The 128,530-nt window shown below is 39.6% G+C and overlaps 2 protein-coding genes across 8 annotated transcripts; both read left to right on the forward strand.

Annotated features, from left to right (window-relative positions):
- The first annotated feature begins 67,673 nt into the window (after nucleotides 1-67,673).
- On the forward strand, nucleotides 67,674-90,134 carry RIPK2 (receptor interacting serine/threonine kinase 2). 4 transcript variants are annotated; one of them, XM_061994426.1, is made up of 12 exons: nucleotides 67,859-67,950; nucleotides 72,198-72,312; nucleotides 72,417-72,570; nucleotides 73,741-73,896; nucleotides 76,275-76,447; nucleotides 79,188-79,237; nucleotides 79,557-79,718; nucleotides 82,089-82,174; nucleotides 82,352-82,441; nucleotides 83,043-83,148; nucleotides 87,003-87,182; nucleotides 88,391-90,134. In XM_061994426.1, the coding sequence occupies exons 3-12, from the start codon at nucleotides 72,535-72,537 to the stop codon at nucleotides 88,714-88,716; spliced, it is 1,365 nt and encodes a 454-aa protein (XP_061850410.1). In that variant the 5' UTR covers nucleotides 67,859-67,950; nucleotides 72,198-72,312; nucleotides 72,417-72,534; the 3' UTR covers nucleotides 88,717-90,134. The 4 variants fall into 4 exon arrangements, with proteins under 4 accessions (XP_061850408.1, XP_061850409.1, XP_061850410.1 ...); XM_061994427.1 differs by having other exon boundaries at nucleotides 72,198-72,308; XM_061994424.1 differs by lacking the exon at nucleotides 72,198-72,312 and having other exon boundaries at nucleotides 67,674-67,950; nucleotides 88,391-90,133.
- Nucleotides 90,135-91,021: 887 nt separating this feature from the next.
- On the forward strand, nucleotides 91,022-119,307 carry LOC104550334 (Y+L amino acid transporter 2). 4 transcript variants are annotated; one of them, XM_061994428.1, is made up of 11 exons: nucleotides 91,022-91,070; nucleotides 94,063-94,136; nucleotides 100,743-101,260; nucleotides 105,736-105,861; nucleotides 108,442-108,586; nucleotides 109,519-109,642; nucleotides 112,595-112,698; nucleotides 113,006-113,102; nucleotides 114,454-114,603; nucleotides 116,029-116,212; nucleotides 116,593-119,307. In XM_061994428.1, the coding sequence occupies exons 3-11, from the start codon at nucleotides 100,759-100,761 to the stop codon at nucleotides 116,682-116,684; spliced, it is 1,524 nt and encodes a 507-aa protein (XP_061850412.1). In that variant the 5' UTR covers nucleotides 91,022-91,070; nucleotides 94,063-94,136; nucleotides 100,743-100,758; the 3' UTR covers nucleotides 116,685-119,307. The 4 variants fall into 4 exon arrangements, with proteins under 4 accessions (XP_061850412.1, XP_061850413.1, XP_061850415.1 ...); XM_061994429.1 differs by lacking the exon at nucleotides 91,022-91,070 and adding an exon at nucleotides 92,298-92,363; XM_061994431.1 differs by lacking the exon at nucleotides 91,022-91,070 and having other exon boundaries at nucleotides 93,671-94,136; nucleotides 116,084-116,212.
- The last annotated feature ends 9,223 nt before the right edge of the window (nucleotides 119,308-128,530 follow it).

Genomic DNA, 128,530 nt, shown 5'->3' on the forward strand with positions numbered 1-128,530 from the left:
AGGATCTCTTGCAATTAGTTGGATCTGTGGGAGTAGGTATCTTGCATCCAAGGTATTTTGTATCATGTGTGGATACATGAAAAATCTGAAAAATCACAGAGTAAGTTGTTAACATACAAAGAAATGTTTGGGCCAATATTTGTTGTCCTCATCATGTCTCAGTTCATTTCATTGTCATTTTCCTATCTGTTGTGGCTGATAGAGTACTGAGCCACTGAGGCCACCTATAGTACCACCTAAATTATGATAAAATTGCTGAGGAAATTTGGAAAGTTCAGTGTCTGATCGTGGAAGATGATCTAAGCCCATAGAGTCCCATAATGTAAGGAATGCGTATCAGTACAAAAGCAGCAGATATGGTGGTCTAAAAGGATGATTCCATTGGCAGCACACTAGAAGAGTACTTAATAATTTTGAGGTCATGATCCCAAAATGTGGGAGTCCTGAAAGCATAACATTTTCAGTCCCAAATTGGGAATTGTTGGACTAGTACAAAACAAGCCACTAAGAGAACAAAACTGCCCCAAAAAGGAAAGAGACTAAGAGGGAGAAAAAGTTCCCTGCCATTGTTACACAAGACTTTGACATCAGGCTTTGGGCTGAAGAAAGCAAGGGTAAAGTGAGATTTTTATTTCAATCAAGGACAAACAAGCGAATCAGCAAGCAGGGCAAGAAAATATGCAGAAGTATGATATGGCAACCAATGAACACAGATCAACTATTTCCAAGTGGGTAAGCTGAATAGGTAGTTTTCATGGAAGATATAGAGCATCCTCAATGGGCTGAGGACTGCGACAGGTCTTGTAGCAGCTAATCGATAAAGAGATAAATTATAGTTTCTTTCAAGGTGGACACTGATGACTGCTCTGCGAGATTTACTTCTCACAACAAAATATGGAAAACAGAAGAATAAGCAAGATGAAAACATTTGCTATCCAATAAGCTCAGAGGGGCTACCATCTGCAGATTGGGACTCACCTCTAATACTCTAATACTGAATGGATGTGTGTTTATGTATTTGTACCTGCTTCAACTAGATGTATAGGGAGACAAATACATACCAATATCCTTGTCTGGATTGTTGCCTTTCTAGTCTCTTTTGTCAGTAGTTGGCCATCATTCCTTCCTTTTCAAGTGAATGAAGTGTCCTAGCTGTAATTTGCCTCTGATTGTATTCAAACAGATCACCTGGCATCCTGGAAGGAGAATTTTTTAACAAATAAATAAATAAATATATCTGTTAGAGTGACATACAGTCATGTGTTACCAGTAGTGCTCAGGGTACACATCTGTCATAAAACTCTTGCCCTCTGGGTAGCTTTGCAAAAAGAACAGGGATAGCAAATTAGTAAGTAATATAATAGTTATCTCTTCTGAGGAGTTTAGCTGATCATTTAATGTCAGTGTCAGTGATTCTGAGTCAGTCCAGCAGCCAAATAAGTGAATAGTTGCCAGGTTCTCCATCTTCCAGAAAATCTTAAAAATAGACACTTAGATCAATGCTTTCATATTAAATTGTATTTAACAATGAGAAAACTATATCACCAATCTGTTAGAATGAGAGACTTGGTAGGCTTGTTCTTGTGGCTGATGGGGATTTCTTCTAAGTTCTTGTAAAGGTCTACATTTTTTTGTTAGGAAGTATTATTTTTCATTCAGATCTATCTCTCCTTTGTTTTCTTTACTGTTCAACAATGTGGAAATAAATCATGTTATTACTGAAAAGTGAAAACAAGGTTTATCTCACTGGGGTATAATAAATCTTGGATAAAGTACAGATTTTTTTTAATGTAATGATTTTATGTTTGAAAAATGTTAAGGTTGTGACAAAAATCAACAAAAGCCAGGAAATTCAAAGTTAACGTTGAATTGTGTCCATAAAGCACTTCATTAAGCTCAGTCATTGTATCCCATATGGAATCATGCAGTTTCCAGAGATCTGTGTAGTTGTTCATAATAAAATGGCATATCAAGGATGTCCTTGATCCAGAAAAAAAAAAGTAATCCTTGTCTTCATATCCATGAAAGTTTGTTCCATCTGGACTTAAGCAATGAAGCACTTTGTTTGGTGTAATCTGGGGGAAAAAAAAATCAAAACAAAACAAAACAAAAACAAAACCATGAGTTAGGTTTCAATATAAGGTGTGTTGGTGGATTACCTCTGCAGACTCCATCTGCTGGGCTTTGATAACAGTCACAATTTTAGCAAATGACTTCTTTTACCATCAGAATTGTTTGCATACTTTTTGCTGAAAGAGTTTCTTAATGAACAAAATAAAGTTTATCCAAAAATTAACTCTTATAATTGTACTCACTCATCAAGCAAGATCTCAGTCATCAAGCATATCAATGATGCATAAGCAAGTAACGGTTGGAGCCCTCCATGTTTGCCTTCAGGACCACCATAGCGTTGAGGCTGGGGATTGACCTGCTGGAGACCAGCTCTGCAGAAAATGACCTGGAAGTCCTGGTGGACAATAAACTAAACATGAGCCAGCAATGTGCCTTCATGGCCAAGAAGGTCAATGGCATCCTGAAGAATGTGGTCAACAGGTTGAGGAAGGTTCTGCTCCCCTTCTACTTTGCCCTGGTGAGGCCTCATCTGGAGTCCTGTGTCCAGTTCTGGGCTGCAGGAACTGGGGCTGTTTAGTCTGGAGAAGAGGAGATTGAGGGGAGATCTTATTAACATTTACAAATATCTAAAGGGTGGGTGTCAGGAGGTTGGGACATCCCTTTTTTCTTTAGTAGGTAGCAACAGGACAAAGGGGTAATGGGATGAAGCTGGAACACAAAAATTTCCACTTTCACTGTGAGGGTGAGGGAGCAGTGGCACAGGTTGCCCAGAGGGGTTGTGGAATCTCCTTTCTTGGAGGTCTTCAAGACCCGCCTGGACATGTTCCTATGCAACCTGATCTAGGTGAACCTGCTTGAGCAGGGGGGTTGGACTAGATGATCTCTAAAGGTCCTTTCCAACCCCTACCATTCTATGATTCTATGATTCCCAGCTCAATAGGGACAGAGAGCTGGCGATATTCCAGTGCAGGGCCACCGAGATGATCAGGGGCCTGGAGCATCTTCCCTATGAGGAAAGGCGGCAGTACCTGGGAGTGTTCAGCCTGGAGAAGAGAATACTGAGAGGATCTCATTAACACAATTATTTAAAAGGTGTATGTCAAGAGGATGGGGCAACACATTTTTTTCTGTTTTCTTAAGTAACAGAACAAAAGGCAATGGACAAAAGTTGGAAGACAAAAGGTTCCACTTAAACATGACTGCATCTGGAATATTGTGTCCAGTTCTGGGCCTCTCAGTTCAAGAAGGATGGGGAGTTGCCACAGATCAGCACAGGGCCACCAAGATGATGGAGTCTGCCTTCTGATGAAAGGTTGAGGGAGCTGGGGTTCTTTAGCTTCTAGAAGAGGAGACTGAAGAGTGATCTCATTAATGTTTATAAACACATGAAGGGCAAATGTCAGGAGGATGAAGCCAGGTTGTTCTCAATGATGTTCAATGATAGGACTAGGGGCAATGGAAACATAAGAGGTTCTAAAGAAACATAAAGAAAAACCTTCTTTGCTGTGAGAGTGATTAAGCACTGGAACAGGCTACCCAGGTGGGTTGTGGAGTCTTCTTCCCTGGGGAATTTCAAAACCCATCTGGATGAGTTCCTGTGTACTCTAGGTGTCCTACTCTGACAGAGGGCATTGGATTAGATGGTGTTTTAAGATCTCTTCCAACCCTTAAGATTCTGTGAGTCTGTGATAAGGAAAATTTGTTTGCTGTAAAGGTGAGGGAGCACTTGCACAGGTGTCCCAGAGAGGTTGTGGAGTCTCCTTCTCTGGAGTTTTTCAAAATCCATCTGGACATGTTTGTGTGTGATCTATCTACATGGACCTGGTTGAGTAGAGGAGTTGGACTAGATGATCTCTAGTGGTTGCTTCCAACCCCTAACATTCTGTGATTCTGTAATAAGGTTGACAAGAGTCCCAATGCTTTCACAGTTTATAACTTTAAAGTAAACCTACTGCATGCACTCACAAAAGTTCCAAACCATTGTACTAGATTTTTGAGAGCTCTTTGAAGAGAGAATTTCTGAAATCCTCACGGCAAGACTTATGCTTGTTTGGGTTTATGTAGAAAATCAGATTTTTTTTTTTTGTGAGAAATAAATTAGGATTATTTGAAACATGAATATTCTACAATTTCCTAGCCATATATGATGTCTCAAATATGTATAGTTTGAGCCTTTAATTTCTTTTTATTTTTTTTCCTGGCAGAAGTTAAATTGTGGGGAAAAATTTAGTCTGTTTGTCTCTATGAAACATGTGCAAATGCTGCTTACCTTCTCTGCTGTCCCTGAGAGTGTAGTCTAGTACATCAGTTTAGCACAGCAGAGGTAAACTAAAATAGTTTGGTTTTCAAAGCCTTTCTTACTTTACAATGTGCAATATCCGGTGAGCCTAAAGCTTGCAAAGTGTACAGTAGTCTGTAGTGATCTCAGTGGTAAGCAGGCAGGTGATGCTTGCTGACAGATGGACCACTGAGTGTTGGCTGATGTCAGCCTGCCAGAAGGCATTGTGGGGTCGGGGGCCAGGGTGACACTTGCAACATGAAAGCCAAGAGTAATGATTTTTCTTTATGGAAATGCAGGGACTTACTGATCTGAGCCTGAGCAGATAGTGTGGAAATGAGCTGCCATACACTGAGTAGGAGTCAGGGTCTCTTCTGGCAGTTCATGCCTTGAGAACAAGGCTTTTGAGACCTCATCTTAACTGCTAGAGGGAAGAGACGGTGTTGGTTGGAGTCATGCATTGGCCTGGAGGAAATCCCAGGAGAGAGGCAACAGCAGGGGAAAACAGAGTATGCTATTGGCACAAAAGAACTAACTGAATGGCTTCAGGAGGACATGGACAAGAGCTCCATGGGAGGAGAAATCCTCTGTCCCATCCACATAGCAGCAGATGGAACTAGCAAAGTGTAATTTATATGTACATGCTGGAATGCTTGAGAGTGTTTCTGTATGAAACGAAAGGCAACCAGAAAGAAATAGTTCAGTGTTGTATCTGGTAGAGGTAAGACTCATACCATGCTTGGAGAGTGTGGATAACCAAACCACACTGAATGCTCCCAGAGACCAAGGAACTTCAAGCAAATAGGATTCAAGGACTTTTAACTGGATGTCTGTTGAAGTAAAAAGAAAAATAAAAGGGAAAGTATTTTTGTTGCAAGAGCTCTGAGATCTTCACCTACTACTGACTTCTTTCTAAGAATCTGGGAGTGTTGCAATATTTCACCTTCCAGTGAAATTCTCTCTGTTTGGATCTTGACTTCTTAAGTCTGGATTTAGAGGTGTTTATAAGACTCTCTATGGGGATTCAAATATAATATGCTGAGGAACTGTATCCTGATTATCAAGATCCATTAAGCTGTCTCAAATCAGGAGACTCAAAATTGAAATACCCAAAATCATCAGTCACTTTGAAAATTTAGATCATTTTTTCCCAGTCTTTTTGCTAGCTAGATTTCTCTTTGATCTATGTCCCGCTTACATCTTTCCCCAGCTGAAAGAGATTAAGCTGTAAGAGAAGAGCCAGATCTGATTTACCTGTCATTCAGAATCAGCAGCTTCAGGGCTACAAAGTGAGCAAAACTTGTTTGAATTGACTGTCATAAAGGCATTTTTAGGTGGATAGACCTGTGTTTGTTACCTTAATGTTTTCTCAAAGAATATCATCAAGGCATAAGCTTTATATTTTATTTAAATTATCTATGAACTAGCCTAACCAGAAGAGAAACATCCCAGGTATTTTAATGTTGTTACTGGCTTAATTTTTATATGAAGAAATTCACTTGACATTATTTGGGATTTATTCCACTAAAACAAGATTAGAAACACAGACTCTGGGTACTTGTAACTAATATGTCATGGCCAGAATCAAAATCATTCTGCTCACACTTGGAGTCTGCTGGCACAATCTTATAAATCAATAGTAGCAGCCAGGTTAACACATGGCTTGTGCTGAGGCACTGCTTTAATTCAGAGCTCATATGACATCACTCTTAACGTATGTTTACACATACTATGTCCCCATAGTAAATGTCTTTTGACTTACAGACCTAAAATCCCTTTTGACTTATAGGTCAACTTTAAGCACCTAATACAGTAGTTTTGTCTACCCACTAAGGCACTTAAGGGCTCTGAGAGCCTCTAGGGCTTCTCTCCTAAGTCCCAACTTTTCCTACTTTTTCCTCAGAACTGCCTTAGATGCAGCAACTTGGTTCTTCAGTCTTGCTTAGGCTTCACTGAGGTCTGGAAACTTGACACCCGAGATTGCCAGGCTTCCATCCATATCGTGACTACAGGACAAGTCAGGGCCAAACTCCAGTCTTTGGACAAGGTACATCCACAAACCTAAGTGCTTCCCTTCCCTTCACAGATTGGGATGTTGACATCTAATCTGTTGGTTACAGTTGCTGTAAATACTATTCCTCTGGAAAAAAATGCTATTCCTCTGGATAGGGGAAGAACTGTAGCAAGGATCATGTTGATAATTAACAGCCCACTTGACTGCAAGCAAATTCTTCTTACTAAGTGGTATAGATACAGTCTTAGACACTACACTACTGTGATGGGAAAGACAGGTGTTTAAGTGTTTAGATGGTTAATACACACTTCTTTATTCAAGGTAACTAACACTTTGTTCCTGACAAATAAAGAAAAGAGTGCACTTTCAAAACTGGCTGTCTATATGAGTCACCTAAATTCACTTGTCATCGTCTGGTGTCCTAATTTTCTGATGTGTTAACTCCACAGCTTGGTCTGAAGGATTTTTTCATTTAGGTATCCATGTTCATTCCAGCCTGGTTTTGGATAATTCAAGCTCCTTTACTCATTCCCACTATGATCAGCACATTTGAAATCATAGGATTTTTATTTCAGAGACTAAAGAGCAAACCAAAACCTGACTTCAGGTATATGGATTTGAATATTTTGACCACAGCTGTCTGTCTTGACAAGCTCTTGACAATAATGTTTTTACTCCATCCTGCTTAAGTAGTAAAGTGACAAATAATCCTGATTTTTTTCTCATGTCAGTGTCAAAATGTTGGTTCTTTATAAGGAAATAGTGAATTAATTACAGCTATGTTTAATATTCATTAGTTTAATCTGAGATTTAAATTTTATTATATCTTTAAAATTGTTCCACTGTGCTGAACAGTTAGATAATTAAGACCATAAGCTCATATAATAGAGACATACTAGGTTTTGCAATAAGGAATGATTCGGAGAATTTAAAGTAATAAAAAAGTCTTTGTCCTTTTAATATGATCTCAGATCTTATTGCTGCTGTATTACAGCTCTGACTAAAAGAGCGCCACAAGAGAAGAGGAAAATTTTACTCACTTAAAATACCTGGAAATGTTCTAACTGTAGAAGGTATGTGAATATACTAATTCCTCTTATAGTTTCATTTCATCATTCCTTTCTTACCTGAACTCTTGTCTAGATCACTGAATTTTGAGAGTATATTCCACCTCAAAAATGGCTGCTTTTTGATGATGGATGAAATAAGCCATTACAGAGTTCAGTGTGTTAAAGTGCTCCAAGATCCTTTGGGAGAAGATATTAGATATATGCACCAGAGGTATTATTTCAAGGCAAAAACTCTGCCAAATGTTAAACTGAGACTGAAACCTTACAGCTGAGTTGCTAACCTCTGGAAACAAGAGTTTAAACTGCATATCCTGACCTAACCTTACCTCTAGGGGAACAAATGGTAATAATGAAAAATTATGCAGCTTTAACCTCCTCTCCAAAGACAAAGCAAACATTTTAAGCTTCATTTTATACTCGTTTCCTCCAGTTAATTTAGACAAACTTGTTGGCAAAATAATGATTCATGTGCTTAGTAAGCAGTATTTCATACTTCTGACTCTCATTCAGCTGGAAAATCATGAGAGTAGGTTGCTTTCATCTTTGGTTTGTAAGTAGAAGAGAATTCCACTCTCAGCCTGTGCCTGCTTTAGAAAATACAACAAATGAACAAGGTAAACATGCCAGACACCCAGTGGGTCCCAATGTATAAAATCACAGGAACAAACAAGCTGAGGGAAAAATAATTGCAGGTGAAAGATGACAAGAAAAATATTGTTACAGTATTAATATCTTTAGTTGTTACTTTTAATAGAGAAGAAATAGACAGAAAATACTCTGCAGTTATGTAGAAGAACATTAAAAAGAGAAAGATAAAACATGATCTTTCAGTAGGCAGGGAGGAAGGGAGACACTGTCCTGTTCCACTCAGAACAAATCATTACAAACTTTTGGAGACAGATTTCAAAAAGCAGACTCAAGTGATGGGATGGTATTTATTCAACAAAAGTGGTCTTCAATGCATGTAATAAATGGTTTATTTCTTCTTCTCTAAATATAGCACTATCTTACTTGCAAATTAAATGTGAGAGTGTGCTTAAAACTTCCAGTAAGAGAGCCTTAACTACTAAATACAAAAATACAGAAATATCTGCAAGGAAGATTACTCAAATGATAGAATTTATCATAATTCTACACTCTCCTCTGTGTCTTTCTTGCTACCAGAAATTAGACAGGTTGATAAGAAAAAACATGTTAATTTTTATTCTTTCAAAGAAAGTTAAAAGGAAAACAAAAAGAAAAATAATCATTATTGTACCATTGCGTGGTCTTTAGTCCTACCAGGTTCACAAAGGTGCTACACAGAAAAGTAGTTTTCTCCCTCCAATTTTGTCTTCCTCAGATTCAGACTGAATTTCTTCACCTGGCCTTTTGCAAGTGTATTAAAATACCTTCCCACTGTGTCTTTGGCTAATTGCTAAAATAGTCCATCTTTTTTTTTCTTCAAAAGTAAGAGCTGGTCAAGCTACAGCCACAAATAGATACAAAAGGTAAAAGAAGAGTAATCCCATGCACTGCATTCCTGACACTGTCACTTTTCCACTGACAACATCTACAATGTCCCTTTCTGCAGTCAACTGCTCAGCCTGTCTCACTGAAGCTGCGGAAAGCTGGGGCAGGACTTCATATTCTCATTGTGGAAAGTAATGAAGTACAGCTCTTTCAGGCCTCAGAGTGAGTGAGAAGAAAAGCCCAAAACAGAGATTTTTAAACCACATCATCCCTAGCAGAATACTTGCAGATATGTTTTTATTTTTAGGGTGCAGAGGTTAGAGCTTGCCTAGTTGCCCATTTAACAGAGTTTATTGATCAAATATATTGTTCCCTGCCCTTTTCTACCAGTGTGTGACAATATCTGGACAAAAGAAGGTAAGTTCAGCCTCAGAGGTTAGTTGGCATTTTCTACCACCAGTCCTCAGGTACAGGAGCCTCTAAGATGCCTATCCCCATATGTGGAAGTTGTGGAAGCAAATGGTGGTCTGTAGAATTCTAGTGCCTCAAGATGCTAAAGTGCATAAATTCCACTGTACCCTTGGAACAATGCCCCTACGACAGCACTTACACCTCTAATTCAAAGGTAAGAGTGCATATTCAGTGGGTGATAAGAAGTATTGATGGCTCAGAGTGAACAAATAACAACAAAAATTTGGAATCTACTATCTAAAGTGATCTGTCACCTTCAGACTATTGCCTCCTGGAACCTATTAACCTAAAACCAGAATTCTTGCTGTTGCATTGACTCTACCTGACTCCCAACGAGTTCAGATAGGTTTGTTGGTTTTTTTCCTGGCCTCTATATAACCAAACTATCAGGAAGCAAATGAAGATCAAAAAGTCAGAAAGCAGAAATGATGAATAATGACAGGTGGAGACACATAGTTCCTATGGGAAAAGTTAATGTAGAGACCTTGCAGTTAAAGGCTGCAAGCTACAGTCAGAGGCACTCCAGAGGTGTGCTCATGAGAGCTGGAAACATTTCTAAAGATTTACAGCATTAAAATAAATATTTCCATAAAAATCTATATATTTTAAACAAAACACTTTGAGGAAGCGGTATAAACTTTCAATAATTCTGCAAATATTTTTATATAGAACATATTTTTTTCATTGAATTTATAGTTGTGCAAAAAGAAAATATGAAATATGAAATATTTTGGTTTTTTTTTCTGAGCCAGAACAAAAGGAAATTTCCAAATCTTTGAATGGATATTGCAGATCTACATAGCTGAATTCATAGTCCAGAATAACTGTTCTCTGCTTATGCTTGTACATGGTGGCCTAATTTTGCATTTAACTCATTTACTGTGAGTTTTCTATCTGTAGAACAAATGCAATGAACATTCTGGCATTTATTAATATTTTATTATCGTTTTGCAACATATAAAGTTTTCTCAGTAGTTGAGTCATAAATATTTTTGACAGAGTAGCATATCAGACCTGAAAATAAAGCAATCAGAAGTTCACCTAAGTTCACCTCTTGATATTTCCTCCTGAATGTTGTGTTTCATAATGGTATTTCTAAATTGGCATGGATGTGTGAGTTTTTGTCAAAATATAATTGAATACTGCATCAGAAATGGATGCATTATTTCACATGTTGACATTACCAAGTTTATAAATATACATATACACTTCATTTTCATATATGGAAGTCAAAATTTCCTCCAAATCATGCAGGGATTGTCCCACATGTACATATGAAAGAGAATGAAAATGTGGAAAGAGGTAAATATTTTTAAAGGGAGATATTAAAGCATGTTCCTATGGGTATGCGATGAACTTAATTGACAACACAAATTCCACATCATCGGTAAGTGTCTTAATAAATATTATTTCATAAGTTTAAGTAATTGCCTTTCACTCAATTTTTGGTGATTCTGGGATAAGAAACTCTAGAAGAATTATGTTCCTTAGGTAGTTATTAATAATCTAGACAATCAGACAGAACAGGCTCCTAATTGTGTTGGCACCTCAGAAGCTTTCAAAAACTGCTTTTGTATTCATATTCTTATCTGCAGCCACACAGAAGTTAACAAATCTTCTCAAAATATTTACAAGAATTTTCATTATATTGGTTTGTATTGGATCAGATTGCTATTATTAAAATGTCTCATAAATCAAGTTAATCTGCAGGATAAATGGATATTCTTATCCACTAGGACAAGGGGACAAAAAGGCAAAAGTTCTAATGACCTTTCAAAGTCTAGGTTAAAAAATTTGCATAAAGTTGAGATTTTTCATAGAAGCATAGAATGGTTTGTGTTGTGACCTTAAAGATCATCTAGTTCCAACTCCACTGCTGTGGGCAGAGACATCTTCTGTTACACCAAGTTTCTGAAAGCAACATGTAACCTGGCCTTGAACACTTCCATGGATGGGACATCCACAACTTCTCTGGACAAGCTATTTCTGTGCCTTACCACCCTCACAGTGAAGAATTTCTTCCTAATATCTAATCTAAATCTACTCTCCTTCATTTTAAAGTCTACATGTCCTTCTAAAAAGACCCTGTCCAGTTTTTTTGTTGGCCCCCTTCAAGTACGAGAAGTCTACTATAAGGTCATCCTGGAGCCTTCTCCAGGCTGAACAGCCCCAACTCTCTCAGCCTGTCTTCACAGGAGAGGTGCTCCATCATCTTCATGGCCCTCCTCTGAACTTACTTAGCTGCATCTCCTACATATGTTTAGAGTCCTAGAGCTGAAAACAGTACTGAAGGTGAGGTCTCACAAGAGCAGAGAGGAAGAATCACCTCCCTCGACCTGCTAGACACACTGTTTTTGATATAGCCCCTAACCTCAGATACAGGCTGTCAGAGTAAAATTGCTGTCTTTGTCATGTGATGTTTTTTCAAAAACATCAATAATCTCAAATATTTTTTCTTGACTTTGATATAGTATTTCATCAATTCCTGTCCACCTAGAACACATTTTTGTTGCCTCTGTACAACACAAAACAGTTGATTGTTTCACATAGCCAGTAAACAACATCTACTTTCCATTCCTTCTATTTTTTTATGTTTTAAAATAAAGAAATTTATACAGCAGAAGGATGCAGAGAGTGAAATCTTGGTCACACAGAAATTACAACAATATCAGTTTTAGCTTTCATGAGAAAGAATTCTGTGTAACTCTCGAGGAAAAGCTACGTATTTTAGTATCCTTATGTTAATCAGATACAACTTTTCTTTTCTATTGCCTTCCACTCTATACACTAGGTCTAGTTTTCTTTTTCCTTGATAGTAGACTGAATTCGGGAGAAACACGGGTAATAAGAATTGTCTATGAAAGCACCTTTTATTAATTAGGCTGTAACCATTAATAGAATCAAGCTGGTATGATCAATAGCAAATAGCTATCTACTCAGTGCATTCACTTCCTCCTCATGCAATTTGCTCTCATGCATCCCTCAGTTATCTGGTTGCAGTCAGAATGTGCACCACAGCTGCAGAAGCAGCATCCCATCCCGATGTGCCAGTGGCTTCTGGACTGGTCTTCAGAAAGGCCCCAAGAGACTTTCATCACAAGCCACACATAATCCTGTAGTCTTTCCTGTAGTCTTTTGCAAGCAGTAGCCACAATCTCCCCATGAAAAGTTCAAATTATGCCAGTGCCCATATGTCCTGGTGACCTTCTACTCTTTTCACAAAATCACAGAATCACAGAAGGGTAGAGGTTGGAAGGGACCCTTAGAGATCATCTAGTCCAACTCCCTGCTAAAGCAGATCCACCTAGATCAGATCACACAGGAATACATCCATGTGAGTTATGAAAACCTCCAGAAAAGGAGATTTCACAACCTCTCTGGGCAGCCTGTGCCAGGGCTCCCTCACCCTCACAGTGAAAGAGTTTTTCCTTACGTTTAAATGGAATGTCTTGTGTTCCAGCTTTTGTCCATTACCCCTTGTCTTATTGCTGGACGCTACAGAAAAAGTGTTGCCCCCTCCTCCTGACATACACCTTATAAATACTTGTAAGTATTAATGAGATGCCCCCTCAGTCTCCTCTTCTCTAGACTAAACAGGTCCAGTTCGCGTAGCCTTTCCTCATAAGGCAAACGTTCCAGTCCTCTGATCATCTTGGTGGCCCTGCGCTGGACTCTCTCCAGAAGTTTCCTGCCTAGAGTTGGGGAACCCAGAACTGGACACAGGACTCCAGATGAGGCCTCACCAGGGCAGAGTAGAGGGGGAGTAGAACCTCCCTTGACCTACTGGCCACACTCTTCTTGATGCACCCCAGAATGCCATTGGCTTCCTCAGCCACAAGGGCACATTGCTGGCTTACATATTTGTCTGGCTCTTGGTGTCCTGAGTTTCTCCTTTCATGCAGATCCATCAGGACTGCTAATCTCTTGAGCTCATCAGTTCTTGGGACACTGTCATACACTCAGCTTATTTTCTTTCCACTGTTTGGCCACCTTCTATCCAGTAATTCTACCTCTACTCACATACATGAGTAACCACAGAAGGGGCTGCTTACAGCGCGTGACGATCCCAGGCCACTGTGAAGCTTCAAAATGCTGATATTTATTGTATGGATGATACATGTTTGAGGTGATCACCCAAGATTCCTAATAAATTCTATCTATTATACTTCCATTGTGTTCACTATCCAAAAAAGAGATGGACCAGTTTATTTTCTGTGACTGAGATGAATAAAACACAGAAAAATAGAAAGAAGTTGAACATAAATTTATTGTTTACACTTATTTCAATTGTATTGATCTAGGTTACTGTTATCTGGAAATACAGGTAAAATAATAGCAACTACTTAAATAATAGTAACAATAAAATCAAATTATCTGAGGTGACATATTTTCATATTTGCCAACTCAGACAGTGCCCTCAACCAGTTCCCCACCATGGAAGGTCATTTATTCTCCCAATTTCTCTATATTACCATCTCTGCTAAGACAGGAAACCAGAAATAGATTTTCCAGACATAATCCAGTTATAAACCTACTGTATTGGAATAAGATCCTTTAAATTCCAGTGGTTAGCAAGATGCAGAACCTTAAAATACTCACTGTTCTGAGGCAGATTATTACCTATATTGATTTTCAGGTCAATGAGGTTTTGGTTAAAAAATCTGTACTTGAGGAAAGTGAGAAAACCTCATTTAAAAGGAGACAAGATGTTTTATTTTTCAGAAATATTTTTATTGCTGTTTCTTTTATTGTGAGGGTTTTTATTGGTGTCAGAAGAAGACATGTAGTTGGTTTTAATATGACAGTTCATTACAGCTACTCAAAAGTTGGAAGATGTGGGGTAGACACAAAAGTAAAATAGTGAACATTTCTAAGCAGATCTAATTTGGAAAAAAAACAATATCTCTTCCTCATTTCTTTACAGTTATAGCAGAAAATCACCATGGTGTTATAACATCAGGCATATCCAAATCACAGTATTTGAAATGTGCCAGAAATTATAAAGTCTTTCTCAGGAATTGTTCTAGCTTGCTGAAGACCTGTGATCAGGAAGATTTCTTCTATTCTCTTTGTTACTCAGTTCTTCCAGCCTTTTTGTTGTAGTAGAATTCATTTAGAAAACTCAGAAAAGCCCTGAACTACACTTTTAAAAGGAAGTAACATCTTTACTAACTCAATTCTCATAGTAAAACTTTTCTTTGCTTTGAAAGAGGACTGTGCTCCTGTTTAGCCTTGTGCAGAGAATTGAAATGGAAAATTATCTCCTTGGAGAAACTTTCTCAGAAAACATATATATTGTCCAGATCCCTAAAAATGCCTTCCAATTACCCAAAGATTTAATGAAGCATTGCCTGCTATGGACCTATGTGCCTGGGGTATCCTCATACCCTAAGAATGTCTAGCTTCTTTACTTGGACTCTTAGATACTAAATCTACTAAGCTCAGTAGCTCAAGAAGATGCTCAAGCCGGAAAGTTGAAAGTAATCCCACTACTGTAAAGAAGTTGGAGAGAATTAAGATATATTAGTGTGTTTTTCCCACTCCATATAAGCTAAGATTTGGATCCTATGGCCTGATATGGTTCTACAATCACACAGTTACAGTTGTCTGACTCCTTAGGATGCCCAGTCCTCTTGCTAGACACCTATAGTATGACATCAAAGTTATCAGTGGTAAAATGGGCAGTAAATTGTAAATATCAACTTTTCATGCTGGTTTTAGACTTTGATAAGAACTGAGATAGTACATTTGAAATAAAATGTTTCTCCTTCTGCACTTCAGAATTTTCAGTTTGGAAAAGCCTAATTCATTTCAGGTCATATAGCTTGCTCCCTATAGGGAGATATTTAGTAATTTAAAAGGTGCTATCAAAAATGGCAAGAAACAGGAAATTAAAGAGATAACAAAGTAGTGAGACCTTTCCTGGCACAATAATCTCTAAGACTTTGACCCAGAAAAACATCGTCTCTGCTTAATCTTGAACACACTGGCAAAAGTTCCAAATAAGATATCAGGAAAAGCAAATAGATTTCTGCAGTGGAAGAAATGGAATTAACCTATCACCCTGTAATTTACTGGAACGCTTACTGTATTTGAAAAGATTTTCTTAAAAGCCATAGTGATTTTTGTCTACTAACTAGAGAGGGAGACAGAGCATCAAGTATTAATATCTTGACAAGAATTTAAACTGAAAGACTGAAATTAGATTGTAGGTGTAATGTGGTTCAGAATTCTCCTTTCATCTCCCTTTAGTGTAACCTATTAGTTATCTTGGAAGCAAATAAATGCATTTAATCATATCTGAAAAAAAAAGATAATTGTACTATATAAGCACTTTAATAGTTTCTGTAAGGTGTTTTGAGATTCCCGGGAAAAAAATACTACCACAATCAAACAAACAAAAAAGAAAATATGTTTAAAAAAAAGATTCAGAATCTCTTGTCATGATGACATTTTTTAACATAAATGCTTGCTCCTCTATTCTGCTCCCATATACAGTTTTCAAATAATGTATAGAGGCTTTTATGACAACATTTTGTAATATTTTTTAAATATTACCAAAAAAATAAATATTTTTCTTATTATAATTGACAGGAACATTCTTTTTCTGAGTTTTCTGTTTAGCTGTTTCTGGTTGTTACCGTCTTTAATCTGAAAAAACAAAACAAAGAAAAGGCTTGCTGAATGGCTAAGTATTATATGTATGTATAAGCAATAGGTGTTTTCCTTATTTGCTGAAAATTATGTTAAGATGAATGTAGTGATGCAGAAACCAAACTTGCTGCAGATTCCAAATAGGGACAATGACAAGATGACTTAAAAGAAGTAATGCTGGTAAGGATTTCTGCATAATACATTGCTTCTGGTTGTATGCGAATATCTTTTGGGCATATAGAAGAAGTACACTGGATACACACACCAGAACCATCTGAACATCGCTAACAATATTAGATCTGAAACTTTCCTGCATTAAATCTGTGTGAATAGACATCCTAACTTACTATTTTTAGCTAACAGAAAATTCAAACCTCAGAGCTATGTTGAATATACCACGGAAGTACTGGTGTACTTCCTTTTAAAAAAGTTGACAATTATTCTACATAATTAGATCGTCTAAATTCACATGGTTTCACTCTCCAAACTAAGTCTGTTTCCTATCTTAGCTTATTTTTGTTTTCAAAGGATTATAGTATGCTGAAATTTTTGAAGCTGAAGCATTCCTTTCAGTATTTAGAAAATATAAGATTAGTTGCTCTCAAAGTGAACACATTAGATGGTAATCACTTGATTACAAGCACTTCAACTCCTATACGCATACAGATTCATTGGAGGTTCTACAAAATTAATGAAATGCTGGAAAAGTTATTGGTCCATCATGACAACATTCATGTTCTAAGCCAAAAATGGAGATCTGTAGGAACTAATATGTGAAGCTAATTACTACTTAGTTACTAATAACATGTGATATGCATATGTATACTTATGCCATGACAAACTTTTAGCTCTACTGGCCCAAAAAATAGTGGATTGCTGTGCTTACTGATCACAGTTCTCCATGTCTTGTGTCCATTCTCTACTCCCAACACTTTAAGCTTGTGGTGGAGCATCAAAAAACTGCTGCTACATACTTGGTGGGGTTTTTGACATTGTACTCCATTAAAAAAGACAGCTCTAATCAGACTGTGGAAAACAGACAGCCTTAAAACTAAAACAGTACGCAAGAAGCAAAGAGAATCTCAAGGAACTAGTGAAGCTCAAGATCCTACCTAGTCTCATTTGACCATTACTAAGTTGCATGAGCCAAGTTGTTTCTGGCCTTCAGCTCTAGACCTGTGGATTTTGGTCCCAAACATCCTCTACCATTGCTGCCTGCCATTTTCCAGCAAAATGGGCAATTATTCCTAAATTATCTTACATCAGCAATATTTGGGTAATGCATCTCATTTTATATAAGGTATACATTGAAAGAGAATACATAATGAACTATTGTGTCAAGGCATTTATCTTTGCAACATTGACAAGGATAACTTAAGAACAATATATAGTGGTCATGAAGATAAATAACACAGCAGGGCATAGTATCATGTATAAAATATTCCCAGCACTCTAGGTGCCATTATATTATTCGATTTTTTTTGAACAACCATTTTCTTAGTTCCTTTCCAGAGCTAACAGTCCCAGACATTAATTTCAGATTGCTCGTGGCCTTGGAAACAGAGATGTATTTGTGCAAACACTGACTTAAATGCCAATATGAGGACACACCCAGCCTTGTAAATGAGTGATATATGGGAGTTTTTCTCCTCACAAAACCTCATCTCCCCCAAATCTTTCTGTCATGCACCAGTAGTTACATGTTGTTTTTCAAAACTGCAAAAATATTAGGCAAGAAAATATAGACAGACAAGATAGACAGCTTCCTGTAGTGAGCAGTTTCTCTTCATCAGCATGTGAGGTCTTTCTTCTTTATCTATCTCCTATGAGATCTCACCTGGAGTATATTCAGGAAGGATGTGGGACAAAAGCAGGAAGTCTACAGCATATCAGCAGGAAGGGTTAGGTGTTTGGTTGTTTAAGATCAAATGAATTTGGGTTGCTCAGCATAAAGAAAAGGAGTCTGGAGGGAGAGTGTGACAGTTACTAGTATACAAATCACTATACAAATTTGCAACAGAAGAATCTTAAAAGACAGGAAGGAAGGCTCAAGGTTAAATACGGGAAGAATCTTTGTAATATAAAGGTAGTGAAGCACCAGAATAGGTTACCAGATATGCTGTGAAAGTTGCACCACTGTAAATCTGATGTGTTTAGCTAGAGACTGCACAAGTACAGTTACCTATGCTTTAGGTCCTTCTTTCTTTGTAACCTTCTAAAACCCATTCAGGCAAAGGATTTTGTGATGTGTTAAAAAATGCTACACAATAAATATATGCCTAAATGTTAGTGTTAAATCAGTATAAAGTTATTTGTAATCATTCAGCAATGCATTTTATCCCAGAACTGTTAGGTTTTTTTTAGATTGTGGTATCAGCTTGCAATAGTGTGATAATTTATTTACCCTAGTTAGAGACAAATGAGTTATTTCACAGTTAATTCATTATGTAGACTTCAGACCCTGTGAAGGAGAGTTCAAGCCCTTGTTTTGCAACAGAATCTGTTACTTCAGTTAATCATATGCTCTCCCTGAACCCTAGTTTTTCACCTGTAAAAGGAGGACAACATCTCTTCCAGAGTTTAATTAGTTACTGTATTAATATGTGAAATGAAGAATGGAAATCAGCTGCTTCCAGGGGTGGACAAACACTTTCTTTAGATAAGGACACTCCTTGGGAACAGGTAGGAATAAAACAATGAATATCTTACAACTAAATTCCTCACTGCCTACCAAAGTCTGATTTGGTTTTTTTTGTTTGCAAGGTGGAGTTGATGGTGGTGATTGTTCCTCTTCAGTCTATTTCTTCAGTTTCCTAATATGATGTAACATAGGACTGTGGGAATGAAAGTAGGGCTTTATTGCAGGTAAGAAAATTTGAAGGAGGGCTAATCTCTTTGCTTCCAGTGATTAAATAAACAGTATCCATTAGTGCAGTAGTAGATCACGTTTTTTAATCAAGTGGCATAAGATGAAGCTGGAATTATTCGTATACATCATCGGAAATAAAAAGCCAGTCTTAACATATGTATCATTTTATTACAGTTTAATAATTTCCCAGGAGGAACCAAATGTTAAGTTCTCATTTTATGGTTAGCATTATAACGAAGTTTAGTTATTTAACATTTCAGGACAGTAAACACAGAAGATGTAAAAAGTTATTGAATCCCAAAAGAGTTTCTTGGACTAAATAACTCTAATGGTCATTAAATTTGCTGGGAATAATTATTTTCAGCCACATATGTTTGGGTTTATGTCTATATAATTTGTATGGACTTTTCCAGTACAGTGAATGAGAATTTAGGAACTGCATGGAATAAAAATGAAGCTTTCATGCCTCTAAGGAAAACTTTCTGAAATGGTCAGAGCTGCATGCCTAAAAGCTTCAGACTGGCTCTTTACTTGGGGTGGCTCAGCACTCAAACTTAGCTAGTTCTAGCCTTGCACCAATGTTAGATTCCTGCTACCTAGAGACTGTAACGACCTATTAATTCCTGAAGTTCATTCACCTGAAAGCATAAGTCTAAGAACTGGATCTCTCTCCATCAGGGAAGGAGACTGTACAAGGAACTCAATTCAGACTATTTGATCTCATCTGCAAGGTGAACTAAGTGCAGCACTTTGCACAGCTGAGTGTTGTCTCTGTAAGTCCTCCCCTTGGTTCTCCTGTGCACAGTGATCTTTGACAAGACTTTCTGGGTTTGGCTTATAGTCCCATGAGTTGAAATTGGCCCTCTTCTTTCTTTTTAATGGTGTTAAATGTCAGTTATTTGAGGATTTGTAGCTGTAAAGCACTTTTTAGACTGTTTCTTTTTCTCATAGTTAGAGGAAATGACATACATATTTTTAACTAGGAGCTATAAAACCTATAAAGAGACAGAAGGCTTAAGATTTTAACTAAAATTCAATGAAAAAAATGATCTATCTTAAGACACTCTTTAAGACTTTTCTCTATTTTCTAATTCAGGATTATTAATAAAGTAAAATATGTTTGTAAAGATTTGATTCAAAAGCAAAGTGTAATATTTTTAATAACTACAATTGTCCCATTGAAGCCCTTCCCCAAACCAGCAGACTCTTTTCTCAGACTTCACAGGTAAAAAAATAAAAAAAAAGGAATACTTCTATTTGACTGAAAAATTTATAACTCATTTTGGTTTTGATGGACTCAATATTTATGACTTTCACATTAATTTTAACATGTTTCAGGACATTGTTATGAGTCTGACATGTAGAATAGATATAATACCTTTTCTTCACTGATGCTGTCTTGGAGCATATTCAGTGACTATTGTCATAGATGGAGCCACAATGTGAGGTAGATCATTTCACATGTGTCACAAACACATAGTCATGCCTGCGACATACATGAAGCAGTGAAGCCTGTACAGAAAACCGGATGACTCATCTCTAGTGCTTCCCATGTTTTTGCCAGCTAGGTTGGATACAGGAGCCTCTTTTTGTGCAAAGACTTCCAAGATTGTTGTCATCACCCTCCACCTTCTCTCTGTTTCTCACAATCTCTTTACTTTTTTCTCCCTATATATAATCCACATTATATAGTTCATAAGTCCTCCTTGATTTTTTACCATCATGTATTGTTGTTCTTGTCATCCTCAAGGTACTTGAAGATAATGTAAACACAAAAATTGATTAAAATGTCTTTTGGCAAAGTGAGACAAACATGTCTGGTTCAATGACTGTATGCTACAACACTAAAAGATCTAGATACTCTTCAGAACTAGGACAATCTGTCAATTAAAAATATCAAAACCTCACTTAAAAGTCATATATGAATCTTTACATAATGTATAGTCAAATTCAAGTTTCTAGCGCAGAACCTTGCCAAAGATGAAGTTTTGAAATTTCTCCAAGTAGTTTTCTTGAACTAAGCTTGATGCCTCAGGTGAAAAATGACAGATGGTATAGCTGTAGAAGATGTATGAGTAAAGAGAGAGCCCTAGAAAACAAATTAAATTTAAATGCTAAAGAATAAAGATGGGGGAAAGAAACAACTACAAAAAGAACTAAATTACACTACAGAAAGTTTTGAGCAGTGTTCTGAGTCACAAGTAAAATCCAAGCTAGTGGCTGAGGGAGCTAAGATGATGCAAAAATATTCAGAGGGTGGACATAAGGGGGTGAGGGGTGATACTGTACCATGGCTGAAGTAAAATGTGGACCTTCCCACCACTGACTATGTATGTCCTCACCCTGAAAATGTACCTACAGACAATCGCTTAAAAGAGAAATTTTAACTATACACAGTGTTATACTCTGGCAGGTGGATCACTTGATTGAAGCAATGCTTGTCTCTACAGTGACAGCAAATAAGGAAAGCAAGATAAGTATGTGAGCTGATTCTATTTTTGAAAGGCACTTCTAATTTCTCTCCTTGAAACATAGCTATAGGTGTTTGAATTCTAACACAAAAAGTAATCGTATTGCAAAAATGAAGACTAATATGTCTTTGTATTTCTAATATGCAGGTGCTGAAATATTTCTTTCTCAGAGTAAATAAGTACAGTGCCTGAAGTACAGCTAGTTGTAGCAAGTTGATGTGCACCAAGCAACACAAAACAGTAATTTGTCATCATTGCCAAGCTGCAGACTCAAAGTAGAGCAGCAGCTGCTAACAGGTGCTTTACACTATAAACCATTGTTTGTGTTCAGTGTCCCATTCATTGCTGTGCAATGGAAAATTTTACATTACCACTCCATGCAAACTTTTCACATCGTAATTCCTTGTTGTAGTTCTAGTGCAGTGTTTGCTGAAGTATTACAAAAATGAACAGGAAGTTATACAAGCTATGAGGTTGGTGTGATTCATCTGCCACAACATGGACAGTTCAACATTCAACATAAAGAATGAAGGTTGTGGTTTCATGTCAGTCAGGCCAGAAGTGACTGACTGTCTGAAAACATGCACTCTAATGGGGTTTCTGTGAGAAAGCACAGAGACAAATCTATTTTTGTCTCAGGCTCTGCACTAAAAACACAATAAGAAATGCAGAAATTACCATACACTGCTGCTAGTTTCAGCAGTTCCATCCTCTACAAATGAAACAGCGGCAACACTTTTTAATGAATTCTAGCATTATTTTTGACCTACAAATATTTATCTCTGCATTAGTCTTGATTTTTAAATAAAAACAATACAAGAGAGTCAACAAATCAAAGAACCAAGAAGGGTTATAATGAGTAGAAGATTATTTTAGTGAGGTGGTTATTTGAGGGGGTTTTGTGGTTTCAGATTAAGGCTATTAAGCCTTATTTTTTTTCAAAGTGAAACACGTTCTTGTGAAAGTTCTCTCTCTTTACACTGCCTTGACCTAGGAATAAATTTTATTTCATCAAACATTTCTTCAAGTGGTTAGATGGTCAAGTCCAAGCAGTCATGGTCAATGGAGGTAAATCCATTTGGCAGCCGGTCATAAATGGTGTCCCCCAGGGCTCAGTGCTGGGGCCACTCCTGTTTAACATCCTTATTAATGATCTGGATGAGAGGACAGAGTGCACCCTTAGTAAGTTTGCAGATGACACCAAGCTGGGTGGAAGTGTCAATCTGCTTGAGGGTAGGGAAGCTTTACAGAGAGATCTAGATAGGCTTGATGGCCAGGTCAAGGCCAGTGCCATGAGTTTCAATAAGGCCAAGTGCTGGGTCCTGCATTGGGGCCACAACAACACCCAGAAGCACTACAGGCCTGGGGAGGAGTGGCTGGAAAGCTGCCAGGCAGAGAGACCTGGTAGTGTTGGCTGACAGCAGCTGAATGTGAGCCATCAGTGTGCCCAGATGGCCAAGAAGGCCAATGGCATCCTGGTCTGTGTCAAGAACAGTGTTGTCAGCAGGAGCAGGGAAGTGATCATTCCCATATACTCAGCTTTGGTGAGGCCACATCTCAAATACTATGTCCAGTTTTGGACCCCTCTCTACAAGAAGGTCATTGACTTGCTGAAGAGGATACAGAAGTGGGCTACCAAGGTAGTAAAGGATTTGGAGCACATCTCATATGAGGAATGGCTGAGGGATCTGAGGCTGTTTAGCATGGAGAAAAGAAGGCTCAGGGTAGACCTTATTGCTCTCTACAACCACCTGAAAGGAAGTTGTAGCGAGGCAGGAGTCGGTCTGTTCTCCCTAGTGACAAGCAATAGAACAAGAGGAAATGGCCTCAAGTTGCACCAGGTGAGGTTCAGGCTGGATATGAAGACGAATTTCTTTCCTGAAAGGCATTGGAACAAGCTGCCCAGAGAGGTGGTCATCATCCCTGGAGGTAATCAACACCTGGAGGTGTTAAAGAGATGGATGGATGTTGCACTTAAGGAAATGGTCCAGTGATTGATAGGGCTGGGACAAAGGCTGGACTCAATGATCTTAAAGGTCTCTTCCAGTAGAAATGATTCTATGATTTTATGAAATGGGAAGAGAAGAAGTGGGATGAGAGAGAAACAACCATAAGTACACCAAAGTCGGTGAAGAAGGAGGGAAGGAGCTGTGATGGAGCAGAGACCCCAGCGCATCCTATGTTGAGATGGCAGCTGTCCCGCTGCAACCCATGGAGGGTGTTGGTTGAGCTGAGACCTGCCTGCAGCCAACAGAGGACTCCACTCCAGAGCAGGTGGCAGTGCCTGAAGAAGGGCATGGTCCTGTGGGAAGCCTGCACTGAAGCGGTCTGCTTCAGAAGGACTGCATGCCACAGTAGAGATGCATACTCAAGCAGTTCTTGCAGAATTGCAGACCACAGGATATACTCACACTGGAGAGGTTCATGGAAGACTGTGTCCTGTGGGACGGACCTCACAGTGTAGTAGATGAAGAATGTAAGGAGTCCTTCCCCTTGAGGAAGGAGCAGCAATGAGACCTATGATAAACTGACTACAATCCCCATTCCCTAACCTCCTGCATCAAAGGCAGAGAAATGGGGAGCAAATCTGGGCCCAGGAAGAAGGGAGGGAGGAAGTGAAGGTGTTTTTAAAATCTATTTATATTTGTCATTATCCTACTATGGTATAGATTGGTTAAGGATTAAAATGATTTTGGTTTTCCTCGAGTTGATTCCGTTTTGCCCAAGACTATAATTGATGACTGATTCCTCCCTGTCCTTGTTTCAACCCCTGAGGCCTTTGTTATCTTTTGTCTTCCCTGTCCCACCATATGGGGAAGGAGAGAATAAGTGGCTTCATGACACTTTGTAGCCAACTGGGCTTAAACCATGACATGATGGAACAAACCCACTAGTGCAGCCTCAGGCAATTATTTAATCTCTTCATATCTCAATAATTCAATCTGAAAACTGGAAATTACAATTTCTCTCCCCCTAGACTTTATATACCTGATCTGTTCCAAGCTAGCTGGTATAAAGGGACTAAATGTTCTAATTAATTTCAACAGTTTTTAGATCAAGTTCTGAGACATAGACTCAGGTGTCAGAAAACAGTCCAGTACTTTGGGATCTGCACATTGATTCAATGTGTAGGAGCTCATGTATTGAAGACAGCAAACCATCTTCATGAAGAAGCACAAAAATTTTTTTCAAATAATTCTTTACCCTTCTTCCCTATAAAACTATGGCTGTTTCCTTATGTCTGAGAAAGAGGAGTCACCATATGACTTTTAGCAATGCTCCACTCAAACTATCTACGTGAAAGGGACCTGACTTGGCATTGAGCACTGCTGCTATGTAAAGTGCACTACAAGAGAGCAAACTTTGTTGTGTTGGTTCACAATCTATGCAACTGAAAAACTGCAGGAGGGAATTAGCAAGCATTGTCGGAGTGAAATAGATAATATGGTAGAGCTATTTGACTTTGAATATTGGAAAAATCACTGTTGTTATCCCCTGCAAAATATTACAAACTCAATAAACAAGAGCACTTTGTCTATCCTTGCATCTCTATCTGCCATGGAGCAACAACATTGTCAGATAGTAACAACCAGAAGTGAAAGTAGAGATCCAGAATACACATTTTGTGTATATTGCTAGTGGTTATTTATTCATCCACTGCATAAATATCTGTACTTTGCATGGTTTTATCAAAGCTACAATATACATGTAGGCAATACTCCTCAAGGACAGTGTTTCTCTTCTTTACACACAATTGGAATTGAGCCATTTATCTGCACAGTTGATGGAGTCTTTTCATATCAGTCTTACTCAGCTCTACCTATGTGTTAGTAAGAAATTAGAGTTACTAATGTTTAATACACACCTCACTGGAGTCCATGCAAGATCTGTATTGACTATTTCAGACCAAAAAAAATCATTTTTTTTATTCTTCTATCAATGTCAGCTAATGAACTCCAGCCTACAAAATAAATTTCTCTTATTAGGCTCCAAGGGAATCAATTTGTACTTTGTGTTCATTTACTTCAGGGGATGTGGCTAGATTATCTTTAATCTCTGGTCTGTCATTGTGTAGTAGACTCACTTAAGCTTTCCTGTGCTCTTTTTATTTATACAGCTGAATAACCTTTTATTCTTTGTTTAATTTCCTTTACAAACTCTGTCTTGAACTGACTTTTGGCATGTCTCACATTATCCCCACACTTCTTGATCTCCTAAACATAATTGCATTGCTGAGCAGGACTTTTTCATGTTCCTCATAGGACATCTACTTACTCCTATGATTTACTTTGTGTTTTTTATTCAACCAGTGAGATCTGGAGTCCTATCCTAAAATTTCTCTCAGAGTTCAGAATATAAATTCCACACAGTTTTTTATCCTTTTTACACAATAAGATTTGAAATCTCCAGTTGCTACTACTTGATCTTTTCAATGCAACTGACTTCACAAATCTTAACATGCTCATTCACACCCCAGATGTTAGCCACCATGATATTTCCTCAGCAGTCAGAAAACAATTTTTGGTCGCATAAGAAATTGAGAGACATAGTACCTTTTAACAAATTACATGCACCAGCCCATCAACCAAAGAGTTCATCTTTCACCTTCAGGTTCTTTGCTTTGTCCATGTGCCCTAGTCTTAGGTGACCTGACTAATAACATTTGCCCCATCTAGTGTAACCCCTTTGCTAGTGATCTCATGAATAACAGACTGTCACTTTTCAAAGATCCACAGATCCACAACTGAAGTCTGTTGTATATTTTCTTATTAGTTCACATATAATATTTCCCCTTGTTTCTAACAAAATTTGGAAGTTTTCATTTCTACACACTTGATCTTTAAAGTATCACTTTTGTGATATTTATGGTTTCAATGGTCTATCAAAAGAAATAATAATCTTTCATGACATCAAATAGAGCTCTTTCTACCCAGATACATCCTACCTGCAACCAAAGAGGACATTTAATCTTATTCATAATCTACTGACTGTTTTTCCTGACAATCCCTAGGAAATAAGTAATAGGTCATATTAATTTAGTTATGGAAAGAAGTTGGATATCCATCACACTATGCCCACTTTGCATGCGCACTCTGTCATCCATCAGAGTTGTGTTGGAGGTGACTCATCCCTTTTCAGCCAGCATCTACTTCCTGACTTTTCTGACAAAAAACTTAAGTCTAGTGAGCACTGGTCCCTTCTGTTGATGCCACTTTCACCTGGCGCTGTTATCTATTCTCGGTTTGATGAATGGCTCCTTCATCTCTTCCCACTCTTTTTCAGGCTTGCACACAGAAGCCTTTCTGCTTTGTATGTGGAGGGTCCAGTATTTGCCAGCTGAACCCCTAGCTCATTTCCATGTTCCCTGGCACCACTTCAATACCAGTTAAAATTCTTTTGGCAGCTTACTCTAACATGCATATTGGTGAATCCCTCACTCCCAGGAAACAGTGAGGCCAGAAATAATATTGGCTATAGTCAAAACAATATACAGAGGTGCCATGAGTAAATTGACCTTTGCCCACTTCAAACACTGTGCAACACATAAGTTGATGCTTTGAAAATAGATTGTACATTGGGCCATACAGTAAGGGGCATTAAAATGACTGGAACTGCTAATTTAGGAAGGATTAGTGCCAAAAGTCTCATGGTCAGAAAGGCCACAGCAAAAGTATGTGTTTAGACAGACTGAGGGGGTTCCAGTGCCCTGGAAGGGAGAGTTGTAACTGCTACGTAGGGTGCCTACAAGAAAGCCAGAGAGGGATGTTTTACAAGAACAGGCAATGATAAGACAAGAGGTAATAGCTTTAAAATGAAGGAGCATAAATTTAGATTAGATATTAAAAAGAAGGTCTTTACTGTGAGGGTGGTGAGATAATGGAACAGGTTGCCCAGAGAGGCTGTAGATGCTCCATCCCTGGAAGTTTTCAACACTAGTTTGGACAGGGATTTGAGTAACCTGATGTAGTGGAAGGTGTCCCTGCCTATGGAAAGGGAGTTGAAACTAGATGATCTTTAAAGGTCCCTTCCAACCCAAATCATTCTATGATTCTATGATGAAGAATTAGGCTGGTAGAAGTAGCAGTGGCCAGACATGCAAACTTTACCTCTACAGTCATTCTATATCCACAGGGATATCTTGACTTCTCCAAATAAGTGAGACTAGGCTAAAAACCAATAAAGTCATTTTACTCTGCAATAGAAAAGTGGAAGGAATAGCTGTCACCCAAAGAAAAATTTTACAAAGTATTTTTGAGAAGTCTTCTAGCTGTGCATACTACTGCTGAACAAATCTTGCAGCCAATCTCAGTTAAAATGTTGCCATCTTTAATGCAAATAGCTTTACTTAACGACCTCACGGGAAGTGCAAAAGTTGATTGTTGGCTCAGAAAATAAACCTATTAAGCTTTAAAATGCAGCAAGGGCATTAAAAAGAAAAGGAAAAAAAAGAAAAAACTGTAAAAATTTCATTGGAAGCAGTACTTTCTCAAAAGTTTTGGTCAGTAATTACTGCAAAGCTTAAATTATCAATGCCATTCTTATTGTTTATGATGTATCATTATGTTTAAGCCTGGAAAAGTAAATGGAAGCTACTCTGCAAACCCATTAAAACAGCAGCATTATTTGAAAAGCAAATTCTAATAACACATAAATTTGAGTCTCATAACAATCTCATAACAGAAGAACTATTATTTCAGCATATACAGTGCTGGCATGGGGTGCAATTTAGCTTGAATCCCACAGCTATGTCAGACCAACCAAGGCCTTGTGTGCCTTGATAAAGAGAGGAGAACAGATGCATAAGAAGACAACTCAGACAGTTTGCTAACGTTTCATCTGCCAGTGGGACCCACTTGGTACAGCCAGAGCCCTTTGCCAAGCCTACTTTCTCACACTGTATAGATGGCGTTGCTCCAGTAGCAGCTCTCATCTTCTATCAAGCTGCTACACACAATATAAGAAAGAGAGCTTTTATTATGCGTCATTTACAAAGAGCTACAAAGAACAACAATCCTTAGCAGGTCGTTCAGCACCTTTAAAACTCCATTTTTTAAAGCAATAAAGATGACAAAACTCAATCCTGACCACAAAAGTGGTTCAGGGCAAAGTGAATCTTTAACTCAAAAGAATTTGAGGGCTTAACATCAGAAATCGGGCTTAGGATTTATTAAGATCTAAATTTTAATAGAAGATTCTGATACTGTAGAAATACTGAATTTCGTATGAGTAGTTCTTGAAATCATTGGACTTCTATGGTTGTGATACTGCAATTTTCTTCAGAAGAGTTTTAGCTACATTTCTATGTTTTATCTACATTTTTATACATTTCCACTGCAGAGGCTTAACTCCTCATCTGAATTGCTCCTCTAAGCTAGCCTAACCTTGAATGAGTCATATTGTGAGGAGGCATCTGAGCTTCAAGTGAGAAGGATCTGCTGTCCTTCGTCATGTATGTCTCTAGGATTTCTAGGAAGGTCATCCCACATTTCTGTGCACTTCAGTAAGTCAAATTTTTCTAACATTTCTTTGCTGAAATATAGTAGGAGAACGTTTCTGAAGTTTCTAGAAGGTATTTTAGCCTCCAAGCTTGTCCTGGAGAAAAGAAGGCTCTGGAGAGACCTTGATGCAGCCTTTCGATATTTAGAAGAGGCTTAAAAGAAAGATGGAGGAAGACTTTTTACTAGGTCTTGTAGTGACAGGGATTAGTTTTAAAATGAAAGAGAGTAGATTTAGATTAGATATAAGGAATAAATTCTTTAAGATGAGGGTGGTGAGACAGTGTAACAAGTTGCTCAGAGAAGTTGTGGATGCCCCACCCAAGGTCAGGTTGGATGGAGCTTTGAGCAACATAATCAAGTTGGAGATGATCCTTCTCATGGCAGATCCCTTCCAATCCAACCTATTCTATAATTCTGTGGTTTTGTGGTCTTTGCAAAAAGGCACAAAGGGTTAGCAATACCAAAGTACCAGCTTCACCTGAAAAGCAGAGTAACTGCTAGAAGTACTTACACTTAGATTTTAAATCCTATGTGATAAATCATATAAATACTCAGTGTTGCTTAGAAAAAAAAATTCACTGGATTTTTGCGTAGGAGAATCAAACTCACGTGGGGAATCCAGGACAGCCATTCCAAGACTAAATGGTGGTAAGAGTCTCCACTGCAAGGGTCTGTGCAACGGCCCATTCCAGCGGATTGAAAAAAACAAAACAAAACAAAACAAATCAACTTTCATTTCACTTTAAGCATACCCTAATGCATTAAGATGGCTGATGCTGTATTTTGGGGGTTGGGTTTTATGAAGCTGAGATGTGATAAACTGGAAACAAACTGTTTCCTTTTTATAGATCATGAGTAAGGCAGGTTTTTTTGTCATATGATTTCAATTGTCAAGAAAGATAAAGCTCTCAGGTTTAGTCTCATGCATTTAGTTACAATTTTGCTTCTGTAGTGAGTGTGAAGTCAAATTATCTGGATTATGGTATCTTGGAGGCTACTAAATTATCCGTAACTTTTCATGGGTTTTTCCAGAATTACAAGGCTGGACTGTGGTGAAAAGGAATGATTTTCATACCAAACCCTTCAAATCAAATTCTGTTCACTTAGTCAAAACTGAGATGATTTTCAAACTATGTAGTTTCTCCAATTACCTATCAACAGACTCCAAAAAAACAAGTTTTAGAGCCTGTATATCAGTGAAGAAAAAGTTCTGAAACTGTTTGAGAGGGAATAAAAAAAAGTGTTACCATGGGATTTTTTTCAGCACAAAACCAGACATGTCAATGACATTTTTACATCCTTTTTATAGTAAGTTGCAGAGTGAAGCCAACCAATCTGCAAAAATTTCACATGTACCATAAGTGAGCAAATATTCCTCCTATTGCCTGTGCCTTTTGATCTCACAGTCTAGAAGAGAAGCAGAACTATATTTAATGACTCATGCAGACAGAATTTCAATTTAAAAAACCATCTCTGAGCTCTATTGTTCTTTGAAATATGAAACCCCCATCTCACTTTCTTGCTCAGAGAGCTTAAAACAGACGATGGCAGGATCCTTCCATTAAATTGCTGACAAGTAGCCGTCTGCCAGGATTCCAGCCGGAATCCAAATTCACAGGGGTCAAGGGTGGAAGTGAACATTATGCATTCACAGACAAGACTTATAATAGTCAAATACAGAAGAGAGGGTTTTCAAGAAGCAACCTCCGCAGGGATATCAGAATCAGGTATTAGGGAATGGGGAAGATATGCTTCAACTCTTTGTACTTCCATGGTAGGTGATGAAGTCTATAACTGAAAGCAGTTTAAGGATATTGTTGACAGAAATATTGTAGATATTTTGTCAATACTTTCACTATCAGGTCCATAAAAATCTATTATTCATGGGCTGTTCATGTGCTGTGTAGTGGTTCTGTCTAGACCAGGTTTTGGTAGCAAGGGGTCTACAAGGGTGGCTTCTTTAAACAAAGATCTGCCAGAAGCTTCCTCTGTAGTCAATAGGGCCAATGCCAGTCAATTCTAAGATAGGCTTGCAGCTGACCCAGGCCTGACCAATTAGTGAGGTAATGCCAAGGTAATGTCTCTGTGAATAACATGTTTGAGAAGGGAAAGAAGTTGCCATGCAATTGCTAAATGGCAGCAGCAACAGGGAGTGAGAATGTGAAAACATCTCTGCAGACACCAAGATCAGTAGAAAAGGATGGGGAGGAAGTGCCCAGGCACTGGAAGAAAGATTCCCCTGTGACTTGTGGTGAAGACCGTGGTGAAGCAGCTGTGTCCCTGCAGTCCATGGAGGACCACAAGGGAGTAGAGATCCACTCACAGCCTGTGGAAGACCCCACACAGGTGGATGCCTGAAGGAGGCCATGACTGGGTCGGAAGCCCACCCAGGAGCAAGTTCCTTAGTCTGTGGGGAGAGAGGAGTCCATGTCAGAGGAAGTTTGATGTCAGGACTTGTGATCCTGTGAGGCAGCCTCACTATAGCAGTCTGTTCCGAAAGGATTGTTCACCCCATGGATGACTCACTTTGGGGCAGGGTGTGAGGAGCTGCCCCCATGGGATGCTCCATGCCAGAGCAGTTTGCAATGAACTGTAGCCCATGGGAAGGACCCACATTGGAGAAGTTTGTGGAGGACTGTCTCCCGTGGGAGGGACCCCACACTGTAGCAGTGGCAAGTTTGAGGAGGCCTCCCTCTGAGAAGAAGCAAAGGCAAATTCCATCTTTAATGAACTGATCGTAACCCCCATCCCCTGCTCCTCTGGGGATGAAGGAAGGAGAGTCCTGGGCAGAAGGAAGGGGTAGGGCGAATTGTTTTAAGATCAAGTTTCATTTCACATTTCTTTGCTCTGATTCGATTGCTCATTTATAAATCAAACATTTTCTTCCAAGTTGAGTCTGCTCATGACACTAATCGCTGAGCAATCTCTCTGTCCTTAACTCACAAACCTCTTGTTACATTTCTCTCCCCTGTCTGGTTTAGGAGGGGGAGCAATAGAACAACTTGGTGGGCATCTGGCACTCTTTTCATGTGTATTCCTATGTTGTGGTGGTGAGAGGTGAGATAACACAGAAGGCAAAGTCCCTTCAGCTGCTCTTACCCCAGTAAAGTCTCACAGAGGTTAGTGTGGGACAGATGATAATGGAAGATTTTACAGAGCTCATCAAGAAAAGCAGAAAGCTAAGTCCAGAACAAGAGCATTACCAATAAAGAAAAGAGAAAATAATAGAGTTTGTAGGCATTGAATGGGGTAAGAGGGAATCTGGATATCTGTAGAAGAGACATGAGAAAATGTAAAAGTTTTCTCCAATACTCTGTACACATCAGTGATACTCTTGCTGGGATGGAATACAACTCTGATACTAAGGAGTTTGTCTACATTTTCTATTTAGCTTTCCCCCCTAGTTTCTTCTGCTTCATGTTTGTGTGCTTCGAAAGACAGGTGACATTAACACTAGCTTGAATTTATTCCTGATATATCCACTCTGCAAGTAGCTTATTTAACCTGAAATGCAAACCATTTTACATTCCAGAACCTAAATGTCTATATAGACAGTGTAAGAATTGAGACATTCGTAGTTCAGATGATGGGTTATTATTTCACAAGCATTTAGTGATAGGAAAGAGTTTGTATATATTCCTGTCCTAGCCAGTCATCTTAACTGAATTTAAAATTTTCAGATATAAAATACTTTAAGTGTGGCCACCTCTTTTTCATAGAGATAAACTGATCTAAAAGTCCCTGGTGAAGCACAGGGTTTTCATAAGTGACATATCTAGATTACATTTTGCAAAGAGGGATTTCAGTCACGTTTTAACTTAAATCACATCATGTATGAAAGCACCATGTAGGTTTATAGCATATCATGACAACTCCTTCTCTCTAGTGTCCACTGGTAGTTTGACAATAGTCTTAGACCTTGACATTAGCACCTTTAGGCAACTGACTGACACAAGACATATACCAGCAAATAATGTTGACTGTAAACAAGAGAAAAAACGTATATGATGAAGACAAATCTTCTTTTCTTATTAACAGAAGTGGTAAAAACGTGTCCTCAATTACTGATATATGGAGAACCTGAAGAACTAAAAAGCTGTTTACAGTGAAGTACCAAAGTGCTGATGGAAAATCTCTTTGGCAGCATGTGAGGAAATAGGGAAGTGAACAAAAGACAATAGAAACAGTTCATGTAAAACTTCCTGTCTGTATAAAATTCCTACATCAACCTTCCTATCTCTGCGGAAATTGCAAGTTAAATGTTTTATCCCTCATATTTATCACTTTCAAGTGACCAAAATTTATCAAATATTTCCAGAATTGAGTGGCCATTTATGCTAAAATGCCCACAGCATGACACTAATATGAGATGGGGAATTGCAAAAGTGTCATTGCAGTAAGGCATTGGTAAAGGTCTAGTTTACATTATCACGTACTGCACTGGCCATCTATGCTCACAAAAGATAAAATTGGACTGGAAGGGAAGCAGAAACAATCTATAGCATTGATTAAGCAAAGAGAAAGAGTTAAAATGAAACCTTATAAAGTTCCTAATAGCTGCAAAGAAACATTTTAAGAGTATCCACACAGGCACATGGGCTAAATTTGTTTTATGATGAACTTCAGTACATGTGTGGAAAGAGACATATAACAGTAAGAAAAAGTCTGCAGCTAGGAGGTTTATGGCTCACTCCAGTCCTCTAGACAGAAGCAATTAGTGCTACGTCCTTGGATACTGCTCCTGGCCTCCAGCTGCCATTCTCAGGTTCTTCTACAAACTTGTGGCAGATTTTTCAGCTAAGTTGCAGCATCTCAAATGGCATTAGGTGACAATATTTAAGTTTCTGAAACAGGCTGTGAACATAGGCAATCAAACTTCAGATATATTGTGAGTTAAGTAGGCAGAGACCTATCCTAAGTACCTGGATCTTTATGAGCTTGTATTGCATTTATAATGTGTTCTCAAGGCTTTTTACTTGTCACGTTTGGAGACCAGGGAGGATTTCCTCAGGTGAATGCTCTAGTTTCTAGGGGAGGCAGATTTTGCTTTCAGCTTTAAAACTGAAAATATTGACCCTAGCTGCAGTGAGGAAGTTTACAAGTAACAAGATCATAGTGCATTATATTACTTCAGGCTGGTACTAAGGGTTAAAGAAGATAATGGGCAAGAGAGGGTTCTTCTCCCTAGTTTGACTTAAAAGGTTTTTTTTTTCTCTTGCCTTTCTGTTCAAAGAGGAAACCAGTCAGTCTTTGAGCAAGTTTTGTTTAAATCATACTATGCTAGTACAGAGATAGGAGACGTTCTCAGTTTCTCACTCATGCTTCCCATGGCACAGCTGTCATACTTAGCCTGCGTAAGACTGTAAATTCAGTATAGGGTGATGGAGATGCTTTGCAGTCTAAGGTATTAGTTGCATGTGGAGTCTCCACAGCCTTTTGAACTAGAGATCTTGCCTCAGTTTCCCACAGTTCTTGGCTGTTCTGACCTAAATGAACCAGACTGTCGACAGATCATGACCTGAACTGTCTCCTACAGCCATATGCTCCTATTTTACATGCATCTCAATATAATAATCAATACTGAGTCTGGGAGAACTTGCATTATGCTGTCCTGAATTTTCTATTAATTCTAGCAGTATGCATTGTTACACTGATCAGCTAGTTCATGGCCGTCTTTTTCCACATGTCAGGATAAATAACTGTTATTTCATTTCACATATTCAGTGTCTTTGCTATGGACTAACTTTTTTTTCAAAGAACAACTTGATGTAAAGGATTTTTAAAAAATATTTATTAATTTTTTAATAAAAATCATGTACATATCTAATATATTTGAAAAGTTCTCAGGAAAGTGTATTGCCACAGCTGCATATTTAAAAGTATTCACACAACAGTAAGCATAAAATAGCACTGTGTGCAGAGAATATAACCTATATTATATTAAGTTGTGAGCATTGTACATGCCATCTGAGTATTCAGTTGTCTTACCAGACGCTCCTATGAGATTACGAAGAGATAAGTATAAATGGCCAGGTAGAAATAAAAAGCAAGAAATAGGACAGTCAGAGATACAATGTTTCTGTAAAAATACCTTTGGACATAGTTAAAATTTGGGAGATTAACAGGAAAATGTATACCTGACTAACTTTCACTAGGAAAATGAAAACTAGGGTCTCAAGATCTTGGTCCTTAGGTTCAGTAGTCCCCCCAAGAGAGGTGATTTGAGGAGAGGAAAGACAAAGTTACTTCCTGAGACAGCAGCTGCTTGAAGAGGAGACTGACTGCAAAGTTGCCATGGGAATGCAATGAACAGTCAGAGCATCTCCATGGGAAATACTCCAGTTTAGGACAGGTGTCGGTTTACCAGAGAAAGTGAGCCAGTATGCAAGCTGTGACGCTGATCCCCCATCCTCCTCACCTGGATGTGAGGAAGCAGATCAGAATCCCAGTGCAGAGAGCTGTAGATATTCTTTCCTGTATCTCAGTCATTACTCACAGCTCCCATCTGAGACCTGGTAGCTGACTCCATGTGAACCAGGCCAAAATCAACAGGCTAGTTACAGTCACAGAATGTAGGAATATATTAAAGGAAGCAGGAATTACACTAGCTATCACTTCTCATATTTTACTTAATGTCCCTTCACTGGGAACAGAGGCTGATGGAGCTGAAACAAATGTACACGGGTACAAATGTCTCTCTCTGTGCTGCTATATTTTAAGCCACCTTCAAGGGTAGTCAAAAGCTCTCTTTGACTTTGTACTGAAACGGGCTAGAAGTGCTCACTGAGGTCCAACACGCTTCAGTTGCTTACTTTCTGGTATCAAGCTGAGATGGAAACCCTGAATGAACCCAGTACCTGGGCTTTGTGTTCGTTGACATGCCAAATCTGAATGTAAATTTAGCGTGTCAGCAGACATGTTGATGGCTGAACTCAGGGCTAAAGTTCAGTCATAAAAGTATTGCAGCTTCCCCTGATACAGAGGAAGAGGAAGTTCTGAGGATGATAGTCGTGTTTGCCTAACTGGACAGTGTTGAATTGCGTGTAGGAAGGTTACAGAGTATAGAATATGGATTATTTTATTGCCGTTTTCTTATGTCATGCAGTGTTACTGTGAACAGTATCTTGCAAAGGCTGTTGAGTCACCGTCTGTTCCTGTTCTCAGTTCTCAAGAGCAGAACAGCAGGTACAGAAGCAATCCCAGCTTAGCACACAGGCATCTGACATCCAAGCAGTCTTTTAAAAGTGTAAGAGCCACTGGATTCAATCCCAGACAAGTGATCTCTAAAGTGACATTCAGAACAGAGAATTTTATGGGTAGAAGGACGATATACTTTATTTAAGAAGTCCTTTTAGTTTTATCTTAGTAAAAAACTGATAACATTTCAGTTAACAACTCATTTTTTATGGATTCATTGCATATTTATAAGCCTTGGTACATCATCAAGGAAAATGGTGACACTTTTTTCTGCTATTTTCCTCATGACAGTTACATTGGTTTTAAAAGACCTGATCAAAGAACTTTTCTTTAGCATTGTTTCCAACCCCATCTGGAGCTTTTGCTATTATATATCCTCTCTAGAAAAAAACAACTCTGCATCTCCTGACTGTAAAAGGTCCAGAAAACTATATCTACTTTCATAAACAAGGTCTTTTTGTGAAATCAGTGCACCAAAGCACCGATCTCAGGTGTTGTTTCAAATCATGTTCTGGTGGAAAGAGTTCAAATAGAAGAGTACCCATCCCTTCAGCCACACAGAAACAAACAAGGGAGCTGAGTAAACACAAGCTGGAGATACAAATAAACTTGGATTTCTGGAGGTATTCAACAAACTATAACTCAAGATCTGACAACATGGCATAAAAAAAAAAAAATTGTATCCTTGAATTACCTGAGTGGAATTAAATGTCTTTATAGTCATATTAGCCATCATATATGGCAAATTCCCTTTGTCCATTAATAAAAATAAAATCAATCATAATTTTTTTTTTTAAATCATAATTTCATATTCCATTTGGCAAAGCACTGATTAACAGGCTACCTACACAGAGATCATCTCACAAGCCTTATATTCTCAAGTGCCACAGTCATCCTCTAAGTTTTACTTTTAGGGTATCACTTTCCTCAGACCTATGTCTCTGGTCTTTCTGCTTTGCCAGCTGATGGGTGCAGGAATCAGTCTAAGGCATAAAAGGCTGATTTCTAGAAGGCAGACTTATGGAAGACAAGTGACGATGAATCACTTAAGTTAGTAGGTGTTAGTCATTAAAATTGGTTTTAATGAATGAATCTCACAACAGCAAAAGCAGTACTCACCAGACAATGAGGGAAGTGGCAGGATGTACTGACACAATGAATAGAAATTGCATGACAGAAAACACTATCTTCTAGGTTGCAGCAGGATCTACCTCTGCTCATTCTACCGTATTATACAGAGTTTACATTTTTTGCAATATAAATAAGCACAGAGGAAAATAAGAGTTAATAAAGAGTGTTTGCTTCCACATGCTGAAAATAAAGACCAGATACACAAATACAAAAGGGACAAGTAGGTTGTAATGAAAGCTGACTTCTCACAGACCTTGATGCATGGATTGGAGACAAATTACTGAATTTAAGTCATTTACGCTACACTTAGCCTCAGCAGGTTGTGTGTTTCGAAAGGAGAGGATCTGGGAGGTAGAATAGTTGGTGGCAAGTATGTGATGTCTACATTCCATTTAAAGCTTTTGCTGAAATCTAGATCTAGTCTGATCCCATTTGTTCAACACCCGTTAGCAATTGTTATGCAGGCGTCTTCCTGCAGCATTTCTACTGGTTTACTTACACAAAAAAAAAAAAAAAGAAATCCAGTCTGCCTGTTCCAAGACCAGTTCACAGAGTTAACTTTGAGGACAGCAAGGGAATTCATAAATTCACATACTTGATCCGGATTCAAACTAGAACAATGAGGTCTACAGATGTGTCTACCTTATGCCTATAGTGTGTGTCCAGCTGTATCTTTAGGGCATTCACATCTGTGAAACTACATTCCCAGCCTCCTTCAATTGCAAAGTAAGATCCCATTATTGAGGTATTATAACCCGATAGGTCTTACATTTCTTTGGCTGTGGTTTTCTTGAAGCCCATAAAACAGAGTCATATCTTCTTTTCTGTTATCTGCCTGATTCAGTACCTGCTGAACTCTGTGAAAATTTTTCTGGCGACTTCAAGCAATTGTGGAACAGCTTCCAGGTAAACTGCTCATTCATTTGCATTGATTTGGATTTTTAAGTGAATTAATTGTAGTTCAGCACTGCCATTTTGTCTTAGAACCAATACAGGACCTGTTTTATATTGGCAAGAGCAAAGATTCCTTCTGCTGAGAAGACAGAAGATGGTACAGATCCAACTACAGTTTTTGCAATCCCAGTGCTTTTCCAACACCTTCCAGCACCAACACCTTCCAGCACCAACACCTTGGCAGCTGCTGTGGTAAAGATTGACCTTAAGTACAGCATCAGTTATTACATCTACTGCTCTCTGCAGTATTTTTTTTTTTTTACTTTTGCCATGTCTAGATATACTCTGTATTGCCCTTTTCCTCTATTAGCCCAAGTTTGCCACAGTCTAATTTTCATAGCCAGTACAAATGTTACTTACAAAGAGTCAAATATTCACCTTTGTGAAAACCCACAGTTACCTGACACTTCGTATTGGACTGCCTAATGCTTTTCTTCCCTCAGTGCCTATATTTTTATGCCACTACATCATGAAGTATCTAACACAGTAAAGTACTGTCAGCAAAAGCTACTTGGAACATATCGCTTTCACTCAGTAGTTTCTCTGCTACAGTGGGTATTGTTCATATCCTCTAACTGAAAAGCAAGTCCCTGGAGGAAAGTGCCTGCTGCTCATGAAAATACACTGTCAAGCAAAAAAGATGCATTCTTTGCTTTCAGTGTTTAACACGATTCCATGGTTACCCCCAGCCCATGTACCAGGAAGTTCTAACCCAGATGACGTTAAGTAACAGAGATACTTAGTTAAACACATTTTCTTTTTGTTCAGCAACTCATTCTCTATATGTTCTACCATTGATTTTTTTTAATGCAGAGTAGATTTGTTTGAAGTAAAACTGGCAGATCATTTTGCAATGAAATAATTGTTTGTCAGAAACTGTTGATGTGTCCAAACTGAAAAGTATTACTGAGAAGCACTTGCACTACTTTTAAAGAACAAGACATAATCTGGTCAAATTCAGAGAGAAAGCAGATGTTCACTGACCTTAAAAAAGTTTCAGGCAGGCATGTGGGAGTAAGAGTCCAGTCGTGATGTTCTTGCTTTGCTTATTTCAGTCCACTGTTCAGAACCTCATACTCCCACATACCCAGTAGGTTTTCTGGTCTCTGGACTATTAAGTCATTTTCCCTTATACTCTCTCCAAACAGATAATGTAGTTATTCATGTGGAGTATCTCCAAAAGCAATGACTGAGAGAAAAATAGATTCATTCAACAACATGCCTCAGGTATTTTATTAAGATTTACCATTCCAGGGTTCAAACACCTGTTTCAGTAATAGTCTACAGAAAGGTAAACACATTGAGTGAAATGCAGACAGAAAAAAAGACAGAAGTTCAAATCCTTTGACATGTTTGGACAGAAGAGAGGCTTTAACAAAGATCTAGATTTCTAGTGTGCCAGCTCTCAAAATATTTCTTAATATGGGATAAACAGGTCTGATATTTTTAAATAGAAGCTTTGAAATTTCCTAATGTTATTTCAAAGTATAATAGCCACACATACATCCCAAAACATCAAATCTGCCAAAAAAAATCACAGAGGGAAACAGAAAAGATTTTTTTCACTAAATTCTTGCTTAACACAACTTTCTGTAACACAGGAATAGAAGAATCAGTAATGTTTTGTATTCACATGATCCTTTGAGATCTCATATTCCATTGAAAAAGTTAATAAATTTATCTCCATGGGTTTCTCAAAGTAGATACTATTTTGAAGAAAAGTGTAGTATAGAGGTAGTAACTTCTCCATACAAATAAAGAGTCATTGTCATAATTACAAAGAAAACCTAAATAGATAGCTCTCAACTTTAATTATGACATTGTCCTTTTCCAAAGGTACCACAGTCAGAATTGAAGGAAAAGATGCTCTTTCACTTCATCTATGCTGAGATTTCTCCTTCAGTTCCATGAAATTGGTACATGTATTGTCTATAAAGCAAGGGAGAATTACCCAGATCATCCAGTCCTTTGTATTTAAAGGTTATCCCTAATCAAAGGAGTCTGAAGTATTTTGGCCCTGGATCTCCTTTCCTTATGCTGAACAGATCTACTATACAATCAAAAAATTAGGGTGGGGGTTTTTTACAAAAACTTTTTCATGATAGCACCACACTTTAACAAACTATTACAATTAATTGGTTTCTTTTTTTCCAATGAAAACACATATCTCTGAGAAATTTCTAACCACTTGACTTTCAGAAGTTAATAATCTGGACCTAAATCTTGAATTCCTTCCTGAGACATATTTCATCCTCTCAAGGACTTGATCTGCCAAATAGATCTAAAAAAAAATTTAAAAGGGGGGTGAGTGGGGTGGGGAGTAGTGTTAGAAATATCAACGGTTTATCATTTGTATTAGGAAAAATCATTGTTAGGAAAGCAGCTTTATGCATAGTGAAAATCCTATAGCAACTTTCTTTTGACTACAGTGACATCTACTGGTAGTCGGAAACTTTTCTGAATATAAACGTCAAAACGACACTAGGTATGGGGTCTAGCAGCTTGACATTTTATTTCTAAATAGGAGAACCGTGAAAGAACTGATGTTCCAGAATTCAGGCATGTATCCTCTCAAGGATGGCAGGCTTGTTCGTGTTTCTGTATATAAGAATAAATGGTTCAAGTAGAGAGAGCAAGAGTTCAAAAGTGTTTTAAGAGGCAAAGAAATTAGATCTTTTGATACACAGGGAGGAGATTGTTGATCAGTTTCTATTCCAGAGACAATGAGAAGAGGAAAAGACTGCACCAAAGGAAAGAATTTCAGAATGCAGAGGGGCATATGGACACCACAGTGCTGGGAGAAGTTGCAGTAGGCAGATGCCTAGAGCTGTCAGACATCTCCCTCATTGAGGCATTGAAATGAAACAAAAATACAGTGAAACCAGCACAGTAGAGTAAGCTAAGAAACTGAAATTCTACACAGATCACCCTTGAGCATTCAAACCTCCTCTCCTGTTTTCCTTGTCTGGTACACAGTTAATTACTTCCCAAACCCTCCAGAAGACTAGATCTTTGACAGCGTTGAGGATGTCTATATCTTCCCACACCTTGCTAACATAATCCTTGTTCTCCTTCCACCTTTCAAACAGATAGTGGGGACTTAGAAATTACCATATAACAACTAAGTATTTTTATAAGATATTCAGATACGTATTTTTCACTGTAAATTTTCTCCTTCCACACTTTGTTCTTCTTGGATTTAACTGTGAATTCATAAGAAGCATACAAGATATATTACACTTATAATACACCACAGAAGATATTTGAAACAACACAATGCATAGGGATACACTCAAAAGTTATTTACACATATGAATTCTTCCACAATCAAACAGAAACCTTGTCTATTTGAATTGCACTCTACTAGGCAATATGCACAATAGAGAAAGTATTTAAAAATGTATCTTTTTTTAATAATGCAAAATAATTACATGTGAGTATTTGACAATCAGTACTGAATATATTCAGATATCAAATACCAGGTCTTTCTGAAATGTCTGGGAAATATATCAAGAAATATTGTACATTGACAATAATTTAATGGTAGTCAAAGTCAGAAAGTTGTATTGTTTAACTCATCAAATTATTCTGTTCCCAGAAGATGTATGCTAATAAGAATAGTGGGCCATCTCCATGGACTTTGCAACCTTCCACATTATCCAGGAATCTATCCTGTAGCCATTTGGAGAAGCACTGAGAGCAAAAGAGTTATGAGTCATGGGAAGAAGAAAAGACATATCACAAACATTGAAATTGAATGCAAAGAGAAATGACAAGTACTATAAATATGAGCTACTTAACATGTGACAGATAGAAAAACCAGGCAATGCTGAAAATGGCAAATAATGTAAGATGGCAAACACTAGGAAGAAAACACAATAAAATAAGTGAAGGAAAACAAATACAGAACTAATGGTATCATTGATTTTATGGAATTTTGAGAGGGTGAGACAAAAGCACTGAAACAAGCAAAGCTCTAGGGAAGATGCTAAATTAAGGCACAGTACAAAATAAGAGATCAAAATATTTCCTTAAAGGCTTGATCATAAGCATCAGAGTTGTTATTGATGGTCCCTTTCACTCTGTCCATTGTTCTTTGTGTAACTTCAGTATACTCTAGTCTAGTCTAATCTGTTTCCTGGAAATTAAGTATATGCAGTTACAGTTTTCAGGACTGGAAGGTTTTTAAGATCTTAGGTCATTCTTTTAAATGTGGTCATTCAGACTTTGATTTATACCTTGAGTAATCTTAATGACTTGCAGAAACTATTTTTTTTTTAATTCAATCAAATTTATGAGCTTATTTAAAACAGAATAGAGAATAAACTTGGAATATACTGTAATTTTATTCAACAAAACACTACAGCTTGAAGAGTAAAGATAGAAAACCCTGAAATTACACCAGGTATAACTGTAATTTAATAGATTTTTTAAAATGCCTTTAGAGCATAAACTACAGGGAGAAAAATAGTACAAAAATAGTGGCTATTTCTGACAGAAAATATGTGTTCGGTTTGAAGCTGGTATCACTTGAAAATATGGTTCCCTGGATGAGAGGCTAGAAGGTATTAAATCAAACTTCTTCAAAGTAACAAAGATATAGAAAGATTAGTTCTTCCTTGTATCACCAGCTATTATCACATAATCCTCTTAAAACACAATTCCAAACATTGGACAGCCCTTGGCACTAATCAACATTGTATCTATAGACTTGTTACAAGGAAAAAGACAGTTAGACACAGCTCTTCTCAGCAGAGATAAACAGAAGTATTCACTTTATTTGACATAAGTTTAAGTTGATAACCATACAGTCAAACACTATCCACATGTGTATATCTTTATTCATCATGTGGAGCATTTCCCTGAATCACACACAGTGTGAAACCATGTAGAAAGCAATCTACAAATCTTTGTTGTTGGAGCTCTGAAGGTAAGCTTAAAGCTAGATTACTTGCTTATTTTAATGACTTTCCTGTTGGACCACATTCTTGTTGGGGACTTCAACTTCGCAGATATCTGCTGGAAATACAACACACCAGGGAGGGTGCCCTGCTGGACCTCTTGTTTGTGAACAGAGAAAGTTTTGTGGAAGATGTGGCGGTTGGAGGCTGTCTGAGGAACAACCATGAAATAATTAAGTTCTCTGTTCACAGAGATGTTAGGAGGCAGGGCAACAAAATTGACACTTTGGACTTTTAAAGGGCAGACTTTGACTTATTTAAGAGATTATTTGATAGAATCCCTTGGGAGTAATTTTTGAAGGGTACAGGAGTCTAGGAAGGCTGGACACTTTTTAAAAAGGAAATCTTTAAGGCCCAGGAACAGTCCATCTCCATGTGCTATATATAATATATAATTTCATCACTGTTGAGGGTGAGGGAGCACTGGAACAGGCTGCCCAGATGGGTTGTTGAGTCTTCTTCATCAGAGACATTCAAAACCCACATGGATTAGTTCCTGTGTGACCTACTCTAGGAGATCCTGCTGTGGCAAGGAAGGTGGACTAGATGATCTTTTGAGGTCCTTTCCAGTCCTTGAGATTCTGTGATTCTGTGATATTAGGTAATAAGCAATTAAGTAACCAGCAATAGAACAAGAGGAAATGGCTTCAAGTTGCACCAGGGGAGGTTCACGCTGGATATTGGAAGAAATTTCTTTACTGAAAGGGTTGTCAGGCAATGGAACGGACTGCCCAGGAAGGTGGTGGAGTCACCATCACTGGAAGTGTTTAAGAGACAGCTGGATGTTGCAATTAGGGAAATCTAGTGGCTGATAGGGCTGGGACAAAGGCTGGACTCAATTATCTTAAAGGTCTCTTCCAGTCGAAACAAATCTATGATTCTATGAAAACCAAAAAATTACAAGCTCTTTTGTATTTCCTTTTGGATAAATCCACATACAGGATTAATGTTAACCAAACCAAGACAAAAGCATTTGTATTTTAGTCTTCTACTCTTTAGTTGTGAAAATAACAAATTTCCAAGTTCATGGTACTGTGCCTTTTATCTAAAGATCTTGATGTGCTTCATAAACTTTAATTAAGCTTCACAGCATGACTACCGGTCAGGCATAAATCATATAATTTTTCAGAAAACGTATGGCATGGCCTTCATTCCTTACACCTCTGTTCTCATTACATACTGCATTTTCACTGCTGTGTTGTATTGTCAGAAAACATGTAACAGCAAAGCAAAAGACCCCAGTGTGTCCAATCTCTATTTGTTTGCCTGTCTTTACTTTTATTTGTTACTTTTTTGACAATAGAATCATAGAATGGTAGGGGCTGAAAGAGACCTCAAGATATCATCTAGTCCAACCGCACTGCTAAATCAAGTTCACCTAGATCAGGTCACACAGGAACATACCCAGGCAAGTTTCGAAAATCTCCAGAGAAGAAGACTCCATAACCTTAATGGACAGCCTGTGTCAGGGCTCCCTCACCCTTACAGTAGAGAAATTTGTGATAGAAGTCAGTGTATTTCACAAAAAGATTGAGAGAGCATGTATTGCACCAACATTTTAAGTACAGAACATGTTAGTATTTAAAACTGATGTGGAAGGCAATGTTTTCTGAGAAGCAACAGAAGTCAAAAGAAAAATCAGAACCGGTAGCATGAAGCAATTTCTATTTTAATAGCACAGTTTTCTTCAAAAGTTTAGTAGAAATAGTCCTATAATCCCAGGTAGCACAGAATCCTGTCATGGGTCTTCCCTGCCATGCTCAGTAATATCACGGTCATGTGCAGGCCAGGAGACATCGGTATCTGTGGCCCTCTTTGGTGTTGTTCAGTGATGAGGGGAACCCAGAAAAAGCTCTCTTTCTAATATTTTTATGGAAATACAAATATTTCTATATTGATTAAAATGTTATCAGTAAGAATTTTTAGCTTATATGTAGTTATTGCAGTACCTTCTGAGAAAGCATCTATATGCAGCTCTGTGTATGTTTGTCTGCTGGCATTATTTTTCCCTTTATGAAAATGTTAGTGCTAATAACTTCAAACTCTATTTTAAAAAATAAAATAAAATAAAATAAAATTAAATTAAATTAAATTAAATTAAATTAAATTAATAAAAGAGGTTACCTATAAAGCTACAGATACCTCTCAATCACACATAATTTCTCTAGCAGGGTATATTTAGCCTCTATTGCCAATAAAATGTAGCAGTATCTATGAAGTATAAATTGCTAGTAAAGGAGTAAATCTACCCATTAATCTGTTTTTATAATCCTGTTACCTACAAAGTTTATTTTATAATGGAGCTCATGGTTGTCACAAAACACAAAAGGTTCCTGTGTGACTTGACCTAGGTGGACCTGCTTTGGTGGGGGGGGTGCACTAGATGATCTCTAGAGGTTCCTTCCAAGGCCTACCATTCTGTGATTCAATGAAAACCTTCTAACTTACCAGCCCTTCTCCTTTATGAGTGTACATGTACACTAGGTCTGGATGACACTCCATACAAAGTGTCACTTTGGGTTATGCAGCTTCGCTGACTGGCAAGAATTTGCTCCAGCATGAGATAGCCCCAGTGAAATACTGCCTAATTGGGAATGTCACTGCAGTAGGGACAGCTGATGGGCTGAGTCTTGCCAGTGCAAGGTAAGCAACTCTGAGCCCTTCCACTTGCTACAGCAGCCAAATTCTGTCAGGCTAGAAACATACCCTGTTCTTTCTCTTCTGACAGGTTTGTCACAGTGATATTGACTGCTTGCTCAGCTACTTTGCTAATGCATGGGTATGAGCTTGCAGGCTTGTAGTGTGGCTGCCAGACAGGAAGCATGGTGCACTGGACTCCTGGTTGTGCTTAAACTGGCCCAGACTTCCACCTGCAGGTAGAACCAAAACTGAAACTGGAAATAAGAAAAGTGGCATTATCTTCCTTTCAATAACATCTTCCCTCATATTACTAAAAAAAAAAAAAAAAAAAACTTCCCAGTCTTTCAGTTCCTTAATTTTATGACATGAATGTCTTTTGCCTACAAGTTGGAGGTCACCTAGGGCATAGTGATCACAAAATGATCAAGTTCTCAGTCCTCGGAGAAGCAAGGAGGGAGATCAGCAGAACTGACAGATTTCCAGAGGGCAGATTTTGAATTGGTTAGGAAGTTGGGAGCCAGTGTTCCTTGGGAGGCAGTCCTGAAGGGCAGAGGAGTCCAGGAAGGCTGGACATTCTTCAGGAAGGAAATCTTAAAGATGCAGGATCAAGCTATTCCCCGGTGCAAGAAGATGAGCCAGCAGGGCAGAAGAACACCCTAACTGAACAGGGAGGTTCTGTTGGAGCTCAAGAGGAAAAAGAGAATCTATAATCTCTGGAAGAAAGGTCAGGCAGCTCAGGAGAACCACAGGCTGTGGTGAGGTCATATAGGGAGAAAATTAGAAAGGCAAAGGCTCAACTAGAAGTTACACTGGCCACTACTGTAAAAGACAGTAAGAAAAGTTTCTACAAATACACTAGCATCAAAAGGAGGCCTAAGGGGAATCTTCCCTCTTTAATGGATGAAGGGGGAAAACTAGTGAGCAAGAATGAGGAAAAGGCTGAGGTACTTAGTGCCATCTTGGTCTCAGTCTTCAACATTAACATCAGCCCTTCTCTGGGCACTCATCCACCAGTGTCAGCGGACAGGGAGAGGGGACAGACTGAAGCCGCCTTAGTGCAAAGGGAAATGGTGTGCAACCTGCTGCTCCACCTCGACATACACAAGTTCATGGTGCTGTACAAAATTCATCTGAGGGTGCTGAGAGAGCTGGTGAAGCCAGCAGCAGTCCTAACTCACCACTGAGGTCCCAAAGGACTGGAGGATGGCAAATGTGACCCCCATTTACAAGAAGGATCAGAGGGAGGATCCTGGGAGTTACAGGCCTGACAGTCTGGCCTCGGTGCTGGGGTATATTATGGAACAGATTATCCAGAGCACCATTCTGAGGCACATAAAGCATAACTAAGGCTTCAAGCCCAGCCAACATGGCAACATGGCTGTATGAAGGGCAGATGTTGTTTGACCAACCTGATCTCCTTCAATGACAAGATGATCTGCTTAGCAGATGAGGGAAAGGCTGTGGATGTAGTCTATGTGGACTTTAGTAACGCTTTTGACACAGTGTCCTACACATTTCTCCTGGAAAAATTGGCTTCCCATGGCTTGGATGAATGTACTCTTAGTTGCATGGAAAACTGTCTGGATGACCAGGCCCAGAGAGTAGTGGTGAATGGAGTTAAATCCAGTTGGCAGCCAGTCACCAATGATGTTCCCCAGGGCTCAGTGTTGGGGCCTGTTCTATTTAACATCTTTACCAATGATGTGAACGACGGAATCAAGTGCATCCTCAGTAAGTTTGCAGTTAATATGAATCTGGGTGGGTGTGCAGATATGCTTGAGGGCAGGAAGGCTCGTCAGAGGGACCTGGACAGGCTAGATTGATGGGCCAAGGCCAATTGTATGAGGTTCAACAAGGCCAAGTGTTGGGTCTTGCACTTGGGCCACAACGACCCCAGGCAATGCTACAGCCTTGGGGCAGAGTGACTGGAAAGCTGCCCCAAGGAAAAGGACCTGGGGCTGTTAATCAACAGCAGGCTGAACACGAACCAGCAGTGTGCCCAGGTGGCCAAAAAGGCTAATGGCATCCTGGCTTGTAACAGAAATAGGGTGACCAGCAGGTCCAAGGAACTAATTTTCTCCCTGTACTCAGCACTAGTGATGCTGCACTGTAAGTGCTGTGTTCTCGCTACAAGAAGGACATTGAGGTGCTGGACCATGTCCAGAGATGGGCACAAAGCTAGTGAAGGGTCTAGATAACAAGTCTTATGAGGAGTGGCTGAGGGATCTGGGGATCTTTAATCTGGAGAAGAGGAGGCTGAGAGGAGATATGATTACTATCTACAGCTATCTGAAGGGGAGCAGTAGTGAGGTGGGGATCAGTCTCTTCTCCCAAGTAATGAATGATAGGACAACAGGAAATAGGCTCAAGTTGTTCCAGGAGAGGTTTAGATGGGCAACTAGGAAGAACTTTTTCACTGAGAGAATTGCTAGACACTGGAAGTGGCTGCCCAGGAAGGTGGTGGAGTCATCATCCATGGAGATATTTAAAAGAAGTGTAGATGAAGTGCTGAGGGACTGCAGTGGTGGACTTGGCAGTAGTTAGTGGTTGAATTTGATGATCTTAAAGGCCTTTTTCAACCATAACAATTCTATGATTCTATAATCAGTTTGTCAACATTTTATTTTCTATTTCTTTTTTAAACATACTTTCTTATTTTAATATTGCTTTCCATGGCAACAGAAGAATTAATATGATTGCTTGCAGGCCAAAGAGTCTGATCTGAAAAAATTTGTATCTCTGGATTCTGAAGACCTGCTATTTACAAGCTTAGACTATGTAGAAATTTGATTGACCCTCCTGAGACAGTTTGGCTGCTGAAGAGATAATAGAAATCATTAATATTTTTATAATCTGCAAAAATTTTAAAATATTTAAGAACATGTTGTCATGGCAATAATTACTCATGTGATAGAAGCTCCTAAAAATAATCCTGAATTAATTATATGATTAGCATATACGTGAATCCCAAAAGAACTATTTCTTAGAGTATTACTTTTGAGGGCCTACTGCCTACACATCAATGTTTTGATATTCTAAGATCATGGGAAGAAAGCCTCTGTTATAAACAGAGACATTTTCTTTGCAGTAAAAGCGGAATCTAACTGATTTCATATCAAACCTCTTTTTGTCCCTTAAAAAATCTGGTACCTCATAAAATGATGTACTATGAGAAGTGTCCCCACACTGTAGATTTTTACCAACAACAGTAAACTTACATCTAGTTCTTTTAACAATATCTTTAAAATTAGGTTTCCAAAATCATAGGTTCAGCATTTTACTCACATTAGCATTTTTATTCACATGAAGGAAAAAGAAAAGTAAAATGAGATCTCATTTAAAAATTGGTCTCCAAAGGGGTATTCTGGTGTTCACCTGGAATAATATGACATAGTTTAAATGTGACTTTTATACTCAAAGACAGAGTTTCAAATTAAGAAATATGATTCCATTTAAATCTCTATAAGTGCTTCACTTGTAAGAAGTTTTTAGCCCGAGCATTGTGTCAGTAGCTTAGTTACATTGTTTTACACGACAGATGTGGAATAGTGTAATACTAAGGCACCATTATAGCATAAGCTTACACATCACTTTTCTGACAGTAAAGTGCATTAACAGTAGAGTTGATGTAAAGTATCCTGAGACAAATGCATATGATGAAAGGCTGAGGGAGCTATGCCTCTTCAGCTTGGAGAAGAGGAGACTGAGGGGTGATCTCATTAATGTTTCAAAATATGTAAAGGACGGGTGTCAGGAGGATGAAGTCAGGCTATTCTCAATGATGTCCAATCAGAGGACAAGGGGCAATTGGTATAAGCTGGAACATAAGAGGTTCCAAAGAAATACAAGGAAGAATTTCTTCTCTGTGGCGGTGATGGAGCACTGGAACAGGCTGCCCAGCAGTTGTGCAGTTTCCTCTTGGGACATTCAAAACCAACCTGGATGAGTTCCTGTGTGACCTACTCAAGGTGGTCCTGCTCTGGCAGGGTGGTTGAACTAGATGATCTTTCAAGGTCCCTTCCAGCACTTGAGATTTTGTGATTCTGTGATTCTGTGAATAAGAATGCCCAGGTCTTGCTTGTTCATGGTGACTTTCATTTTCACTGCCCAGAAAAGCAGTGATTAATGAAACCTCTGTATGTAGGACATGATTAGAGAAGGCCAGCTTTTCAAATACAGGCAAGAACTGTCCATACAGAGACATCATGGTTGAGCTACAATTCACTAGCCAGAGAACAAAGGGTGAGGGATGAAAAAGGAGTAGATCATCTGTTGGAAACAAATCTCAGGAAATCACTACTCCAGGACTTGATCTGTCAGGTACATGATATATGAGACTTCAGAGCAGAGGCAGATGTCTCCTGAAGAAATCTACAGATCTTATTATAAATTAATTTCATAATAGAAAAGTAACCATTCAGCTTCTCAGGACTGCTTAATCACAGTCCACCCATGAAATGTCCCTTTGACAACATCCTCCAGCTGCTTTGTTTATCCTGGGTAAATAAGTTGGAGCAGAAAATGTTTTAGCAGATGCATACCTGCTTATGTAAAGATTGCTATAAGACAACTACAGTGGCTATGCAAGGTCTGTAGGAGAAGGTAGTAAAAAATGATGGAGGCAGAGCCACAGAACACAGCCACTAACACTTGCACTCTGCTGTAAGACTCAGCTCTGCCTGAATTTCAAGGGTCCTTATTTGGCTTCTAAACTTAAAACATTAATCTTTTCTAGGCATCATGAGAGGCAGAGCACTAAGTTTTACTATGTGCCTTATGAGGAAGACTTGTCTTTCAAAAGATGTGCTTCATCAAACCACCACAGTACTTAGCATCTTTCCCTCTGTCATTGCTCTTGTTTTGCAAGCCTCTGCGATTTTCAAGTTTTTCTGCCAGTGATCAAGTAAGATGGAAAATGCAGAAAAAAAATCTTACTCTTCAGGATATGTCTTCTTTGGCAAAGACAGTACAAGCTTTCTCCTGCAAACCTTGGCACTAAGGGAAAAAGGACAGAGACTTTTCTTTCCACAGCTAAATAAGGTTCCCAGGAGCTCAAGCTATTCTGAAAGAGAACAAATGGTGCTGACAAACAACTAGTCTTCCAGATTTCATACATTTTCTGAAGAGGCCATAAAAGAAATGCCTGACTCAGGGAAATGTGTGTAAGTGTGAAATTACTTCACCCTTTGTAGTCCAAGGCTCTTTGGGGTTTATACAATCATACCTAAAAGGCTCTGCCTTTCAGGCATTTGCTCCCCAGATTTGCAGAGCTTCAACTACATGATTACACCGAAGGAGTCTTCTCTTTAACCTCTTTCTTGCCCTCTTAAGCCCTCTGTGCTGGCCTGAAATTAAGAAATATAGAATGTAACCCAAGTAATTCAAAAGCTGCATCCATCAGTATTTACTTTACCTTTCCATTCATTAAAAAAATGTAAATCAGATAATGCACCAGAAAATAAATAATATCTGAGCAATTATTCCCACATCTTCCTGGCACAAATGAAATTATTAGTAGCAACTTTTGGTAAATAATCACTTAAGCTAACAATAAGTTTGTCCAGTTGCTCTACCAAAAAAAAAAAAAAGTGTACATGTACATAAAAACTTAAAACTCCATCAAATAAACAGCTCTATGAAAAGTAAAATACTGAAAGATCTCTTGAAATGTGCTTGTATATGAGGAATAATCACCACAAATATATGTAAAGATTTATTTTTGTAATACAGATTCTATAAAAAATAAGAAATGCAGATCACAACATTATATTTATATTCTGCAAGTACTTGAGGAATATCCAGAAGAAAAATCTATCCATGAGACTGTTTTAATAAACCTGATTATATTTATAGCTGTTTGACAAGACAATGTCGTGATGATAATCTGAAATGTCACATTCACTTTCTCACTAATACCAAAACACAGCTAACGATTTTTCAAGTACAAATTTCAATGACAATAGTGACATCGACTGGTCATCCTTGTTAACTGCTGCTGTCTATTTCCACAGAATTCCTGCCATAGGATGTATGATAACCTGTAGACTACAAATAGTATTCAGTGCTAAATAGCACAGGTACAGCAATTACAAAGGGGAATTACTGACAAATTGTGAATGTGCAGTTTAAATCCACAGTCAGGTATTTTAAACTTAAAATCACAGAATCATTTTGGTTGGAAAAGATCATTAAGATCATCAAGTTCAACCACTAACCACTGCCAAGTCCACCACTGCAGTCCCTCAGCACTTCATCTACACTTCTTTTAAATATCTCCATGGATGGTGACTCCACCACCTTCCTGGGCAGCCACTTCCAGTGTCTAGCAATCCTCTCAGTGAAAAAGTTCTTCCTAATCGCCCATCTAAACCTCTCCTGGAACAACCTGAGCCTATTTCCTGTTGTCCTATCATTCATTACTTGGGAGAAGAGACTGATCCCCACCTCACTACTGCTCCCCTTCAGATAGCTGTAGATAGTAATCATATCTCCTCTCAGCCTCCTCTTCTCCAGATTAAAGATCCCCAGATCCCTCAGTCACTCCTCATAAGACTTGTTATCTAGACCCTTCACTAGCTTTGTGCCCATCTCTGGACATGGTCCAGCACCTCAATGTCCTTCTTGTAGCGAGAACACAGCACTTACAGTGCAGCATCACTAGTGCTGAGTACAGGGAGAAAGTTAGTTCCTTGGACCTGCTGGTCACCCTATTTCTGTTACAAGCCAGGATGCCATTAGCCTTTTTGGCCACCTGGGCACACTGCTGGTTCCCTCATCCAAGTCATAGGTAAAGATGTTAAATAGGACAGGCCCTAACACTGAGCCCTGGGGAACATCACTGGTGACTGGCTGCCAACTGGATTTAACTCCATTCACCACTACTCTCTGGGCCTGGTCATCCAGTTTTCCACACAACAAAGAGTAGGTAGGCCCAAGCCATCAGCATCCAGTTTCTCCAGGAGGCTGCTGTGGGAGACTCTCAAAGGTTCTACTAAAATCCATATTGACTACATCCACAGCCTTTCTCTCATCCACTAAGCAGGTCAGCTTGTCATTGAAGGAGATCAGGTTGGTCAAACAGCATCTGCCCTTCATAAAGCCATGCTTACTGGGCCTGAACTCTTGGTTGTCTCATATGTGCCTCAGGATGGATAATCTGTTAGGATAATGTGTTCCACAACCTTTCCTGGCACCACTGACAGGCCTGTTACTCCCGGGATCCTCATTCTAGCCCTTCTTGTAGATAAACATCACATTTGCTTACCTCCAAGCTCTTGGTTCTCGAAAACTTTATACCCGTGAAAACGAATTTCCATGTGAAGGCTGGATAAGCACCAGAGCACATGTTCCAACCAGTCTACTCACTTGGATAATCAAGAATCAGCACACTGTTTAGTGTTTTCAGAAGCCACCCTCAGTGCAGCAGATGCGGTGACTAAGACAAGATGCATAATTAATCATGTACATAAGCGCTAAGCTGGCTTGAGTCACATATTTTGGCTTTTTGCATGGCTTCACTGGACCATGGGAGGCTAAAGATCACTCAGAAGTCAGGGGTACAATGAACACTCATGTTGTTACTTTTGGTGCTTATTGAATCCACACTCCTAATCTGTTGTTTCTTTCTTTACTCCCTTCCTGATGCCCATGGCCACATTGTGACAGAGCTGCCACTAAAATTTCCCATCTTTTTCTGTTCACTATTACTTTTTTTTTAATAGTTTGCTCCATTTCTGCATTGAAAAGCACTGCTTCCTCCTTACTGCCTTTGTTGCTTACATGTTAAGGCTGTAGTCTTTGCTTTGAGGGCAAACAACTTCTGGCAGTGACAACCTGTCAGAGATCACTAAAGCTTTTTATAGGTTTGGGTGCATACATATAGCTTTCACCCAGAGCATCTCTTAGATAAGAATACATTCTCTATTTAAACATACTTCCATATTGTGCCCTGCATCTGCAGGCCATACTTTTAACAGAAGGCAACTCCTCTCTCGAAGACACATTGTGTGCACCAAATGTCCTGTTTCATTTGTTTGTTGTTGTCCCTAAGTCATTATTCACTGATATTCTACATTGGAAAGATACAATTTCCATAGCTTTTCTGTAAGAACACTAATTGAGAGCACTACACTAATGGATATTTATAGTGGGGCTTAAATAGATGAAAAACAGTGGTGAGTTTTGGTACATACAAGCAGACTGAGGTATCAGTTGCCCTTCTGCAACCAAGACGCTTCCTGTGCAGACCTGTAACAGTGTCCTCCCTGGAGTACCCCAGGGGACCAACAGAGATAACCAGCACAGAATAGAGGGAAGATGGTTCTTAAGCTCCCAAAGTATGTACAGGCTTGCCTTTTGTGGTGGACTGACTTTGGCTGGATGCTAGGTGCTCACCAAAGCCATTCTATCACTCCACCTCCTCAACTGGACAGGGGAAAAGAAAATATGATGAAAGGCTTATTATAGGTCAAGATAAGGACAGAGAGAACACTTAACAATTTCTATCATAGGCAAAACAGACATGACTTGGAGAAATTAATTTCATTTATCCAACCAAATCAGACTAGGATAATTAGAAATAAAGTCAAATCTTAAAATATATTCCCTGCATCCCTCCATTCTTCTCAGGGTCAATTTCATTCCAAGCTTCTGTCTCCTCCCTGTAAGCAGTGCAAGTGGATGGAGAAAGGAAGATGTTGTCAGTTCATCACATGTTGCCACTGCCACTCCTTCCATTTCTTCTTCCATTTCACACTCTGCTCTAGCATGGGATCCCTGTCAAGGAAGATAATCCTGCACAAACTTCTGCAATGTGAGTCCTTCCCACAGGCTGCTGCTCTTCACAAACTACTCCAGGGCGGGCCTCATCCGTGGGGTGCAGTCCTTCAGGAACAGACTGCTCCAGTGTAGATCCCTCATGGGATCACAAGTCTTGTCAGAAAACCTTGTCCAGCCTGGGCTCCTCTTTGTCCATAAGTACACAGATCCTGCCAGAAGCCTGCTCCAGCATGGTCTTCCCATGGATTTACAGCCTCCTTTGGGCATCCACTCGCTCTGGCATAGGGTCCTCCCCAGGTTGCATATGCATCCCTGCTCCACCATGGCCTCCATGGCTGCAGGTGCAGGGCCTACCTCACCATGGACTGTAGGGGAATCTCTGCCTGAAGCACCTCCTCTCAATCCTTCATTACTAATCATGCCATTTGTAGAGTTTTTCCTCTCATATACTCACTCCTCTCCTTTGGCTGCTGTTGTACAGCAACTTTTCCCCCTTCTTAAAATATGTTATCACAGAGGCACTACCGCCATCCCAATTGGCTCAGGCTTGGCCAGTGGACAGTGGTGGGTCCGTCTTTGAGCTGGCTGGCATTGGCTCTATCAGACATGAGGGAAGCTTCTAGCATTTTCTCACAGAAGGGACCTATGTAGCCCCCTGTCCTGGTTTAGGCCCATCAGGGAACAAAAGACCACGATTAGCCTCAAGTACCAAAGACCTGAGAATTGCCAAAGGGCAGGGAGAGCTTAATTGCAGCTTAAGGTCCAGGATAAAACAGACCAGGCTACTTGGCTTGGGGAAGAAAATGGAAAATAATTTAATGCAACACCAACTAAAGCATAACCATAAAACCCCAAAACATAACCAAAATAAAACAACACAGAGTGGTACAATGTTGAAGAGTCCAATCAGCCCTTTAAGACCACCTTCTCCCCACCCCTCCCCTCCCCTCTTCCTGGGCTCAGAGTCCTGATCCCGGTGTTTTTACCTCCTCCCACCCTGAACGGCCCAGGGGGGCAGGGAGTGGGGGTTTCAGTCAGTCTGTTCTGATAGCTTCTGCCATTTGTCTCTCGTCACGGCAGGTGGGCTCCACACCAGTCCTCCCTGCTCCTCCGTGGGGTACCTCATATACACTGAATCAATTGCAGTTGTTTTCTTCACTAGTATCTACAAAATTTTTATTGATGCATCTATGCTGGAGATGAAAAGGATTTGCATCCTGCATATTTCCTCTAGCATTTCATCTTTATTTTGTCTACATGTACAAAACAATTACTGCAACATAAGTATTGACAGCTTGAAGGTCAGATTTTTATTTGATGTCCTTAAAACTTATTCTTTATAAAACATTTGAAAATTTGGTTTTGATAAATATTCCAAAGTATGGATCCATAACAGAGATTTTTGGATTGTTGGAAATATTTACACAGAAACATATTTCCAGTTTAACAAATCAGACAAAATTTTCTTTTTCAGTGAAGACCACAAGGTGGCATGTGAAACATACAATAAACATCTTTGAAAAAATACAGTATAAATCTAGTATGCAGTTCTACCAGATGAGAATTAGTTGAAAATGTAAATAGTTTTAAGATACAGCCTAAACCTTTTGTGAGTTATTGCCTTTGTCAGTCCAAGCTCTTAACAGTGGAAAAGAAATAAGGTACATGAGCTTTTCCTTAACAACAAGGGATTATTCTTTCTAATAAAGCATATTAGGTCAGCATAACACAGACATTGGGGTTTGGTACACATAGAGGTAAAATACAGAATAATCAGTGTAAACAACAAACATTTCTTCCATTATTTACATTCAACAGCCATAAGAACCAGACAGAGCATCATGTATGTAGCTGTGGTGTGCTAAATCTTCATTTTAATGAAAAATTCATTAAGATTTTTTGTTAAAGTATATTTTAAAATGCAGAAATACTGTACCTGGTACCGTTGTGCTACACCATGGTCTGAGCCTGTTCATACTGATGTCTGAGTACAGCAAAAAAACTTTTATCTCACATACATTTTAATTCAATGGATTCAGCAGATGTTTTGGGGATGCCTAAAAGACACTAAAGCTATGAGGATGTTAACTGTTAGGAGCTAGGTGTTGGAGTGTCTTCTTTTCATACACTTTATCCAAGATGATAATATCACCTTCTGTCCATTGCCAATACGGAGTATATCGTATTAATGTCTCTAGTTTTCTGAATTGCATTCCAGGGAAACACCTTCATTCTGTAGATGATTTCAAAAGCATTCTCAAACACAAAAAATGTCTTCCTGCCCTACTCCAACTACCATTTCAGCCTGTCTCTGTTATTTTCCTCTGTATGATGGTGAGCTGTGGTAACTACTTGCCTGTTAAAACTTTACAGACATTTCATATCCTCACAAAGCATTGATGAGCTGATGGAAGAACCCCACAGAACAGGTCTGTGTGCTTCAGCCTATAGACTTGGGAAAGGGTCATGCTAATACCTATATGCATCCAGACAATTTGAATGTGTAAGAATGGTGGTTGGTACCCTGAACATGTGGGCTGGTAAATGGGGTCCTCGTTTAATATCTGTTTAAATATACACCTTAAAATATTCCACTTTCAGTTTTACGTGGGTTTGTTGGGATTTTTAAGATGTTTTTCTGGGATTTACCATCTCCCAAACTTACATTTGTGCTTAAAATATGCCTTACATTATTCCTAGATGACACACGCCAATTACATATAGAAAAAGCAAGAGAGGAACCTGTGTTTATACCTGAAAACCAAGGAAATGATTAACAGGGTTGATTCATTTTGGCTTATTATAAATTCCTCAAGACCGAATTAGTCAGAACGTAGCCAGCAGATCAAGGGAGGTTCTTATTCCCCTCTACTCTGCCCTAGTGAGGCCTCATCTGGAGTACTGTGTCCAGTTCTGGGCTCAAGAGGGACAGAGAACTTCTGGAGAGAGTCCAGAGCAGGGCCACCAAGATGATCAGGGGACTGGAACATCTTTCATACGAGGAAAGGCTGCAGGAACTGGGGCCATTTAGTCTGGAAAAGAGAAGATTGAGGGGAGAACTTATTAATATTTACAAATATCTAAATGGTTGGTGTTAGGAGGTTGGGGCATCCCTTTTTTCCTATTGTAGTTAGGAACAGGACAAGGGGTAACAGGATCAAGCTGGAACACAAAAAATTCCACTTAAATATAAGAAAAAACTATTTTACTGTGAGGGTGATGGAGCAGTGGCACAGGTTGCCCAGAGGGGTTGTGGACTCTCCTTCCTTGGAGGTCTTCAAGACCCTCCTGGACATGTTCCTGTGAGACCTGATCTAGGTTGACCTGCTTCTGCAGGGGGGTTGGACTAGATGATCTCTAAAGGTCCCTTCCAACCCCTACCATTCTATGATTCTGCATAATACTCATCAGGAATTACCTGCTCCTAAATGAACAAGAATTAATTGCAATTACTAACAAAATTACTATGTCTGGGATTAAAAGTGAATGGGGTTGAATACTATAGTCAACAAATAAGAAGACTTTATACACTTCTCTTTAAAAAAAAAAAAAAAAACACAAACAGTGTTGCCATAACCAGTTGTTTCATACATGAAAAATGAGCTTTCATTAAATGGAAGAATATCTACTGGAGATGGTTCAGAATCACAGAACTTGGGCAAGATTTGACCTTTCTCAAGCCTGAAGGGTTTCAGACCTGTAGCTGGAAACTGGGTCTGTTGTTTCTATTGAGAATTCAGTCTTGCACTGTACTAAGTATGCTCAGTTTCTGCAAGTCTTAGCTCCTTATTTCACTTACAAATCTTAATTTGATTTCAAGAAACATAGGTGTTAACCCTTACTCAAGTGCCAAGACAAAATACAAAAAAAGCAAACTCAAATGTTTAACATTTCCAGTCCCCACTTTACCAGTCGTTTCTACCCACTTGATTATCTAGACTTCTTGCAGTCTTGTAGTAAAGTAATACACATTATCCTTTTTATGATTCTGTCATGACTCACAGTTTGACTGTTACTCGGAGAAAACTGTAGCTATTCAAGATACAGGACAGAGCTCCAACAGATTACATACTTCTGGGAAATCTAATTACAGGTCTTGGAGAGTTTTGACACTCTAGGCAGTACTTTCTATTAAATCTGCCGCACTTGTAGAATGGTTTAAGTTTTAAAAGAGAAAAAAGGGAAGATAAAAAATTGCTGTGAGGCACTGCTGAAAGTAAATTTTTCAGCTTTCTCTCAGTTGAAATAATTTTGTGAGAAACCCCAAGAACAACAATATTTTAGATTGAAAATCAAAGTAAAGGCTAAAATCTATAAGCAGGGAGAAGGGGCAAGTTGAAGCATTTGAAGAAACACTCCAGCCTAAAAAGTGAACATAGCCTGATCCTGAGCATAGGAGCCCACTAAATACCTTATACTACGTGTGCTAGTAAATTCAGAGTTTTCAGGGAATGCTCCAAGGCCCTGGCACTTGATCACCTGCCAGAAGATAGTTCTGTTAAAAGTCTGTTAGAATAATCCCTTTTGGCTCATGAGAAATATCACACTCCCAAACAATTCCCATACTTCAGGAGCATGGAGCAGGAATAGCCAGGAGCTATTCTTAACAGCTATTTCTGATGGCAGCTTCTTTGTTTTGGATGGATGACTCATTCAGAAATGGTCCAGGACATTTTCATTTATTAGCACGGATTCAATGTCTAGAATGGACCTAGGCTCCATGTGGCCCCAGAGAATCAAGACAACACACATTGACAAAGGTACAGAAAGTACCACGGTATTATTGCATCCAAGCAGAATCCATCAAAATCTCCTTGTTCCTTCCTCTTTCTATATTGGTCTTTTGTCTCTGTATTACTACCATACAGAAAGCTTCACAGGGTTCATGCAAAGCAGATGGCTAGGAAGAGGACTGGCATCCTAAAATTGCCCATGTTCCAAAAGCAAGAAGAGAAAAGAGGAAGCTCAGTGAAAATAGCAAATAAACATCTAAATGATTCAAGGATGGAGTGGCTTTGTTAAACTGCTAGTGCTGAAAGGAAGTATCATTTATGAAGAGAGCATCGGGGTTTATGCTGACATACTTCTGGTGTGTCATCATCACATGGTCAACAGCATAACATGGAAATAAAATCCCAGGTGACTCAGAAGTGTTATACTCCTAAGTGCTCCCTCCCTTCAAACTGCTAGCAAAGCTCGTAGTATCTCTCCTCCTAGACTCAGTCAGCTAGGTCATGTCAACATGTAGCAATAGCTGGATTCAAGTACTTTCATGCAGATCTCTTAAGATAAGTCCTGTGAAGAGTCATCTAAAACAATAGGCAATAATTTCCAAAAGAATTCAGAACTTCAGGAGCAGCCCAGCTAGTATGTGGCACATGATAACAACACAGGTAGGAGGCTACAGCTCCTCTGTTGTAGCCCTCGTTATCGATAGATCTTTGTAAGCCTATCATTACTTTACCGGCAGCAGGCAGAACAGGATCTCAGCCTGAATCTAAACACCTGATGTTTTGTTTAAAAAAAATACCAGGACTAGAAAGGATTTCTCATTGATAAGAACAAGCACAATGGACAAGGTTACTACCAGACTCCTTCATCCGGGCAATGAAGAGTGTAAAATATTCAGAGAAAGTATCTCTTTTTAAAAAGCTATAAGAAATTAAAAAATCTCATTTCTTTTCATTAAAAAGCTTGGAAAATCCAGGGCAGGGTGGGGGGGAAGCAAAACCAAAGGCATTATGATTAATGAATGAAAACTCATTTTCGAAAACAGAGTCTTTCATAAAACTCAAAATATATAAATAAAATTCAGGCACTATCAAGAGTTCAGAGAAAAATAATGTATTTTCCCCAAATGTTTCAGAATATTTAATAGGTGACAGGGTATGTCATATTTAAGTCCAACAGTAAAAATATCATAAGGTTATATTAGAGATAGAACAGCTAAATATGTAAGTCCCTGTTCTGAATAATGACATGCTTTTAGAGAAAACTATTTACATGCCCATATCACAGAATCACAGAATGGTAGTGGTTGGAAGTGACCTCTAAAGATCATCTAGTCCAGCCCTCAAGTAATATGAAATAATATAAGTGATACAGACTAGTGTATTTAAGATTAGTGTTTTCCTGTTCTCAGGAAAGTCATAGACAGTAAATCTTGATAATAATAATAATAATAATAATAATAATAATAATAATAATAATAATAATAATAATGTGTTATATGTTCATCAGAAATTATATTCATGACCTGAATAATTATTCAATTTTCTTTATAAGAAATAATTACTTTTGCTATTGGATTTTAATTACCTTTTGTGTTTTAACTGCCTCGCTAAAAATACAGCGGCTTGCTACACAATCCTCCCCAAATGTTGTGGGTAAGACAGTAACTCCACTGTACTAGTCCTGTCATTTTAATTCCTGCTCTACAAAGAATACTACTTGGAAAATACCTGTAGGTATCACCAAAAAGAAGAAGGAAGAAAAAAAAACTGTAGTCAAAAAAAAAAAAAAACCAAGGGCCCTAACAGAGGCAAAGTAAGGTGCAGAACAAATGGTGACCACCACAGTCTTTGTGCCACTGTTTGGTAGGAAGTACTGTTAGCTGTTCTCTCTGAATATTGCAGTCACAAGAAGCACAACACAAGATCATGAGACAGACGAAGAGGGAGAATGTGGTACAGAGGGAGATCTCTTCCCAGCTCTTTTCCAGATAGATCACAGATAGATAACACATTGAGACTGAGATCTGTCTTTGGTCCCAACACAGTCACAGCCTAAGTGTTTGATATAGTCCACTGGGTTTGACAGTCTTCTACCTATTGAGATCAGAGAGCATTAATCAATTGCTATCTTTGATTGCCAGTGTTACTCCAGCTGTTCCCTTAAACCCAGAAATATTGATACAAGGTCAGGTCTAAAACATATAGACAGTATAAACTACACTTTCACAACTATGAACAAAGCAGAAAGTCTTACTAAAAACTGACATATAGGGAGAAACTACTCTGAAAGAAAAGTATTTGAAATCACAACAAAATGAACCTGACTTACTTAATGAGAAAATTACTGCTCTTCAGCTAAGATGAAATCAGTTTTAAAATTGCATCATGAAATCATAGCTTCTTTACATTTGAAAATCTTGCCTTGACAGAAAAGATTTGTATAACTTCTTGTGCCATTGTAGAAACACATTCAATCTGGTGTATTTTATAAACACCACAAGTAGATTTGGTACTTAACATACATCAAAATGAAGGCACTAAAATTCTGTCTGGAGGGAAAAGACTGCAGCAAATTATTATTTTGGAAAGTGAGTTTTTCTATTAGTAAAATCATGCACATGATGTGCAATTTGTATACACATATTTGAATATAAAGGAGTGTATGCATATCTATGTACTACAGACCTGTCTTTTAGATGGAAATAATGTGTATGACTTCTATAGATGCACAGAAAAAAATCACCTTTCTGCATCTTTTATCCTCTTCTCAATTGCAATGGTTTTGCCTGGGCCGAGTTTTGGTAGCAGGGGAGGTGCTACAGGGGTGGCTTTTTTAAGCAAACACCTGCCAGAAGCTTCCCCTGCAGCTGACAGGGCTAATACCAGTCAGTTCTAAGAAGGACCTACAGCTGACCCAGGCCTGGCCAATTAGTGACTGAGGTAATGCCTCTGTGAATAATGTATTCGAGAAAGAGAAGTTTCTGGGCAGTTGCTAAACTGCAGCAGCAACAGGGAGTGAGAATGTGAAAATATCTCCACAGACACCAAGGTCAGTGGAGAAAGAGTGGGAGGAGAGTACTTAAGCCTTGGATGAAAGACTCCCCTGTGACCTGTGGTGAGGACCATGGTGAGGCAGCTGTGCCCCTGCAGTCCATGGAGCACCACCGGGGTGGTGGAGGATGCCCGTGGAGGACCCCACACCAGAGTGGGTGGATGCCTGAAGGAGGTTGTGACTGTGGGAAGTCCGTGTTGGAGCAAGTTCCCAGCAGGACCTGGGAGCCTGTGGGGAGAGAGGAGCCCACGCCAGACCAGGTTTGCTGTCAGGACTTGTGATCCTGTGAGGGACTCAGGCTGGAGCAGTCTGTCCCTGAAGGACTGTTCTCCTGGTGGACAACCCATGCTGGGGCAGGGTGTGAGGAACTACTCCTGTGGGAGGTCCCATGTTGGAGCATGTCTAGCCCATGGGAAGGACCCACTTTGGAGAAGTTTGTGAAGGACTGTCTCCCATGGAGAGGGATCCCACACTGTAGCAGTGGGAAGTGTGAGGAGGTCTCCCTCTGAGAAGCATGAGAGGCAAAGTTACCGCAGTAATGAACTGATGGTAACCCCCGTCCCCTGTGCTGTTGGCAGGGGGAGGAAGGAGAGTCCTGGGAAGAAGGAGGGGTGCAGGAAGATGTTTTAAGATTAGGTTTTATTTCCTATCTTCCTGTTTTGTTTTGATTGTTCATTAATAAATTAAATCTTTTCTCTCCAAGTTGAGTCTGTTTCACCCACGATGCTAATTGCTGAGTGATCTTCCTGTCCTTATCTTGACTCGGGAACCTCTCCTTATATTACTCTTTTTCCTGTCCAGTTTAGGAGAGGGAATGATAGAATGACTTGGTCGGCATCTGGCACCCAGCTAGGGCTAAACCATCATCTACACATTTGTGAATATCTGTTATACAGCAGGAAACTTTAAAATTCTTTCCACCTTTTGCTGCCCATAGGGAAGAATGTCAGAAAGTAAATACCACCTCAGTGTGGAAGATGTGTTTAATTTTAATTGTTATTTTAGTCAACCTCTGTACAAAGATAAAAGGCGTGAAAAGCATTCTAAAAGTCCATACCATCATGTACTGAACACATAGTAGCTGTCCTCCTGGATTTTGCAAACTTAAGACTAAGTTCATCAACGTAGCTGTCACACTTTCAAAATCAGTTTTGCCAAACACTTCTTAAATTTAAAATAATTACATTCATTACAGCACTAATCAAAACATAAGGAATAATAACACTAAAAACCCTCTGCTGTGGACCTTTGTTTATCTCTTTACCAGTTTGGATCTTCAGAAAATTTCCATGAGAAGGGAAGAGTCAGACCAAAGACTTCTGAAGAAGAATGAAAAAGTATAGATAAAAATTCAAAGAAACTGAGAGATAATTGTTTATCTGCTACATGGTCTAAATATTGTTTTCATCATTTATAAACCCTATTTAACAAAAGCTTTTGTTTTATCAAAAGCCTAATTCAATTTAGGAAGCCCACATGAAGAGAGATCCTGTTTACAATCATAATGAAGGACTTTGAAACTTTGAGTATGAAGAATATTGCTTTATTCCTATGTCAGGTTTCTTCTAGGTGAGCACTGTTACCTACTAACATCACACAGGAACACAGACACCTTCACTAGACATTGTCTTCATTACCCTTCTCATCTCGTAACCACCACACTTTCAGGAAGCCCATCACATACTCGTCACCAATGAAGGAGTTGTGCTTCCTTTATGGAGGTATCAGTATGGTTGCATACATAGGAGTTTTACAAGAAAAAGTTTATTTCCTGAATCTTCAATGATTCTGAAATCATGAAAACTAATCAGGGTTCACCATTTAGTTACTGATTATCTTTAAATTTGTCATTGATTTTTCCTGCAGGTTGCTTTGCAATTATTACAAGAAAAGAACCTGCTTACATTTAGAGATACCAAAAAGACTGTAAGTAAAAATCGGTAACACTGAGAACAATAAAGTTTAGATTTTTCTACATGTGGTCTTATATTGATTGAGAAATAAATTTATGAAGGTATTTATCAAAACCTGTTGAAATGAGCAAGTGTAATAAAAGTCTCTCAGATGTGATCCAACATACAGCTGGAAACAGAAAGTCAACAGGTATTGTCACATGACTTTCCTGAATGCCACTACAGCATTGATTTAAAGCCAATTGTATAGTTAATCTAAAAATCAGAATAACACATACAATACTTCAATTGACATCACATCATATTTGAGCTTCATAATGGTTAACAGTTTCAAAACAATCTCAAATAAGTATTTTAAACTTTAATTCACACAGCAATTACTTTGTATTTTAGCTGTTTAGCCAGTTTATGGCACATAATGGGATGTATCCAAAAGTGCTAAGGGAGCTGGCTGATGTGATTGCTAAGCCTCTCTCCATCATTTTTGAACAATCATGGAGGATAAGTGAGGTACCTGAGGACTGGAGAAAAGCCAATGTCACTCCAGTCTTCAAAAAGGGCAGGAAGGACAACACAGCAAACTACAAGCTGGTCAGCCTCACCTCCATCCCTTGAAAGGTGATGGAACACCTCATCCTGAATGTCGTCACTAAACACATGAATGATAAGATGGTTATCAAGGGGAGTCAAGATAGATTCACCAAGGGGAAATCCTGTTTGACCAACCTGACAGCCTTCTATGAGTGCATAACTGGCTGGCTAGATGAGGGGAGAGCAGCGGATGTCATCTACCTTGACTTCAGCAAGGCTTTTGACACTGTCTCCCATTACATCCTCATCAGAAAACTCAGGCAGTGTGGCCTGGATGAGTGGACAGTGAAGTGGATCAAGAGCTGGCTGAATGACAGAGCCCAGAGGATGGTGATCAATGGTAAAGAGTTGAGTTGGAGGCCTGTGGCCAGTGGAGTTCCACAGGGATCCGTTCTGGGGCCAGTCTTGTTCAACATCTGCATCAATGACCTGGATGAGGGGACAGAGGCTGGGGGTCGAACTGCTGAAAAGCAGCTCTGCAGAGACATACCTGGGAGTCCTGGTTGACAATAAACTAACCATGAGCCAGCAATGTGCCCTCATGGCCAAGAATGCCAATGGTATCCTGGGATGCATGAAGAAGAATGTGAGCAGCAGGTCAAGGGAGGTTCTGTTCCCCCTCTACTCTGCCCTGGTGAGGCCTCATCTGGAGTCCTGTGTCCAGTTCTGGGCTCCTCAGCTCAAAAGGGACAGGGAAGTGCTGGAGAGAGTCCAGTGCAGGGCCACCAAGATGATCAGGGGACTGGAGTATCTTCCTTATGAGGAAAGGCTGTGAGATCTGGGGCTGTTTAGTCTACAGAAGTGGAGACTGAGGGGGCATCTCATTAATATTAACAAGAATCTAAATAGTGGATGTCAGGACGTTAGGGCATCCCTTTTTTTCTATGGTATCTAGCAATAGGACAAGGAGTAATGGGATGAAACTGGAACACAAAAAATTCCATTTAAATATAAGAAAAAACTATTTTACTGTGAGGGTGACGAAGTAGTGGCACAGGCTGCCATGGGAGGGTGTGGTATCTCCTTCCTTGGAGGTCTTCAAGGCCTGCCTGGACACGTTCCTGTGTGACCTGATCTAGCTGGACCTGCTTGAGCAGAAGGGTTGCACTAGATGATCTTTAAAGGTCCCTTCCAACCCTTACTATTCTATGCTAACTTCAACAGTAAAGTCTTAAACCAGCACTGATGCCACTTATATCACTTGTGAGAATGCTTTTTAATATACTAATGAAAAAGCAGGGGATTTTCCGGAAGCATAATGATTTATTCTAAATTTTCCCTCAGAAGCCCCTCTTTCTCTCAGGAACTCCAAGACACCAATTTATCTTTTTGGAACTTCTCTTTTGGGTATGCCAATGAAACATATATCTCATTACAGCACTACAGCCACAAAACTTGGATAAAATGGAGCACCCTACTTCCCTTTTCACTTTTACTTGCAAGCTTGCCTTCAAATTCTTGACAAAATTCCTAAAGATCTCTAGAAAGCAGCAACTAACTATTAAAATAAAACAATTAAGACTAGCATGATATTCTTGGTACTGTTACTCATCTGTCACTTTTTACAAATGCAACAATTTTCTTGGGTTTTAAGTTAGTATACTTATGAGTTAGTATTTACTTTAAGTTAGTATACTTATATATATACATGAAATCAACAAAACACACAGCAATGAGATGAGCAAATAACTTTTGTACAGTATCTCACAAAATCTTAGTATTGTGGCATACATAATGGATGAAGAGATACTCAAAACCTCCATATTGAAAACACTACATCAGAATTACCCTTCTGGGACACCACTCTAGTGTGTCTTCTGGACATAGGCTAAATGGAAACTGAAACTGGACTAAGTCAGCACTTGCTTCATACAGCTGCTCAGTATATTAATAATGCTGCAGCATTTGGAGGACATAAATGGTCCAAGATACAAGAAACTGGAAAAATATAGCAAAGTTATCTCAAGTACTATGACCTAGACAGAACTGAAAAATAACAGCCGTGCTTTAAACTGTATGCTATGAAACATTGCACAGTATCCTAGACTGAAAACTTAGCTGCTTTCCCCCATCCTCTGGTCCCCAGCCATTACTGGGAGAAAAGAGGGCAGTTGAAAAGCCACAGGTGTTTAGGCTAAGATCTACATACCTGAAAAGGCAAGGGATTAGCTTTACCTGCCTCCATTTCCTGAAAAATTGTCACACCTTGTGGAAAACTACAGACTTTTAACATTAAATTAAAGCATTTTGTTAGCCTATGAGAACTTAACTTGGTTCCTGTGTAACCCTCATGTAGAGCTCTCACAAACGGCAGATGATCACCCAGCTGAGCCGGGGCAAGGGTGAACTTGCACTTTATACTTCGAAATTACCTGCTTGAAACGCCGCTATCCCGAAAAATATTCCTAGGACATCCACGGAGAGGACAAGTGAGTTCCTGTCGGCCAGGGAAAGAGCTAACTGTCCTCCCGCCTCACCTGAGCAATGCGCCCGGGACGGCACAAACCGCATCTTCGATGGCAGCGGGCGGTGCTCGGGGCGGCGGGCTGACGCTCGGCCCTGGCACCCCACATCGTCTTTGGGAACTGAAATAATACATCCCCCACTCGCCTCCTGGGCAGAGGGGGAAGTTTCTCTCCTCTCCCCATCCCCGGCCCGGGGAATGCCTCCCGGTACGACGCCCGGACTCCCCCGAATGAGGAGGCTGCTGCCCCGGCACCGGCACCCCCGGCTCCCTCTTGGCTGCCTCCTCCCTGCAAGACTCATCGCGGCAGCTCCGCCTTCCCCCACCCGGGAGCCCGCAGGAGGCCGTTCCGCAGGGAACGGGAAGTGGCTTCTCCGTGGGACTGAAGGCGAGCGGGAGAGGAGGCCGGCCTGGGAGGTGGAGGGGGGGCGCGGGGTGGGCAAGGCGAGCGAGAGCAGCGGCAATCTGGGCTCCGCTGAGCCCGACGGAGTGCGAGGATGAGCAATGGGGCTGGCGGAGGCCGGCCGGACGCCATTAGTTACACCCTTCCCTCCATCCCCTCCAACAAACTCCCGGACTTGCGTTTTATCAGCCGTGGCGCCTACGGTACCGTGTCCGCCGCCCGACACGCTGACTGGAGGGTCCCGGTGGCCCTCAAATGGCTGCAGGGGCCACTGACAGACAGGTAATGGGGGCGAGGGACTACCGGGATGGGGGCATCGTGAAGAGCCACCCCCGGGGGAAAAAAGACCCAGCTGAACTCGCCTTTCTCCCGAAGTGAGAAGTGTGTGCCGCGCTCTCGCATTGCCCGGGAGCCTCCGTGAGTGCGCCGCGTGGGCGGGTAAAGCGGCCGCGGGTGGCAGAGCCCGGGATGTGCCGGGCGTGGGTCGGGCTGACGCGGGCAGGGTGCTGGCGTCGGTTTTCTCAGGCCGGTGGATCAGGTACAGGGTGCCATGGTCGGCAGCGCTGCTTTAAATACAAGTGCAAAGGAGATGCTACCAAGAGTGATTCAGCTTGAGCTACGAGAAAGCGCGTGCCAGCCCCGGAGCTTCCTCTCTTTCGGTTGTCGAAAATGGGTGGTTTCAGTCTCGGCGCGTGAGACGCTAAGTAGGTTGCCTCTTTTGAAGGTTTTCCCTTCCACAGTGGGCACCTCGGTGTCTCCTCAAGGTGTGTTTTGCAGAGTTCACCTTCTTTCTGGGCCCGTTGGTTGCCAGCGTTTTTGCTGAAAATCAGTGGGATGCTAAAACACAGTGATTACTATAGATTTGTTGGTTAGAGAGACAGGGAGAATATAAGGAATATATATTACAGTATCCAATAGAGACTACTTCTAGCTCCTAAAAGAAGCTTCTTTGAGACAATGCACAATTGATTTTAATTTTTTTTTTTTACCCCAGATCTCACAGTACTACAAGAAGCTGTTTTAAAATTAACAGGGTTGTAGGCCCTCAGGTACAACTTTTATTTTCCATTAGCTCTTCAACTACCCTTTGTGTTACCCTTTTTCTGGGGCCCAAATGATAGTGTGTTTATTACAGAAGCTGTCACTCCATGTAATGGGACAGCAAGTAACAATTTTCATCCATCTCTACCTCATTCATTCCTTCTGGTGCCATTTTTTTAATCATATCAATGCAAATTTATCTCTTCTTAGGTTGTTTGAAGCCTACTTGATTATAAACCTGCCTCTCATGTCTTATCTAGGAATGTTTACCCTTTTAAACTTTGGGTTTCTTTGATCTAGTATTAGGCATCTAAACAGAATAGCTTCACTCAAAATAAGGTTTCTAGTCTTGTGACTCAGTATGCTACAATATCAGATAAATTGGTTTTAAACTATGTCACCTCTTGTTCCCCAAGTGTGTATACACAGGCTTTATCTCTGAAGTCTTGCTAGAATGAAATGGAATCTCAGTTATGTTTTTAAGCAGATATATTGCATTCTCCAAAAAGAGAGGGTTTTTTCTTTAGTTTAAATGTCTACTTAAGCCCGTGCAAATCATAAATACAATGTTTATCCTCTGAACTCTGTTGGGAGAAAAAGACAGATATTATTTTTAGCCTAGCAAGAATTTAGATGTGTGGCATTTGACCTGTGAAATTGTGGACAACTGAGGTAATCAAAATAATTCAGCTACCTACCATATATCGTACAAAGGTTGGAAATACTGTCAGAAAGGTGTAAGAAATCTGTTACACCCAAGTCTCCGCAGTAAGTGGTTTGCTGGTTGTATAGGAGGCAACGTAAAATGTCATTCTGTAAATGCTGTCAAGAATAGGGAAGGGTTCACCATGCAGTTAATTTCCCGAACAGGAAGCCTGCTCTGTGTGTCTGTGAACTTGGTGTGTGACCAGCCAAAGAGCAAAGCCAATTGGGAAACTATTGTGAGCTTGAGCTGATTTAAGCATTGCTCAATGTTCTTCTGGCGTGGAGCAGACAAAGGTGATGTGACAGACACGGGAATAGACCTTGATATGTTGCAACTCATTTCCCAGCTACAGCTGAATCCCATGCAGATGTGCCTCACAGTCTGGGAAAGCCCCCAGTTTTCTCAAACCTAGTCTTTTCTGGAGAGAAGGAAGAAGGGAGGAAGTTGTGTCTTTTATACTATGCTTTTCTTGAAGGTTTGAAAGATGTCTTTTTTGCTTTGTTCATTTTCCAGAGTTTCCTGTAATAGAAAACTTGTTCCATCACATAGCTAAGGACCAACAATGCCCTTAATTTCACATCCATTGAAGTTTAATGTTTTCCTGTCATAAAAGCAGCAGGCTTTAGTTCTCTAGCCTTCCTCTTTTCCTCATGTACTCTCATGGCCTTTTCTTTGTGAGATCTAGTTCTACATCACTTGGTCCAGACTGACATGAGTTCTTCCTTCAGTGTGTGCCCTGAGCATGATGGACAGAAGTAGCTCTCACCGAGGAGCTGTATAGCCACAGTAATGTGGCATGGAAAAGTACCTTTAGAGGTCATCTAGTCCAACCCCCCTGCAGAAGCAGGTCAACCTAGATCAAGTTGCATAGGAACATGTCCAGATGGGTCTTGAAGAACTCCAAGGAAGGAGACTCCACACCCTCTCTGGGCAGCCTGTGCCACTGCTCCCTCACCTTCACAGTGAAATAGTTTTTTTCTTATATTTAAATGGAACTTTTTGTGCACCAGCTTCATCCCATTATCCCTCGTTCTGTTGCTAGCTACTATAGAAAAGAGGGATGTCCCAACCTCCTGACACCCACCCTTTAGATATTTATAAATGTTAATAAGGTCACCCCTCAATCTCCTCTTCTCCAGACTAAACAGCCCCAGTTCCCGCAGCCTTTCCTTGTATGAAAGATGTTCTGTACCCTTGATCATCTTGGTGGCCCTGCGCTGGACTCTCTCCAGCACTTCCCTGTCCCTCTTGAGCTAAGGAGCCCAGAACTGGACACAGTACTCCAGATGAAGCCTCACCAGGGCAGAGTAGAGAGAGAGAAGAACCTCCCTTGACCTGCTGGCCACACTCTTCTTGATGCATCCCAGGATACCATTGGCCTTCTTGGCCATGAGGGCACATTGCCCAACAAGACTCCCAGGTCTTTCTCTGCAGAGCTGCTTTTCAGCAGTTCGACCCCCAGCCTGTACTGGTGCATGAGGTTGTTCCTTCCCAGATGCAGGACTCTGCACTTGTCTTTGTTGAACCTCAAGAGGTTCCTCTCTGACCAACTCTCAAGCTGGTTGAGATCTTGCTGAATGGCAGCACAGCCTTCTGGGGAATCAGCCAGTCCTCCCAGTTTGGTATCATCAGCAAACTTGTTGAGGGTACACTCTGTCCCATCATCCAGGTCATTGATGCAGATGTTGAACAAGACTGGCCCCAGAACCGATCCCTGTGGAACTCCACTGGCTACAGGCCTCCAACTCGACTCTGTGCCATTGATCACCACCCTCTGGGCTCTGTCATTCAGCCAGCTCTCGATCCACCTCACTGTCCACTCATCCAAGGCACTGTGCTGAGCAAATTATGATGGGCATTGCCCTGGCTCATACACAGCTGTGCTCCAGCATGCTTATGAATCCGGCTTGCTCACCCAAAGGATCAGTCTTATATGTGCTGTAAAAGTCCCGTATTTGGATGTCTTACTTGTTCCTCTTCCAGTCTGCACTGGTGTAAAATCTATTTTTTTTTTTCTTCGGATTATCCTTCATGGTCCAAGTATCCTCACTGTCAACAAGCCCCTTTTTTTTCAAGAACATTTAAGATATAAGGCATACCAAATAGTTTAGTTTATTTTTAGGTATAGAAGCATACTCAAATAAAACTTAAGCATCTCAATTCTACATGCTGCAAGGTCTGAACTTGTAAAGATGTGTCAAGTTCATGTTTGTGAGGAGGCTTGACGTAATAGAAGGCATTCACACAGGCAAATTCAGGCGTTTAAACATAATGGGAGTGGTGCTTTCCTGCTTCCTGTGCAACCAGGAAATGGCTTTTTTTCCAGAAAGTGATTCAAAGCAGGGGCCCAATTCTAAGGAATTATTCATGTAAAAACATAGTTGGTCATTCCTTTTCCTTCAGAAACTGAAAGTGCATTCCTCTAGCATATATTGTTTCAGCATATGCCAGCTTCTACTAAATTTAAATGCTTGGAGCATTTTAAATAGGAAAATCTCCACTCACTAGAGATTAATACTGGACCTTGGTGAAAACTCAAGGTTTGAAGATGGGCAATAAAATAGGGCAAATGTAGCTGTCTATTACCCTTATAGTTACACAGGATGGTGAAAGTTGGAGTTCTGACTACATCCTTATTTACTGGAAACATGGATGAAATGTGTGATGGAAATAAGTTTGTGTGGGACAACAAAACTAGGGAAGCTGTCTTGTATTTGCATTTACAGATTCTGATTTGTCTTATAATAATTTGTCTTTAATTCATCTCTAATTTGTTTTACAGTATCTAGGTAGACCTGTTTTAGCAGAGGGGTTGGACTAGTTGACCTTTAGAGATCCCTTCCAACCCATACCATTCTGTGATTCTGTGATATCTTGTTATCAAAACAGCATAGTAGGTACATATTTTTTTAAAGAGAATATAGTGAACACAGTATTTGCTTTGAGCTTCCTAAGTATTAGGATGGTAATGTTGTTTGTTTGTTTGTTTGTTTTCTTTAAGTGATAGAGAACACCTTCTGAAAGAAGCAGAGATATTACACAAAGCCAGGTTTAGTTACATTCTGCCAATTTTGGGAATTTGCAATGAGCCTGAATTTCTGGGGATCGTTACAGAATACATGACAAATGGGTCATTAAACCAGCTTTTACATGGGGTAAGTGTACTTACAGTCTTTTAGTACAATCCCTGATTGTTTCAAGCAGATTATGATTTCCATGTGTAGGGGAAGTACTATAGTATGTTTTTATAGCATTTCAAATTAAAAATCACACATTATCACTAGTAGTTTTTGGTACTGAGATATACTTCCTGTATCCCAAAAAATGACTAAACTGAGAGCCTTTAGGTTTATTACACTTTTTCCTCTAATGCTACAACCTATAAAACTGGTTTCACATTGAAATATTACATACAATCACTTTAGAAATCTCTGTTTTCTCTGAAATACTGAATTCTTAGGCTTGCTTCCACCTGGGTTTCAGAATTCCTGCCAATGTAAATTCCCCACAAAGGTGACAGTTGTTTTTTTTCCTGAACTTGAAACTTTACTAAAAAAAAAGACATTTTTGTCATTAGTTTATATAAGTCAAATGATGCTAATCTAAACAGATATGGGTGTTTCTACTAGATCTTACTCTCAAGGGTAAGTTCTCATGTGCTGAATCTCTCAGCTGCTCCCATTAGCTTGGTTTGAGCATCCAGTGTTGCTACTGTAAAGCTACCGGCGTTGTGTCCCAGTAGTACTGCAATCTCTTCTGTACCTTTAATCAATACTTATTTGTTAGGGAGCTCAGCTGTGTGTTTTTCATAAAGGCATTAGTGCCAATGTAACTTTTAAGTTTTCAGTTAAGTTTTACTGCCTTTTCCTTGGTGTATTAATATGTATAAAGATGGTATTTTGTGCTTAGTTTCACCACAGCTTTTTTTTTGCCCAAAGTCAATTGAAGATAGGATTCTTGCCTTGCTTTGTGTGGTACTCATAATCTGTGAGTTGCAAATTTCATATAGGAGTTCATCTGTAAATCATACTTCCGTATGAATAAATAATGTAGTAAATGTCCTACATCATGTATAACAGTCATGGCCTATTATGTGAATGCTAGGGAGTAGAAACATATCACTACATGATTAATGTTTATTTATTTGTTTTAACAGCTAACTGGTCTAAATGCTTAGTTACAATTTTTAAGGAGTTTGTGTAAAATATGTTTTAAAAGATTACTGCTTATCCAAGTCACTTTCTTCTAATTGTAAAAGTGTTTGTGTTGTGCTGTTAGGTCAGAAGAGCGGATTATAATCTTGTTCTGTGGTTTTCTCTTGGCAGAAGGACATATATCCTGACGTTCCCTGGTGCCTGAGATTCCGCATTCTTTATGAAATTGCTTTGGGAGTGAACTATTTGCACAACATGAATCCTCCATTGCTGCACCATGACTTGAAAACACAGAATATTTTGCTGGATGATGAGTTTCATGTCAAGGTAGAGTTATTTAATTCTCATATTCTTCAGCATCCACAATTAGTGAAAGTGTTTTAATTGTTGCAGAGGAAGAAGAGTGAGGATGTGGCCATATGGAGGGAATGTAATCATATGCCAGATGTTTTCTTCTGTCTTTGCAGATAGGACTTTTGAGTTTTTCTTTTGAAAACTCTAATTTGCTCATGGGTAGATTTGATGTTGCCGCCACTGGCAACACCATCAGGCCACCCGTACGGATTACTCAGCCCCCCCGCTGAGGGGACAAGGATCACCACACACACAACATTGATGATACTTTATTCCAACCCCTTGTTTACACCATGCACTTATATCTGCTACCACTAGCACCTCCTCTCACTCCACCCCGTGCCCACCTCTTCTGTACCTTCCACCTCTCACGTTAAAACCCGAGACCTTCTGGATGCCTACCATATTTGATCCACCTGAAAAGACCAGAAAGCCAGAATTTGGGCTATTTCAGCTATAGCAGTTGCTGATACTCAATATCAGTGACATTCTCATATGGCAGCCTTCCATGGATAGCTGCATATGCCCCTTTCTGAGAAGAAAATAAAAAGTGTTCTTGTCCGAGATGCTCAGACAAGTTCATTCTGGAGGACAGTGATCAAATCTCAATGTTAATACCCTATTTGATATTTATCATGTCATATGTACAAATATGTTACTGTAGTATAAGAACTTGTAAAATGGAACTGTAAAATCTGGACATGTTGGGAGATGTTTTTTGTGAAGCTCCTTAGAGGGTTTTTGTAAAAGATCCTGGTTCTAAAATTGACAGAATATACTATTTAAGTAAATGAAAAATGTGAGATATTTCGCAGTAATTTATACCTGAATGTTGAATGCTTCATTTGTTACTATGAGATAAATCTTTTAGTGAGTGATTGAGCAAAGATCAAAGATTCAGTTCTGATTTCTTCTTTCTCCATTGGAAAGATTTTTTTCTTGGCAACAAGACATGTTATGCAGCTTTGTCTCTGCTCACACCCTCAGCAGGTCATACCTCCTCCCACTTAGCTGTGTTGGTATTGCCATCTCTTGAGCTTCCTGATAAACCTGATTGGGAAACTGGTCCTAGTAACTTCTTTATCCACAGCAGTTTTAGTCTCTAACAGCATTGATGTGGTCTAGTGCTGTGTTTGACCACATCTAAACAGTTGCTAGAGCAATTGAAAGGAAGAGGTTAACTGCTACATATCTGTGCTGCTTCTTGTAAGGAGTCTCTGGAAAACTGTCTTTATGGTTTTTAAGTGAAGCAAAATTTTCTAAATTAGAACAGCTGTCAGGAAATGCAAGGGAGGTTACCACGCATGCCGAGCAGAAGTAGTATTGCATATGTCTAAAAGTAACACCATTCATAGACTGTTTCTGGCTGTCCTAGATATACAGAATGTATGAGGTAGCATCACCAGTTACAGTGAGGAAGGCTTGATGAGAGTGAGCTGTAGAGGAAAAAAGGTTCTTTTTCACTATGGATTTTGATAGTATACTCTCCAGAAAGCTCATTTCTGTTTAGCTGCCACAGTGCTCACACAGACACCTTTGTGGAAAATACTTTTTCTTTGCTCTTATGCAAAAGCCCAGAGCTCATGGCTAGCTGATTATCTTTCTCTCTTGCATGCCAGACATTCTTCAGCTCACACAGCAAGTTTATTCTGCTGGCTGTTTGTATCCCTGTAACTTAGTCTGACATCTTGGCAACTGTCTCATGGATGTCAGTGCATGTAAACTGAAGTTGATTTAATTGTCATTGTAGATACACTGTAAACTCTGTAGGATGAGACCTTGCACCAGAGTACATGGTAAAAAAATATACACAGCAACTCTGTGTAGCATAGAATTTCAGAATATCAAATTTATTAATTCAAGATTAATATTTCATCGCTTTGAGGGAGATGTAGAGTGCCTTAATTATTTTCTGTGAGAGCAACTATCTCAGGCTATCTGCAAGCTACATTGTAGAAATCATAATAATTCTACATAAAGTTTGTTCTTTCTTCAGAACCAAAGAGCTGGAAGTATTCAATGGGTGTTTTTGTTTGCTTTTTTTAACCAAAGAAAGTTATTTTCTTCATACAGGGCAGACTCCCATTGCAGATTCTCCAGCCTCTGCTGTAGAATATTTTACTCCATAGTAGAGTTATACAAATCTTTCCTTAAAAGAAAAACAGGGTAAGGCAGCACTGTAGGGATAGCATGAGTCATTACCTGGGAATGTTTTCTAAACTGGAGCTGGTGTTACCTGCTGCTAGGACAGCCACATACTTTTGCTGTGTCAGCTTAAGGCCCACTTCTTTTAGGCATGTTTTGGGAATGTTTAACAATGGTCATCAGATAAATCCAGTTTTTCTTCTCAGAACTGTCCTTTCCAGATTGCAGATTTTGGCATGTCAAAATGGCGCATCATATCCATGTCACGATCACGAAGTGAAACATCTTTGCCAGAAGGAGGGACGATTATCTACATGCCACCTGAAGATTATAATCCCAGTCAGAAAACCCGTGCGAGTGTAAAACATGATATCTACAGGTAACTCATGTTGTTCTCAAGTGGATTTTTCAATCTGAATTCAGATTTGATTTACTGCACTTAGATCTTAACATATTTTCATATGTTTTATAATTTTCAGAAGTGTCATAGCGTATAAGCATTATTAAATTGAGTGGTAGTTGGATTTGATCAATTATTTCTTTAGGAAACACTGTGACTAGTGTAATGCTCCAGAAATTAATCTGAAACTACAGAAACAGATGAGACTGTTTCTATAAACAGTTGTCCTCTTGGAGACGATGTAGGGACGTTAAAAACTGTTCACGCCACTTTCTCTGCACATACCCCTGTAATTTAGGGACATGTTTCAGTGGTAGATGTGGCGATGCTAGGTTAATGCTTGGACTTGATCTTAAAGGTTTTTCCCAACCTAAACAATGCTGTGATTCTACAATTTGTGCACATCAACTAAAATTAGTTTAGAATGGACTCAGAGACGAAAGAAGAAAATGTGGTTTTGGAAAGGGGCTAGAGAAAAACAAGGTAATGGATTTGCAGAAAGTGTTTAGAGACATCTCAAGGAATACCTTACTTTATGAAAGTTCAGGAAGATTTGCATCGGTCAGTTCTGAGTAGTAGAAGTAATAGAATAGGAAGCAGTAAAGTATGGCAACCCATATAACAAAATGGCAATTGTTCTTAGGATATTAGAATTACAATTAGCTAATCTGAAAAGGCCTGGAGAGCTCAAAGACTACTTGAAAGATCATAGATGGAATTGTTATGTGTACATTGAGATTGAGGAGACAATGAGACATAAGACTGTGACAAAGCCCATGTCGTTGCACTCTACCATCTTCACCATCAGCTGTCTTTGACAGGGTTGTATTTTGGTGAGAGGTGAATCAATCTCAGAAGATCTTACTGATCTCAAAGGAGACCATTGTTTCTTTTAATTATCCTGTACCCTTAAAGGGCACACGAAGTTTCTTAACATTCCTGTCCAAAGACTAAAGATGATAACATACCTGCTTTCTTCACCCTTTGATGAGAAAAATTGGACTAGGAAGACACTGAAAAGAAATAATGGTGGGGAAAAAATTAGCAGTGTAATGTTATTTCCTCTGGCTTCTGATTATAGTGGATTTGAAAGTGAGCCTGATGGCTTAATGAGTAGAGATGAGAAAGTCAAATGTTTCTTAGGAAGAAAAAAAATGTGTGCAGAAGAATAACAATCAATGGGAGGAAAAGATCAGTAATATAGAGCTTAAAAATGCTATATTAGGAAGGAAAATATTATTTGAGGAGAAAAGAAACTGAGATAGTATTGTAAAGAAGGATGGTAGCTCAAGGCAGGAGAACATGAAGGTAGCAAGAAAGTAAAGAAAATAACCACCAGAAAGGTCACACAAGAAGATCTGTGTTTAGGATCAGAAGGAGCTGCTATGAAGCAGAAAAAGGAAAGGAAAACATGAATAGTGTAAAGGGGAATCAGCAGGACGTGGTATGCTGCAGAACTGAGAAAATAGTCTTTAATTGTAGAGAGATTCCAAACTGAATCATAGAATCATAGAATGGTAGGGATTGGAAGGGGCCTTTAGAGATTATCTAGTCCAACTCCCCTGCTCAAGCAAGTCCATCTAGATCAGATTGCATAGGAATCAGTGTTAGAGACCTTCAAGGAAGGAGACTCTATACCCTCCCTGGGAAACCTGTGCCAGTGCTCCCTCACTCTGACAGTAAAGTCATTTTTTCTTATGTTTAAATGGAACTTTTTGTGTTCCAGCTTCATCCCATTACCCTTTGTTCTGTCACCAGATACAATAGAAAAGAGTGATGCCCCAATCTCCTAACATCCATCATTTAGGTACTTATAAATATTAATTAGATCCCCCCTGCAGTCTCCTCTTCTCTGGACTAAACAACCCCAGTTCCCACAGCCTTTCCTCATAAGGAAGATGATCCAGTCCTCTGATCATCTTAGTGGCCCTGCGATGGGAATCAGCCAGTCCTCCCAGTTTGGTGTCATCAGCGAACTTCCTGAGGGTACACTCTGTGCCCTCATCCAGGTCATTGATGAAAATGTTGAACAAGACTGGCCCCAGAACTGATTCCTGTGGAACTCCACTGACCACAGGCCTCCAACTCAATCCTGTGATCATCACCCTCTGGGTCTGTCATTCAGGCAGCTCTTGATCCACCTCACTGTCCACTCATCCAAGCCACACTGCTGAGCTTTCTGATGAGGATGTTGTGGGAGACAGTGTGAGAAGCCTTGCTGAAGTCAAGGTAGATGACATCCCCTACACTCCCCTCACCTAGCCAGCCGGTTATACACTCATAGAAGGCTATCAGGTTAGTCAAACAGGATTCCCGTTGATGAAGCCATGTTGACTCCCCCTGATAACCATCATATGTTCAGTGATAACATTCAGGATGAATTGTTCCATCACTTTTCCAGGGATGGAGGTGAGACTGACCAGCTTGTAGTTTCCTGGGTCGTCCTTCCTGCCCTTTTTGAAGACTGGAGTGACATTGGCCTTTCTACAGTCCTCAGGCACCTCGTCTGTCCTCCATGGTTGTTCAAAAATGATGGAGAGAGGCTTAGCAATCACATAAGCCAATTCCCTCAGCACTCTAGGATGCATTCCATCAGGTCCCATTGACTTATGAGTGTTAAGCTTACTTGTATATAATTAGTGAATAGTAGAGGTTAACTGTGTTGTTAACTGTTGATAATCTGAAATAACACCTTACATACTTTTTATACTTTAAACAGTTATGCAATTCTTATGTGGGAAGTGATGTCAAGGAAGCAGCCATTTGAAGGTAAGGCCATGTCTTCCTTATTTATTTTTCCAGCCTTACATAAAGACTAAACTTGAGACCTAGGTATCTGGGGTCTTTATTTTAGGGGTTATTATTCAACTTGTAAGCTTGTTGAGGAGCAGTTTGGGTTCCTTTTGAAATTAGATTCAACACAACTACAGTGTTGTCTGATAAATTAAAAATACTTTTTTTTGTTCAAAAAGACCTATAACCTTATTTTAGTGAACTATAGTGTGCCTGTAAACTAAATTATTCCTCTTATAGTAAGGTGTTCATATTGCATATATTTCTAATGAATGTACAATGTCTATTTTGACAGAAGTTATAAACCCCTTGCAGATAATGTACAGTGTGTCACAAGGACAACGACTAGACTTAAGTGAAAAAAGTTTATCTATGGACATTCCTCATCGAGTACTCATCATAAGATTGATAGGAAGTGGATGGGCACAAAACCCAGATGAAAGACCATCATTCTTAAGTGAGTTTGCCTTGCATAATGGGAAAAGTAGGAATTGATTGAACTCATGCACTCAACCTGCTCTTTCCATATTTCCTGTGTTGATTTTTGCAAACTTTTGTCACACTTAACTGACATACTTGGTGTATGTTGAGTCCTAATTTATCCCCCATAACAATTTCTTCTTAACATACTTATTTTTTGGTGACTTTCCTTTCTTGTTTGGCCATTTCGTAAAGGTAATTCCATCAAAACTGGCAGAAAGTGATTACCTGTTTTCAGCTGTGAAATTTGCCCTTGTGAGTGTTGCTGTGGTCACGTAAGTTGGAGTGGTTGAGCTAGTGGTGATTCCTGCAGCTGCCTCACTGTGCTTGTTCTATTTCCATGTGCTTTAATAAAATTCCCCTCTACACCTTTGGAAAACATGATCCTAATTCTGAAGGGAAAGCTGAATCAGTTTTTAGAGGCAAAAATGTAGAATAAGAGAGTTAGTGAAGGTATACAAGTGTAGAACAGTACAAAGAGCTCTGGCTTAAACAATTCTGTATTTCAAGTTTCTTTCTGGCTAGGTTGAGGATGCTGAAAGATTGAGGATGATGGGGAGTTTTTTAGTTGGTTCTGGTGGGTTTTCGTTTTAGGGTTTGTTTTGTTTGAGGCTCTTTTATGTTATAAGAGGAACATAATTCCCTTGTCTTAATGTTTCATTTATAGCTTTGGTGAACAGAACTTTGTTTATTATTTTAAAAACCTTTGTAGGCATACTTCAAGTTGCAAACTTTAGAAAGTTGCTCTTCAGATAACTTAGAAAAAAATATTCATAACTTCATTTCATTGCATCAGTAGGTTATTTTGGAATGAGTCTGATTTGTACGCTTATAAATTGTGGTTGGTTTTGGTTTTTTTTCTTCCCAAGCAAGGAAATGTATCAATTTGTAATATTTTTTAAAATTGATACACATACGAATATTTTTTTTCCTGTGTCAGTTAACCTAAATAAAATAGAAATGTCTACAGTCACACTGCAGGGATAATTACATGGGATATGTACTGAAGTGTGAGTTAACTTGGGTTCTGGTGTTAGTGCCATGTCTGTAGAAAATGAGTCTTTGAAGAAAACATGCATTGCTTTTTCCCCTACTTTGCTATTGTAAAAGAAAGAAGAAGTTACTAAACTGTTGCAAAATAAAGGGAAGTAAAGCTCAATGTTGGGGAAATTTTGCAGTTATCATAGCATGGGGCAGCAAAGGGCACAGGACAAAAACATCTAAACCCCCTTTTGATTAAATAAACTCTTAATAGAAAAGCTCAGTTAACATGTACATTCCCATTATAAAGAAAGGATAAAGACTACTTATTGCCGTGTTTCTGCATATACTTGGAATGTGTACCTACAATTTTATTATAATCCACAAAAATTATCTGTGCCAATATTTGGAAAATGGACAGCCAAACCTATAAAACTCACCTTTAGCTGATGGAAGAAAACAAGAATCCCAGTACTGAGTGTATGTCTTGAAGATGCTAGTGAGAAAAAGTTAATCTGGAAGACCTGTGGTAAAATCATAGTAAAAAATAAAAACATGTTAATTAAGGATGCAGTGTGGCAGATTGTTAATATGATTAACGAGTCTTGGTGAATGGGTGAATCTGTAGAAATGCACTGGAATTGTGATATGCCGTGATCCTTTCCTGAGGTTTTGTTGTACTTGAGCATAGTTAGAAATGTTTCTATAGTACAATCGTCTCAAAATTTGAAATACTTATTTTTGTAAACCTTTTGGCATTGGAATGCAGAGGTACATAGCACAGGTTGTTGCTTGTTGGTTTGTGTTATGTCTCCCTATGTAAACCGGTGATTTTAGCTGCTCTGACTTGCTGTCTTTGATGAGCATGAGGACTGTCTAATTTGGATTTCCACGGTGTGATAGGTCAGTGCCTTGAGTAAAACCATCTTCTGTGGCCTGACTGCACAGCATCTGTTCTGGATTTTGCTGCAGTGGAAAGTTATTTATTTTTCTCATACAAATCTTTTAACACTTGTGCTGGAGTGGGAAGATAGCAACTCACTCTGAAGTCTTGTGCTCTTTGGTCCCATTTAGCAAACCGGGCTTGTTGAGTCTGTCTTGAAAATACAGAAAACTCACTAATCTATCCATTCCAGGAATAGCCTTGTGGTCAGGCACAGATCTCTTTGATATAGAGGGTTGAGATGGCCAGATCAGCAGAATATTTCTTCTGGTGATGTGAAATTGCTGTCTTTGAAATGGGTGAAAGCAAAAAGCTTATGTTTAGCAGCATAAGTAGTTTGATGTGTATCAATAGGAAAAAAAAGAAAAAAAACACCTTTTCCACCTTAAATCATTCAGCAAAGTACTCTTTCTCTTTGTGTAGAATGCTTAATAGACCTTGAGCCAGCCCTGCGAACATTTGATGAAATAGCTATGCTGGAAGCAGTAACTTTGTTAAAGAGATCAAAGGTAAGGGGCTTTTGTTAGTCATGCATTGGTCAAATAAATTGGTAACTTGTGCTTGCTAAAATAAATGTAATCTCCTTTGTCATTTGTCTAATCTATCTGGCTAAAGCTTCTGTTTGTTCAGAACACTCATATTGTCTTATAGCAGAAATTTAATACAGGTAAATTTGTCTCTTCCAGACACTATATGAATCACCATGTATTTACAAGAGTGGAAAGAACACAGATGTGGAACAGATATCTCTAAATATACCTCTGAGTCCCCAAGAGGTAAGTATTTTGCATATTGTAGTTGGTATTTTGGCATCATTAAAGATCTTAGAGCTTTAAAGGGCTGTTAACTTGATAAAGGGGTATTGTTCTGCAGTTTTCTTTCCTATGCAGTCAGGAAAGGTATAAAACGCATTAGTTGAGCCAGAGTATAAGAAATGCATAGCCACAGTAAAGGCTGAGTAAGCAGAAGTAAGAAGGGCATGTTTGGTGTACCTGAGTGTGGGAAGGTCAGTCTCTCGAGGAATGCAGCACACATTGTCTGCAACTTACAAGGCTGTTTTCTACTCCTTTACACCTCTATGGAGCTTGCTTATATAGGGTCATATAGATTTGGATTTACATTTTGATTCTTAATACTGCTTGTTTTGATTCTTACTAATAATTAAACATCTACACAAAATTGTTGTCAGCTTTGGGAAAAAAAAATCAAGATTATATGGATTTCTTCTGTGTTACTGTATTTTAATTGTGCTGTCTATTGAGTATTTAGATAGTAGGGAGAAGACAGTGGTGGGAAAGTATTCTGTAAGTCATTGCAACTTTGTGTTTATTCAATATGTTAATGTGCATTTTCATTATACAACTGGAATCGTTTCAGGAGACATGTTCTGGCTCCGTACAATGTGATGCACTTCCCCTTCGGAGCATCTCTCCAGATATGTCAAGAGTCAAGTCTATTTGCAAGTGTAATATCCTCTCATCAGGTAGAGACACTGACAGCTTTGTATAAATTTAAGTTGCCATCACAGGCTTTACACTCTCTCTGTAACATTGGATTTGCATGGTAGATAATTGGATCTCTGTGTCAGAAAAGAGATGTGTTTTGTAAACTTAGTGCGTAGGGTGAAAACCGAGAGTATTGTAGCACTACTTTTCTGCTGTTGTCACTTGAAAAATCCCCCCAACTCACAGCTTCAGTTTTCCTATTCAGGAGCATGAATGCAAAACCAGTATTTACTTGTCCTGTATGACTCTCGGCAGTTTAGCTGTGAACTACTTCTAAAGATAAAAAAGCTAAATGTTTTGAGGCACTCCTGAACTGAAAGTTGCTAATCTGGTGCAACCTCTTGACCATGTTTTTATTCAATAAATAAAAAGGCCTTAAAAAATAGATTGTCTTGCAAAAGTATCTGCAAAGACCTTTTGTAACTGTTTGATGTGTATCAACATAAAAAAAACTTCTGAATAAAAGTTGGTAAAATTCTAAGACTAAAATAAGTGTTGAGGTTTTGCTGACATCTGAAGCCAGAAAAATGCGATGGGACCCAGGTGACATAGCAATGCATTGTGAAACTAAAACTTCACTTTAGTTTCCCTTTTGAAGGAATGTAAAGAAAGAATGAAAGAATGTAAACACCTTTCAAAAGAATGGTGCAGCTTTTAGGCTTTGCAGATCTAGTGGTTTAGGTTCTTGTAGGAACAAATGGCTTTGCAGATGTAGTGGTTTAGGTCCTTTTAGGAAAAAAGGACCATGGTCATGGGCCTGAGGACAGGGAGGGCTCACTCTTCACTTATGGTCCCAGGCAAAACAGTCAAGACTACTCAACCTGGAGAAAAGAAATTAATTTAATCTGCCACCAACCAAAAACATAAAACCCTAAAATGTTACAAACAGAAAAACACCACAGAATGATACAATGGTGAAGAGCAAAACCAGCCCTTTAAAGATCACTTTCCTCTTCCTGGGCTCAGAGCCCCAGTCTTGATGTCTTTACCTCTTCCCCCTCAGAACAGCTCAGGGGGACAGGGAATGGGAATTTCGGTTAGTCCTTTCCCGATGGCTCCTGCTGTTTGTCTCTCCTCAGGGCAGGTGGGCTCCTTGATGGTCCTCCCTGCTCTACTTCAAGGTCCTTCACACACTGGGCAGCCCTGCACAGGCCACTCCAACGTGCATTCATCCCAAAGGCTGCAGCTCCTCTCCACCTCTCGTGTGGGTCTGCTCTCTGGCCCACAGGCTCTCCAGCACGGCTTGCACCATGGCCACCTCCTCATACAGTCTCTTACCCATCTGGCACACTCATCTGGAGCTGCTGGTGGCTCTCAGTCCTGCCATTGCCCTGCATGGGTTGCAGGGACACGGCCTGTGTTCTCACCATGGGTTGCAGAGGAGTCTCCAGTCCAGCACTCCTCCTTCCTTCCTGCTTCTCTGACTGTGGGGTCCCCATAGTCACCTCCATCTTGTATCACTCCTCCACTTCCTCTTCCACTGCAGATTTCTGTTCTTAAATAGTTATGGCAGAGGATCACATTGGCCCTGCCAGGCTGGAGGTGGGTCCACTTCAGAACTTGGGGGATTTTTCAAGAGCTGCTTACAGGGACCAGCACTGCAGCTCCGTCCTGCTGTTACAAAGCAATAAGCAGCTTCCCACAAACACGTGACAGCAGGGACCAGTGGTGTGAAAGGAGACAAGGTCATGACTTCACTGCTATAAAACAGGGCATCAAAAAGTGTGCTGAGGTGCTGCAAAAGAGATAGAGACACAGGAGGGCAAGGGCAGTTTCTGTTCCAGCTTCTCTTTGAACACATCCACAATTCTAGACTTGTATTTAATGTACTAGAAGGATGTAAATATGGCAGGAAGTCCAGGAAAAATAAATTATAATAGGATTAAGAAATTTGAGTTACAGGAGAAAATGGCAGAAAGCAAATGTAGTTCAGTTTGGCTGTACTTCTACCCAAGCAGTTATCTATACATACAGCACAAAAATCTTAAAGGTGAAGAATAACTTGTGGTTGCCAAACTTTATAGGAATGTTGTGATGAATTTTAGAAAATGGAATGTTAGATTGACTAGGAGCATAGACTGCAAGTATATTAAGATAAGATGGTAAATGCCAGCCCTTACTACTGCTGGTTACTGTTAAAATTTGTCATATTTTATGTGGAGGATATTGGTGAGATTCTGATGATACCATTAATCTGACTGATCAATTCGTGGTCCTTTACAGTGTCACCTCTTAGACTTGGTTGCATGTGTGTATAGATACTGTAAAGTGTGTGAAAATAGAGTCTACAAAACCATACTACAGCATGTTTGTTATTACCTTGCTGATATCTGCATCAGGTAGTTTTATCATGGAAAGCAAGATTAACATTCTTCTTACTTTGCCTAAATGAGATGCAGTTGTTTGAGGTGAAATTCTGTTACCAGGTAGCTGTTGGCAAGCAATAAGTTTAACATGGCACCAAGGCATAAGTTAATGACTATAGACTGTAGTTGAGTTGGTTTATCCACCAATACAGTTAGAAGACTTTCAGAAACTTGCTCCTTCAGACTTAGGAACTGTCTTCTACCTTTGAGTCTCTGACTTTTCTTCCCTAGCCACCTTATACAAATACTTGTTCATGGGCATTACTTTAACCTTAAATAGCTCTTTTCTCATTTTTTTTTCTGATATAGAGAGTAATCCTTTAATATAGTTTGTTTTACTAGACAAGCAAGATAAATTATTTTGAAGTCCATATCTAAAATAAGCTTCTTTATTCTCCTGGTGTTCTATTAGTCCTCCCTTTGCATGTTCTAACTTAAGTCATTGAGCTAAGACTATCAGACATCTGAACTTAGTATTAAAAGTGTAACAGATGTTTTCTTCCTGAAATAAAAACTTTATTTAATTTCTCTTAGAATTTTATTTTTCCCTTTTCACAAGATCCTTTGTTCTAGAATAATGTACCTAGGGGTTTTTTTTTCATCTCAATTCTAAATAATTAGCTTCAGATTTAGATCTCATGTTTTGTGCTACGTAATTTCCGCTTCTATTATTCCAGACTTCTAGGTCAGCTAGGTTACTTCTGTGTAACCTGAGTCTACCCATTCTTTCTGAGTATCACCTGAAAATGTCATTATCATAGTTCTATTTTTTATGCTGTGATCACTGGTAAAGTTCATTCTTCCATACTAGTACAATCCCAGTAATTTTGTCTCTAATGCTATTAAAGATCTGTGTGTGCCTGGAGATCTGTAACTATCCTAGCAGAGCTGTTTAAAATCCTTCTATAAAATGATCTTTCACTCACACCAGTTATCTCCCAATCCTTTCTCACCCACACAGTAGATAACATCTGCTGCTTCACACTGTATAGCTCTGCCCAGCTTACTGTTGGTCTTCATGCTATTTCCCTCCACCTGAGTCTTTCAGTCTTTCCACCTTAGTTATGCTGCCAAACGTCATCAAAATAAATCATTCAGCTTTCATTCTGACTCCTAGCTACCTCTCCAAACTCTTGAAGGATTTATGTTCTTCTTCCAGTCCCTACAAAAATTTTCTATTGAACAAAGCTTTTTTAAAAAGATCACATCTACTGAATTTATTCTCTCCATGTTAATATCAAATCAAACAAGACCCTTAAACCTGTGGTTAAGCCCTGGTAAAAGATAAGGGACATAAAGGTACTCAGAACCTGAGTGTAAGGAATAATGTATTTGAAGTTAATTTAGGTTGTTTATGACTTGTTTTATGGAATTACTCTACAAAGTCTCTGATAGATGTATTTTATTTGAACACAGAAGTAATACAGCTAACTGGGTTTTTTTCTGCTTTTTTTTTATTTTTGAAGATGTAAATTCTGGGTGTCTACACTCCCTCAGCAGTCAGAGCATGGACGAAAACATCTCTGTAACTCAGCGCGCCAAACTTCTTGGGCATCCGTATGGTTGTTTTCACTCATCAGACAAGAGTAGTTCAGATGCCTCAAGTTCTGCACCATGTAGGCTGCAGTCATCACCAATTCCTTCAGGTATGGCAAATGCTGATTCAATTGCAACACTCCCAATAAGTGTCCAGATATAAAATGTATGTCTGTATGAAAGGGAAACAAAGTATTCTACAAATCAAAACCACAAATAATTCTGCCCTTGTAGCCTTATGTTACAAAGTAAGTAAAAGCAATATAAAATGTGACCTAGTACAAGTACCTGTAGCTCTTAGGTTTTTTCCCCTCCTTTTAAGAAAACTTAATTCCTGCTGCCTTAAGTCTTTGTTATCCCATTCTCTTTGATCTTCTCATTTCTCCTTCCTAGTACTGTTGTAGTACTGCTGCAGTCTGGCAGAACAGGTATAAAAGTTAGGTTGAGCTTAACTCATCTCATTGCTGTCACTTGTCACCGCTTCTTAGTCTTGTCAGTCTTTCTCTTAGTAATGTCAGAGCAAAGATAAGTATCACCTGTGTCAGTGTCTCACCTTTAATGATCTGTGTTTTTTGAGAGCCTGCCATGTGATTTTCCTATGCATCAAATAGCTGTTAAAAATGTGCTTACAGAAAAATAACTAAAAGGAACTGTAATGGATGATGCATTACTTGGGGAGATTTGGTTGTGGTTTGTTTTTTTTTTTTTTCAATGGGCCACACTGTAACACAGACCTTTATAAAGATCTACCACATCATCCCTCTTCTGGAAATACGAGAATCTGCACCTTCTTGCTGTGCAAATTGTCAGCTTGAGGAAAATATGCAGGAAACTATGTTTTTAGTCAACTTCAATAAATATCCCACTACAAAGTGAACTTATCACCTCTCTCCTTTTAGTATCAGATCTGGCTGACCACTAGAGCAGGTTGCCCTTAGAGGCTGTAGAAGTCCCATCACTTGGAGATGCTCAAAATTTACCTGGACAAGGCCTTGAACAACCTGAGTTATCCTTGAAGTTGGCCCAGCATCGAGCAATCTATTAGACCAGATACAATCTCCTTGAGGGTTCCTCCCAACCTAAATTATTCTGTGATTCAGATAAAACAGATACTCTAAACACCAAATTTTACAAGTTGGAACATTTTAAGTGTGGAATACAATAGTGAGACCTTAAAAGCACATTTGTCAGTCTGCTGTATTTATGACCAAAACCAAGTTTTAAACAGCTTTTTCTCAGCGTCTTCTTTTCTGTGGCACTGTTTTTTGTCAGACATTTACAATACTGATTTATTTTTCTTAATCCTCTCCGATCTCAGATTTTGTTTTGGAAACCATACAACAGAATGTAGCTCACCAATGGATCCAAAGTAAAAGAGAAGAAATTATTGATCAGATGACTGAAGCATGTTTGAATCAGTCACTGGATGCTCTTCTATCAAGATTTTTACTCATGAAAGAAGACTATGAACTTATAAGCACCAAACCTACAAGGACATCAAAAGTCCGACAGCTGCTTGATACCTCAGATAGCCAGGGAGAGGAATTTGCCAGAATTATAATACAAAAGCTGAAAGACAACAAACAGCTAGGACTTCAACCATATCCAGACATTGTGTCTAATTCTCTAACACTGCATCTCTAAGTTTATTTTTTCTGTATGAAACCATGGGAATATTTCTTACAACATGATTCTTGTTTCTGTGGAGTAGTTTTATATATGTTCTGTTTTGTCTTTATTCTGCCTTTGTAATCTCTGAAAAGGCACTGAGCTCATCTAGACTGCATTTGGTAAGTTACCAATTAATCAGTTGGAATGCAGTCATAAAGCCAAACGCTCAATACTTGACTCATTTCATAAAAGTATTTTGTTTATATGTGACAAAGAAAAAAACATTAAATGTTCCTTGTTTTACATATTTTCTGTTTATACATATCTCAACTTGGAGCATTATTTTTTTTCTCTGTCCACCTGGCCTCTGTCACAGAGCAGGAAAAAAATCTAGGTGCTGTATTTTGGGGCTTGTATGCTGCATGTGTAATACATTTTACTCTTTCAGCCATACTGGTTACTCCTCCCAAGATACCAGAGAAGAGTAGTAGGTGGGAGGAAGTTTACATTGCATTTTTTACACGATTTTTCATTATAGTTTGGTTTACATTTATTATTTTGTTGTCAGGGCAAGCACTTCAGACCACTGCAGAAGAATAATGTCAGTCTGAGTGCAAAGAGAACACTGTGCTGATCAACTTTATTCTTCTAAGAACTAATACATTAGAAAGGATGCTGCTACAAGCTTTTTACATTATTTGTTTACACTTGCTTAAACTCCTCTTGAAATCATAGTATGATGAGATCTACATACAAGGGAACGCTCAGTCAATATCTCTTTTACGTTTCCTTAGTTTATGCCTACCTTACCTTTGACATCTGCTATAAATATTTCTCATCTAATGTTCCTAGATCAAACTTAATTAAATTTTACTTTCAGTATTTACATGATGAACAGTAGTTTGGGTCTGTAAAAAGATAAATCATGCACTGCCCTACCAACCTGGAAGTGATATGCATGGATTTCTTCTGCCATGACCTGCCTTAACCTTCTCTCGGCAACATCTCTGCTGTCCTTTTTTTTGGTCTGAAGGATGTTGCTAACATGTTGAGGCATAAATGAAGCCACCCAAAAGGAAAAGGTATGTGATATCTTTTTTTCATCTAATTTCAGAAAGCCTTAATGACTCTACCTAAGTGGCTTCAAAACAAGTAAAAAAATCACGATTTTTAATTTGTCAGAATACCGCATGAGCAAATGGTTTTTATAGGCACCAATTACAAGTTCTGCTAACACTATCGAAACTTGTGAAAATCCAAACTTCACATACAAAAAAGCTGAATTCTACCCAAGCTACCACATAAAGGAGCAGAAAAAATATAAATCCTAAGTGATAGCTGGCTGGAAACCTATAGAGACGTGAGATCTCCTCCATTTCAATGGTTCAAGCTTCAGTGTGGGCTTTACTAGTTGCCAATAGCTTCTTTTTTTCAGTATCTGTCTTATTTTGTGAACTGAATCACAAGGATACAATGTATAGTTTATCAGATAAACTAAGACTTTTTTTTTTTTTAAATAAGATTTTGTCAGAAACTGGGAATGTGCATTTGATCCTGCCTCTCTCTCAATCTGTGAAATTCAAACTAGATAGCTGAGCACAGGACAATGGTGCAATGAGTGGTTGTGCTTTTTGCAGAGCACACCTGAAGATTCTAGAAGGGACGGGCTCTGAGGAAAGTTGCCAGCCTTCCCAGTGGGAGTTTGGTGCCAAAACTGTCTCAAGAAAGATTTCTGTCAACAAATGAGCATTTCTTAGATGTGTATCCAAATTTCATTTTGTATGAAGAGCTTTCCTGAATTGCTTCAGCAACTACAAGAACAGAGGCTTCTCTAGGGGTATTTTTTAAAATTGATGCATTGTTCTTGTAATAGAATTTGCACAAGTTGCAACCTTTGTGATTTATTATTTTGAATTCTGTGTAAGAATGTAAAAGCAACCCTGCACTCAACCTGACAGGTGCCATCTGATATCCCATGTCTGGAGGTCTGTACCTTCTTGCTATTTCCCAACTCATCAAAAGCTTTGAAGCAAATAGAACTTGAGCCCAGCCCAGATGCTATGTTTCCTGGCTCTATGTGCTGTGTGCAGCACAGGAAGATAGCTGCACAGGCTGATCCGAATTTCTGATTTGTGCTGTTGATTGTTCTGGTTACTGCTGCTGCACTTGCCTCTGACATGTTCTGCAGCCTGATTATATGCCTGCTGCAGCTTTTCGGACAGTGCCTCATGAGCTGCTCTTCTCCAGAAACCATGTGGATAGGTCAAGGAACCCTGAGGAACAAGTGAGACAACTCCCAAAGCCATTGCAGGTGCTGCACAGGCAACTGTGGTAATCATCTGCCCTCCAGTCTCTTCAGGGTTTAGAGGAAATGTTGGACATAAAAGGTGAGAACCCACTAGTTAGGACACATTGCTGAGGGGAAAAAAGAGTCCTGCAGCTTTCTGAAATCTCCCTGCTGACTCTTGCCTGTCAGTAGAGAGCTAGATTGGACTCAGTTCATAATAATGATCATGATAAATCTGGCCTATGGAGTCATATTCAGGAAGGATGCTGTCATGCTGCTGCAATCACTTACGGGCTGCCCTCTCTTTCACTTGGCATCACCCAGAGGTGACATGGCCACAGGAAAAGTAATTTTCTACCCCCAGTCCTAACTCCATTTGTATCTGTAAGGCCATGAGTGTTGTTCTAGACAAACTCTGAGGACACACTGTAGAAGAACTCAGTCCTATCTTCTTCTACTTTCCTTGGACCCTGAGCCTCCCTCCGTGAGTGGATAGAACTCATAAACCTACCCTCTCCAACACGTTAAGCACACAGAAATTTCCTCAAGAGTGAAATGGATGAAGCAGACACACTCAGGACTTGAGAAACAGAGAAGGGATAAGGAGAAAGATAGACATGGGAAAGGGAGGTAGAGGCTGTATGCCTGATCTGTGAAGTGGATGTGGACGTGACAGACATACAAAGCAGTACATCAAAGTCTGATGCTTCTTTTGTTATTTAACTCTAGTACTATGAAAGAAGAACAGTTTCTGTGCAACTTGGAACACTCAGCACTGATTTTGACTCTGGCAGCAAGTCCAGGGTCAGCGAGGACACTCAGGCACAGTCGTGCAGTTGATGCACAACTTCTCTGTCAGGAAGCCCAAGTCTACTAGTCATGCCAAATCTGTGGCTGTGGCAGCTGGGACCTTGCTCTGTGAGATAAACACTTGAAAGCACTCAGGAAGACTACCATTTGAAAAGCTGGTTAGTTTCCCTGCTACGTCTTCCAATATGCAGCAGTGTTTTCTGCACTCCTCACTTCTTCACAGCAATTCCTAGAAGATTTTTCATCTTCTTCACTCGAAAGAGGAGTGCTGCTGGTGTTTCAGAGCGCTTTTTGTGCTGACAAAAAAGATTTTCTCTGAGTTGTAACAGTTCTCTGAGAGCCTTTTAAAGTGTGCACTTAAAAAATGGGGTTTTTACATATACATGGGGAAAACCAGAGATATAGGACTATACATATTATTTTGCACTTGTCACCATTAGATTTCATATGCCATTTTAGCACCTAGTCACTTAGTAGTGACTGGTCTTAAATTCTGCTCCCATCCTTGAGTTAACAGGGTAGGTAGAGGTTGCTTGACACGGTCTGTGTGCTGTACTCTGGCCTCCATCACCTTCATAGGAAGGTAAGCAAAGAGTTGATTTTTACCAAGATGACACAAATGATGGCCTTTTTTTGTCATTGAGACTCTTTCAGCTAATGGCAGAGGATGTTTGGCAGTATCGTTTCAATCAGGGTTAAATGTCAGGGCATGTGTTTCAGGGGAGTACTGTAGGAGCTTGTGCTGGCTGAGGGCTGAGAGGCAGGGACAGAGGTAAGGAACAGGAGGAAGCAGAGGACTTGACAGTGATGCAGCTCAGCTGTTTGTTGCAGCTGAGCAATCGTATGAATGAAGAGGGCTCTGGAAACAATTGAAGTACTCTTGTTTCCAGTGCAGAGTATGAAAAGCCTTACTGAGCAGCAGTGGAAGAGTAGACAAGAAGCCACAAAATGCCACAAGTTCATTCAGGCATGTGTACCTCACTTTGCTGTCCCATAGGCAAATGTACATACATGTAGCTGTAACACAGAGAAATTGCTGTGAGCAGTAAGGTTAGAACAGGAGCATGCTCACTGCACAAGTGCTAGTCAAGTTCTGAAAGACTGTGAAAATGAATGACAAAAATGTCTTCTAAAGGAAGTCACACTCACCTCTTTATGTTATCCATCCAACTTATTTAAAATGCAAGATAAGTGTAGTCTTCCTCTACAAAGGAAGTAGATTTTGTGTTCACAGAAGAAATGTTCAAGAAAGAAATGTTTTTCATGCACAGTGCGTGCTTTATGATTGCTCAATGCTGATTTATGTACTGTTACTATAAATCTGTGGGAAATGTCACGTAGGATGTAGCTGTAAGGGTCAGACCAGTAGTAATATTGGCAATCTTAATGAAGAAAATATTTTGTTTCATATTTCACCACTGAGCCTCTACAAAATAAAGATAGCGGGCTGAGGCTGGCTCAGGAGAGGAATATATGAACAACATAAAGGTACTCTCCAGCTTTTAAGAGAGGGAGAATGTCTGATTGCAGAGGCCCTCAGTATAGCATGCAATCAAAAAGTTTGGTGCCCCGAATCAGAAACAGGACAAATTCAAGATCAGATTTTAAAGTGAAAGTAATTATGCCTTCTTGAAAATATGTATTCTGAGGTTCAGGCTATAGTTTTTTAACATTATCTTGGTAGAAGAAAAACATTATAAGGTGACAAAGGCTCTGATTAAGGGATGTGGCTCTCAGTCTTTCTGCTCTTCCAGCAGAGAACAACATCCCTGCAAAACAATTCTGTTGCAAAAGGTTTTCTTGATACGTTGTAATGTACGTAACCACAGACTTAGAGGCAGCTGGAATTGTGCAATCTTTTCAGGCAGACTTCGAGAGCTTTTGGGGATAATTATCATTCCTAGATAAAAATAGGGACTGTTGGAGGTTGTTTATTGAAGATAGTTGTCATATACTTGCTTTGAATACTGTTTTTAAAGAGCACAGCCACTTCTGTGTAAACATTAACTGTAGACCTGTATCACAGAAACTATATTTTTACAAGATATTTCTTTAAAAGGAAGAAATGGGAGGAGCACTGACTTAGGACAGAAGGATTTAGCTTGTTTATATTATTCCTTTTGGTTACTGTGGGTTACAGTATGGAGCATACAACACGATGCAGCTCCTTGTTTTTCAGTTGGATTACTGAGTCTGATTGGAGTGATATCAGTGTTTGAATTCAATTATTTCACTTTCTTGTGTGGATTAGTACCCTATTCTGATGACGTCCTGTTTTCTAGTGCCTCCTAACTTAGTCCAGTGACTTAAGACTCATGATCTGCTGCATCAGCACCTTCCAGATGTCCTTTGACACGTGAGTACAAATCTTTGCCTTACTATTGGCCTTGTCGTTCCAGAGAAACAAAAATCGCAGGTTAGTGTTCTTGCATTCATTAAGTTTTCCCTCTACACAGAAGACTCTATTTTCTGGAAATGTACTTTTTTTGGTAGATACTGGCTTTCCAAAAGTGCATCATAGACAAGGCAACACATTTTTTTAGAAGACAAAGCTTAGGACATTGGGTAAGTAGTTGGGAGTGTTTTGCTTTTTTTTTTACTATAGATTTTTTTAAAAAATATTATTTAAAAAGGTCTTAACACCAGATCAATGTTTTATGCATCAGACATCGTGTCATAAATTGTTAGAAAAGCCACAGATATGTAATTGTCCTGTTAAGAAAAATAACTGAGTTGATAAATATTTAACAATGAGTAGATTAAACCGAAAAGAAAATATATCCAAAAAAGCAAACAGAAAATGGTTAGGTCATTTGAAATGAAATAATACCTATGATTTTCAGTTAACTGCCACTCTTCACTAGTCTCCTCACTGAAAATCTTTCTGATTTGGCAAGTTAAGCCACAAGTATAAATGTTTTCTTTTTATATGGAATTAGTAAAAAGTCTTATTGTGGCTTTCTAAATTAGCAAGATGGAATTAGCTGCATTTGTCTTGCATTAATATCTGCAAAAGTGTTGCTCTTGGTTTCAGTGACACATGGATGAAGGATTCTTTTGTTTCCAGCTTTCGTTTTATCTTACTTCTATTGCAACTTCCTAAGGAATAGAGAGCAGCTGATCTTTAAGCTGCTTGCTTCTGCCTGCTAATGACCTCAGCTGAGTTTGTTTGGAGAAACCACATTCCAGGATAGTCTTGAAAGCAGTAATTGATTTTACTATTCATGCTACTGCAATAAAAATCAAAATAAAATCCCTCAAGAGGGACAGAGAACTTCTGGAGAGAGTCCAGCGCAGGGCCACCAAGATGATCAGCGGAATGGAACTGCTTTCATACAAGGAAAGGCTGCAGGAACTGGGGCTGTTTAGTCTGGAGAAGAGGAGATTGAGGGGAGATCTTATTAATATTTATAAATATCTAAAGGGTGGGTGTCAGGAGGTTGGAGCATCCCTTTTTAGTGTTGTAGCTAGCAACAGAACAAGGGGCAATGAGGTGAAGCTGGAACACAAAAAGTTCCATTCAAATATACGAAAAAACTATTTCACTGTGAGGGTGAGGGAGCCCTGGCACAGGCTGCCCAGAGGAGTTGTGGAGTCTCCTTCCTTGGAGGTCTTAAGACTCGCCTGGACATGTTCCTGTACAACCTGATTTAGGTTGACTTGCTTCTACAGGGGACTTGGACTAGATGATCTCTGAAGGTCCCTTCCAATCCCTACCATTCTATGATTCTATGATTTCAACTGTGTTTTTCAGTTACTATCAAGTTGTCTCTTTTTCCTTCACTTTTCTGTAATACTTCTCTCAGTGCCTTAGCTGAAAAATTATCTACTAAGAGTTACTTGTATATGGTGTTATCATTTTCTTTAACTTCTCAGATGTGAATCAACGAGTTCCTTCCTGTTGCTCTTTATGCATACAGCTGGGAGGTAAACATTAGACTGCAAAGGATTCCAGGCCATTCTGAGTGTCTGTGCTCTCAAGGCATACTACTTCTTCCCTGAGAGGAAAATTTTCCTTCATTTCTTGAGGGATCCCCTAAAGAAGAGCAGAACCTGCATGAAAACAGAGTTCTGAAGTTCTGTGGTAGATGTCACTTGCTGACACAAGGCACAAGTGTTTCATTTAGCAAATTGTCATATGGCTATGTTGATGTCTATCTGAATCTGATTTCTAGACACCAATAGCTTTTTCTGCTTGTCAAAGTCCATGGAGACCAAGAGAGCAAGGACTTTCCTTCACGTCAAGACAATTTTGTGACTTACGCTTCAAACTTCATACACAAGAGCTACTAAAATAGCTGTAATTATATTTTTGATGACATAATATTTTGTTATTGCAGTAGAGTTAGCTTTTAAATAGTCAACCATGATAAAACAGAATGCCAAAATGCCTCCCTTTTTTAATTACTGAACAGATTAAATCTTTCCATTCTCAGGAAACCACTCTAAATTCCTCTCTGCTAGAAGATCATAGAATGGTAGGGGTTAGAAGGGAAATTTAGAGATCATCTAGTCCAAGCCTCTGCTCAAGCAGTTCCACCTAGATCAGGTCACACAGGAACGCATCCAGGCGGGTCTTGAAGACCTCCAAGGAAGGAGACTCCACACCCTCCCTGGGCAGCCTGTTCCACTGCTCTCTCACCCTCACAGTGTTCCAATTTCATCCCATTACCCCTTGTCCTGTTGCTAGATACCATTGAAAAAAGAGAGCCCCAACCACCATTTACAGACTTGTAAATACTAATGAGTTCCCCCCTCAGTCTTCTCTTCTCCAGACTAAATAGTTCCAGTTCCCAACAACCTTTCCTCATATGAAAGATGCTCCAGTCCCCTAATCATCTTGGTGGCCCTGCGCTGGACTCTCTCCAGCACTTCCCTGTCCCTCTTGAGCTGAGGAGCCCAGAACTGGGCACAGGACTCCAAAGTAGAGGGGGAACAGAACCTCCCTTGACCTGCTGGCCACACTTGATGCATCCCAGCATGCCATTGGCCTTCTTGGCCACGAGCACACATTGCTGGCTCATGTTTAGTTTATTGTCAGCCAGCACTCCCAGGTCTCTCTCTGCAGTGACTCAATCCCCAGCCTGTACTGGTGCATGGGGTTGTTCCTTCCCAGATGTAGGACTCCACACTTGTCCTTGTTGAACCTCATGAGGTTCCCCTATGCCCAACTCTCAAGCCAGTCGAGATCTTACTGATCACTGTAAGAATTCAATGTAAGGTTTTGGATTCACTGTAAGAATTACAGGATTCACTTTAAGAATTTGCTACCTATTAAAATATGGGATTTTCCAACTGAAAGTGGACACTTTCCTGTAAGAAACTAAGCTATTACAGCTCTGATGTGTGGCAGCAGCATGGAAGTCCTCCCAGACCTTAGTTCATACCAATTCTCACTTGAATTATGTGCACCCTCGAAATGTGACATATGGAGATGCTCAAATGTCAGAAAACACAGTTATGCTTGAACAGATAAGCTTCATAGTTTAAGCTTTTTGGCACACCAGTTTGAGGCAAAAGCAGCAGTGATGGTCCCAGAAAGAGGAGATGGTAGCATGAGGATGAAGTGATGGTGATGACAGTAGGGCAGGACTATGGGCCAGGTTCAGTAAGACAAAATAGAAGAAGCTATGAATGAAGGAAAGGATTAGACCATGGCAACAAGCACTGCACATAGCCTCACATTGTGTTTCATCCCTGCCTGTATTTTAACAGCATTAAGTTTACACATTTCACAAAAATAATTTCCTCCTTTTGCTGTTGTACAGGAAGATCTATACAAGAGACTATTTTCTACTAATTTTCTTAATAGCATGAAGACTTTGCTGAGAACTAGCATGAGTTCTGCCTCAGTCAAACCTTGTTTATTTAAGGAAGATACAGTCCTGAATAAAGAAATCAATAAAGCTTCAACATTCTGACCACACTGAATGAAATCAGTGCACTGTCAAAGCTAGTGGAAATATTGCTATTGGCTTGAGGGGATAGGAGAGGGACAGGCAGAAGCTATTTAAAAGTTTTTGTTCTCAAATTGCTATTTTCTTGGAGATTTTCAGCTGGTACGAGTTGAGGTAACTTAGTGACAATGAAGCTTTGCATCTTGGTTAAGGAAACTGAATCTCTTACCCTTTAATTCTCAGACTGTACCTATTCATGGACTTAATTCAGGGTCTGGTTATGTCTGCTAATGTGGCATCACTCAAAGTACAGAAGTTTGAACTGTCTTCTAATTGTTTTTCTTTCAAAATGGTTTTATCCACAGTCACTTGTTTATGGAAGAAGTATTTCCCAACACAGCTCTGGTCACATGTTTTTAGAGATCTGAAATAATATTTTGTTAGTACAAGAGAGAAGGAAAAAAATATGCAAAATATTGTGTTACTTTTTTTTTTTTTATCATTACCTTTGTGCTTTCAGGAAAATTACAGATTGTAAAAATTCTACTAGACTCAAGTAGGATTGCCAGCTGAAATGCTCAAATTCCCTTTAGCTACCAGGTCACTTGTTCTAGATATCAAAGTTCAGGCTTGATGTCATGCATACAAGTTACCTGTACTAGTGACAACCTACCAATGATGTTATGTATCATACTTTACAAGAAAATAACTTTATCTCATTTGTCAGTGAGACTTCATTTCAAGAAAACACATAGGCACTGGTTTTGATTACTACTTGCATAGGTCAACATTCACATCATCTTGGGAGCAAGCTGCGGTTTAAATTCTTACTCATTTTTGAGCTGTACCTACTTAAACACTTGTGCATTTTGGCTCAGATCCAGAGCTGTGAATGATCCACTTTTAATAAAATAAAATAAAAATTCCCAGAAGAATTGCACACAAGGTGATCGTAAACCAGCTCTGCTGCCAAAGTAGTATTAATTCAGAGTTCTACCCAAATTTCCAGCCTGCTGTTGTGCTGACAGGCTCTCCAGGCAGCTGTGATCAGGGAAGGGGTTTTCTGCCAGCATTTCATACAGCCATATAAAGCAGAAACAGAGTCAGGAAGTATTACCTCTCATTTTGAGGTGGCAGGTATTACTTATTCTCCCTCCTTTCTTTCACATAAGCAGAAAAATTGTGTTAATAGTAGGAAACTGGGAATGAATATCGGGAATTCTAAGGAAAAAACATGGTTGATGTATTGGATGACCAAAATTCCTCCCCCTAGACCAAGATGACATTTTTTATTCTTAGTGGGATGGAGTGAGGGGTATGAGGAGTTGCAAATGTGTGAAGAGGAGGCTAGGAAAAGATGGGAGACTCAGCAGCACACTTCAGCACCTAGGGCAAGAATTAATCTTTAACTGTACTCCAGTGTTTTCACAGCACTCATACAGTTACAGAAAGTGCCATTGGGATGAGAAAAGCATTTAATATTTAAAGAGAGTTTGCCATCTTTTAATCTTTAATCCTCATCAGACCTTACTAGTTATTTGATCAACTAGGAAACTGAGTTGCACCAAAAAAAAAAAAAAGAATACACGTAAGTATAAATGGAAAAGAATACATGTAATTATAAATTATTCAGGGCTGCTAAACCAGACATAGCTTACAAAGGAAAGCAAACATTTGGGAAGTTTGTGGAGGGCAGGTGGTTTGTTTTAAACTGGCTATTGACTCATGTATTAATGGCATAAATTTGTGATCGAGTGTTTTTGGTCAGCGTCGCGTGGAGGAGCTTTGTTCTCCTCAGAGAATTTGGCTTTAGCTCGTAGGATTTTGAGGAGGTTTTCTTTGGAAGTGTTTTAGGGTGTTCTTGGAGAGGGAAGGGAAGAAGAAATAAATTTCTTCTGAGACAGGCACCAAAAAAAATCCATTGTTCTAAGTAAGCATCGTTATGAGTCAGCAGGACTCAAGAGTTGTGGTGGTTGCTGCAGTGACATTTCCCTTCGCCGGCCCTGAGGACCTCAGCCCCAGAGGGGTGTGATGTGTGCACAAGGCTGATTTATCAAGGCTGCTACACAGTTACATTGTTTTTCCCAGTGTACCTGGGTCCTGCCCTGAGGGCACCAGAGTGGGAAGCCTTCACAGTTGTGCTCTGTTGGACTGTCTTATACAAAAGTGTTCCAAGGACAGAGTGTTCAAAACTGAATCCCTATTCATACTAGTGGCCAGAAATCAAATGAGGTTAATAACTAAACCAACTGCATTATTCACTGCAGTTGCAGTCTCATCTCTAGGTCTTTATCCTCATATTAACATTAGCCTCCAGATGCTGGAAGTTTTGAGCATCTTTTTCTCTCTTTTTCTCTTGTGTCCCTCAGCATATCATTTCCAGGTGGATGTGATTTGATGAAACAAATAATAATGAAACAAAGTTCTTTGTGGGATGAGAGCAAAATTTAGGGAGATCTGTACTTGTAGGGGACACTCCAGCTGCATTAGAGCAAGTTTCTAGGGATGGAGTTTCTTCTTCTCCCCAAATATAACTTCAGTAATGTAATGTAATGTAGAATTACAATTCAAGATAAATAATAAAAGTGAACTGAGTGTTCACAAAAGCTACAGGATCTATAACCGAGGAAGAACTTTTATTATTAAGAACCTTTTCACTGAGGGGGTTGTTAGACACTGGAACAGGCAGCCTAGATTGTTGGTGGAGTCAACATCCTTGGAAATATTTAAAAGACAATTGGATGAGGTGCTGAGGGACATGGTTTAACGGTGGTGGGCTTGGCAGTGTTAGGTAAGGGGTTGGACTCAATGATCTTAAAGGCCTTTTCTTAGAATGACAATTCCGTGATTCTAAGGACAGTGGCCTCTCATTTATCCATTAAAAATGTGTGGAATTATGAAGGTTAAGAAAATTCACTAGTATGTGGTTCCTGGACTGCAAAATAAAAGCAGGCAAAGTAATTGTTCTTTGTGCTGTTTATGCCTTGTATGCTAATTATAGTATCCATATCCATCTCTCTGATGCCTTGTACATTACAAAAGCTGTTCTCTCCTGTTGTTTTCAGGTAATGATAATTGAGGATGCCAGCCCCCTGGAGAATGTGCTGCAATAAAAAATCCAGAACTAAGAATGCAAACTCTGAAACAGACAGTATGGCAGAGACAAGTGAAAAAATGCAGATGAAAAAAGAAATCACATTATTAAATGGAATTTCTTTAATTGTAGGGAATATGATTGGCTCTGGGATATTTGTATCACCTAGAGGTGTTTTAATGTACAGTGCTTCCTATGGACTCTCTCTGGTCATCTGGGCGCTTGGTGGGATGTTTTCACTGTTTGGAGCTTTGTGTTATGCTGAACTGGGAACATCCATCGTGAAATCTGGAGGCAGTTATGCCTATATCCTGGAGGCATTTGGTGCCTTTGTGGCCTTCATCAGACTCTGGTCTTCCTTGCTAATAATTGAACCAACAACTCAGGCAGTGATAGCAATCACATTTGCGAACTATATTGTTCAACCCATTTTTCCTCATTGTGAGCCACCATATGATGCAGTCAGGTTGATTGCAGCTGCTTGTATATGTAAGTAAAGTTGTGATTCTTAGAAGCGTATTTGTAGGTGCTCAGAGATTTTCCCAATTTCTGTTCCTTCTGTGAAAATAACTATTGCCTCTTTAAAACATGTTATTAGGAAAAAATAATCTTTTATTCAGATGGATCTTATTTGGGGATGGGATTATTAGAGGGGAGAGGAGAATTACAACAATTTGGCTGGGGAAAACTATGACTGTTTATTACAGATACATATATCTCCATGGATCACAAGCCTAATGGCAGCCCACGTTTGATCCATACTCTCTCCATCTCCTCTTTCTTGCAAATCACAGAAAATAAACCAAACAGTCTTACAATTCATATGTAATTAAAAATACTCTGCCTAATATAAATGCTATCTCTAGAGAAACTGTGTAGTGCAGTCACTCTACAGAGTTGAATTAATTGTGACTGTGTGCCTTAGGTGAACACACGGATTAACATCACAAATCTGTCCTCCAGTAGATGGACTGTACTCAAATTCTTTTCCTTATAAACATGGATCTGTCTAGCTAGGGTTTATGTTCCTTCGAGGCTGTGCTGTAGCATAATCTTTTAAAATCACTTAAATTCTACAACTCAGAAAACACTTCCAAAAAGGTGAGCAGTTTTTGTTTAAGATAACATGATGCATACTGACAATTCTGAAAAGATGTTTTCTCTGTAGCCCTGACTCTCACCACTGTGGTGCAGAGGAAGTTCACTTCTGAAAAAGGCTCCATGCTAGGACTTGAGACCATCATGACCACTCATCAGTCTAAAAGATGACTAAACCTGTTCCAAAAGACTTTATCAGCTGAAATTCTCCACATGCACAGGAAAACAGTTATTTGTTACATCAAATTTTCTTCCCCTGGTGTTCTAGGCGCACCTCATGAAACCTTAACATTTAAGAGAAACATCAAGTCCTGATGTTTCTCCAAGGCTTCACTTTCTTAGTTATTATTGCTGTATTATTCATGTGAATCAACTGTATTCTCTAGTACCTCTAATTTCCGAGCTGATGCCCCAGGTGTGGCTCACAGCTGCTGCTTTCTCATACAGCAAATTAGTTCCCTCACCAACAATAAAGCTTATAACAGGCATTTTGAAGTAACAACTCAGATTGCTGGGAAATTTATAATTTGTTATATTAAATGTAGTATGCAATTTAGGAGTGTCAGATAGAAAATTTATTACTAGGTTGAACAATTTTGGTAAGGCTCAGTAGCATGGATTTAACTGGCACTTTGCCAACATAGTGGAGAGAACTTACTTAAATGTCTTCACTATCGAAACTGAATCCCTTCTTTTAGTTTAAAACCACTACCCCTTGTCCTATTACTACAAGCCCTGCTAAAAACTTTATCCCAGTCTTTCTTACAGGCCCCCTTTAATATTGAAATGCTGCAATAAGGTGTCTCCAGAGCCTTCTCCAGGCTAAACAATGTCAACTATCTCAGCCTGTGTTCCTAGGAGAGGTGTTCTGTCACTAATCATTTTCGTAGGATCCTCTGGACCCACTCTGACAGGTCCATGTCTTTCCTGCACTGAGTCAGGACTCCAGGGCTGGATGCAGTACTGCAGGTGGGATCTCACCAGAGCAAAGTACAGAGGCAGAATCCCTTCCCTTGACCTGCTGCCCACATTGCTTTTGATGTAGCCCAGGATGCTGTTGGCTTTCTGGGCTACAGGCACACATTGTTGGCTCATGTCCAGCTTTTCATCCACCAGTAATCCCTGGTCCTTCTCCACAGGTCTGCTCTCAATCTCCTCATCTCCCAGCCTGCACTGGTACTGGGAACTGCCTGACCCAGGTGTGGGACTTTGCACTTGGCCTTGTTGAACATCATGATGTTTGCATGAGCTCACTTCTTGAGCTTGTCCAGCTCCCTCTGGATGGCATGCTGTCACTCAGACTTGTCACTTGCACTACTCAGCTTATTGTCATCTGCAAACTTGCTGAAGGTTGATCCCGCTGTCTACATTATTGATGAAGATATTAAACAATGGTGGTTCCAATACAGACCCCTGAAGGACACTGCTTGTCACTCATCTCCATCTGGACATTTAGTAGTTGGCCACTACCTTCTAGATGTGACTATCCAACTAATTCCTCATCTACTGAACAGTTCACCTGTCAAGTCAGTATCTCTCCAATTTAGGGAGAAAGATGATGGGGGGTACCATTTCAAAGGCGTTACAGTACTCCAGATAGATGACATCTGTAGCTCTTCCCTTGTCCATTGATATAGTCACTCCATCATAGAAGGCCACTAGGCTGCTCAGGAATGATTCACCCTTGGTGAAGCCATACTGGCTGGCTCAAATCACCTCCCTGTCCACCCAGTGCCATAGCATGGCTTCTAGGAGGAGCTATTCCGTGATCCTTCCAGGCAGAGGTGGAGCTGACAGGTCAATGGTTCCCAGGGTCTTCCTTTCTACCCTTTGTAAAATGAAGGCAGTTTCCGTTTTTCCAGTTGCTGGGGACTTACCTGACTGCCATGACTTTTCAGATGTCAGGGGAGACTGGCTTGACAACTGCATTAGCCAGTTCCCTCAGGACTGTAGGAGGCATCTTGTCAGGTCCCATGGGTTTACATATGTGCAGATTCCTCAAGTGGTCTCAAACCTGATGTTCTCTTAGCCTGGGAAGGACTTTGTTCCTCCAGTCCCTGTCCTGTGGTCCATCCACTTGAAAAATGTGGGAAGAGAGCCTGCCAATGAAGACTGACACAGATAATGTTGTGGAGTACATCAGACTTCTTGTCCATTGTTACCAGTTTTCCAGTCTTGCTCATTGAGGGAGTATGCTTTCTTTGACCTTCCTTTTCTGGCTAACATACCTATAGAAGCTTGGTGTCTCTTGCCAAATTCTGTTCCAGCCATGCCTTGGACATTCTGAACCTAACTCTACACAACCAGGCACCGTCCCTGTACTCTTCCCAGGATACTTGTCCTGCTTCCACTGCCTGTGCAGATCTCCTCTCAGCCAGGCCAGTCTCTTGGTTTCCTTTCCTGATTTCTTAAACCTGGGGACTGAAAGCTCTTCGCTCTGTGGGAGGTGTCCTTAAAGATCTGCCAGCTCTGTTGTGCTCCCTTACCCATGAGGGCCCTTTGCCAGAGGATCCTCTTGACTAATACCCCAAACAACTGGAAATTCCCTTTCCTGAAATTCAGGCTCCTGACTTTCCTCTTTCGCTGACTCATATCCCTCAGGACCACAAACTCCACCGTGGTCACTGTAGCCAGGCTTCCTCCAATCAGCAGTTGGCTCACCTGCATTAGTGACCATCAGGTCCAGGATCACAACCCCTCTGGGAGGACTGTCTAATACATGGCTTAAGAAGTTGTCCTCACTGCACTCCAGGAGTCTCCTGGATTGCCTGCAGCTCACTGTCCTACTTTTCCAGCTGATGTCAGAGTGGATGAAGTTCCTCATCAGAACCAGAGCCTGTGAGCACAATGCCTTCTGTTGCTGGACTGAGAGGGCTGTATTAATAAATAAAATAGATACTACATCATACTAGATCAAATCATACTAGATCAAATCCCCTTGATCTAGTATGTAGAAAGGTTCCTCAATGAAGGAACCCATATTTGTCCTACTCTTTTCTCCAGGAGCTGGACATACTAATGCACACACTTTCCTCATCCATCTCTGTTTTGAATTATAGAATTGCAAGAGAGATACGTTTTCTGTGATGCCATGTGTGTGCTAGAGTGAGAGGAAGTGGGCAGAAAGCTCAGCCCATGGCTGGACCTGCTGCCAGATGAGCAGTAGCACTCATCACAGCGCTTTATCCATTCATCAAGGTTTAACTTCTGCAACAAAACTGAGTACAAAGAACACGACAGAAGAAGGAAAGGAGAAAAAGTTGATTCCACCCACTCTTTGCAACCAACTACTTGCTTATTTCTCTTAGAGTCGGTCAAAATTAAAGTTTGAGAGAACTTTGTAAGTACTTCTGTAATCATCAAACTCAGGGTCAAAGCGTGAACGATGGACACAGAGTAACAGCATGCTGGCCTTGCTCAATTCAGTATCTTGTCACAGCATCCAAACCTTTTGGTGCAGAAGCTGTCCTTACTCTTTGCATAGGATAAAGTTCTAATCAGCATGCAGAACTTTGGGAAAAACTTCAATTCAAATAAAAGATATAAAGAAATCTCACCTGCTGCAGGTGAGCAACACTGTTGACTTTAATAAAGGTTATTTAAAAGCAGAAGAAGTTAGTCCTAAAATTTAAAAGCTCATGTGTTTTGTCTTACCTACTGTCATAAAACAGTGGCCTTCAGAAAAATTAGTAAATTTTAAACCAGATATTTCATTAATTTTAATAAATCTGGGTGGTCCTAAAATGGTAAAATATGATTCTATTTTATTCCTTGAAAGAGGGGTGATACCTGTAAAGATGCATAATACGCTTTAAGTGATGTAAAACATACAGTGCTCCTCTCATGCATATTCTTTTTCTCTGCAGGTTCCTTAACCTTTATTAATTGTGTTAATGTGAAGTGGGGAACCCGTGTACAAGATGTTTTCACATATGCAAAAGTTATGGCTCTTATCTTGGTCATAGCTGTTGGTCTTTACAAAATTGGTAAAGGTAAGAATAGTTTTCATTTACTTAAATTCTTTAAAATGAACCATATATGAATTTTTAAATATTTGCAGGAAGGTCAAAGTGCAGGAAGATCAGAATCCTTAAGACTTACATATGAAGTGTAGTTTATTCTGGAAAATAATTTATCTGCCATAGGAAGTTCAGAGGAATTTTATGGCTTTCTAAGCAACGCGAGTTTAATTATTCTTGGGTTAGCAAACCAATACATGCCAAGTTCTGCATTTCTTGGGCTGAATCAACACCAGTTTAGCGCTATCTGATGTTAAAGTCAGGCTCAGTGTCTCTGACTCATGTTTGTTAAAACTACTTGTGACAGGACAGCCCAGCAGAAGTTGCTGGATGCGTCCCTCACGTCGCTTCTCACCTCGTGCTCCCCCTGCCCCACCCTGCGAGGGAAGAGGGTCAGAGAGGGAGGAACTCCTTCCTTTCGTTGGTGAGAAGGCACACTTGTTCCTAGAAACGGGGGAGAAGATTGTAATAGTGTGGTCCTATGAATCACTGTGGCATTGGTGAGCCGCCATATCTCAGCACTAGCTGGACTGAACTGAATGCACTGAAAAGTTAGACACTCTTTTATTCTGGTGCTACTTCTGATATTTCCATATGGCAGTAGATTTGATTTTATTAATGTACGCCTCTGGTACATTGAAGTCACTTCCAGCTCAAGCCCTGTTGCTTAGTTACTAAGGTTTCTTCATTTTCCTTTTCCATGAAATTCCCAAATAATCATTGTATCTTTATTCAGTTGAAATAAAGATGATTTCCTCACTTCAGCTTAGGAATTGCCTTTTTTCTCCTGCTGAAACTAGGTTATAGAACCTAATGAGACTGCTTGCTTTTCCATATCTGCTGGCCTTCTCCTTTCCATGGCTGCAGTTACATCAGCTGTTAGGCTGCAAAGTCTGGCTACACCAGACTTGGAAGAAAGCTTTTTTGTTTAAGCCATTATCCATGCATGTCAGTTGTCACTATTTTGTCCAAGTTCAAAGAAATCTGAACAAATGAACTCAGACCTTAGGGCAGGAGCATGAATATACAGAGAAAAAACATTGCTTAAAGGCCACAGTTACCTAAATAAGTGGTTTCCCTTACAAAGCTGCTGCAGTTCTATAAAAGGTGTGAGTCTGTATTGTCACCCCAAGCAGCTTTGCCTTGTCCCTACAGTCATAATTTTACTGGTGCTTTCAAATCATCTGTTCAAAACTCCCATCCCACTCACTGACATGCAACTGAGATGATGTTGTTCAGCCCAGGGGCTGTTTCCTCTGATCTTGCATCCATATAGCCCACAAGAGTTCCTTTGCATTGCTCCTTGGGGTCAGGGAGAGAAAGGCAGAAAGGAAATATTACTGTGAGGCACACAAAATGCTGAGGGCTTTAAGTAGTAGTAAAGGTCTTATCTCTGCCTTGTTTAAGCCGAACTGAGCACTTAAAATACAGAAAGGACTAGGAAGGAGAAGAGTGTATTTCCCTGGAGGACGCTGTGACCAGGTCAATGCACTCCTTTAAACTTAGCTGTTTTAATGAAAATATTCCTTCTGATGTGCTCAGATTTTAAGACACTGTATGTGTGTATCTGATTTTGAATATGATCTCTCTTGGTAAAAAAAGCTTTTCTTGGTCCTTTTCCTTTCCAACCATTTTCTTTCTCAGAGTGTGCATATATCTTGTAGCTTCACCTTCCTGAGTTCAAACAGTCTCCTAGTAGTTACTGCTCTTCAAAGACTGAATTGTTTTTGTGGTATCTATATAACTCTGTAGGTGAACCACAGGGTGAAGTTGTTTCATTTTACACAAAGACCTTACCTTCTTTCCTAATAGAGGTTTCAGCATGTTTCTGTCTTCCTTAATCCTTGTCCCACTTCCATTTATGTCAGTAATTGACTTTATGCAAACTCAGTAAGGCTGCCTTTCATCCTCTTTCCAATATCGCAGTGAAGGCTCATGTAGTTTCATTAACATTTCATCTATTTTACAGCACTATGCAGATTGTCCTCTCAAACAGTTGAGCTAAACTAGAGGAGAATTTTGAAAAGAAAGATTTTTCAACTCTCCTCTCTTAGTTTTGGGGAACACTTTTGTGGGGCAGAGCATCCCACTGAGAACTGTGCGCCAAGAGTTCCTCTTCCAGTGGCCACTAATTCATCTGGTAAAAAATAAAAGCAGAGATATGAGGAAGAAATATGAGACAGATTCAGGAACTGAAATTGGGTTTCCTAAGTGCCTCTGCCTGGCTGACCTCCATATGGCTCCTTCATTTGGCAGACTTGTCAGTGATGCCAGGAGAGGAGGATGTCATGAATTCTGGTAGAATTATTCAAGTCACATCCAAGTAACACAAGAACAAGTCTTCCATTGTCTCCCCACAAGTGTAGCTGTCTGAACGTCTGACTGAAACTTTTGTGTTTTTCAAGTGAAAATAGAAATTGAGCACTCTTAGAAATCGCAGTGAAAGCTGGATGCAGTGTGTTTGTATTTCCCTTTGGTTAGCTGAGACTTTTAGTGTAGTGTCCTTCCACATTGTAACCCTTGAAGCGTAACGAGTACCTGCTGTCTGTACAGGTGAGACGGAAAACCTGAGAGCTCCATTCGAGGGCTCAGCAACAAACCCAGGGATGATCGCACTGGCTCTCTACTCTGCCCTCTTCTCCTATTCAGGGTGGGACACGCTCAACTACGTCACCGAGGAAATGCAGAATCCCCAGAGGTGAGCACATGCATTTCCTTCCAGTTGCTCCAGTGTCCTGGTGAGACAGGTGATGTCAGGACAAGACACTCTGTATTTGTGTCTGACTGGAAATTAGTCAAACCATCTTCTCTGCAAAAACCTTCGTCTTTTGAAAAGAAGAAGAAAAGATGAGAACTCTTTCTTACTGCTCTCCTCACTCACCAATTGTATTAAGCTAATAAATCACTTATCTGCATATAAGTGGCTTACACCTTACACCTCAGACCAGAATCAGACCAGAGGAGATCAGATTTCTACTTCTTCACAATGAAACAAACAGTTTTCTTTTTCCAGGACTGGTTTTGCCACCAGTAGCATAACACTGTGTCAGGTTTATTACTGTTTTGTCATGTGATCTTCAGCATCACCATTTCTGGGCAAAATGTTTAATTTTGCTAAAGGTGAAAGGTTAAAAATAAAAAAGGCCACAGAAGCATTGGTAATATCATCTCCTCCCCTCTGTAGGGCCATCAGCTCTGTGGGAGTTGTGTGCCTTGGCTGAGATAATAACAGCCTCACCTAACTGAGATAGTCCACCTTTCCTTGTAACATGCATAGGTTATGAGTCAGGAAAAATGCTACAATTAAGAAAACATCTACGTTTTTGTGTAAATCTCATTGCTTAAGTGGTCTCTTAAATTGCTTAATATAAAAGATAGTCTATAGTATAGATATAAATGTACATTTTTTTTCTCTAAAAGTTATGACAGATCCACAGGCAGCCAACTAAGCTTCTAGAATTGTTCCACACATGGCTGTATGCTCTTTTGTAGCCCCATGCTTACAAAATGATGAATTACAGAAAGTGATGGCAACATCTATTCACAAATATTTGGATTTGGGAACAATCTTCAATTTAAATATTCCTTATATAATGAACAGGAAATAATTCTGCCATTTTCCATTTGCAGGAATCTACCTCTGTCTATTGCAATTTCAATGCCTATTGTGACTGTTATTTACTTGTTGACTAATATAGCGTACTATGTAGTGTTGGACATGTCAGCTCTCCTCACAAGTGATGCAGTGGCTGTGGTAAGTTGTATAAAATAATTAAAAGAGAAGTTATTGTGTGGATGACACTTAACAAAAATCTTGGGTAGCATAATTCTTGGCAAAACAACTTCCATGCTGAAGGTTATTGCTTTGTTTTAAATGTCATTTTCATAAACCAGCACCAGTATATTAGAGTATATAAAAAATATATCAAATAAATCTACTATTGTAAAATCATAGAATCATAGAATGGTAGGGTTGGAAGGGACCTTTAGAGATCATCTAGTCCAGCCCCCTGCAGAAGCAGGTTCACCTAGATCAGGTCGCATAGGAACATGTCCAGGCAGGTCTTGAAGACTTCCAAAGAAGGAGACTCCACAACCCCTCTGGGCAGCCTGTGCCACTGTTCCCTCACCCTCACAGTGAAATAGTTTTTTCTGGAACTTTTTGTGTTCCAGCTTCATCCCATTATCCTTTGTCCTGTTGCTAGCTACAACAGAAAAAAGGGACGTCCCAACCTCTGACACCCACGATTTAGATATTTATAAATGTTAATAAGATCTCCCCTCAATCTCCTCCAGACTAAACAGCCCCAGTTCCTGCAGCCTTTCCTCATATGAAAGATGTTCCAGTCCCCTGATCATCTTGGTGGCCCTGCACTGCACTCTCTCCAACACTTCCCTGTCCCTCTTGAGCTGAGGAGCCCAGAACTGGACACAGGACTCCAGATGAGGCCTCACCAGGGCAGAGTAGAGAGAGAGAAGAACATCCCTCGACCTACTGGCCACACTCTTCTTGATGCATCCCAGGATGCCATTGGCCTTCTTGGCCACGAGGGCACATTGTTGGCTCATATTTAGTTTATTATCAATCAGGACTCCCAGGTCTCTCTCTGCAGAGCTGTTCTTCAGCAGTTCGACCCCCAGCCTGTACTGGTGCATGGGGTTGTTCCTTCCCAGATGCAGGACTCTGCACTTGTCCTTCTTGAACCTCATGAGGTTCCTCTCTGCCCAACTCTCAAGACTATTGAGATCCCACTGAATGGCAGCACAGCCTTCTGGGGAATCAGCCAGTCCTCCCAGTTTGGTGTCATCAGGGAACTTGCTCTGTCCCCTCATCCAGGTCATTGATGAAGATGTTGAACAAGACTGGCCCCAGAATCAATCTCCATGGAACTCCACTGGCCACAGGCCTCCAACTCAATTCTCTGCCATTGATCACCACCCTCTGGGCTCTGTCATTCAGCCAGCTCTCGATCCACCTCACTGTCACTCATCCAAGCCACATTGCCTGAGCTTTCTGATGAGGATGTTATGGGAGACAGTGTGAGAAGCCTTGCTGAAGTCAAGGTAGATGACGTCTGCTGCTCTCCCCTCACCTAGCCAGCTGGTTATGCACTCATAGAAGGCTGTCAGGTTGGTCAAACAGGATTTCCCCTTGGTGAAACCATGTTGACTCCCCCTGATAACCATCATATGTTCAGTGATAACATTCAGGATGAGTTGTTCCATCAGTTTTCCAGGGATGGAGGTGAGGCTGACCAGCCTGTAGTTTCCTGGGTCGTCCTTCCTGCCCTTTTTGAAGACTGGTGTGATATTGGCCTTTCTCCAGTCCTCAGGCACCTCGTCTGTCCTCCATGATTGTTCAAAAATTATGGAGAGAGGCTTAGCAGTCACATCAGCCAGCTCCCTCAGCACTCTAGGATGCATCCCATCAGGATCCATTGACTTATGAGCCTTAAGCTTGGCCAACAAGTCTTTAACCTCTTCCTCTTCCACCCAGGGCAAGTCCTCTGCTGTCCTGGCCATCATGTTATCCTTGCCGAACTGGGCTCCCGAGGGTCAGCCTTGGCTGTAGAGACTGAAGCAAAGAAGGCATTCAGTAGTTCACCTTCTCTGCATCCTCAGACACCTGGGCACCCTCAGCATTTAGCAGCAGGCCCACATTCCCCCTCACCATCCTTCTGCTGCTGATGTTCTTGAAAAATGCCTTATTGCTGTCCTTAACTGCCCTGGCTAAATTTAATTCTAGAAGGACTCTATCCTTCCTAATTGCACCCCTAATTGCATGTCCTGGCAATGTTCCTATACTCTTCCCAAGAAGCCAGCCCCTGTTTCCACCTCTCATAGGTGGCTGCTTTCTGCCTGAGTTGTCCCAGCAGATCCTTGCTCATCCATGGAGGCCTCCTACCTCTTTTTCCTCCCAGCTGATCCTTGCTCATCCATGGAGGCCTCCTACCTCTTTTTCCTCCTTTCTTGCGCATTGGGACACGCTGATCCTGGGCTTGGAGGAAGTGATGCTTGAAGATTCACCAGCTCTCATTGGCACTTCTGCTCTTATATACTTAGATCATAGAATGGTAGGGGTTGGAAGGGACCTTTAGAGATCACCTAGTCCAACCCCCCTGCAGAAGCAGGGTCACCTAGATGAGGTCGCAAGGGTCACCTAGATCCTCTTATATGCTCTCTAAATCATGTTCTTAACAATATTTTGTTATAGAAGATGCTTCTGCCAGGGCCCAACAGAGAAAGAGCTACAGAAATTCTATATGGTTTAAGAACCAGGTTTTTTGCTATCACTCTGATGTGCAGTCTGCAATACTTAATGCTACAGGATCACAGCAGTGTTTTCAACACACAAATGGGCTGTGAAAATCTTTTTTAAACCTCATTAACATTTTATACAAAAATACAGTTATAAGTCACGGATTAGTAAGGATTTTTCATAATATATTAAATCTTCTTCTGTTGTATCATTGACTTGATCTAGGCTTAAAAATTTGTTTAAAATCTTTTTCTAATGTACGTGCCTTTTTTTTTTAATAATGATTAGTTTTTCCAAATTCTAATTTCCCAAGTCATTATCAGATTTTATAAGAATGCATGGGCTATGCCACTATATGTGGGCTGGTATATTTTCATGGGAGCTTCTTGGGATTGTCCATATGCTTAACATAATGGGCCTCACTACAGTTTTCTTTTTCTGTTACAGACATTTGGTGGCGAAACCCTTAGTTATGTTAAGTGGATAATTCCTATAGCAGTGGCCATGTCTTGCTATAGTGGCTTAAACTCATCAATAATTGCAGCATCTAGGTATGAAATACAATATTTCTTTTAAATAATTGAAAAGGTCTCATTTATTATTAATCTTCATTCTTTACTACTGCACTGTAGAAGTGACACAGTCAATTTTTGCCACATCAAGTTGTTCATTTGTGGCAGAAGGATTGTTAACAATCTGACATTTCTTCTCATGATCAGCACCAAATGATGAACTAAAGCCACTTGAGAAGAGATCAGCATTTACAACAGAGTAACAGAATTAATGCTGCCTTTGTCAGAAAGCTATTCCTTGGCTCACTATCTGGTTAAGCTTTCTTATTCACTTTTTTATTTTTAGGCTTTTTTATGTTGGGGCCAGGGAAGGACACCTGCCTGACAGTCTGAGCTTGATTCATGTAAAGTGCTTCACACCAGTTCCTGCTCTCCTCTTCAATGTAAGTGACAGCCTGGCCTGGTGCCTGGCCAGGGCAGCAAGGGGTCTGGACCTGGGAAGAAGAACGCCTCACCTCTGGCCACCGTTTCTCACAGGCTTCTCCTGCACTGGAGACATCTTCCTCAAGAACCCACAATTTGTAAAACTCATTGAGGGTGGTGGTGGTATCTTGTCTGATGGTTTGGGTTTTTTTCCAGTGGGAAGAGAATGTATTGATTCACATTCATATGCCCTCTGAAAAGGATTAGTGAGGAGTAAGTACAACAGCTTTACTTAGAAAGCAGAGATTGTCTAAATACCTAACAGTATAGCTGGGAGTTGTTTAAGTCTTTGTGTGAGTTTTCAGAGTGTCACTGGAGAAGAACATCACTGGCAGGAACATCTCTCAGACCCTGTCAAAGGCTGATTTTTTAGGACTCTAGTTATAACAAGGCGACAAAGCACTTAAACTCCTACTGTTGGATGCCTATATCCATAGTGACTTTTTCCTGCCATTATTATATAGATGGATCTTGTTACACAAAATCAAGGGACCATAAGGTATAGAATTAGTGCAAATGATTTTAATAAATAATCTGTAAATCTAACAGATTAAAGTAAGGGGGAGGATAGGCACAGAGAAGCTGGAATCATTCAAAAACATTTCACTGTATTTTATTTGGTGTGTTATATATGGTTTATGAATAGATTATCACATTGGTCTTGTTTCACATCAGATAATTTACTAAATGTTATAATCTCATTAGTCATACTTTCAGAGGAATCCTGTTTGCATCAGTAAGATGAACTCTACTCCCTTAATACACCATCATTCATATTTTTTCACAGTGGATTTTTTTTCTGCTCATCTGTTAAAACAGACATTGAATTTGTGGTATTTTTGATCTTTTCATTCAAGCAGTATAACATACCTGCATCCACAGAATTCACTCTACTGTTCTTAATGTATGAGTGGACTGTGAGAGCTCCAACAGTGGAACTAAATTTAAAGTTTGCTTTCAAACTGAAGCCAACCAGAGTAGCAGAGTAAGCTGCTGCCTATGGAAAGCTTCTTAGCAGCCTTCTCCATAGTACAGCAGAGTCTGGAGCTCCTCACCAGGCCTTCTTAGGAGAGTTTCCTGCTGGTGCTGAAACATAGCTTAATAAACTCAACATGTCTTTAGCCATATGTGGTGGTCTCACTGCTACATTTAAGGAAAAGAGTTTTAAGTACATCCTTCTTGTAAGAACCTGATCTCCTAAGTCCAGATAAATATATTGGAAGTGAGCCATTTTATAACTTTACTACCTCTTTATTTTGCAAGGTGTCTCTATTTTCACATTAAAAAGTGTTTTGTTTTTATTGTTTCTAGGGCTTAACAACTTTACTTTATCTCCTTGTGGAAGATGTTTTCCTCCTCATTAATTACTACTGCTTCAACTACTGGCTCTTTGTGGGTTTGTCTATTGCAGGACTAATATATTTGAGATATACTCAGCCACACAGACCACGGCCTGTTAAAGTAAGTAAACAAGAGAGGTAACAAGCCTTAAAAAATAGCTAATGCACATGTTTATGAGATCCTTAATACCACAACCGTAACTTTAGCAGCTTTGCTATAAACTGTCAGCCACTGAAATCCCTTCAATGTACAAGATAAGAAAAGAAGGAGCAAAACTCATTTGAGTTTCCATGAGAACATCTGTTCTGGTACTTCCACGAGAACATCTGTTCTGGTACTTATACTGTGAGGTTTAAATTATATTTACCATTTCTTTTTTTCCTTTCATTCAACCTTATCACTATCTTTATTTTTAATTAAATAAGGAATACATAAATGCCTGGGGTTCTTAGCCCATTCTGGAACAAATCTCTTGTATTATTTACGTCAGACCTCAGCAGAGCTGATGATGGAGACTCCAGAGAGGTTAACACCCTGATCAAACTTAGGTGACTTAACAAATTCAGATAAATCCCAGAAATTCTGCTCACGCACAAGTTGAAAAACTTGAATAACTGAATGTATTTTGATTGTTCCCTTCAACTGCACAGTGGCCATAGATAGTAAAATGCAAGTTTAATGATTGATGGTAGAAGAGCATATGGCTATCATTTAGGAGAGGGAGAGTGCACAGAAACATAAGTGCCCCTAAAACTTGTTTCTAGATTTAACCCAGTGATTGTTCAGGAACCAAGGATGGAAACACACAGCTTCCTCAGGCACAGAAACCCACATGCTAGTTCCCATTTCACTATGTTCCGTTGGCTCCATGATGTACATTTTGACTTGGCAGTGATGCAGTAAATAATGTGAGAAATCCAAATTAATAACCAATCTGAACATTTCTTCCTTGTCACTCTTATCTTCCTAACCTCTTGCACCATTTTTACAAAGACATTTCTTTCCATTTAAGTGGAACATCCTGGTTACAAAAAACATATGGTTCAAACAAAGGCATAAAATATAATAAGCACCTGCTGCTAGAAAACTTTCCAGTCATCCAGAGCAGAGCAAATTTTCCCAAAGTATATTAACATTTCATTTCCAAACTCTCCCCACAAAGATTTGGAAGGTAAAGACTAAATATTGTTTTATTGGCAGTTTTGCTACTGAGTCTATTAAAGCAAGGATTACATTCAGATTATAGATGACTGTTTAATTTCTGTCAGCATTTGCCAGCTTAGTCAACATCACAACTCCATGTACACTTTTTACTTTTCTGAAATGAAGCAGTCGATTTTCAGTGACGTAATATTTTTAGCCATAAGGAAAAAGAAATATTTATACCAGTAAACACTGAGGAGTTTCAGCTAGTATTGAAATGCCAACTGCTGGACTCTTGAGAAGGCTCATTACTACAGCTTTTAGTGACAAAGCTTGACATTTTTACAACAGATTATTTGCTGCATCTTTTAGCTAATGGGGATTTTTTTCTTGTCTCCACAGCTTAACCTCTTCTTCCCTATAGTATACTGTTTATGTTCCCTTTTTCTGGTCATAGTTCCTCTCTACAGTGACACAATCAATTCCCTTATTGGTGTTGGTATTGCCCTCTCGGGCATTCCTGCATATTATCTGGGAGTCTATCTGCCATCTGAGAAACGGCCTAAATGTCTGCAGTGGCTCTCTGGTAAGAAACATCATCTTGTGTCAACGTGCCAAAATCTTGCATGCTTCGTTAGAAGAAAGAAAGTTTTGCTATGCTTTTGTTTATGGCATGGCACACTTGAAAAGCAAAACTTTAATACTTGTATTCCAGTTGAACTCAGCTGTCAGTCTGACAATTCAATGAAAATGTTAAAGTCTAACTGAACAAGACATTCCGTTTAATTATTGAGCTCCTTTAGCTGTTTATTACATGTGCTTAATACAATTGATTAAAGTGTTCTAAGATTTTCCTGCTATCTGCGTAGTGATTTCAAATCCTCAAATTCCTTGTATTTGTCAAAGATGTGGATACAGCTAAGATACCTTGTAACTTTGTCTAACACATTTTGCTATATATTACAGCCACGACAACAAAATATGCTCAGTTGCTCTTTTACTGTGCTCTGTCAGACCTGGATATAGACGTGGAACCTACAACAGCTAAGAATAAATAGAGTTGCCTTGACTGTGGGAGTTGTACCTTGACATTTCCAACCTGGATCAATTTTTATCATCTGGAGTTCTCTCTGTGTGTTCAGTTATACTAAAGCACTAACCAGTGTACTGTGCATTGGTTTGATGTCTTTTAATCTGTGCTTGTTTTATAAACCACTCTGTTTTACAGATTTTTTTGTTAAATGCTATTTGCTAACAGTATATTATCATGCAGCACTTTGAAAGTATACAGCATTGTATGAACAAACATTTCTTAGTAGATATGTGCTAAATATTAGATTAATTGCAAAATCATAATAGAAAGTATTAGGCCTAGTCACAATCATAGCAAGTAAAGTGATAAATATAACAGATGTCAGACCAGATATTTGTAAAAGTCAAAACCTGAGCTGGGAAGCAGAAGCCACAATGTACTTCTAAAAATATAACTAATTTCTTAGCCAAAGTAAAAAAGATATAAATCAAACTGGTAGACATGCTCTAAGTCAATGTAGCATTAGTATTAAACTATTCTAATGCATAATTCCTGGCATACATAGATTAGCAAAAAGAGAAAACCAAAGGTTTTGGTTCTTTAGATTTTGTGGTAAATTCTTATTCAACAATGTCTCACCTTTTTGCAGAAGAAGTATTTTTGAGAAACAAACTGTACCATTGTGTTTTTGCTTTCCAGCAGAACAACCTGCCATGGAGCACTGTAAGGGACTGAGTCATGTTCCAGCTAGCATGTACTTAGGGAAAACACTTCACCTTTTCATAGTGTCCATTGCCTGCCTAGAAGTGTCAAAGGTGTGACGCTGGGAATCATACTAATTTTTTCCACAGGGGGACTTATTTAAGAAATTCATAGGGAAAAATTAAAAAAACTGTGGATGTTTACAAAATCCCTTCAGCCCTTGCCCAACCCTTCAGGCCTTGCCAGTTCCTGTTAGACCTGCAGGTCTCCTTCTGAGCTCATAGAGAGCTTTTATCACCGACTACCAGCTCTTCATGTCACGTAGGTACCTGTTGCACAATAACCAGCATAGGCATGTGCACTGGATGAGTGCACCCAGCAGCTGGTGCTCTGAAAGAAACAAGCAGTTAAAAACTAGGATCATCCTCTTGAACATTAACTTTACCAGTGTGGCACATGGGAATATGCAACTATTCCAAATTTGTAGTCTCCTGAAATGGAAGAGATAATGTCATTTTAAAAAAAAGCAATCAGCCTTGCAACCTAATGATAAAAACAGCTGCTCCAGCTCTAATAGTTTGTTGATAATGTAGACTGTTTGTTATCCTCATTGGCAAGTCATGCTTCCTTTCTGTAATTACATTTGAATATAACACACATTGTTTCTAATTTGAGTTTCAGCATTCCTGTAGGATTAACCCCAATTAAGATAATTTCATCTTATATGAGTCCATGCAGCTTCTGGCATCATTGTCCTTTATTGATGTCTGCTCTGAAAGAGCAATGAAATAGGCAGTCGTTGCTATCTAAACTTCTCATCATTCCCTCCCCAGACCGTAAAGTCATTTGCAGTACTGTAATTTCTTGCATCTCCATCCAACACAGTGTTTGCCAATGGGCCTCTGGGAAATCCTTTATTTGCATTTTAATGCCATCTGCTGTGTTGATTTCCTTTCAGAGGAGTTTTCTTTTGATACAAAGTATGAACAATAAAAACACACTAAATTAAAGTCAACATGAAGTTATTAGAGATGCAAGTTTTGCTTTTTGGAAGCCACAGCTTTTGAGCACTAAAATTACTTAAGTATCACAATCACAAAATAGGAAGAGGAAAGAAGACCTAGGGTGTAGTTTAGTTTGCTCATCCTAGAGCATCCCCTTACACAAACAGCACAACACATGCCTCTGGTACAGTATAGCGCTGTTTTGATCCTGCTTTATGATTGTATGGAGGTATCATGGCTTTCCTCCATTGCTTATGAAGCACTGGGTAAGGACAGAGCTGTGGTTCCAGACCACACCAGGGAACAAAGAGAATACAAATCCTACAAGTTGGTACCAAAGTAAACATGCCTTCACAGAGTTCAAAGCCATGCTTAGTGCTGAGCTGTGCATCACAGCAAGACAGCACTGTACCATCCTCTCAAATTCTTCTTGTGGGACCAAAGTTCGTAAGTGATTTGAACCACATGAGATGACATCTTTCGTGGTAACAGAGAGCAGGCAGTACAAAGTAGTGTAATAAGGGCTACAGGCTAACACCATTTCTGTAGGAAATTCTTAGCTGATGAGCTTCTTCCTTTGTTTTGTTTTTTTTTTTTTTTCCAAAATCTCTGTTTTCATAGAGCTGTTAACTTTCTGGGCATAACACACAAGCCTCTGTTTTCTCTCTTTCTGGACAGAAGGACAGTAGTAGTCAGATGCAAGGTTCTAAATGTGGCATTCTCTGTGGACATTGGCATCTCAGAAATGTTAATGTGTTTGTTGATTTTTCACTCCTTACAAATTATACATGTATGTTATTGTCAAATATCTAAAGCAAGTCAGAGATGCTGAAGTGTTTTAAATAAATACACATTCGATCTTTGGCAAATGCTGTAGTTGTGTGGTTTTAAAGCATAAAAATAGTACTGACTGAAATTTGCACTGCTTTACATCTGTTGGTTTGCCAGGAGAGCCCTGAGGCTCTGACCCTTATTTGTGTTCTCTTTGTGCAACAAAGTAAATATTTAAGAAAGGAAAATATTCCCTTTACTTTAGTTACTTTCTATTTACTCTTCTAATTACTTTTCTCACCGCAGTTATGAGCAATTCTTTACCTTAACACTGTCTGGTTCTGAGTAAACACTTTATTTTTTTTTACATTGTTCACAGATGCTCAGTTCTGCAGTCAAACACTAAAGAGTTTTACTTTTCCAGACACTGTCTTGGCATCCATGCTAAGTATTACAGAGCATCTTATTTGTCAGTTGGCATCTCTGTGGTGGAAGGAACTGGGTTATTACACGTGGAAACCTTTTGAAGATGTAGCCCGCAGAGGTGCAGGATGTGCTGTAATGCAAAACAATAGCCTCGCAGGTTGCAGGGATGGGAGACCCTAGAGATCAGTCTACATGAAGAGCTGGAGAAGGGTCTGTAAGAGGCAAAAACTGGAGCAACACAGTACTTGAGAGCAATACTAACTCTTCTTTAAGCATCGAGAAAATACAGGATTCTTGCTTTTTATGAAGAATCACAGTTCTTTGAATAAAACTGGGAGAAGAGAATTGGTATCAGATTTCATTTCTGTGTCAGCAAAGGAAAACAGAAGTAAGTGTTGACAGAGATAAAACTGCCAGCCACAGAGAGTCTGAATACGTCTGGGCTTTGCATGAGCCTGAAGTGCCAAAAAGGCTGTTGTGTGCTCCTTGGCTACAGAGGTGAAGAAATTACTTCACACATTACCTAAGATGAGGATACTGAAGTGTGAAATAGCCTGACACTGGGCCAGGTCACAACTCTGTCACAGGACCAAATGCCTACAGCACAAAACTCTTCCTAAATGCCTTTTCTTGGAATTTATCTTCGTTGCACAACAGGAACTTCAGAAGTATTATTGCACAGTCTTTGAATCCGTAGTACTAGATCTACCAAGTCCCTGTTCTCTAGTTGATAAGCGATCAGGTTTTGTAAATCTTCCCCTTTTTTTTCTGCAGGATTTTGCCTTATGAGGAGTGGCAGCCAAGCAGCTCTGTGAAATGCTGTATTTTTGCGAATGGCTCAGAAGCTCTAAAATTAAAAAAGAAAGGTGAATGAGAAAAGTAAAATGCAAACCTAAACAAGCTTGCACCCAGTAAAGGAGAATAATTTCTTTGTCGTGTACAGGACCCTGGGTTATAACCACAAGAAATTTGTAGTGCTCATTTAGGAATATACATTTAATGGATGTGTAATGGATGTCACTGAAAAACGTGAAAGTTTAGCAGGTGACTGAAATGTCTGGTTGTTGGCTACCTAGAACAGTGAGTATTAGACTCAAAGGAAGGGAGTGGAATTTTGTTTATGTGACCATAGTCTTGAATCAGGAGAGGTCAACATTAAAGCAAACAATCACGAGTCAATCCTTTTCCAGGAAAAGTAAATAAGAAACAATGCTACAATTCAATAAAAGCCATGGTAGAAATTAGTAGGTGTTTAAAGAGCTGGTGACCCAAAATATGCTGTTTGTCAAGTGATGGAGCTCAATATGCCCCAGCATATAAACAGAACAAAGATTAATTCAGCCATATATTTATGTAGTGCTCAGAAATATTTATTCCACAGAGCCAGAAACAACTGTGAGCCACACCTACTGGAGGAAGGACAAAAAGTTTCTATGGGAAAAAATGCCTGCTTGAGGCTGTTTGAGAACATTCTATCTATATGCAGAAACCAGGAAAAAAAAACAAACTGGTTTAAAACTGTAATAAATCCTTCCTGTTCAGAGGGGAAGCGCAAAGAGTCATTTAGAAACAGAAGAAAGATAAGTTTGATGGTAATGACCCTAAGTTCAAGGACAAGCTGCTAAAAAAAGACACCTGACCCATTTAGATGTGCTTCTGAAATGCGGTTGTAAGAACACAGTATGTTCTCAGGTCAAAATATGCTCATTGTGATGATATTACCTTATTTCTGATTCACCATTGCACTTGTCCACACCATACCATCACATAAGTAAACCAATTCAAATTCACTTTTCTCTTGCTATCATAGGAGCTGGGTCCTGTCTGTCTCAGCATGTGTGTGGTTATGGAAGCAGAATTTTAAATTTCCAGTGAAGTTACATTTGACACCACAAGAGGGAGAACTGCTTTGCTTGATGCTCCTAGGAAGGAAAGCAAGCCCATGTTTTTGAGACCTGCGACATGTATATTCCCTCCTGAGAAGGACAGGTTTAGCTACAACCAGAAGTTGCAGCTACATATTCTGAATAATAGTGTACAACACTATTCAAATTCAAACTGAAGATAAGGTTAAAGTTCAAATGTTCTTCTTTCCTTATGGGATTGCCTTTGTGTTTGTGGCAGAAGACAGCTTTTCTCATCCTGGTAGTTTCCAGTATTTCATGTATATTAATAGATAAAAGAGTAATGAACATCCTTTTCAGAACTTCCACGTTAAGCATAAATAATAAAAAAGCTAATAATAATGAAGACATAATTAATAAAGAAGCTAATGATAATGAAGACATAATTAATTAGATACTTTATGGAAATGAAAAACCCCTTTTGTTTGAATGCCCAAGCAGCTCTCCTCCCTCATACTTTCCCTTTTTCTACATCTTTTTCTCAGATAAAACTTGTGAAATCTCCACATCCCTCTGAAGTACTGAAGAGCTATTCATAAAAGGCATCCTTTGGAAAATACAGTGCTTAGGTCAAATCAGTTGCCTGTTGACTTGCCAATATGATGTCAGTCCATGGGCAGCTATGGCCTTTGTTCTATATATATATATATATATATATTTGATAATTTTCCATATCACTCTGTGGAATTCTCTTCTGCTTTAACTGCTTCTAGAGTAATCTCCTTGCTCTGCCAACTTAGTGGAACACCAATCCATCCTTCCCTTTCATCTCAACTTGTGATATCCATCTGCTGACAGTAATTCTCCCAGTACATTAAGGTACACTGAATTAGCACCTGCCGGTAATAGCTGTGAGTAACTTCCACAGAGCAGGCAAGATCTCTATAAACAGTTGTCAGCAAAATGTAGCAAGTGGAGAAGGGTATGCAGGTTTCATATTCCTTTCTTAATTTTGTTATTTTCCTCTCAGGCAAAGCACCTGTATTAGCTGTAGTGCCTGCTACAAATACAGGTGGTAAAGAGATGTGTATTGGTCTACAGACCTTTCTCCATATATCTCAGCTAGTCATTCTCCAAAATGTGTTGAGTAGTAGCAGACTTGACAGCATTCCCATTTTCCACTGGCACCCTTGTTCATCAGCTGTGCAGAGGTCCTGTGCTATGTTGGGTGGCTCACTAGGCTTAGCTAACAGCAGGGTGGCACTTGGGTCATTTACAACAGTATCACCTTGCACTTCATGAGCTTTGCCTTTCCCTCCCTCTGTGGGACACATATTTAGGCAGGACTGTTTGGACTCACTGCATCTAAGGAGGAAGCCACTGATGCTAAACCAGTTCCAGTTGACCCAAAATGTACCTTTCTCACCTTCTGCATCACCCTGGCTACCATGAGCACATCAGCCCTGGCTTCAAATATTATTATGATTTTATCCCTTTTCCTCTGTTAGACTGACTCATTCTTTCACAATTTATCAAGACAAACTAGGTAAACATTTTGACTTCAAATGCAGAAAACATTTACTTTTAAAAACCACTTCACAAGTAACTTAGCTGCTTCCTGGGGACTAGTCATGTAGCAAATAACTGCCAAAACAAGTTTAAGCTGTGCAAGTGTGTGACAGAGAAAAGGATCCAGGAAATCATTTCCTTTTACTTTAAGGTATTTCATGAGCTGACTACATGAAGCATCTGGTTTAGTGAGTAATTATGAGAAGCATACTACCATAGCATTGGATGCAGCCTGCATATAAACAGCATTAAAATTGCTAAAAATCATGCTGGATTTACTAGAACTATTCCAGCCTTCTTCAGCTGTGCACACTCTCAAAGTAATGCTCTTTTAGGTTAGAGGTGAACAGTGTTAACTGATTCTCACACACCAATATGTCAAGATTTAGTCTGAGCAATTCACAGCAGATGAAAAGTATCAGTCAACAGAGATTTGTAATTGGTATTGCCTGAGGATTTATCTACCTTTCCTTCTTTTATTTTACAAAAAAAAGGGGCATGTTTTTCTGTGGTTTGTAACTTACTTCCCAATGGACAATAATAAAAAGACAGTTAAAAAATCTCCCTCAGAGAGCTTGGGATTTTCTTACAGGCTGAATCTGTCACTGGTAAAACCGCCAGTGGTGCAGTTCTACCACCACATCTGGAGTGAAAGTGCTGGTGCTCTCTGATATGTCAGACAACTCAGGGCCATGGACTGAGTTTGTTCAGTTGTCTCTTGATTTTTTAAGAGGTGGCCTTTAGATTCCCTCTGCATTTTTCCTGGTTCCTGAATCTCCCCACGTTTCCTACTAATATGGACTGAGCAAGTTTTCCAGCAAATCCATCAACACTGGTCAATTAAAATTCCTCTGAATTGCCACTCCTTTACATCCAAAGTAATGTTACACAGAATCTAAAAGAGCATGGCTGGATCCAAAAGAAAGGGGTTCAAAAAAATATGTATGAGTACAGCTACATACTGCAGCATTTAATGACTTTTGGTAGCTCCTCAAACAGCCCATGTTGAACTCTCTGAGAAGATACTAACAAACTTTCCTGTGTGTCTTGGATGCCCTGAGAGGTCTATAGGAAGTTTGATGCCTGTGTACCAGAAGCTGCTGTGACTAGCAGCCCAAAGAAGGGCAAGTGAAAGGTTATAGTATCTGAGCCAGCAGTAAATGTCCAACATAAAAATATCAAAACCCACATTTTGAAGGTTAAATACAGCAGCAAATCTGTTTAATTTCTGTTTTATGAATGAATTTCTACTTACAAATGCTGATCTGATTTTAGGTATGGTCTAGATACGCCACTGAAAGCTGTGTCATATTTAACAGAAAAAGAGAGAAACATAGTAACTCTGTTTTCAAGGCAGAATGCAAGGCGAAGAAAGAAAAGAGAAACAATGTAGAGGAATTGCTGTGATTTGCCAAACGGCTTTATGACAGTTTGGTTGGAGACTCTCAAACATGACTAGAAGGGAAATTCAGTAAGTTAAGCTCTCTGATAGGAGTTTCTCAGAGGTTTAGTCCACCATTTTCTTCCTTTCTCCTCTTCTCAAGCTTGTGTATCTTTATGTCGTCTATATTATATTCTGCTGCAAATGGCATACAAGAAGGATGAGGGCAACAGCCTCAGGTGCTGGCTTTAATTTAATTTCTGCCATAGCTACATCATAGCTTTCACCTTTCTCGAAGGAGGAAGAGGGTCTTTGCTCATGAGTTAGCATGGCTCATTGACAGAGCTTTAAACCAGACTTGGAGCTAGAGGAAAATAGTAATATTGCAGCACCTTGCTACCAGGATTGTCTTAACTTACCATTCAAATGTCAGAAACTTGGTTCTCAAGTTAATAAACCTTAAAAAACCACATGAGATCTAGAATAGCAGTATTGAATTCTTTTCTGTCAGGTCTTTTAGCTTCTCTGTTTATTCATTAGTCCCATTTCAAACCTTCCTTCTTTTATGAGTTACTTTTCAGTTTTAAAACAAGAGTACTACAGAATCAAAAAGTTCAAGTTGAGGTTTAGCCAAAAACATGGAACAGATTAAAATGAGAAATGCAATGAACAGATTTTGACAATTACCTTCACTGTGAAAGTCAGAAAGGATGGCAATAGTGATGCAGCTATGGTCACACTGTCATTTCCAGGTCTGGACATACGTCCTCAGCGCTGCCCTTCATGTCCTCATTAAAGGCCTTCCAAATGTTGCCACAGAAGTGCAAAGAGAGACAATGGTAAATAAGCTGACGTGGAACCAGGGAAGAAATCAGCAACAGATGTGCAAGGACATCATTAAATTTCTGCAACAGGCATGCCAGCAGAAAACACACAAAGATTTAAGTAAGCCATATACTTGATTTTTTCCTTTCTCCTTTACTTCAGTTTACTTCTTTTCAATAACTTTCCCTTTCTTTTTTTCCTTACTCTTCCTTCCTTTTTTTTTTTTTTTACCATTTCACTGCCATAATTTGGTTCACTTGAGCATGGCTTTTTTTTTTTTAACACAATTGTATTAAGGGCAGCAGTTTCTTTCCATTGCCTCCTTTCTCCTCTTCTCTCTCTAAAAATTTCCTTTAATGACTTGTCCTAATTAAGTTTGAACAAATCCTTTATTATGTTCCCAGATTTTCTGTGGTGTGTTACTTAACCTGCAAATTATAATTGCAGGTTTAGTACTCATGCAGACTGATTATTATAATTGGTACCTGCTACTTCACTTTTAGTTTTCATTACAGCTTTACACTCAAGGAAACTAAGACAGTTCCACTCTAGGAATAAACAGGATATAATATCCTAAAAGAACCATGTTTATCTTCCAAATGCATATTGCTCTCATATGATGTCTGATGCGTGATATCTGGGTAAATGTGGTAAAAATTAGACCACAGTTTGAAATAAAACCAATACCTTTGAGCGTATTAGAAATAGACCAAAAATCAAATCAATGTTTGTAGGGCCAAAATGGGCTATTCTAGCTTAAATTTGACCCAAGATATTTGCAAGAGGCAGCTCTGTCTCACCATTGCTTTAGTAAATCTAGCCCTCTTCACTGAAAAGATAAACGATGGATGGTTGTTGTCCAGGGGTTGACCCTGGACAGCCACCAAATCTGCTTTATCACTCACCTCCTCAGCTGGACATTGGAAAGAATGTACAACAAAAGGCCCATGTGTTCAGACAAGGGCAAATCACTCACCAGTTACCATCATGGGCGAAACAGACTTGACTTGGGGAAATTAGTTTAATTTATTACCAATCAAATTGGAGTAGGGAAATCAGAAATAAAAAATTAATCTTAATATATCTCCTCCCTACCTCTCCCTACCTGTCTCTACCTCCTCCCCATCAGTGGTGCAGGGAGATGCAGAATGGGGATTACAATCAGTTCATTACAGATGGACTTTGTCGCTCCTTCCTCCTCCAGGGAAGGAGTCCTCACACTTCCCCTAGTATAATGTGGGATCCTTCCCATGGGAGACAGCCTTCCATTAACTTCTCCAAAATGGGTCCTCCTCACAGGCAGCAGCTCTTCACAAACTATCCCAACATGGATCATTCATGGGGAAAACAATCCTTCAGGAACAGACTGCTCTGGTGTGGGTCCCCCACAGTATCATAAATCCTGCCAGCAAACCTGATTCAGCCTGGGCTTCTCTCTGTCTATGGGTCCACAGATCCTGCCAAGAGCCTATTCCAGTGTAGGCTTCTCACTGGGTCACAGTCTCCCTCAGGCATCCACTCACTCCAGTGTGGGGTCCTCCCTGGGTGCAGGTGGATGTGCTCCCCTGTGGCCTCATTGGACTGCAGGGGCAGAGTCTCACCATGGGCTGCACCCTGGGCTGCAGGAGAATCTCTGATCCGGCACCTGGAGCACCTTCTGGCTTCCTCCTTCACTGACCTCAGTGTATGCAAAGTTGTTCCTCTCACATTCTCACTCCTCTCTCTTCAGATGCAATTACTTCAGATGCAAGTTGCGCAGAAATTTTTTCCTATTCTCAAACACTTTAATCATAGGGTCTGTGGTAGTTTGAGCCTGGCTGGATGCCAGGTGCCCACCACACCACTTTACCCCCCACCTCCTCAGCAAGCCAGGGAAGGGGAGAAAATAAGATGGGAGTCTCGTGGGTTGAGATAAAAGCAGTTTAATAAAGAAGCTGCAAAGCCGCGCGCGCGGGAAGCAAAGCAGAAGCAGATAAAGCTGTTACTCTCTACTTCCCATCAGCAGCGATGTCCGGCCACCTCCCGAGAAGCAGGGCTTCGGTACGCGTAGTGGTTGCTTTGGGAAGGCCAGAAATGAATCTCGCCTCCCCTTCCTGCTCCTTTCCCCCAGTTTATATTACTGAGCTGACATCATATGGTATGGAATATCTCCTTGGTCAGTCTGGGTCAGCTGTCCTGGCCATAGTCCCTCCCAAGATCATGCCCACCCACAGCTATTGGTGAAGGCGGGGGAAGGAATGCTGGAGGGACAGCCCTGATGCTGTGCGAGCAGTAGTCATAATATTGATATCAACAGTAAGCACAGCACTGCAAGAGCTGCTGTGGAAAATCACTACTGTCCCAGACCCACTACAGGGTCACTACCACCGTCACCAACTGGCTAGGTCTTGACCAGTGTCAGGACCATCTTGGAGCCGGTTGGCACTGATTCTATTTAACACAGGAGAAGCTTCTTACAGCTTCTCACAGAAGCTATCCCTCTAGCTCCCTCCTCCCCTTATCATTCAAACCCACTACATATGGTACAGGCCTCCTTACAGTCACTTAATTTCTTTGCAGAGTTTCATGTAGCAAAGAGATCCATTTGAGACCTGAGCTAATGATTTTGCAGGAATGCCCTGAAATGCAGATAAAATTCAAAACCAATTAATCTGAGTTTGCTCTAAGAAGGAAAAAGTGAGTAAGAAAGTGAAAGAAGGCTCCATAAAAGCCAAAATAGGTTCCAAAGGCTTGTGGGATGTGTTTGAGAAACTGCATAAATCTGGGATATGTATGCAAGCTTCTTAGTCCTGCAAGGCTCATTGACAAATACCATTAAAAACTGCCACTTCTTTTTCAGAAAAATCATGCTTCTGTAAAAAGTTTCAAACATGAATAATAAATCTGGTAATCTTCACAGTACTTGGTTAAAGTTTTAATTGGTGAGCATTTAGAATTCATTTTTTATTTCATTCACTCAGAACTCAGGTGAAGGAGCAGAAGAAAAGCTACTAAATTAGAAAAATATTTTAAGCTGTGATATCTTTTTAATTACTTGCACATCACTGATGTTGGATGAAAATAGAACCACATTTTCATCTGCTATAAATGGCAGAAGTTAATACAAATTGCCACTGCTCTATTGCCACTTAATACTCTGTATAACTAAGACATGAGGAAGTAATTCACAAGAATTTATTTTTGTCTTTGGTTGCTTGTAGTATCTCCTGTGCATTTAACATTTCATTTCCAATAGCACCAAGAAACCAACTTAAAGGTTTTAAAAGGTTATTAACTTAGTGTCTGTACATATAGTCCTTTATTGACCTAAGTCAATAATCAGTAGTTTGGCTCTGATTTAATTCCAAAT

The sequence above is a fragment of the Colius striatus genome, chromosome 4 (genome assembly GCF_028858725.1).
Source record: "Colius striatus isolate bColStr4 chromosome 4, bColStr4.1.hap1, whole genome shotgun sequence".
NCBI lineage: Eukaryota > Metazoa > Chordata > Aves > Coliiformes > Coliidae > Colius > Colius striatus.

Coding starts and splice junctions, on each gene's coding strand:
- RIPK2 (XM_061994424.1), top strand. CDS start 67,763: ATGAGCAATGGGGCTGGCGGAGGCCGGCCGGACGCCATTAGTTACACC. Junction 79,238..79,556: donor AAGGAAGCAGCCATTTGAAG/GTAAGGCCATGT, acceptor CTATTTTGACAG/AAGTTATAAACCCCTTGCAG. Junction 82,442..83,042: donor TACCTCTGAGTCCCCAAGAG/GTAAGTATTTTG, acceptor GAATCGTTTCAG/GAGACATGTTCTGGCTCCGT.
- LOC104550334 (XM_061994428.1), top strand. CDS start 100,759: ATGCCAGCCCCCTGGAGAATGTGCTGCAATAAAAAATCCAGAACTAAG. Junction 101,261..105,735: donor GATTGCAGCTGCTTGTATAT/GTAAGTAAAGTT, acceptor TTTTCTCTGCAG/GTTCCTTAACCTTTATTAAT. Junction 105,862..108,441: donor TCTTTACAAAATTGGTAAAG/GTAAGAATAGTT, acceptor CTGTCTGTACAG/GTGAGACGGAAAACCTGAGA.